Source organism: Pteropus medius, unplaced genomic scaffold, assembly GCF_902729225.1.
Source record: "Pteropus medius unplaced genomic scaffold, Ma_sr-lr_union100, whole genome shotgun sequence".
Classification (NCBI taxonomy): Eukaryota; Metazoa; Chordata; class Mammalia; order Chiroptera; family Pteropodidae; genus Pteropus; species Pteropus medius.
In genome coordinates, this window is record NW_024349569.1 from 163,873 (window position 1) to 308,051 (window position 144,179).

At 37.6% G+C, this 144,179-nt stretch overlaps 2 protein-coding genes, 1 long non-coding RNA gene and 2 pseudogenes across 6 annotated transcripts; 4 read left to right on the forward strand and 1 right to left on the reverse strand.

Moving 5' to 3' along the window:
• Nucleotides 1-19,809: 19,809 nt before the first annotated feature.
• SLC35F2 (solute carrier family 35 member F2) lies at nucleotides 19,810-72,380 on the reverse strand. 4 transcript variants are annotated; one of them, XM_039883157.1, is made up of 9 exons: nucleotides 71,947-72,367; nucleotides 57,176-57,259; nucleotides 35,403-35,578; nucleotides 33,366-33,496; nucleotides 29,644-29,803; nucleotides 28,638-28,794; nucleotides 28,084-28,136; nucleotides 25,187-25,341; nucleotides 20,618-20,860 (listed from the first exon to the last, which is right to left on the reverse strand). In XM_039883157.1, exons 3-9 carry the CDS (start codon nucleotides 35,545-35,547, stop codon nucleotides 20,675-20,677), a joined length of 987 nt encoding a protein of 328 aa, XP_039739091.1. In that variant the 5' UTR covers nucleotides 35,548-35,578; nucleotides 57,176-57,259; nucleotides 71,947-72,367; the 3' UTR covers nucleotides 20,618-20,674. The 4 variants fall into 4 exon arrangements, with proteins under 4 accessions (XP_039739089.1, XP_039739091.1, XP_039739092.1 ...); XM_039883158.1 differs by having other exon boundaries at nucleotides 33,366-33,493; nucleotides 71,947-72,105; XM_039883155.1 differs by lacking the exon at nucleotides 57,176-57,259 and having other exon boundaries at nucleotides 19,810-20,860; nucleotides 71,947-72,380.
• Nucleotides 28,781-32,478, forward strand: LOC120619028 (uncharacterized). The gene is made up of 2 exons (XR_005657341.1): nucleotides 28,781-28,837; nucleotides 29,336-32,478. It is a non-coding gene; the product is annotated as an uncharacterized LOC120619028 (long non-coding RNA).
• A 17,961-nt stretch (nucleotides 72,381-90,341) lies between the features above and the next one.
• On the forward strand, nucleotides 90,342-90,460 carry LOC120619042 (uncharacterized; annotated as a pseudogene).
• A 19,074-nt stretch (nucleotides 90,461-109,534) lies between these two features.
• On the forward strand, nucleotides 109,535-140,434 carry RAB39A (RAB39A, member RAS oncogene family). The gene is made up of 2 exons (XM_039883159.1): nucleotides 109,535-109,907; nucleotides 135,967-140,434. Exons 1-2 carry the CDS (start codon nucleotides 109,681-109,683, stop codon nucleotides 136,391-136,393), a joined length of 654 nt encoding a protein of 217 aa, XP_039739093.1. The 5' UTR covers nucleotides 109,535-109,680; the 3' UTR covers nucleotides 136,394-140,434.
• LOC120619040 (uncharacterized) lies at nucleotides 120,907-121,025 on the forward strand (annotated as a pseudogene).
• Nucleotides 140,435-144,179: the final 3,745 nt, after the last annotated feature.

Consider the following 144,179-nt stretch of genomic DNA (forward strand, 5'->3'; position numbering starts at 1 on the left):
TTTATCATATGATTCAGCAATCCCTCTACTGGGGTATTTACCCCAAAGACTTGAAAACTCATATCTGAAAAGATATTTGCACACCAGTATTCATAGCAGCATTATTCACAGTAGCCAGGACATGGAAGCAACTGAAGTGTCCTGCGATAGATGATTGGCTAAAGAAGCTGTGGTACATATATACAATGGAATATTACTCAGCTATAAGAAGAGATGAAATACTGCCATTTGCAACAACCTCGAGATAATCATGCTAAGTGAAATAAGCCAGATAGAAAAAGTTGAAAATCACATGATATCACTTATATGTGGGATATAAACCTAAAAGCAACAAATGAACAGGACAAACAAACAAAAACTCATGGACATGGACAATAGACTTGTGGTTACCAGAGGGAAGGGTGGGGAGGCGAAAGTGGGGAGGTAAATGGAGCAAAAACGGTCGAATATGTGTGACAGAAAGAAATCTAACTGGGAGGTGAATACACGATGTAAATACATATATGCCTTATGTTAAAATGCCCATTATTCTTATGTTTCCTCTCCTGATGGTATCAGCTAGTTCTTGTATTTCTCTTTCATTATTTTTCATTCTTCAGTTTCTCTCTTCTTCTTTCTGATTTATTTCTAGATTTCTGTCTTCGATATCACTAATATCACTGATCCTTTCCTCCATATGGCCAACTCCATTTCCCAAGCTTGCTATTTCATTTTTCAACTCTTGCAGTGTGCTTTTTCATCTCCAGAAGATCTATTCTGTTCTTTTGAGGGTTTCAATCTCCTTGCTCATCTAGGTGTTTTTCAATTCCTGAAATTGTTGATATGACTTGTTTCGGAACTCACTGAGTTTTTTCAGAAGTACCATCTTGAATTTTCTGTCATTTACGTAGCATGTTTCTATGTCTGTAAGCTTATTTTCCGGAGAATTTTCTCCTTTCTGCGATGCCTTGTCACCTTGGTTGTTCATGGTGTTTAATGGACTATTTCTCCGCCTGGGCATTAATAGAAGTGTTTTCTGCTGTGGTAGCTCTTATGCGCAGATCCCACGCTCAGATGTGTTGGTGTGCAGTATGGGTGTTTTTGTTCAGTTTTAGATGTTGAACTTATTGTTTCAAGGAGAGAGATCTGAGGACGTCTCTCACTCTGCCATGTTTCCCAGGATCCCTGCCTTATGTTAAAATGTATAACTAAAACTTACCGAATTTCATTAACCAGTGTCACCATAAAGAAATAAATTAATTAACTAAAATTTAAAAATATATATTCGAGCTGTCCTTTAGGTGCACACAAACACTTCAAGAGAAATCTACTAGGGATAAGTTTCATTTAACCAAGAGAGGACTAAGAAAACCAGCAAAAGGACTGACGGTGAGCATTTAATATATTTCATTATATAACTAAAAATACGCGGGTTGAAAAATAGGTAGAATTGTATGCAAACAAAATAGAAACAATGTAACTAAAATCATGGGGGAGAAGAGATAAAGGGGAAAACATAAAAAAGATAATTGATTATGAGGAAAAAAGATGTCATTCTAAATTTATAGTATATTATTAGTTTTAAAACGAGGAACTAGGAGTACCGGAAAAGATTTTAAGACAAAGAAAACTATTATATGTACCCCCATATTTGTTGCAGCATATTCATAATAACCAAAACATGAAAGAAACCTGTATCCATCACTGGATAAGTGGATAAAGAAAATGTGAGATACACACACACACACACACACACACACACACACTGGAATACTATTTGGCCATAAAAAAGAAGAAAATCTATTTGCGACAACGTGGATGAACTGTGAGGGCATTATGTTAAGGGAAATAAATCATACAGAGACAGACAAATACTATATGATCTCACTTACAGGTGGAACCTAAAACAAACAAAAAACCAAACTCATAGATACAGAGAAGAGACTGGGGGTTGCCAGAGCTGGGGGATGGAGAGTTAAAGAAATGGGTGAAGAGGGTCAAAAGGTACAAACTTCCAGTTATCAAATAAGTAAGTCCTGGGGACATAATGTGCAGCATAGTGACTGTAGTTAATAATACTGTGTGTATATTTGAAAGTTGCCAAAAGAGTAGATCATAAAAGTTCTCATCATAAGAACAAAATTCGTAACTAATGAATGGTGAGGAATAGTAACTAGACTTACTGTGGTGATCATTTTATAATATATACGAACATCAAATTATTATCTTGTATACCTGAAACTAATACAATGCCATATGTCAGTTATATCTCAATTTAAATAAAAAAAAACCTATTACAACTCATAAATTTTCCTAAATACCAAATGAAATGTTTTTAAGTAGTAAGGAAACATAATAAATATAATACATACAATAATTCTAGCACTACATTAATGGCAGAGTTGGGAAGGAGTAATTTCTAGGATATATTGGTAAGTGGAAAAAGCAAAATACTAAGGAGTATACGTAATGTGCTACCTTTTGTGTTTAAAGAGGGAGAAAAGAAATGGACATGTTTTTATTTATTTTAAAAAGAAACACGGGGAATATAACCCAAAAAATGATATTGATTACATACAAAGAATGGGGAGAAATGAGGAGAAATGGATAGGAAGGGGAGCAATGCTTCTCTGAAGTATTGTTTTGGCTTTTGGAAGAGTGTTAAAATTCTACATATTCAAATGAGGAAATTAAATCAACAAGAATGGGGGAGACTTAAAACTGAGTATAAACAGAAACAAATGAACCTAATTGTATTTAAAATGGGGCAGGGTACAAACAAATCTACCTACTGACCTCATTTCTAGTAGGTTTGTTTTTCCTGGCGGCATGGATGCAACAATTCTGAATCTATCTTATATGTTATATTTACTGTAGGATTGAGTAAATATGATTATGTTTGAGGAAGCTAAATTCTCACTGTGGAAGAAAAAAGGTACAACTACGGAATGGGCAAAAGAAAGGAAGATCCCTGTGCAATGTTCAATTGGTATTGGAAGTATAAGCAGGAACTCATGATTTCTAAAACATACCAGCAGCAGTGAGCATTCCTAGTGCCCAGATCTCAGTTTAGAGTACAAATGGCATCACCACATGAGAAGGAAAAATGGTGTTGGAAGAAAAGAACATCATTTTCAACTTTTTCCAACATCATTTTCAACTTTTTCATGGAAAAAAATTAATGTGAATCCACACTTCACACCATTAATCAAGATGAATTCCAGATGTATAAATGATTATATGTTAAAGGTAAATCCGAAAAGCAAATAAGAAAAAATGTAAAATAAATTCTTATAAATTTAGTAAAGGATTTCTGAAACAAGACCCAGAGAGCAAAAACAACAAAGAGAAAAGTTGATAAGATTTGACTACATCATAATTAAAGATTTTTGTTCAATCAGATAGTAAGTGGTATGGTGACAGAGTAGAAAATGTTTGTGACAGTTTAGAAAATGTTTGCAATATATACAGTAGTCCCCCTTCATGGGCAATTTCACTTTCTGAAGTTTCAGTTACCTACCATGTACAAGGTTAGAAGATATAAGGTGGAAGATTCCAGAAATAAACAATTTATAAATTTTAAATGGCACACCATTCTAAGGAGTGTGGTGACATCTTGCACGTTTCACTCTGTCCTGCTTGAACATGACTCATCCCTTTGTCCAGGGTCTCCACACTGTATATGCTCCTGGCCCACGGCCATCTTGGTTATCTGAGCGACTGTTGGTATCACAGTGCTTGTGTTCAAGTAACGCTTACTTTACTTAATATGGCCTCAAAGCTCAAGAGTGGTGATGCTGGCAATTCAGATATGCCAAAGAGAAGCCATAAAGTGCTGGTTACCTATTGTCAGAAGGTCGATAGGAGCCTAACATATGTCAAAATGCCTCTGTCATTCACCTCACTTCATCTCTTCACGTAGGCATTTTATCATCTCACATCATCACAAGAAGAAGGGTGAGTACAATACAATGAAATATTTTGAGAGGGAGAAAGACCACATTTACATAACTTTTATCACTGTATATTGTTATAACTGTTCTATTTTTATTATTAATTATTGCTATTACAGGCATACCTCAGAGATATTGCAGTTCTGGTTCCAGACCACCATAACAAAGGGAATACACAATAAAGTGAGTCGTAATCTTTTTGCTGGTGGAGAGTGCCTTGAATTTGTGAAAACTGCAACACCTTGAATTGTGAAGCACAATTAAGTAAAATGCAATAAAATGAGGTAGGCCTATAATCTCCTAGTGGAACTAACTTATAAATCAAACTTTATCATAGGTATGTATGTATAGGAAAAAACATATTATATATGGGGCTCAGTACTATCTGTTGTTTCAGGGGTCCACTTGGGGTCTTGGAAAATACACTCTTCAGATAAGGAGGGACTATCATAAAATCAACAAGGACTTAATTTAAAAGTTGTACCAGGAAAACCTGAAAACAAAACAAAAGACATCCAATTTTTAAGATAAATAATATGAATAAATAATATGAGTAAATAATATAATTCACAAAATTTTTAAAAAGTGACTGGAAAATATATGCCCCTCAAGTCAAGATCTTTCTCTTCCTCCCATACAACAGATTTTCTTATTCTGGCCATTCAGTCTCTGCAACAGTCATTGCCTCAGTTTTGAATGCTTTTCCCTTAAAACTTCCTATGACCGACTCCTTCTTACTATTCAGATCTCAGTTTAAATGTTTTTTTTTCAGAGAGGTTTTTCTATCCCACTTCACCTAACACAGTCATCCCTTACCTGCCCCATCATTCCTTATTACGTCACCCCGTTTTATTTTCATCACATACTTATTATTCAGTGGCATATTCTTCTTTATCTGTATGTTAACTCCTCTCTCTAATCAGATAGTAAGGCCCATGGAATAGGAAATTTGTCTGTCTTGTTCAACCGGTATTCCCAGTACTTGGCACACAGTTGGTGTTCAAGAAATATTTGTTGAGCTAATGAATATACTGATGTATGAAAAAGGTAGTACAATTCCTGTTGCTGGCTTAATAAGCTTTCCAGACAAGAATGTTTGATCATAACTAATGACTAATTAATGGAATCTTGCTAAGCAATGTCAAGCATCAAATGGAGAATTGGATAGGATGACCATTTAATATGCTCCTTCTAAAAATAATATTTGTGAGTCAAAGGAATACAGTTCCCTTGGATACCTTTGTTTTGATCACAGTGCCTGCAGCTCATTATTTTAGTCAAATGGATTAAGCCAGTTGAAATTCAATCCTCTATAGGACTATGCACATTCTAAATGTTATCAACCCAGAGGAGCCCCAATGTTAATTCCATCAATAAGAGGTGGTGTTGGTGCGGAATATTCCACCAGGCAGAAATACTCTAACCATTAATCTTTGTGACTCAAGGTCACTTGCAGTTGCTTTCCATTTTAAATCCTGTGGAATGAAAGTCACCACATGATAGTGGGAAAAAACCTACAATTTGCTAACCAGGTCTCAAGTGAGAAGATCCAATGAGTTTCTTATGATCAGATCTCAGGAGGAAGCAAGATGTCATGGTACCACACCTGTCATTTTGGTTAAGGCACAGAGACCTGATTAAACGAATTGTTGAATTTATTTCAACAGAGTCCTTACATGCTTGGGAAATCTGTCTTACAGCTTCTCGGAATGCCAGGAGATTTCTAATGATCCATTTATGTAACCTTCGCTTGTGCAGTGTAGTGTGAGCCTTATCCCTGTGAATTTGCAGGAATATGTGTTTATGAGATTTTATTTTGTTTTGTTTTGTTTTAGATTAGATGAAGAGTTAAATTAAACATAACTCTAATTCTTAACACATTATCATCATCAATCTATGTAAAACACCTCTCTTGCTTTATCTCTTTACTCTTTCCCTTCATTCCTGACCCGCAAAGTCACTAATTATAATGTATTTTATATAATGTTCTGAACTAGGCATATATCCTCATGAAATTTGTGGCTCTGTGTGTTTATGTATGTTTAATATAATTTCAATCATTTCTTACTTCTATTACTTTGACACCATTTTTAAGACATATTTATTCCTGTGTGAATATCTAGTTAAAGCTTCTATCTCAGTCTGTATCCACTATATTTTAATTATCCATCTTCTTGTGCAAGTGTTATTGCTATTGTCAACAGAATCTTATTTTTTTTATATTATTTTCAAGTTTGTTGTTAGTGGCAAAGAGAAACCATGTTGATTTTTTTGTATAAGTTGACCTTATAGCCAACAATTTTGCCAAATATTTGTATTAGTTTTCATATTCATGTTGAATAGATCAGGTTTTATCTGTTTCTTTTCAGTTCTTGTACTTCTAATGCCTTTTTCTTGTTTTAGCACTGGCCAGGACATCCTTTACTATGTTAAAAAGTAGTAGTGAACGAAGCTATTTATTGCAGTAAAAGACTGGAAAGCATCCAAATATTCATCAATGGGGAACTATTTGAATAAACTACAGTATAGTCACATGATTTTATAGAGTATTAAACAACCATAAAAGGAAATGAGGAAGATCTCTTATTTCGCTATGGAATAATATTGGGGATTTCTTGTTGAATGAAAAAGCAAGGTTCAGAACAGAGGGTACAGTGTGCTTCCTTTTAATCTAAGAAAGAGAGGAGATACAGGTATGAGAAAGAGAATTTGCCTCTATAAACTGTTAAAAATGATGAAAGAAGACAATTTAGGTGATAAAAACAAATTTTATCACACACTTCATGAAGCAGGCAGTCTCTGTTCCCAAAGGTCTAGAGAACTGTAAAATGGGGCAGAATACAGGGAGTTTTTATAGGATAAAAAATAAGAAACAAGGAAGCAAGTATAGAGCCCAAAGTTGACTTCGTATTTGGGATTTGGCTGACCAGGTATACTGATTTTGTAGTCAAGCAGAACATTTACAGGGACACAAAAATTATCTAAGTTTCAGCTTGCTGATGCGGCACTTGGGGCAGGAGCAGCTCCATCTTAGGCCTGGAAATTTATTTCAACAAAACTCTCCAGGATTTAGTGCAAACTGGAGCAGAGCCAGGGCCTTAATTCTTTATACCTGTAGAAGGATCTCCTGACCTGACATTCTAGCTCAGTAGTTATTGTTTGTATTTATTTTGCTTAGTGCCATATCTACTGAATCCCATTTTCAATTATTATGTTTTTATACTTAAGATAGCTACTTAGTTCTTCTTGGTTGCTTTTTGTCCCAGCTTCCTGTTACTGATATCGTCTCCTATCTCTTTGAGTATATTTATTAAGTTTATTTTAAAGTCTTATTTTATTTAAAGTCTTAGTCCATGTTTTACATTTGTTAAGGAGAAAGCCACAGGCCCAAAACCTACATTTAATACCTTCTTTAGTTGCCATTTCAACCTCTCTAGGAAATGTAATCTTAATCAACTGATCTGAAATTTTCTGGTCAACACCAAGGAGGCAATCTGTCACATGGGCCCTCTCCATCCCCCATAGAAAAGAGAGGCAATCTGCATGATACAAATGCTTGCAATTCCCTTCCTCATTTAAAAAGATGTCCTGGTCTAAAAATACTTTCTTTTCTTCTATTACTAGCTCCCCTGCCCCACCTTTCTTCCTACAAAAAACCTTCCATTCTATACAGCCCCTAGGAGTGCCCTGCCAGCTGCTAGACGGGATGCTGCCCAATTCATGAATCTCTTAATAAAGCCAATTAGATCTTCAAACTTACTCAGTTGAATTTTGTTTTTTAACACAATAATTCTGTTTCCTCTAGTTCATTTGGATGGTGTTCTTTCTCTCAAACAGATGGGACTCTTCCATTATCTCAATATTTTTCCCTATGAGTTCATTTTCCCCTGGTGATATTCCCAGAGTGAAGAGCTAAGGCCTAGACTCCTGGTTGTATTATTCCTGGGGAGTTGTGACTGTTCTAGTTTTTTCATCTTCCCCAGGTGACTCTGCCCTGATCTCCAAGTTATTGGAGAATTTGCATAAAGCCTTCAAACACCTCCCCTGAAAAATCTTTTTTCTCTATGCATTATAATTGTCCAACCCTAGATTTGTGGAGGTGTGATATTGTAATGGAAAATAAATGTTGATGTAAGAATTTCCAAATCTGTAGAGAATTTTTATGAGTTTATTTAGGTTTAATTGAGCCAAACAGAGGATACACCTGGAAGCAAGATTGCAACAGACTGAGAAAAATGCCTTCCAGAATGACAATTTGCAGTTTCTTTTATGCATTTGGAAAAGAGGGAATTAAGGAATTTTAAATGAAGGTGGGAGAAAGCAAGGTGGGGATTGTATTGCAGGATGGTTAACAAGATTATGTGCTTCTTCTGAGAGGTCTGAAAAAGAGGATTACTCTGGCATCTCAAAGGTGTGTTAACCTAGATACACAAGAACAATGGATGGATCATGCTTGAGGAAAAGATAAACTATTTACTAAAGAAGTTATATGCCTGGCATGAGATTACTCACCATGACCTGCCCAGTTAGGAATTTATGATATGATTATTCTGTGAGGTTACTGTCTGAGAATCCCTTTATTATCCACAATTTCTCCTTTTGGTCATAAATCGATCCAAAGGGATGCATTGATGACCACCAACCTTTTGGCTGGATAGTGTAGGAAGGCTCATTCCTGGGAAGTCTCGGTATTGACATCGTCTTGTTGAAACAGTAGACCACTGGGGATGGGGCAATACCGTAACCACAGGATGTGAATTGAGGTCAAATTTTGCCAAAAAAAGGGAAAGAGCAGGTAAATTTAAGGCAGTCAGGTTTTCATGGCTTTCATTGCAAAAAACACTCTGGATCTTTTCTATGCTGTGCACTATAATGATCTGAGTCTTGCCATCTGTCTCATTTTTCTGTATTTTGCATCTAGTATAACATTTACAAAAGCCATAAAAAGAGTATTAACAGTTATCACACACATCTTCAATAACCATAAACAGTTGGACTTTATACAAAAACCCAAAGAACGAATATAACTATTATTGGCAGTCAATCATCTTTAAAGTCTTTGTCTCCTGGGAGCTCACTGTGAAAGGAAGCAATTACCTATTTGGCGTTTTTTAAAGTGTCTTTATCAAGACTCCACTTCTTGATGGAGAGAAGTACAAAGTCACACTCCAAGGCCTTGGATCCAGAGAGAAAAACAATCCGCATCCATGTTTGCAATCTACTACAGGTAACTAAGAACACAGTCTCTGGAGACTAATTGCCTGGGTTTGAATGTCAGCTCTTTCGCTTAGTGGTTGTATGACCTTGGGCAATACTCGACTTTTCTGTGCCTCAATTTCCTCATCTGTTAGGTGAAGGTAATTAAAGCACATATCTCATAGCGTTGTTGTGAAATGAAATGAGTTAATGCTTATAAAGAGCTTAACGCAATGCCTGCTACAGAAAGCCTATATGTGTTTTGTTTTGCTTTCTTTTCAAGTTTATCTTTCCCTTTGTGTCTACCTCCTTGCCTGGGCTCATCATGTTCCCTCCTGGAACAAGAGATCAATCTCTATCACCCTCTCTCTTCTCATCCACGAGGCTCTGCTCAAATGCCTGCTTTCCTCTGCACTCTCCCTTTTTCCTTTCAGTGAGCACTCCAATATCACTCTTTATCTCTTTGATAAGTTATCATATTCTGTCTTACATGGATAATAAGTATATTTATTCATCCACAAATAATAATGAGTTCCTACTAGGTTCCAGGCACAGGATAGAAGGCAATGAATAAGATATACAAAGTCCCTGGGCTGCCCTAACTACAGGAGAGAAGGGACTTGTGTCAATGTTTGTCTCTTCTAGATCATACCTCCTGAAGGCAGGGATGAAGTCACATTCACTTCATCTTTCACATGCTCTAACCACAGGAGGTATTCAAAAACTGTTAATTGAATTGAAATATATTTGAATTGAATCAAATGTTATCAAACTGACAAAGTCTCATTTGGGTCACTAGTTACCTCTCATTTTGGTTGCTTATGACCAGGAAGAGAGCTAAATTGCCTTTAAATCTTCAATAATGGCCTTTCTCAACCCATCTCTTCAAGCTTTCCCTATTCAGGCTCTGAAATTAAGATAGATATTTTTTCCAGCTAACCCAAAGAGACACTTGCTCTGGAAACTGACCCTTCCAGCCAGAAGGGTCAGTTTCCAGAGCAAGTGTCTCTTTGGCTTTTCATAGAGTCTGTGTGAACAAAGCCTCTGGTAAGATAAAATTTGTGTCCATGACTCAGTGCTATGACCCATGGGGTTACTATGAGTGAATGTGACATGGCTGAGCTCTGACTCTGAAAATACCTTCATGTCCTGAATCACAGAGTATTTCGATGGGACTAAGCCTGTAGGCGCCTCTAGCACAGAGTGGTATGAGAAGTCAATATAGTGCAAGATTAAAACAAACTAAGTCATAATATAAATGTCAAAAAACTCATAAAGTTTTTATTTTTCTCATGATAGCTATTTTTAAAAATAGAAATTAACGAATTCAGAATTTTTTTCTCATTTTTATAGGTATGGCTGGGAGGTCCCTAAACACGTGTATGGGGTCAGCTGTTGTTTTTACTCATAATTAACAACACCAGGATGGAGAAATAGAGTAAGGGATCTGACCAAGATCACAAAGTCATTTAGTAGCTGAACTGAAACTCCAGACTTGTATCTATAAGCATACCACACAGATATCAGGGGTGTGTGTGGTGGCAGTGGTGGGTGTGTGTGTGGTGTGTGTGTGTGTGTGTGTGTGTGTGTGATATGTGTTGGGATTAGAAATAGAAAACATCTACAGAAAACAAGGTGATCCAAGGAAGGCTGGGCTTCTGAAGGTCTGAGTTGACCTGCTATCTCTCTGTGGATGCAGTTGCTATGGGGAGTATAAATTCTCAGGAGGCATGGACCCAAATCTCCCGGACTTCATTCTCAAAGTGAAGCGCCTCACAGAGACTTTGGGCCAGACAGGGAGCTGGTTCTTGCCTAACTGCCATGTAGCATGGCTTCTGCTGCTGCAGTGGATATGGTATAAGAATTAGGTTTTCTTTTCGGGGTGGGGAGGCAGCAAGAGTGTCAGTCCATCTGCTGTGTCTGCTATGGGGGCTGGGGAGAGAGTGTGAAAGAGATGGCAAGCAGTTTATTCCTTTCATAGAGGGCAAATTTTCACTTTCACAGATGGATAATAAAACAAATCTGAATGCAGTCTTACAAATCTCTGAGTTCTAATTAGGAGCTTAATGTTTGCAGCCCAAGCTGGGGGAATACAGAGCCTCCAAAGTAATGCAATCTCAATCAGATAAATGTCCTTTCTCCAGTTATTAATTATCAGAATGTCAATAACAGGATTCAGCCGAACAAAGTCCCAGGGGCCTCTTGTTCCTGTGAAAACGCCAGTATTTATTTTCAAAAATTTTCATTTCAACACCGCCACCTAGTGTCCAGTTCCCTGAATTACCAGGCCTCAGGTTATCCCTTCAAGGAAAAACTATTTAGGTCTTAGAAAAGTTAATAGTCTCTGCCTTGGAAAGATATCTATGACACTTTGTTGAATGGAAAAAATAAAATTAAAAAATGGTATGTACTATATAGTTTTGTACATGTAGACTTGTGTGTATGTATGTGTGCAAACTTTATTCACATGTGTATATGTATAAAAATCTGGAAAATTATTCTCCACATAATTGATTGTTGTTAAGATTTAAAGGAATTTTTGTTACTTCCTTATTCTTATCTGTACTTCTTCACATTTTCATAACAATAATTGATCATTTGTGTAAATAAGGAGAAAGTTTAACTTTAAAAAGACCAAATGAGCCCCCAAGATGAGAATCTACCCAAATATATGAAGTGAAATATATTCAACAGAAATGTATTGAGCATCCAGCTATGTACAATGTATTCTTTTGAACTTTAAGGACACTGGTAAAGTCAGATAACGTTCTTCTACCATAATTCTAGGTACCATTTAGTGTATGTTTACTATGTGTTAGTCACTATACTGAGCTCTTTGTGTTCTAAATCTTAAAATAATCATGGAGTTGAAACTGTTGAGGTGAGAATATTGAGGCTCAGAGAGGTTAAGTAACTTACTCAAATTCACAAAGACTGTATGAGATTCAAATCCAGGTGCTTCTCTAAAACCTGAACACTGAACCACTATACAAGTTTCTAAGAAATTCCCCTCCACATTATCCACAAGTGTGGATAGAAAAAGGAGTTAATTTTTTTGAATGCTTTTCTTTAATCCTCAAAGAAATCTATTAAGTAGACATATTTTAGAGTACAATCACATGAGAAGTAAACGAAGTCCATCTTTATATAACTTTACCTAAGGTCACAGAGGTAATAAACACAATAAATAGTGTGTTGAGAGCACTTGTTATATGCCGGGCCCTTTTCTAAGGACTTAATATGTATTGATTGGTCTAATCTTCCAAACAACCCCATGAGGTAGTAGGCGTGATTATCCTTCTCATTTTGCAGATGAAGAAGGCTCAGAGAGGTTGAGTAACTTGCCCAAGACTTAAGCTAGTAAATAAAAAAGGTAATTTTTGAACACAGGTTTGACTAACTCCAAAGCCCAGATCTTTCCCTCTATCTGATGCTTCCTTGGGCTCAGGGTAGTGATCAACACATATTTAAAATAAAGAATTGAAAGATAAGTCTGCCACCATTCCCATTTAACAGAAGAGGATCTGGGGCCCATCAACTTGAACACAGTAACATTCCATGGTCACTCAGCTTGTCAATGAGATTAGAATTCAGACTGCCTGACTCAGCCCTCGTCACATCCATAAAGTTTCTTTTGCTATGTAGTAAGGTAACATGTTCATAAATTCCAAGGGTTGGGACTTGGACTTCTTTGGTGGGGGTCGGCGAGCGGGGGCAGGGCGGGGGCAGGATTATTGTACTAACGCAGTAATCTTTAGGGTTTTTACATATTTGAAATTATAATTTTAAAATTTTGTTCCCATAATTGTTTATTTTCTTTAAATCGACAATGAGTCCTTAAGAAGGTTGCTATTTGAAGTGCCAAGTTCTCCTTTCACAGAGAGCAGACCCAAATTTCCTTATTTGTTTGGCGGCAGGCTCCTAACCCTCTGGAAGAATTCTAAGGTTGAAAGGCCATACTCCCCAGCCACACTTCTGGACTGTACACTATTTACCACCAGATCCAAGTCCACATGGAGCTAGTAAGTCTTACTCTTTGTGCAGCACCTCCTCCACAACCTACTATGGTTTCTCATCCTGAGAAGTACCAAGACAGGTCACAGTTGGAGGGTAGAAGGTGGAATTTGGGTGGATCCTGTAGAAAAGAAACAATGCAAGATGAGGTAGGAGTCAAGGGGCATGAAAAGGAATCAATGAACATGAAACGACTATTGGACACTCATGTAACCAATACTCCCAGGCAAGATATGGACTATTTCTACACTCCAGAAAGTTCCTCCCTAAGCCTTTCCAATGACCCTTGTGCTGCCCTTGAGGCAAAAACCATTTTGATTTCTATTCCCATTAATTAGTTTTGCCTGTTTTTGAACTTCATATAAATGGAATCATATAATACATACTCTTTTGTACCTGGCTTCTTTCACTCAATATAACATTTTTGAGATTTAGTCATGTTTTTACATGTATCAGAAGTGCATTCCTTTTTATTGCTGAATAGTATTATATTTATAAATATGCCAAAATTTATTAATCCTTTCTCTTGTTGATGGACCAATTGTTTCCAGTTTTTCTATTATGATTAAAGCTGCAATAAACATTATTGTTAATAGAAGGCCACTGTACTGACAACCCCCATTATCTCAAAGGGCCTCTCCCCTTTAGCACAGTAGGGCAGTATGTAGTGTCCTGACAGAGATGCACACGAATACCCCTAGGTTTCTCCCCAACCAAACACCTGGTAGAATTGCATTCCTACATCCTTTTGAATTTGGATGTGGCCGTGTGATCTGCTTAGGCCAATGAAAAGTGACATGTCACCTCTAGGCAGTCTTTAAGAACCAAGGAAGAATTTTCTGTTTCCCTCTTTCTCTCTGTTATGTCTGCTCCATTGGCCTGCGTCCCAGAGTGAAGACAACTTGAAGCAGACACACAGTGGACATGCTGTATGGCCAAATACCAAATTTCTGTTGTTTCAAGCCAATAATATATTTGGTATTATTTGTACAGCAGCACAACCCATTTCACCCTGACCGATACAAGCCTCAATTTCCTCGTCTGTTAAATGGGGATATAAATAAATTTTACCTCCTTAGGATGTTGTGAAGTTTAAATAAATAATGCATGTTTTTTAAAATTTTAGCACACTGCCAGACACATACTACTTCTAGATCAACAAGAGCTATGAGAGTAGAAAGTGGCAAAGAATGACCCAAGATCACAACATTCATGTTAACATCGGAGCGATCATAATTTCCTCTAATTCCTCTTCTATTTAACTTGCTCGTCATTTCTCAATAACTTATGTTCTAACCATAGGAAATACAACCTGCTGATCTAGGTTTACCTTTCTCCCAACTATCTTCTAAAATTCTTTGTTCTGCCCCATTTTAAATAATGCCAAAAATTAGACTTCCTGGGAGAGATTAATGTGCAGTTAACAGATATCATCATTGTGCATCATCCTGAATAGTACATCATTTTTTGGTTTCTTACATCATAGAATTATTACTACTTACCAAATCAAAAATAGTTATTCACAAGTTTAGGATTGGATGGAACATGAGAAAAACATAATCAACAAATACAAATGCAGTGTTAAGAGTCCCTTATTTTTAAGGCTTTATGTTTGGTGCTTTATTGAATATTTAAAAGTGTGTATTTGTGAACTTTCTCCTTTCGTTAATGTTTCAATATACCACAAAGTAGGACAAGATCTGTTCACAAGAAGTTTATAATTTCATTAGGAGGATAATATATTCACATGGATTGTTAATTAGGAAAGTTAGCAATACAAGGTAGAAGGTAGACCTCAAATTCAGTATTTTCATAGAATCCCCACTTTCCTCTATTACATATTAATACCACAAACTGACTTTTGAAAGCTCTAGGTGCCTCAGCCTAGAACAATGTCTGACTCTGTTCTCCATAAATATATTTTCGAGTGAATAGATGAGTGATGCTGCTGCCAGGCAAGTTTCATTCCAGCATTATCCCCACTAAACAGGTGTTTGACTATTTTGCCTCGTCTTGCCCATCCTATTTTATAAAAATGAGTGAGAATAAGATTCCCAGGATGAATGTAATTTTTATAAATGTAATATAATAGAACAAAAATGGAAACCGTATTTTCCAAAAAGTGGAATCACAAAAGTGATGTATCTATAGCCTCATCAGAATCACTAGTCTATTAAGCTGTGGAGGGGGAAAAAAAATTTTTAATGTATACAAAATACTTACAAAATGCTGAACATGTATCACCAAAATATGTGTCTAAAGTATGAGATGTAGTTGAATATTTTGAATTGCTTAGCTCTCTTGGAATGAACCTCCTCACCCTTTACAACATGTAAGTGTATTGACCTCCACATTCGACAGTCACATACATTCTGAGGAATGCAGTATGTTTGTGCTAGCAGGTAACTGGTGTGCATCAACGAAGTAGGAAAAATGAGGAAATGCTACGGGCACTCTGAAGAGGTATGGAACCCTGTGGACTCTGAGGAGATGGACTTGAGCTGAAACTTAGAGAACAAAGTAAGCATTAGATACACAGAGACGAAGTGAGGAGTTATACCTATGGAGAAGTGCCTGCAAAGTGCGTGGAGGTAGAATTCAAAAAGCTGTGAGCATAATCAGGGAGGAGTCCTATTGGTTGGATTGGTGTGAACGAGCAGTAGCGGGTGATCATACTGGGACAGCAAAAACAGAGTCCATTAGGCTTAGCTTGCACTTCATTCTAAGAATAATTGGGTGCCATCAAAGGTTTCTGGATCAATTGGGGATATTTCCTCTGGTAGGAATACGTAGGATTGCAAGAATTTTAGAAATATGTAGAGAAATAAGAAACTGCTCAGAAACTCAAGATGGTTAGACAGCTGTAGGATTGGTCCCAGCAAAAGTAATAAGGCTTTGAGCTGATGAGAGAACAAAGAAAAAGAGAACCGGAGAGCCAGACATGAGAAATGTCACCAAAGGACGGACATTCATGCCATTTTGATTTTGAAGGGTGGGAAATATATCCAGTATAACTTCAAAGGTTTGAATGTGAGTAGCACTCTAACACTGCCGTTAATAAAATATGAAAACCAGAAGTGGAAACTCAAAGGTGAGAGCAGATGATGGAGGAAATGAAGGGGATAGAAACCACGATGTGTTTCAGTTCAATTTACTGAGTTTAAGGAGATGGTGAGAATGAGTTGGAGAAAAGTCCATTTTAGAAGGTTAAAGAACATTCTAAGGGCACAAGCCTATTGTAGCTGGGGGCCAAACGGAATTCTGTCTTTGGTATCCCCAGTTACCTTTCTTGAGCTCGTCCTAGTACCAGGGGCCTAAGACTCTCATCTTCCCATTTCTTTTCCCTGCCCTATGCAGCCCCGTCTGGGAGATTCATTTGAATGTCTCCCCATAACCTAGCTAGCCTTCTTCCTAAGAGATGAGCCCGCAGTCATTGAACTCCAGGCAATTAGAGAGTGTCTTGTTCTCTACAAATAGCTCTCCCAGACAGTGTCTCCTGGCCTGGCCTACAGTCCTCCAGCCCTGCTCCCCACAATGAGATGTAGGCTTGAACCATATTTCTACATCGTGACCAAAGAGTTCTCAGGATAGTACACCATGCTGACCAGCCAAATTTGGTTCTGAACTGAGCCAAATCTCCCTGCTCTGGCATGTCTCACGCTTGAATTAGCAGACCAGGGATGAAGCCTTGGCACTCCTCCTTCAGCCTAGTCCTCCAAACTGACAGTAGAGATCAAATATATATTGCATACCAATTGTCTCCAACTAAAGGTACCACATACACTCAATCCAACAGATGGACTAGGGAAATAAAGTACTACAGGAAGATTCTAGATGTGTGTCAGGGATGGAAGCAGACTCCCTGAAGCTGCTGCAATCAGTCTTATCAACAACAGCAATTTCTGGAGAAATAAGATGTCAGGGGAACAGGGGGGAGGCGATGGTGATGATGGTAATATGTGTGTCTATGTGTGTCCCCCACCATGTAAATGTGCATGCACTGAACTAGCAGGCTTTTCATGACAACCAAGGTGGATAAGGTCTCACATGGTATCACAAGAACAAAATCAGAATAGAAATCTGAGAGAATGTGAAATACTCAGGCAAAAATGAGAAAAACACAGTCATCAGGTAGAGAGAAATGTCTAGAGGGAAGGTGACTGCATGGAAACTCTAGCTACTAGTACTGCAAGTCCTATTATACCTCACACTTTGTGCATAAAATCTGGCCTCCCCATTGGGGAAGGCCTTAAATACTAATACTTGATTGAGTGATGATTATATGGCATCATCTGCATGGTCAATTGGAGCCAAAAATTGTTCAGATGGTTCATTTTTTTCATTGGTATCACTATCTCCTCCTTTCAATCTACATTTCCTTCTCCAAAAGGATCTACACTTTAAATTAAGATTGCTAAAAGAGGGTAATATTTAAACCAAGCAATACAATGCATGATGAAAGCATTGGGAGAAAAAACTCTAAAAAATTCTAAGTTTGGGACAGGTAAAATTTTGTTCTTGAAGAGGCTTTTCTCTCCTTGATATACCACTTATATATGGCCAGACTTCTCAAAACATCCTTTGTAAGACGGTTGGAGAATCACATGTTCAGCTTTACCTAATTTCCTCATAAATCTCTCGCCTTTTAATCAGCTAAGTGGCTATCTGCTGAATTTCCCTGATTTATTGATATCTTTTGAGGGCTGAGGCTATGTCCAGATACTAAGTGATTAAATGTAGATGAAAATGGCACATCACCATAATAATGATAGAAAAGGAAATCATGACTAAGCATACATAAGACCTCACAGAGACAAATGTAGACAGCTTCTTAAAAGAGCAGGCTCCAGAGCTGCAGAGAAAACTGCACAATCAAGCTGGGTTTTACACAAAAATCTTCCCAACTCCTCTCACTAGAGATGCAGCCACATTCGCTGGCTCAGCAGTTCCACAAGAATCGTGGGACCCCTCAGAATTTATTGTTTCGAAAAGCAAGGAGAAACCGTAGGCTGCTAGCTATACTGAAAGGAATCCTGGATTCTGTTTTCTTCTTATCTGCCAAAGCTGTACAACCCACAAAGGATGTTTCCACTTTTCTGAAACCTCCATTTTTCAACTGTAAACCAAAGGCAATCCCTGCTGAGAACAGTCGTTATAAACCCTCTTTTAAAACAAAGCACCTTAAGAGGACATTAAGGAGGCCCTATGAGTTTATTCTTTGTCACAGATCTAATTGTTAAAGCGCCACCTGCTGGAAACACCACTGATAATACATAACCAATTTTCTGTGAGATGCTGATTATCAGAAAGGTGAGAAACATTAGCTACCTGTTCACAAAAGTGAACCTAGTTTCAAAATACAAGTAGTGAAAATGGCACCAGCAATTTTTTTAGTGTCACCACAGTCCAACTGTACAATTTATTACCTCTCTACAACAGTAGGGGACAATCTAGCAACTATTATACAACTATTCGGCAGGGTTGTTTTTTAATGGCATGAATAACTACAAAAAATATTGAAAAATCGATATTATTTTAATGGACTGAACAATAATTTACAGGAGGTTCTCGACTTAAGAATGTATTGTGTTTCAAAACATTGCGTATAAGACAGATGTTTAAAAACACATTGCCCAGGCTAGTTAAACTCCTAGTCTTCACAACTTATTTAAACCAGGACGAACAGCCTTGCAGTACTATTATTTAATTGCCGAGTGTCATTTGCAGTACTGCTTCTCTGGAACACTAAATTCTAAGTTTTAACTTGGGATGCCCAGATGGGAAAGCCTTTCCCCTCCCCAGAGAAAGCAGGCAGGGGGAAACATTAGGATTAAGTGGGGTGGGTGCAAAGAGTAGAGCAGGGTAGGATAATTTACTACATACACATATCTGCATACAAGGCTTTACTTTAGGTCAACCTCCCCTTTAATTCTGAACTGGAACCAGGGTTCATTTAATAAAAACCAAACAAACGGGATAAACGAAAGACTAGAAAGATGAAAAAAAAGGCTGCTGTTGACCTGGAAGAGATCAACCTGTGGTGAGGAGGAGCTGGTAAATGACAAGCACTTCAGTAAGTGCTACAAGAAAGATATGAATAAGCGCCCCAGGTGCCTAAAGGAGGGGGACCCAGCAGGCTGGCCTGAGAAAGATGACATTTGAGCTCAGCCTTGACAGACATTTGGAATGTTATCTCCTGAGACACCCTACTTCATCATTATCCCTATATATACAAGTTTATTCTTAAGCAAGGTATTTTAAGAAATAATCGGTTATTAATCAAACTTAAAGTCTTCCCCCCAAATGCCAAACATTTTAATGCAACGTTTTTTCACTCACTGACAGTTGTTATTGGGTAGGAAATGAAAAACAAGCATCAGTTTTAACTGGCTGCAGAGAATGGAAGATTATTTCATTCTAAAAAATAATTTAAAAAAAGAAAAACATTAAGGTAATTCAGAATTTTCATATGTTTATTGTTTATATGTTTATATCTGTGAGCTCACTCTGAATTCCCCTCCATCCTGGCATAGCCCTAAATAGACAGGTTTGTTTTATCTTACAGAAGACATGATTCTGAAAAGTTGGATGTGGAGAAATCTCGAATATATTAAGTCATTTGAAATCTACTAGGGGAACTGGTTAATCAAAGAAACCACAGTGGGAATATTTTCATGAAATCAAAATCTTTTAATAACATGAATACTTACCCTCAATTTTTTTATTATATTTTTACCAAAAAAAAAAAAAAGTTTACATACAGAGTATTTGTATAGTGGCATACTGGTAGGTGCTATCGTAATGATGCTATCTACCTAGTAACACTTTGTACTGAAGTATAAAAATCTCATGGCACATAAATACTGGATAAGAAGCAGTGTAGTATCCTCTTTTAACAATTGAGAGAGAGTTCCTAGGTTTATTGGACCCCACTTTAATGCTTCTATGGTACTCACACCTGCATCTCAGGATTTCATCCATGCTGCCCTACCCATTTTCCTGCCATACACAGTCACCAGACCTCATCTGTGGCTTTTGGAAAATGACTGCCACAGAATGACAAAATCCAGAAGTCATCAACTGAGGAAACCTATTCTAAAACCATCACAGACAGTCCCTACTCCTGACTACCCAGCGTGGCCTAGACAGCCCGCTTTCAGGCCCTGTTCTGAAGCTGGCTCACACCTGGGTATCTGCCCCATCCTGCTTTCCCACCTGTGCCTCCAAGACCTCAGGGTAGGGCCCACACCTGGTCTCTCTGACACTAATAGGTACTGGTCCTCAAACACACAGAAATGCAGTCCTAGCCTTTGCCTCTGCTTTATTTTGCTATTTCTACTTCTGATGCATTATTTTGTATTTCTTTTGTTAAATCTAACCACTGGATCCAAATCCAATGCTTTGGAGTGATCGTGCTGAGTCTGATAATTTTCCAAGTGTCCCCTCAGCAGTCAGCAGGCTCTGCTTTATCCTGGTGACTGCTCTTCATTTCCCAAGAAGCCTCAGGTATGCGTGTGCGCCTCATTCTCCAGCTACAAGACAGCAGAGTGGGTCTCCTGGAGGTTCTCCTCAAGCTTCAGTCCCAGATTGTCGATTCCAATGGTGGTAACTGGTGGCACACTGCTCTCAGCCGGCTCCACTGTGCGCGTGGGGGTGGAGCAGTACAGGATAAACCCCAGCATGATGATAGTGAAGGACAGGATGTAGAGCCCGGAAAACTAGGAGAGAAGAACTGTGGATTATGCTCCCTCCTCACATACACACCTTTGCATCTGCCTTTTGCCAACTGTGCTTTTAGGGTTACCTTCTCATAATCTTTTTTCTGAAAGTTGCCTAAGGAGATGCTAAGGCCCAAAACCCTCCCATATGTGCAGCCTGGTGAATGCCTGGGCTCTGACAACATCACCTGGCACATCAGCCAAGTGGTTCCTCTAGGAAATAGAACTTTTGCCTTTTTCTATGATAATCTAGCTGCACCCTATCTCCTAACTAGTTCCACTTAATGAAGGGAATAAAAGGCCAGCATGGATACCGTGAGAGAACCCAACACAGACCCACAGGCTACAATACTGGTATGAGAAAGAGGGGCAAAGGACCGACCAAAGAACAAAGGTGGATGTACAGATATGACAACCTGTCAGCACCCCTCATGTACGCTATTCCAATAAAATTATCTTGTCTCTGTAGGTAAGTGTTCCATGGTAAAATTTATGGTAGACTGAGCAGACTCAGATTTTTAGAGCTGGAAACAATCTAAGACATCATTTTTTCAGAAGAGTCTGAAGCCCGAAGAGGTTACTGGTATAAGGTCCAGTAGGGCAATCACAGAGAATGGAGCCCTGCAGGAAACATCGCCTATCCTCTCTGCTCCTAAGAGGAGCGATTATAGCAAGAGTGCGTTGTGATGGACACACCATAAGGATGGATGGGGTTCCTGCTGACCTTCCCCAACCTGCCCTTTTTTAGGCCTGAAAAACAACCACCCAGAGCAAAATGCAATTAAGACAGAATGCTAATTCATTGTGCATTTTTGCTGAAAATGACACTCTGACATACCCCAAAGTTTAAATAAATAATAAGTACTCTGTATATTTGCTCTTATTTGAACTGAGGATCCATACAAAAGTTCAACTATTAAGGAAATTAATATTTCTAACAGTATGAAAAATAAAACACAGAAAGAGAATAAGAAAAGACTGACCAAGAATGGCGTAGTAAAAATTAGGGAAACTATGTAGCATAACTAATGTGTAATTAAATGCCCAGGATAATTTTTTTCCCCGTTAGAACAAGTACACACTATTTATGAATGGTTCTGCTAACCTGATTTTAAAATTAAAAATGGGGCATGCTATTTCATTAAAACCAATAACTATTTTTAAGTTAGTTTAGATTTCATAGTATGCCCAATAAAAAAGTTTTAATGAGGGATAACAGAGAAAAACAATAACAAAGCAGAATGGGTTGAAGAAGAGAAAGAAGATGAGAGAAGAAAAAGCAAGATACACTCTCAAAGGTAAAAGGAAAAACGAAATTAGACAGATTTATTTATTTATCTATCTATCTATCTATCTATCTATTTATTTATTTATTTATTTATTTATTGTGACATTGGTTCTAAATAAGAGTTTAAATGATCATTAGGTAGATTGCTGGTCATCTCTAGCTGTGGGCTTCTGTGGGTCACCATTGGCTTCGACATAATTTTTTACAGATGCTCAATTACTTCTTAACCTTAAACCCTTAGGACTCACTTTAAGGAAATGGAATAGCCACAGCCGTCTCCAAGGCAAAACAGCCTTCACTGGATTCAGTGATGATGCAAAGCCAGTGATAATGTTGAGCTGAGCAACCGAACTAATTTCCTACTACTGGCTGTAATTCTCGGATCCAATACTCAACACAGTGCCCAATACATAGCTGGTGTTTAATAATGTTTGTTGGAAAAAAAAGATTCAGAGAATATTGGGGGAAGTTAAAGCTATTTAGAGTACCCTAAACTTTTATATTTTATAATAAAATATTTTATCATGCTCTCCTATAAAATGTTCACTGTTATCTGTGAGAAAACCTATATAACTTATTCAAAACATGTCTTGTTTGATTTGGTGGTTTTAAATGTTTAAAAGAAAAAGTATCTTGACCCTCTTAAGAAGGCAGGTGATTAAATCAAGACACCTTTACTAGAAGGGAGAAATTCTGAGAGAGTGAGGTAAGTCTCCTGAATTAGAGACTCCTACCTTTTTTCTTTATTTAAATTCTACCCTTTGTGTCTGGATATATAAAGTTTCCGTGGCTACTCTGTTTTAATAGGTATTTACTCAAGATCAATTCCAAAGGAGGCAAAGTCTGATACAGATGAATGTAGCAATTTTTTAATCTCTATTCAACTGTCTGTTTCAAAAAATCAGAGCTAAAGTTATTTTAGATACTATACAGTTTAAAAAAAAATGGTGATATGTTGGACTTATGACTCTAGTCTTTAAAAGCTACTTGTAATATGCTAAGTATCTTCTTTATGCTCTGATCAGTTTTCCATGGTTTTAATTTACTCTGAAGATCACAACTGACCTGCTCTTTGCTCCTAAGTCTTGAAATGACTTTTGACCAAAAGCGATAAATCTGATCTGAGAGAAGAGTCAGCTGCTAGATTCCTTTCCAATTCTTTTGCTTTATGTTTCCTTGTCAGGGACAAGGAAACATAAAGCAAAAGAATTGGAAAGGAATTTACAGTTTGTATGCTCCAATTTTGAAAATAACAGTTTAAAGTCATGTGGCCAAAAAATGACACAGAGAAGAGCTTTTTCATATTAAAGTTAGAGTACTTACAGACCAAATATTTACATTAAGGGAGCTTTGGTAGTAACATATGTACTTTTACCTTTAAGCTTTTATTTCTTTAACCTTACTTCCTCCGTGGACTTTATTTTATTTATCAGGGAAAAGTAAAAGTTAAACTACTAAAGCTAAATCGGTATGTCTGGTTTAAAAAATAAAAAAGCACATGTGAGCAGAGCCATAAATTGTTGTACTGTTGAGCTCTTGGGCTTTCTTTGCTTATAGTAGCTATCAAATGACATTGAACTTCTGGTCAAAACTCTTATTATAATAATACTAAGATGCTATTTGCCTTTTTCACTTTCATTCTCTTACAAGTGCACAATGGAATGTTCCAGAGGATACATGATATGTGACATCACAAGGCAGAATGAAGAACCAGATGTGAGAATCCAGCTATTTTCCATTAAGCCATACGTTAAAGAGATTTACAAAAATGTAAATCATTGCCATTTTTGCTAAACTTTTTAATTGGGGAAATCGTTTTTAAAAAAAAACATTTTATGCTAACATGATTTATTATTTTCTTAACGAGTTAATAAATATTTTTTAAATATCTCAGTTTTAAATTCTAATATGATAAATCATAGATATAAGTGGCTTGCAGTCCTCAATTTTTAAGCATCTAAAAAGGGTCCTGAATCAAAAAGTGTAAGAACTGAGGTCCTAAGAGTTTTCAAATTAGCTGTGAAGTACAAAAAAATCTACTTATTTAGTTCTCTCTAATGTGTAAGACTTTAAATTCATACATAAACTTGAGATTCACATCTCAATAATGAAAAGAGGGAGAAAAGTACAGTAGAAAGAAGACAGAACTGTAAGACTGATAACTAAGATTTAGTCTTGACCTTACCACAAACCAACTGCTAAGGGGAAGTCACTTAATTGCACATAACCTCCCTGGGCCTTTATTTCCCCAACTCAAACAAGAAAAGGTGTATCAGATTCTTTGGACAGGCTATATTCGTTCTCCTGCTTCCCTTGACACTGATCCATTCCCTCCCATCCCACTGCCCTTGGAATTACCACACATAACAAGAGCTATTACTGATGGGAGTAGGTGATACTTGTGAATGCTGTGATGGTGTGGAGACAGAAAAAGTCTGAAAAAATCATCAGACTGAATTACTTTTAAAGTCCTTTCCAACCACTAGATGCACAATAATATAACTATCTCCCCTTCCTGTCCATCAGGTACTCCAGACTTTTTGTCTGTATACTAGGGCTTTGCAATATATGAGTGTATTATCAAATCAACATGTCATACACCTTACACTTACACAATGTTGTATGTCAATTATCCCTCAATAAAACTATGGCAGTGGGAGTGGGGGAGTGGGGGCGGTGGAGAAGCTCAGAATGCCCAGCCTAGGTTAGATGTTCTCTCAAAGTCAACAGTAGCTCTGGGACTCCTTGTTTATCACCGGGCAACATGCATTAGCATTTCCAGACACTAGTGTCCTGGAATGGACCATAGCAAAGAGGAAGTCACTGCATTGCACCTTTTAGAAAAACCCTAGAAGAGCAATTCTTACTTGGGCCATTTTTCTAATTCAGAAGCAGTAACAAAAGGAGAGAGGACTGTTCAATGAAATTCTTGCCAAAAGAAAGAGGTTTTATTTTTGGATCTAAAATCTTGAAGAAACCCACTACTTCTTTTAGACTAACCAAGTGTTCTTATTTGAACATGATTTCTATTTGCTTACCTTATAGCCAAAGAGAAAGAGTCCAAAGAAAAGGCTGTAGAGGTCAGCTGTCAGGATGCCCAGGTTGACAGAAGTGGCACTAGTAACTTTAATCACCAGTGGCATGAAGCTATACAGGCAAAACATACAGAGGGCAAATGCCACAAACAACAAGGCTGTTTTAAAAAAAAAGAAAGAAAGAAAGAAAAAGAATATCTATTGTTATAGTAAGAAATGAGAATGCTTAAGGCTTGGCTACCACATAAAATTCCCTGATCTTTTAGCACATGATCTGCAAAGCCCATTGTTATCATCAGCATTGCAAATGAGACATATAAAACTCTCAGAAAAAAATAATAACAAGATGTGATGTGGGTGAAGGACTTCAAAAATCCAAGAGGGTGTTAGATAGTCAAGCAGACAACTTTCACAAGATGTCTGAGGACTCGAACTGCAGATCTAATTGAAAGCTAGTGTAACCAAGGTCAGTCTTGTTCAGAATTCCTAGTAAAGAAAGGCTATTCTTGAAGGTAAAGATTAATGATTAACTTCTATGGAGAGTCATTTACAAGTTCTCAGAGAAACTCAGTGTAAACCACTGTAGCTCTCTGTGTACTGAATTACTCTGTGATTTCACAAAACTGCCTAAATATTATTAAAATGAAGTATTTATTTCTTTTCTTTTTTATTTAGTTTCAAGTGCACAGTACATTGGCTAGACATCTATATAGTTCATAAAACGATCCCAATTACTCCCTCCCTCCCCTGACCCTCCACCTACCCAACGTATTAATGCTAAATACATTCCCTATGCCATGCTCCCCATCCCTGTGACCATCTATGAGCTACTTCTTTAGCCCTTCACCCCATTCTCCCAGTGCCCCCCAAACCCTCTCCCCTCTGTCCGACACCAAATTGTGCACTATATTTGTGAGTCTGTTTTGGATTAGTTTGTTCTTTTTATCCCTTAGATAAATAAGTGAAATCATATAGTGTTTATCTTTCTCTGTCTGACTTAAATACCTTTGAGGTCCATCAAAGTAATATCTTTTCCGATCCCCTTCCTTTTCACATGTTTTCTTATCTTTTCAGCCACTCTTTCTTTTGGTTGGAGCACTTAATTCTTTTCCATTTAAGGTACTTATTGATAGGAATGTAGTTGTTATCATTCTTTATTCCTGTTTTCAATACATGTTTTTTCTTCTTAAAGAAGTCCCTCCAACATTTCCTGTAATACTGGCTTGGTGGTGATAAATTCCTTTAGCTTATTTTTGCCTGGGAAGCTCTTCATCTGTCTTTCAACTCTAAATGATAGCTTTGCTGGATAAATTATTCTTGGTTGTATACTCTGGGTCCTCATCCTGTCGAATATTTTTTGCCATGCCTTTCTGTCCTGCATAGTTGCTATTGAGAAATCACTGCCAGTTTTATGGGGGCTTCCTTGGAGGTAACTATCTGCTTTTCTCTTGCTGCCTTTAATGTTCTCTCTTTGTATTTAACCTTTGGCATTTTAATTATGATGTGTCTTGGTGTGGGCCTCTTTGGATCCCTGATTTTTGGAATTCTCTGAGCTTCCTGGGGTTTTATGTCCATTTCCTTAGTCATGTTAGGAAAGTTTTCCATCATTACTTCTTCAAACAGCTATTCAACATCTTGATTTTCTTCAGTTACGCAGATCAGATGAATATTTGGAGACTTAATAGTGTCTCATATCCTCTTTATTTTTATAGTCTTGTGTCTTTTTTCTTGCCATTCTGATTGAGTGTCCTGATTGGCTTTCCTGTTCTCTAAATAGGGCATTTGATCCTCTTCTTTATTCACTTTGTTTATTCCATTTACTTCTCATCTCAGATAATGCGTTCTTCATTTCAGACTGGTTCCCTTTTATAATTTCCATTTTCATTTTTATGTTTTCTATCTCTTTGTTGAAGTTCTCACTGAATTTATCTATACTTCCCAAAAGTTCATTGAGCATCTTGATAACCAGTGTTTTGATCTGGGCATCTGTTAGATTACTTGACTCCATTATATCTGGATCTCTGTTCTGTTCTTTCACATGGTTTCTGCTTCTCTGTCTTTCCATTTTGACTACCTTTCCATGTCTGTTTCTATGTACTAAGCGAAGCTCCTAAGTCTCTGGTCTTATTAGTGTGGATTTGTGAAATGTGGCACAGTCCTGAGAGGGGTTCAGCTGCAGGCCAAACTTAGCCCAAGCCTCTACCCCTCCGGGGCCACCTGTTAAGATTCAGTAAGCAATCCACAGATGTTGTGCTTATAGTTGCCTCAAAAGGCCACACCAGGGACCGAGGCTGCCTCCAGTGTGAGTCTCAGTTAAGGAGCACCTGACTCACTAGGGGCATACCTGGATGTGGCTTGGGTAGAGCACTGGGAGCGGGGAGGATTCAATAGGGAACAATGGATACTGCGAGCACTTCTGTACAGAGCGAGTCTCGCCTCGGCCCTCACTCCAACAATGTCTCCCTGTAAGTCCCTGCTGCCCGCTGTGCGCAGCTGAATCGGCACTGGTGCTCAGAGCGAGCAGTCCATCACCACAAAAATCCGCTCGCTGACGTGGGCCCTTTAAGAGGCAGCTGCCACTGCTGCAGCCTCCGTCTCACTCAGCTGCTAGAGACCAGGCAGCCCTGCATCCTCGCCCTGTCCAACCTTCTGCCATTGCAGGGTGATTTCCTGGACTTCTCCCTAGTTGTATGGTTTGTTCATCTAGATCCCAGGCGATTTTTTTCTTTGCTGCTGCTCCTTATTACCGTCACAACTTTGATTTGGTATCCAGAGAGATGAACAGAGCCTCTATCATCTATGCCATTTTTTTCTCCCTCTTTAGTATTTATTTCTTGATGTGTGTTTGTCAGTTAGAGGAAAGGATACTGAGTAAAAAGAATTATCATTTATGTACATACCAATTTTCCAATCCCAGTGAATGCTGGCAATATCTTTATATTCCATAAACAATCTAAGGTTAAAACAAGAGATCACAGAGAGATCCATATATTAATTTTCACTATTTTATAAGCATTTTAGTTGTTACACTTTAGATAAGGTGAGGAATTATATTGACTTTTGAATTTTTGTTAAAATATAAAAATAACTGTCTTTTTCATAAAAACGACTAAGAATAAAATTAAAGGAGTCTATAAACACATATTTGACTCCCTCAGAAGCACTCTTCAATAGTAATCAGCTATATGAGAAAGAGGTTTTTCCTTTTAATAGGAAGTTAATATTTTCAGTAAATAATTGAAAAAGAAAGTCTTCACTGGTAATGCCTGTACCACGTATATAAAAATATGATGCCTAATTCTTGACATTTCAAAAATCCTCTGCTATATTTAGCAAGTTACTGATCTCAAATGTGAATTTGGACCAAATAAACACTGAATATTAGTAGCTGGAAAGTTTTCATCAATGATATAATTGGGTTTTTTTGTTTTTAAGGAAAATTTTAGACTCTTACAGCTGTATGCCGCTGATAATCGTTCCAAACAAGCCCACCATTCCTAAAAATTCCTGTCTGCTCAGCTTCTTCACAATGTATTCTTCACACACATTAGAAATGGCATAGAGGCAAGCCCCAAGAAGGACCAAGACGTCACCAATCAGTACATCACTACCTACAGGAAGACAAGCCACAAAAAGGAACACACTGTTAATAGGGTAATCTCTCTAGCTTGCTTCTAGGAGTTTATCTGACTCATGTTTACTTAATGTTAAGATTTTATGGAAGGAGAAACCCACTTTCCAGAAGTTTAAAGACACTTGATCTCACTTCCCGGCACAATTCTTCTGTAATTTTTCTTATTTTGATTCCTCCAGAGAGTAAGAGACTAGGAGATGGTGGTATATGCCATAATTTAAGGCCTCACAAAATGATTCTATGACATGAGAAATTAATGAAATTTATTGAAGGCAATTAATTGAAAACTAAAGGAAAAGAAGCTAGGTAAACAAGATAATTTCTCTCTTAAAGCAGATATTGAAGTCACCTGTAGATTGGGTGAAATCATTGACTCCATCGAGATTTTTATACTACTGATTGTCAGAATTTTGATCCAGAGACTATCAAAGTGTTTTAATCTACAGAATGACTGAAAAAAGTCAATCATTCAGTGGACACAGAGTCTCTATTTGATTTTTTTTTTAAATCTATAATAGGTTTTCCAGTAACAAATCCAAATGCATGGGCCAAAAGAAGATTATTGCAAATCTATAAAGAAACTTCTTTCATGAGACAAAACTAGTGTGACAAAAAGGAACAAGAACTATGAGCAAATAGGTACATAAAGAGTGCTTTGTGGAAGTGGTTACAATACCAGAAGCAAGTAAATCTAAAAATATATTGAAAAGACAGTTAACCAGGACATGTTTTCTGCCTTTTAATTTGTCTTTGAAAAATAAAAGTGAAAACCTAAGCAAAATCTTTTTCTGTGACTGAACTGGAGAAACAAGTAACACATTCTTACCTGAATTATCTTCCCTCCCCGCTAATATGTCTGCACCAACCATAGTTCCTACACCCAACAGACAGACAGCCACAGCAATGAAGTGGATCACTCTGTATCTTGCATAAAGAATAAACCACGAGAGAGCCATCAACACAGGAATCCCAAAGCAATCCAAAAGCTGCATGGAAGGAGAAACAAACGGCTTTTAAACATCTCTCATTAGCTAAAACATGGGTAATTAAGTAATAATAGAAGCTGGCATTTATTGAGCCCTGTACTAAACACTGTACCTGGATTAACTCAATAACTCCTCACAGCAATCCTATGAGATTGAAACTGCAAACCCCATTTTACACATAAGGAAAAAAAGGCACAGAGAGGTTAAACGAGTTACCCAAAGTCATATAGTTAAAAGTGAGAGGGAGGGCTGCTGAACCCAGGAATTCTGCTTGAGGGCCTGTGCAATGTACCTCTACACTCCCACCTGCATCTATCTTTAAGTCCAATGGGCAGACTTTCCTTCCTGCATGTACCCATTCACTCAGTCAACTAATATTTAAGCACTTGGCATGTGGGAGACCTGTGAGGAGCTGGAAAATAGAAGAGAACAAGAGAGACACAAGCCCTGCCCTCGGGAGCATACAGAAGGCTAGACATTGAATGAATAATCACACAACTAGATATCAACTGCAACTGGGCTAAGAGCTACAAAAAGTACTGGTTATTATGACAAAGCAAACAGGCACCATCTCCTTAACAAAATGTCATCCAGCTACACCATGTAAAACAGACACTTGCTCACAGCAAATACTCTTGCTCATCTGCACCATATACTCCTCCATTGCCTGTTGATCCTGGGTCCAGAAAATACTTGCTACACTCTTGATATTGCCAGTCTGAAAGGCAGGGGGATTAAAGGTGCCAAGATTATAGCAAATCCAAAATCATTTGTAAAATAAAGGAAAGGGATTTCATTCACTCAATTCTTCACAAATTTCATAAAGCAGTCAAAGATAAAATATATTCTTTATACTAATAATATTTCCAAGTCTGCTGTTTTATTGCTCACTTTGTTCTTCTTTTAACCTTGTCCCTGATTCTCTCTGTATCGGTTTAATCTTGGACAAGGCCGGCCCCTAAATCTCCAGCAGCCTGTTTGATCCTGTCCAAAGTTGTTTACTGATTGCCTTTCACTGCAATGTCATTACTGGAGCTGAGCACCATGTGCAGGAATGGGCACCTTGCCTTGTTACTTATTCCAGCTGCAGAACTCTAATCTCCTAAATGCTTTATCGAGCCTGCCTGAATAACAAAGCATTAAACAATACAAATGATAATAGCTAGTCCCAGAAGACACCAGCAGGGATCCTGCCATAATGACTTAACAAAATCTGAACTACATTCCTTAAACACAAAAAAGTGGAATAAGTAACTCTAAAAACTCTCACAGGAGACATCCCATCCTCAAATTGTGTCTTAAAATGAAACTTAAATTTGCTCTCTTTTTAACAATTTTTGGTGGACAATGAGTGGCCATATAAGGGAGCTGCCTATGTCATGGTAAGAGTTCTGGAGGCTTCAGGCCTCTGACCAGGTGTGTGATCTCCAGCCAGTCATCATCTGAGTCAAAATATGAAATGACGATATCAGACCAAATGATTTCACAAGTCGCTTCCAACTCTAAAATTCTAAGACTTATCTGACATCTATCACATTGTCATTTATCTACACTGAATCACCTTTTAGAATGTATTTTTGGTGACAGATGTCTTCTCTTTGATGCTTTCATTTCTAAGAGTCTCTCTATTTAACTTAATCTTCGAATAGTCACAGTATGCAATAGTCACAGTATGCACAGTATACTAAGCCAGACTCTGAGGCGTGAGGGAGGCATAAAACTGAGTTAGACTTTATTAGAGATACAATGGAGTATAGAAGAGAAAGTAAAATCGAATTAGGCATTAGAGAATGGAGAAGGGATGCTTCAGAAAGGGCTGCATTCTAGAAAGGATAGAGTAGCATAAGAGAGAAGTCAACTGTGGGTGACAAACATGTGGCAGTAAAGTGGAAGGAGACATGAGTAGATACCTAGGCCAGGGGATGCCAATGGCCACATCATCAACTTTGTGTAAACTACATTACTAGTTGTAAATACAGAATCTTTGAAGGAATCCTTAAGAAGGAGGTTCAAAGACCATCAAATTCCAACTTCCACCCTTTCGGGTTACCCAGGCCAGAAACTTACTAGAGAATAAGCTAAAAGAATTCCACCGACAGGCACTCTCCACTGCTGAAGGGAGCTTTAGTTTTTAGATGCCTTTTTAAAAATACTCTCCTTGCTAAAACTGTAAGTACATAACTTTTTCTAAGAGGCTAGGATGAAAGAAATTATTGATAGTGTAAAGCATGAACCTCAGTCACAAAAACTCAACTGTAAGTGTTCTGTTTAACAAAGCCTTTATGTTTATGCCTTGCACCGATTCAGAACTTCTAATCATCATTAGTCAGAGATCAAAGTTTCTGGAAATTGTAATCAAGTAATTAAATTGTATGTGAAATTATAAGAGTAGATGTGACTATAAAAATGATATTTCCTACATACTTATACCCTCATTACCCTTTTTAAATGTATACTTAATCCCATTTGTGATGAACTTCATCCTCTAGGTAACTCCTGGTTGTAATTATTATGAAATTCTGCGTTTTTCATGTATCTCCTAGAATATCTGTTAACAAATATTCCTTATCTGTGCTTTTAAACCCATGTCAGTCAAAAACCAAAAGGTTTGCTGAGGTCTATGCTTAAAACAATGTTACAGAAAAGAACATATTTAATAAAACGCATTCTGGTAATAATAGCATCGAATGTATATTCACATTGGAAAACTACTGAATTTTCATCAATTCTATCTTTTCTAAGTGAAATAAGTCTAATCTCACTTCAATTTTTCCACATTCCTATAATTTGGAGATCAAATAAGAACATCTCTGTTTTATATAGTAAAAAAAGCACTGCATCAAAGTTATAAATTCAATAAACTGTGAAGTCTAAACCTGGCAATGAAGTCTATCTCACTTTCACCTCCATTTATAAAACATTTCGTTGTCAGACACGGTGAGTCAGTGTTTTGATACATCCCATAGTTGGCTAACAGTAAGACGATTGAATCCATCTTCCTCAACTCCACCAAGATGAAAAGTATTGCTATAACAGAACATTTTACCTTCAATCCAGCAAGAAAAAACCTAATAAAGGAATAAGGATGTAAGATTTGCCTCTGACTACCATTTGTACCCAAGATGTTTAGTAGGTTCCTTCCAACCGCTCCTTTGTCTTGCATATCTACTTCACTTGCAAACCTCCGACTTTTCTGTAGCACAAAGGTACACCCACTTTGTAAGCCACGTTTAAGCTATGCGTAAAACAGAACTCTTGTCAACATCACAGCATCAATTGCCAACTAAATATTTGTGCTTATTTTGGTAGAAACTGTTCTAATCTGCTACAGCACTTGCAGTTTGGGAACTGATTAACTTGGATACATTTTCACTAATTCCCGGAAACCTCACTCATTAGCACAGATGCTCCTCTGGAAAACAGGCTGCATCCACCTGTGTTTGGGTTCTCTTCAAATGAACAGGTTTTCAATAAAATTAGCTTAACGTATGTTAGTTCAGGTGTGAGTTCAGCTTCTCTTTAAAGCTGTAAAATCCATATTGGCCAGAGGACTTCCTCTTACCTGGACACTGGTTAGAGTCGTATACTGGTACGCTCTGACAATCAGGTAATTGGCTTCCACATCGGCTAGACCTAGCAGGATGTACTTCCACCATTTTTTTTTCAAGATGTATAAAAGGTTATCACTGCCTGCTTGAAAGAAATGTGGGTTAGTACACGTTACTTAAAAACGATGCCATGCATGTTAATTTAGGGTTTATTGTATATTTTGCATGTGGCCCCTCTCAATTGCTATTACTCATAACTCAAATTTCTACAACCGTTCAGCAGTCAGATTTTTGTAGTATGAGACCCAAGCTAAGGTGTTATCACAGACTAAGCTTTCGATGAAAGCACCAGAGAGAAAGTAAGTAGGAAAAACATGGTTAAATTTCTTTTCTAATTGTAACAGAAATATAAATGTCCAGATATGAGTTTGGATGATGTTGCCATTCCTGACAAGCTGCAGATTATCCTAGGAAATGAATGTTTTCTTATGAATTGGTTATTTAACCTCCATTCATGGGCTTCTTCAAAGGATACTCTGGGATGTGGCCATTCTTTTGGAAGAGATTTGATCTCAAGAGAAAATTAAGACAGTGATAAGTTTGGAAAAAAGACTTAGTGGCGCCACTGAAGAAACACCTTTTATTCTCCAAATTCTATTTATTCAAGATAACTGTGATTCATTTCTTTGGAGAATCTAGCATCACAGGAGATATGGAGTTGGCTTTATAACCTCCAAGGAAATAAAGATAGTGTGAATCATAACCAGATAATTATCATTAAAACCCAATTAGCAGTAACATCTTGAAAACATAGTCTTTTTCAACATGAGATGGCATGGAAGGCACCTAACAACCATCCCTTAGGGATGTACTGACTTCCTAAAGGCCAATGCTTACAGAGAAAGCAAAGTCCGGGGCTATTAACCACGTACCAGTCAAAGCTTTTGCCAAATTTGGTTCATTCCCCTTCAGATGGTTTCCGCTCTCCCACAACTGGCTTCTATTTTCTTTCAAAAATAAGTTTATACTTACACATAGGAATACCAGTGATGCTTTAAGGTTCATATTAAAAGAGGATTAGCAAACACCACATTGGTGATTTTATTATATGCCATAAAGATGATGAAAATGGAAGCACTGCACCTTCTCAATCGATTTGGGTTACCCATTGTCTTCACATTCCTAAATTCAATCTCATTTAACTCATTTTATAATACCATACTCTTATTATCTTGCAGGGATGATGGTTGTCATCATGAACAGGAGCCCCTAATGCAGAGTGGTGATGAGAGCATGGGCTCTGGGGCTGGCTGCCTAGATTGAAATCCTGGCTCCACTAGTTACTACCTAGATGACTTAGAGCAAGTTATTTTAGTGCTACATGCCACAGTTTGTTCATCTGTAAAGTGGGGGTGATAACAATACTCACTTGAGTTGTTGGGAGGTTTCAATGAGTTAACAAATCTAAACAAGTTAAATAACGCCTAGCACAAAAATGTGTCAGAATCTAGTTTTTCCCATTTTTGTGTAGCTAGTAAGAAATGATCATTCTATAATGATTCTAAAACAACTTAACTAGCCAGTGATAAAGATGTTAATTCCTTGGCAATTCCTTGTCTTTGTTTCTCTGACAACATAGACTTGTTCTACATGCAACTGATGCTCCAGTTTAGCATTCTGCACTTAGTTAAAAACAGGTATTTCAGAGAGTGAGGTTCTAGACTTTGTTTTTAATATTGTCTCTCAATTTTATCAACCACAGGGAAAAAATAAAAAACCTAATTTGTAATGGCATTTACACTTTTTTGACAACTTCTACTGTTAAAGTTTGGTGCTACTTATTTTAATCAACAACTTAAGAGATTATACATAAATTTCTAATTGCTACTTTCATGGAATTCAGAGATGTCATAATTTTCTAGTAACTTTTATAAAAACAGCACGTTTCTTGTTCTTAGTTTTACGTCGTGTTTTATTTTTCAAACGTCTAGAAGCCAAAAATTTTTATGACGATAATTTGTTGAAAAGGTCAATTCCTACATTTGACATACCTGATTGAAATGCCAGCATCACTGTATAAATTAGAAACAGCAAGCAATAGTTGATAAAACTCTGAAGCATGGGAGTGTTCACTTTGTATTTTTCTGCCAAATACTGGCTGGTGATGGCTGTTCCACATATACATAGGGACAACATCTGACCCAGGGCAATTGTTTTCAAAATATTCCTAGAAAGTAAAGAAGGAAATCAGAATAATTTGAAGTATAACAACCATCCTTTGACACAAATGCACAACACGCAGAGCACACACAACACACACTTTAGTGCTCAGTAAGAAGAGAATTGCTAATTATTTCAGGTGGTTCTTTATTTTGTTTTATTGCTTACTTTACATGCATAATTATTAAAGTGCTGGATTTTGAGAGACTACATTTACGTTTCCAATTTCCCCTCATTACCACAAAAATATATACTCCCCTATTTCATTGACCATCCATTTAGAGATCGTTTTGATAACTTAGCTATGTCATACACTATTTGAAATGAGTGTGTGTACATATGTTTTATGTGTGTGTGATTTTTAACCCTAGTTTTAAAGTCTTCCTATTCATTAAATGTTTAACATGTTCGCCTCCTTTCATTCTCCCAGAGTCTCTCCTTATTCAGCTAGAAGTGGCTTTCAGTGTTACCTGCATGTTAGAATCAGAGCTTTTCAAAATGCCTACATCAGGCTGCACCTGAAACCAATGACACCATCATCTCTGGGGGTGGTTCCTAGGCATCGGTGATGTTGAAAGCTCCCCAGGTGATTCCACTGTGCGGCCAGGATTGCGACTCTGCTCTAGAAGCTGGCACTTTAGATCCACAGAAGTATAAGACCAAGACTCTGCCCTTTGGCGTTTTAAAGGAGAGAGGCACCTTAACCCCCAACTAGAAAACAGCAGACAACAAACTACAAAACAGCAGTCATGTAAGAGTGATGCAAGCCAAGCACAAAGAGAGCACACAGGTGCTACTGATTAAATTCTGAGCGAGGGCGTTAGTGGGCAGGGGGAAATTGGAAAAGGTTTCATGCAAGAAGTAATTTTTCGGGCAGATTTGGAAGTATATAAAAGATTTCTTGAGGAAGAAGTAGGGAAAAGGTAATTAAGGAATAAATAACTAGAACCAAATGCAGAGGCACAAACATGCAGGGGTGGGCTCAGGAAACACCAAGTGGCCCAGTGTGCCTGGGGCATAAGGGCAATAGCAGAGAGTGGTGGGCAAGAAGCTTGTAATAGTTAGGCTGAGGCCGGATTGTAAAGTTTTGAATGATACACTGAGAAGTTAGGCCTTTAAGCCAAAGATGGCTGGGAGCCATGAAGGTTTCTAAACAGAGGGATTTATGAAAGTAACTCCGACGGTTATGAGAAGGAATGATGAGAAGGGAATCTAGGCAGAGAAGTCAGTTAGAAGGCTAGTATAATGACCCAGACCAAAGAGAGATCTGAACTAAAGCCATGTCAGTATGAATGGAAAGTAGAGAATGATATGAAGGACTCCACAGGGCCTAGTAACCCAATACATTTCAGGAGGAGGTATTGAAAATGACCTCTGGGTTTCTAGACTAGGTGAATGGACGGATATGAGGCTGCTGTCCAGAACAAGGAAAACAAGACAAGATGTAGGTTTAGGCAAGAGAAGAATAGTGAGTTCAATCTTAGAGCAATAGAAATTGAAGTGGCTGGAACATCAAAGGGAAGAACAACAAGAGGTTTGTGATAGGTAGACTCTAAGACGGCCGATAAATAAATCTTTGCTTCCCGGTATGTTTGCCCCCATGTAATCTCCTCCTCTTGAGTGTAGGTAGGATCTGTGACTTGCTTCTAACCATAAGAATTCAATAAAAATTATAAGATGTCATTTCCATGAATATATTACATGAGGTTATAACTTCCATCTTGCTGGCCAAGTATCTCTATTGATTCTCTTCCTTTCTGGCTCTGAAACAAGCTGCCACATAAAGAGGCCCACATAGCAAGGAACTGAGGGCGGCCTCTGGCCAACAATCAGCAAGGAATTAAGACCCTCAATCCAGCAGTCCACAAGGAAATGAAACCTGACAAACCATCATGAGCTTGGAAGCAGATCCCTCCCCAGTCAAGGCTTCAAATGAGACCCCAGCCCTGGCTGACACCCTGATTACAGCTTGTGAGAAACCCTCAAGCAAAGGGCAGAGCTCAGCCATGCCCAGATGCCTTATCCATAAAAACTGTGAGACAATAAATGCGTGTTGTTTTAAGCCATTAAGTTTGTAGTAATTTGTTACACAGCAATAGATAACAAATACAAGGTTGAAATTCTGGATTTCAGAAAGTTAGACCATATCTGTTTTGCTCTCCACTACATATTTAGTACCTGTATTTTGTTGTCACTCAATAAAGATTTGAATGAATGTAAATGGATAAAGAAATTACTATATATGTTCAAATATAAGCATGACGTGCCATAGTCAGAGAAAGACAAATTATGATAGTGTCATGACACAGAAGCTAAGAGAGGAAAAACATTTTAAGAAAGAAGTCAATACTACAGTGACAAACCTGCAGAGAGGAAAGTTGCAGACAAGATGGTGGCGTAAGTAAACGCTGTTCTTGCCTTCTCCCATGACCACGTTAAAATTACAACTAAGTTATAGAGCAGTCAACCTGGAGAACCATCTGAAGGCTAGCAGAACAAAATTCCTATAACTAAGTATATAAAGAAGAAGCCACATTTAGACTGGTAGGAAGGGCGCACACAAGAAACGGGCTGGTCCCACACCCGCATGTGGCAGTCGAGAATCAAGAGAGAAATCTTGGCTACAGAGGTCCAACCTGAGGAGTAAGGGGCCCCAACCTCTCACCAAGCTCCCCAGCCAGCCCAGGTTCCAGTGCCAGAAAGAGGAGTCCCCAAAAACCTGGCTGTTAAAATTAGCAGGGATTCCGACCATTTGAGTGAGACAAAAGGAACCTGGAAACCCAGACGTCCCTTAAAGGGCCCACGCACAGACTCGCTCGCTCACAGGCACTCACCATGGGCTCTGGCAGAAAGACGACAACTCAGGAGGTGCGAAAGACACACATGAAAAGACTGAGTTGTGTAGCTTCAGAGAGAGAGTTGGACGACCACCATTATCACTGCGTTGAGCCCTCCTCTCGTGTAGCACACAAGCAGGCTCCATTTTTCCTGTGTTGAGCCCTCCCCGCACACAGCTGATTCTGAATCTGCATGGTGAACTCGGCTGGCTCCACCCTGGTGACGCCCTAGGACCCCACCCAATGCACGCACCGCCAGCGGCACTTTTGGTGGTTGGACAACCAGCTCTGCCCTACGCATAGCAGGAGACTCAGCAGTAAATAGCCAGCCTCGGCTTGAGCGCCACCAGCGACACTTTTCACTGGTAGGCAACCAGCCTCGACCCAAACTGAAGTCTTTCTTGGACAAATCTCGGGGGTCTGCAGGCCCAAGGAAGGCGGTGGCTGGCCTCAGAGTGATCTGAGACTTTCTTGAGTAGCTAGGCTTAGAATTGGTGAAAACGCATTAACCTGGCAAACACCACTCACCCCACCCTGGTGACTCCATGGGACCCAACCTCACCTAACTCAAGTACCGCCAGAGGCTCTTTCATCAGCTTAGCATTACAGGCTGCCAGCAAGCAGTCACAGGCTTCAGAGTACCCTGGGCATTTTGCTGAGCTATCCCAGACTCTGTATTGGTAGCTGTCAACCTCGGTTCACAGCGTGGCCTCTCTCATGCAACTCCAGGTCCAGCACAAGCAGTGACCAACCACAAATAGCTTTGTAGATCCTACAAGGTAGCCCTGGGCTGGTCACAGGCAGAGGCTGACCTTGGCCTATGTGGGAACCCCTCCCAAGGAGCCCCAGAACCAACACATCCCAAGGCCAGCTTCAGACCACAATAGAGCATCACCCAATTAGCCCCACAAGCAGCACCCCAAAGCGTGGACTCAACAGACACATGAGCCTGCTGGGGCAAATCCCATTCCATGGGGTCAGCCCACACACAGCAGCTCATATGCTGTGGGCATGGCCAATCCTCACAGCCAGTCAGCCAATCAGTCCTACCTACAGACGTGCCAACAACAAGCAAGGCTTAACTACAACATAAGAGCACAGACAACCCACAGAAGGGACACTCCTAGAGCACCCGACACAGGTGACCAGGGAGAATGCACCACTGGGCCACACAGGGCATCTATTACATAAAGCCACCAACCAAGACTGGGGGGCATAGCAGATCTACCTAATACATAGAAATGAACGGAAAGGCAGCGAAAATGAGAAAACAAAGAAACATGTCCCGATGAAAGAACACGAGAAAACTCCAGAAAAAAGGACTAAATAAAATGGAGGCAAGCAACCTACCTGATACAGAGTTCAAAACACTGGTTATAAGGATGCTCAATGAACTTAGGAGAAGAATAGATGAACTTAGTGAGAACTTCAACAAAAAGATCATAAGCATAAATAAGGACATAGAAACCATAAAAAAAGAAGGACTCAGAAATGAAGACTACAATAACTGAAATGAGGAATACACTAGAAGGAATCATCAGCAAATTAGATGAAGTAGTGGTTCGAATCGGCGCCTCAAAAGACAAGGTAGCAGAAAACACCCAATATGAGCTACAAAAGGAAAAAGAAAATTTTTAAATGAGAAAAGTTTAAGAGATGTCTGGGACAATGTCAAGTATAACAACATTTGTATCACAGGGGTACCAGAATTAGAAGAGAGAGGACAAAAGACTGGGAACCTATTTAAAGAAATAATGATGTAAAACTTCCGTAACCTGGTGAAGAAAATAAACTTACAAGTCCAGGAAACGCAGAGTCCCAAACAAGATAAACTCGAACAGGCCCACACAAAGACACATCATAATTTAAATGCCAAAGGTTAAAGACAAAGAGAGAATCCTAAAAGCAGCAAGAGAAAGGTAGCAAGTTACTTACAAAAGAGCTCTCATATGACTGTCAGCTGATTTCTCAAGAGAAACTTTGCAGGCCAGAAGGGATTGGCACAAAATATTCAATGTGATAAAAAAAAAAAAAAAAAAAAAACCAAGGACCTACAATCAAGACTACTCTATTCTGCAATGCTATCAATTAAAAATTATGAGATAAAGAGCTTTTCAGACAGGAAAAAACTAAGGGAACTCTTCACCAAGCCAGTACTATAAGAAATGTTACAGGACTTCTTTAAGAAAAAGAAGGGGATAAAAACAAGAATGTGAATAATAAAATGACAATAACTATGTACCTATCAATAATCCCTTTAAATGTAGATGGATCAAATACTACAATCAAAAGGCAAAGGGTAGCTAAATGGATAAGAAAATAAGACTTATACATACACTGTCTACAAGAGACCCACTTCAGATTGAAAGACACACACAGACTGAAAGTGTAGGGATGGAAAAAGATATTTCATGCAAATAGAAACAAACAAACAAAAAAACTGGGGTACCAATACTTATATTGAACAAAGTATTTAAAACTTTGACTACTTTAAAACAAAGACTATAATAAGAGACAAAGAAGGACATTACATGATGGTTAAGGGATCAATCCAACAAAAGGATATAACCCTAGTAAACATTAATGCACCCAACAGAAGACCAACATATAAAGCAAATATTGACCAATATAAAGGGAAAGATCGACAGTAATACAGTCAGAATAGGGGAATTTAACACTCCGCTGATACCAACTGACAAATCTTCCAGACAGAAAATCAGCAAGCAAACAGCAGCCTTAAATGACACACTAGACTAGATGGATTTAATTGATATTTTTAGAGCATTTCATCCCAAAGCAGCAAAATATACATTCTTTTCAACTACACATGGAACATTTTCCAAGATAGACCACATGTTAGGCCACAAAACAAGTCTCAATAAATTTAATAAGATTGAAATCATATCAAGCATCTTCAACCACAATGATATAAAACTAGAAAACAATTACCAAAAAAAATTTTGAAAAACACACAAACACATGGAAACTAAATAACATGTACTAAATAATGAATAGGTTAACAATGAGATCAATGAAGACATCAAAAGATACCTTGAGACAAATGAAAACAAAAACAGAACAACTCAAAATCTATGGGACATAGTGAAAGCAGCCCTAAGAGGGAAATTCATAGCAATACAGGCCTACCTCAAGAAACAAGAAAAATCTCGATCTAACTTTACACCTAAAGAAACTAGAAAAAGAACAGCAAACAAAGCCCAAAATGAGCAGAAGGAAGAAAATAATAAAAATACGAGTCAAATTAAATAAAACAGTCTAAAAGAAATACAAAAGATCAATGAAAATAAGAGCTGTTCCTTGAAAAGATAAATAAAATTGATTAACCTTTACCTAGACTCATTAAAAAAAAAAAGACCCAAGTAAATGAAATCAGAAATGAAAGAGAAGTGAAAACTGACTGAATAGAAATACAAAAAATTATAAATACCATGAGCAATTACATGCCAACAAATTGGACAATCTAGAATAAATGGAAAAATTCCTAGAAACACAGTCTTCCAAGACTGAATCAAAAAGAAACAGAAAATCTGAACCAACCAATTACTACTAATGAAATCAAAACAGTAATCAAAAAACTCCCAACAAAAAAAGCCCTGGACCAAATGGTTTAACAGGTGAATTTTACCAAACATTCAAAAAAAATTAACACCTATTCTTCTCAAACTATTCCAAAAAATTCAAGGAGGGAAGACTCCCAAGCTCATTTTATGAAGCCACCATTACCCTGATTCCCAAATCAAACAAAGATATTACCAAAAAAAAAAAAAAATTATAGGCCAATATCCCTGATGAACAGAGATGCAAAAATCCTCAACAAAATATTAGCAAACCAAATTCAGCAATACACTGAAACGATCATACTCCATGATCAAGTGGGCTTTATTCCTGGGATGCAAGTTTGGTTCAGTATCAGCAAATCAATTAATGTGATCCACCACATAAACAAAATGAAATGCGATCATATTAATAGATGCAGAAAAGGCTTCTTACAAAATCTAACATCCATTTATGATAAAAACTCTCAGCAAAATGGGAATAGAGGGAAAATACCTCAACATAACAAAGGCAACATATGACAATTCCACAGATAACATCATACTCAACAGAGAAAAGCTAACAGCATTTTTCTTAAGATCAGGCACAAGACGATGTTCGCTTACACCACTTTTATTCAATCCAGTATTGGAAGTCCTAGCCTCAGCAATCAGACAAGAAAAAGAAATAAAAACCATTCAAATTGGAAAGGAAAAAGTAAAACTGTCATAATTTGCAGATGACGATACTATATAGAGAGAACCCTAAAGATTTCACCAAAAACCTATTAGAACTGATAAATAAATTCAGTAAAGTAGCAGGACACAAAATTAATATTCAGAAATTGGTCGCATTTTAGACACCAATAATGAATTACCAGAAAGAGAAATTAAGAAAACAATCCCATTTACCATTACATCAAAAAATAAAATAAAATACCTAAAAATAAATTTAAACGAGTTAAAAGATCTGTACTCACAAAATTTTAAGACATTGAAGAAAGAATGTGAAGAAGATACAAATAAATGGAAGCATATACCATGCTCATGGATGTGAATAATTAACCTTGTTAAAATATCTGTACTACCCAAATTAATCTACAGATTTCTATTAAAATACCAATGGCATTTTCACAAAACTAGAACAAATAATCCTAAAATTTACACGGAATCATAAAAGACCCTGAAAAGCCACGGCAATCTTGAGAAAGAAAAACAAAGTAGGAGGTATCATGCTACCTGATATCAAACTATACTACAAGGCTATAGTAATCAAAACAGCAAGGTACTGGCATAAAAACAGACACAAAGATCAGTGGAACAGAATAGAGAGCCCAGAAATAAATCCATGCCTATATGGTCATTTAATCTGTGACAAAGGAGGCAAAAATATACAGTGGGATAAAGACAATCTCTTCAATAAATGGTGTTGGGAAAACTGAACAGATACATGCAAAAAAATGAAACTGGACCACCTTCTTACACCATATACAAGAATAAACTCAAAATGAATTAAAGACTTAAATGTAACTCCAGAACCATAAAACTCCTAGAAGCAAAAATAGGTAGTAAATTCTGTGACATTGCTTTGACATACATACATACACATACACACACACACACACACACACACACACACACACACACACACATTTTTTGGATATATCTCTTCAGGCAAGGGAAACAAAAGAAAAAATAAACAAATGGGACTACATCAAACTAAAAAGTTTCTGCACAGAATAGACATGGAGATGTAAACTGTAGCATGGGGAAGAGGGTTAATAATGTTGTAATAAATATGTAAGGGGGAAGAGGGGTACTAGATTTAGTGGGATGATCACTTTGCAAGTTATGTGGATCTCTGATCACTATGCTATACAACTGAAACTGGTATATTATTGTATGCCAACTCTAAGTGGGAGAAAAGCTCATTGAATTGTACAATGTAAATACAAGCAACTAATTGCCTATTATATTTCAATAAAGATGGGGAAAAAAATGGGGACACTTCCTTAAAGCACTTTCCAAAAATTGGGAAATAAATACCTCTGAATACAATAAAAGCATATTCTTAAAAAAAAAAAAAAGTTTCTGCACAGCAAAAGAAACCATAAACAAAACGAAAAGATAACCTACTGAATGGGATAAGATACTCGTCTATGATACATCTAATAAGAGATTTATATCTAAAATTTATAAAGAACTCATACAATGCTACACTCCCCCCCCAAAAAAAAAAATCCAGTTGAAAAGTAGGCAGAGGACCTGAACAGACATTTCTCCAAAGAAGACATACCAATGGCCAATAGACAAAAGACGCTCAATGTCACTAATCATCAGAGAAATGTAAATTAAAGCCACAATGAGATATCACCTCACACCTGTCAGAATGGCCATCATCAATAAATCAAAAAACAACAAATGTTAGCAAGGACGTTGAGAAAAGGGAACCTTCATGAACTGTTGGTGGGATTGCATATTGGTACAGCCACTATGATATTCCTCAAAAATTTAAAAATAGAAGTACCTTATGACCCAGCAATTCTACTTCTGGGTATTTATCCAAAGAAATCCAAAGCACTAATTTGAAAAGATATGCACCTCTACGTTCATTGTAGCACTATTCACAATAGCCAAAATATGGAAGCAATCTAAGTGCCCATCCATAGACAACTAGATAAAGAAGAGGTGATAGATATATACAATGGAATATTATTATTACTCAGCCATAAAAAAAAAAGTGAAATCTTACCATTTGCAACAACATGGAAGGATCTAGAGGGTGTTATGCTAAGTAAAATAAGTCAGATGGAGAAAGACAAATACCATATGATCTCACTTACATGTGAAATCTAAAGAACAAAATAAATAAACAAACAAAAAGAAACAGACTCATAGATACAGAGAATAAACTGCTGATTGCCAGATGGGATGGGTTTTGAGGGGCTAGGTGAAAATGGTGAAGGGATTAAGAAGTACAAATTGGTAGTTACAAAACAGTCATGGGGATATAAAATACAGCATAGAGAATATAGTCAATAACATTGTAATAACCACATATAGTGCCAGGTAGGTACTAGACTAATTGAGGGGATCACTTCGCAAATTATATAGATGTCTAACTACTATCCCGAAACTAATATAAAATAATACTGAATGTCAAGTCTAATTGAAAAATAAAAATAAAATAAAAATTGCAGAAAGAAGTGTTGGCATTATAGCTAAAAGACACAGTTGTACTGGCAAGCTGGAAGTTACTACAGCTCTTTGAAGAAAAGCTTTTTGTTAGTGGTAATGCCTAAAGTCAGATTCCAGTGGATAAGTGAGTAAAAGATGAGCAAGGGAATATACCTAACACAAATTGCTCTTTTTTAAATGATGAAAAGGAAAATAGGAATGGAGAAAGAGTTGGAGAATAAGCAGTATTGCTGAGGACAGATTTTTAAATTATTATTACCTTGCTAAAGCATCAGGGAAACTTAAAGATGTTTGAGAGAGAAGCAGAAGGCAGTAAAAGTGAAAAGTTGAAGACAGATAAAAAAAGTAATTAACAGATGATGAAGCAGACAGTTCCTGGAAGGTTTAGGGACTAGGATTGAGAACACTGCAACTTCTATTTAAGATGTTCTCTGTATACATATTCCTTTCCAGAGTTGTTCTAAACAAAGCAGAAAATACCAAAACAACAGAAGACACATAATATCTACTCTAAGAGTTTACAATGTATTCTTTTCTCTGGAATATTTACTTCGATAATATGCTACTAACTTCAAACAATCCTGACACAAGGACAGAAAAAGGGGAAGTTTCCTGGGTGAACAACCCTAAAATTACTTGTAGGGCATCTACTTACCATGTGCCTGACTATGGAGACACAAAACTGAATAGGTTCTCTCTGTGTTTCTAAGGTTTAGACTACTGGGCACAATGTTAGGCATAGAAACTAGCAGTTAGGACACAGTCAAGACAAGTGTGAATATGGGCTAGTTTAAAAAGAGAAAATTTCAAGAGTTCGTAAGATAGGCACAAGAAAGAAAGGCATTCCAGGCAGAAGGGAACAGCATATACCCTAAAAACAAATTGGCACATTAGGGTATTTCAACTGGGTTGGGGTAGGTGCAGCACAGAGTAGAAGAGAGGAAAAACAGCAGCAGATGAGGATGGAAAAGTCAACAGATGCCAGATCAAGAAGGGCCTTATATGTAATGCTCTATAGTTGGTATTTTGTCTTGCTAGTAGTGAGATCTTTAGAATCTTCTGAATAGGAGTAAAGTGTATTAGCGAGGCAGGAATTGAGCATTTCTGGATCCCTAGCTATGTCATAACATGTATGTCATAGCACATAGCACCAAAAACTTACTCTTAATTCCTAACATGGAAACCGGTTAAAGTGAAAAGTTGACAGACAGAGGAATCTAGAATAATATCCAGTTTTCTAGATCGGACAACTGGATATATAGCAATGTGGTTAATCAAGTTCCTGACAGCAGGAGGAGACGGCATGCTAGATTTTGTTTAATTGTGAGACAGTAGAGAAGAAATGTCCTGTAAATAGTCTGGAGCTGAGAAAAAGGGTTGAGCTGAAGAAACAAATTTAGGAGTCATGAGTGTAAAGGTGGTAGCTGAAGTTGGTATATAAATGAAATCACTATAGCATATACCTAAAATTGAAAAGAGGGTAAAAAGACACTCTGGGAAACAGCAGTATTTACGGGGCTGGAGGAGAAAGACGAATTAGGGAGATGAAGGGGCAATGACAGGGAGGAAGAGAGAGAACACAGAAGGAAGAACACTCTGGAAGAAGAGTACATGGCCTTTTGAGGAGGAAGTGCTGTACAGTTTGACCTGCAGCAAGCTTCTCCTAATGCTCTGCCTGCTTCTCTCTCACTTTCCACAAACCCTGTATCTACAATGTAGCAAGAGTCAGTGTTCCGAATGTTCATCTAATGGGATCATTCGCGTCTAAAACCTTTCAGTAGTTCCGGTTTGCCCTTCGATAAAAGCCAAACTTCAAAATGGCCTATAAGGCAACTTAGCATCTGACTCTTGCCTAGCTCTCCAGCATCTTGGACTACTCTCTCACAGCTTTAGTTTTTAATTTTTAAATTTCTTATATAATAAAGTACAATGTATAATCAACCTGTATTCGTATATCTACCAGGCGGCTTAAGAAATAAAATACTGGCAACAGTAACATATACTCCTTGTGTTTTCTACAATCTCTTAGCCCTCCTGGGATAACTACTTTCCAGAACTTGGCATTTATCATTCCACGCATTTCCATATATTTTGATATTTATGTAAGGATCCCTAAGCTATAAATAGCATTGTTTTGCTTGTTTTTAAGTTTTATATAAACAGCATCATAATATATGTATACTTTTGCAGCTGGCTGTTTTGATCAACATTGTGAGAGTCATCCATATTGATACATTAGTTCTAGTTTATTCCTTTCCACTCTGTAATTTTGTCGCTTTATCCATTCCCTTGCTGATTTTTAGGTTATACGCCTTTTTTTTTTTTTTTTTTTTTGGCTCTTATAAACAAACATTCTCGCTTATGTCTCTTGATGTTATCTACGACCTTTCTGGTTTTAAACAAATTGGTACAAATGGGTTGCTGATGTCCTAAGATATAGTCTCTTCAGGATGACTTGCTGGGGACTACTTAAGGCATCTGCTGGAAGCAGTGACCTCAAACCACCTAAAATGTAACGGCTTTCTATTTGTGCCATGAAGTTTAAAGGAATCATTTGCTTTTATCTAAGAATGGAGCTGGACATAAGCATCTTCAACTTTACTTGTTTTGCTAAATGGCTCTTCAAAGGGTTATATGACTCCATGTAGTTTACTCTGTTACTCTCAAAAGGAAGGAGCGGAGAACCTCCAACTTTCAAGGGGAAGGAACGATATCAGAAACTAGACAGATGCAAAGGTATTTTATTCAGCTAGTGAAGAAAATTTTCGCCCAGGTGAGCGAAGGGTTAAGGACTTGTTCCCACGGAAGCAGTAGTCTTTCTAGGGATGTTCTACTTATCACAGGCTGCTGAGGCAAACTGGATCCAGTTTGCTACCACTTTCTCTTGTGCTTACTTCTTCCTAAAGAAGTCACTGATTCTAGATTTTAGGCTGCCCTATCCTGGGCAAAAGAAATTCACCACTGAGTCCTGTAGAGAAGGAGTCTACAAAGGCAAAGAGTGGAAAAGTGCACTCATTTTGGAGGGACAAGTGTCATTGACCCCAGCCACATACTTCCCTTCGGAAACCTATGGTGAGGAGTACCTGGCCAAGGGCAGGGTTCCAATTTTCCTTTATCTCATTGTTCAACTGGTGTCATCACAGCACATATTCTCAACATAACCCTCACAACAACCTTGAGAAAAGTAGTATTATTACACTCCTGTTACAGATGGGGCACATGAGACTCAGAGTGGCTCCATAAATCACCCACAGTCATACAGTCAGTAAAAGGCAAAGGAAGTCAGTCCTCTTAGCTATTAAAACACTGGATAAGGAAGTTCAAATTTGTTTAAAGAATATAAGGAAACTTCTCTTTTTCCTGGAAGAAAATCTCAGACTTGCAGAACTTCGGTGCTAATGCCCCCTTTTTTAAGGTGAAGAAACTGTGGTCCAGGACAGGGAATTGTTTTGCCTAAGATCATATAGGAGCAGAGGCAATGCCCAAATTTTCTGACCATTAAAACATCTGCTGTCGCTCCTATAGCACAATGTCTTGGGATGATAAGTGAGGTCATTCCTCAGAGTTGGTATCTTCTTACTTCTGTATCTCTTTGTCCTCACCTTCCTTTCCCTACAACCCCCTCTTAAGCCTCCTTCACTTATCCATTATGATTTTATAACAGAGCTTATATTAGAAAACCCCTCTTCAAAGGATCCTTGCACCTCACCTTGCCGACAGGAAAGGAGGAGTCCGGCTTGAATTCTCTCCTACCTATATTAACAGTGCTTCCCTGTATATCGGGGGTGAGTTGCCTATCCAAAGTACAGGGCACCTAATCAAAGTCAGAACATTTTTCACATCCCATAATGGACTTGAAAGCAATGATAAATTTGAAACAGAATAAAAAGTGGGGAAACATTAAGCCCTATTCACAAATTGACAAAATTCCTCCAGTAAACTCACATTTGCATTCTTAAACAGCACAATTAAGCTAGATGTCCTCCAACTATAAAGTATAACCATCTTTTAAAAAAGAGGAGAGTCACAAATTGAGTATGGAGATTTAAAGTTACAGGAATGCACTTCTCTTGGCTCCAAATCATAATGACCTCATCTATAATGGAAGAGCAAGAGTGCAAGAGTGAGCATGAGAGAGAGAGGGAGAGAGACGCAGAGGCTGCAGGGGGTGGAGGGTGAATAAAAGGAGAAAGAAGAGAAAAACACTCAGACTTGTGGAGAGAGATACCGAAGGCTTCAAAACAATGTTTGTTACTTATGGCTTCACATGTAAGCATTTGCATTTCCCCTGAAGGTCCTAGTTCACATGATATAAACTGAACCCAGGGACTCGTCACACCATAACAAGACCTGCTCCTCTCTAAAGGAAGCTGCCAGTAGCAATGTGCATCTAACCGTGGGGTATATCCTGTCATGGTTTTTCAAGCGGAACCTCCATTGAAGTGAACTTCAATGGCAGGATATGGTTCAACTTCAAGACATGTTTCCCAAGGCAGCTTCATGCTGTGGGAGCCAGGCCACCAGAAAGCAGAGCAAACAAGAGTTAGGGATCATTTGGGGCAGAGGTAGAAAAACAGGTAAAAGACAAACTGAGGAAGGTCATTTCTGATTACATTACTATTTGGATATATTGTATGAATTTAAGGATTGAAAAAAGAAAAGCTTTTAAGGCATTTTATTTCCCCCTCTTCTTTCTTCCAGAAAACCTAAAGTACATATCTTAACATTCCTTCCATTCCCAAACACACACTAATGCACATGCTTTCTAATGACCCTATATATCTTCTCTTATTCATGTATTAAGTCAGTAAGCTCTCCAGTCACGTATTCACTAAAGTTTGTTGGATGCCTAATATGTGCCAAGCAAAAGGAGTATAGAAATTTAAAGATCTATGTATTTCCCAGTCTCAGACCAAATTCCTCCTACACCAGATCAGGAAGCTCATGCCATGTGCCCTGAAAAAATACCACATCACTCTATCCTAGCACCTGCAACACTGCTTGTAGTTCTTTGCCTGAGACTCTGAGCTCCAGGAGGACAAGGACATTACATCCTCCGTGATTACACAGTGCCTGGCACATCTAAGTGCTTAAAGGGTATGTGTCATTGCTGAACATGCCAAGGAGCTTTCTGCCTAGTTGAGGAGAAAGACCTCACAGCACAGAACCACAATGAAGTGGGAAAGTATGAAAATAGAGTTGTGTATGTGGCCAAGGAGAAGGAAGGGTCAAACTTCCTGGAGAAGGTTCACGAAGGACAAGACCCTTGATCACAGACCAGAAATGTGAACAATTTCCAGAAAAATTTAGGAATGAAGGAAAGGCTATAATATGGGTTTTGACCTAATTCAAATACTAGTTTTCCATAAAATATACGTAAGACACAATCATGGGATCAATTCATTTATTTAGCTCTTCTTCATTTGCAGTATCATGTTAGACCAGTAGTCCTCTACCTGGGTAGAAAATCATTGAGGGCTTAAAAAAAAAAAAAAATGACACGAAGACTCTAGACCAAACCAGTTGAATAACATTATCAGGAGGTGGGGTCCAAACATCAGTCTCTTTTAAAATCCCCCCAGATGAGCCTAATATGCAATAAGGATGGCAAACCACTCAATTATTTTCTCCCTTTTGTTTGAAGAAAAAAAGGAGTTCCAAATGACTGTTTGAATGCGAATCACACATTTTCTTCACGTTATGTCTCAATAACTCTGTGCTGCTAGATTGCACAGAGGCAGGATTTAGTATTAGAGCTAAAAGACTTCTATGGAGCATAGCTACTCTGGGGAGATTTAAAAATCCATTACATCTGCCACCTGTAAATACCTGGTACAGAATAATAACCAGCATTCCTAGAAAAATCCTATTACAAATCTGAGAAAAAATATTCATTTAGACCAAATCCTCATATTTAGTGCATAGTTATCTAGTGTCTATTACTGGAGCATTTTAAATTATATTGGAAGTAAACTAGAAAATAAACAAGTAGTTTTATTCACATAGTGAGTAGCAAGCGGCCTGGCTGACCTATTATATTCTTCCAATATCTACATTTCAATGGTTCAAGAATTTAGTCATTAGTGTGTCATCTAATTCTAACACACATAAGTAGCTAGTTAGCGGTTTCAAAGAACACACATCCTTATATAATGAAGGCATACTCGATATTCAAAGTGGCCAAGAGAGCCAAATTTCAAAGAACAGAAAATGCAGTAGTGTGTACACATTATTACCTTATAAAGGAAGGCAAGTAGAGAAAGGAAAATTTGTTTTCTTTTTCCCCACTGGATTATGTCTTAGTCATAGCAGGTGCTCAGTAGATGCTTATTAAATTAATGAACAAATGCTACAATTAATTATTGAGATGCTATAATGTTAAAATTCAAGGTAGACAAATATAGATGGTGAGACCCTTAAAGTGGTTTGTAGCAGTTTTGTTTTGTTTGGGTTTGGTTTGGTTTGCTTTGCTTTTGTAAAAGGCTGATAGAGACTCCATCCCAGATGTAGTCTAATGGGAAAGGAGTATTCCTTCTAAACACAGTGGAAAGTACAGTAGACTTTAAAGAGATAGAGTGACTCTAGTTCTTAGTAGTGTTATGAAGTTGAATAAGTTAGCATTGTCTCAAAAACTGTTTTTGTTTTTTTAATGGCTATGATACCACTTGTTTAAGGGTTAATTGATGTATATAAAAGTATCTACCACCTCAAACACTCAATGAATTTTCACTCCTTTCTTAATCTGGTTTGCCCAGCCTTTTGGAAACCCCTCTACCAGAGCCGTCCAATAGAACTTTCTGCAATGATGGAAATGTTCTACACATGTACCATCCAATAGAGTAGCCTCTAGCAATATGTAGCAAGTAAGCACTTGAAAAAGGGCTAATGTGAATGAAAAAGTGAATTTTAAATGTTATGCAATTTCAATTTAAATAGCCATTTGTGGCTACAGACAACTACCATACTGGACAGCATAGCCATGGGCCAGCATTGTGCAACCGAAGTTACTGCAGTGATGGAAATGTTTGAGAAGTGGCTATTGAGCACTTGAAATGTGGCTTATAGTGTGAAAAAGGAACAAAATTTTCACTTTATTTCACTGTAATTTGGTTTAATTTCAATAGCCACATGTGGCTTACGGCTATAGTATTGAGGAGCACAGCTCCAGATCAGTGCTTCTCAAATTTTAATATGATATGAATCACCTGAGGACATTGTTAAATTGCACATTCTCATTCAATGGGTTTGAAGAGAAGCCTGAGATTCTGCATATCAAACAAACTCTCAGATGATGCCTGTGCTGCTGGTCCATGAACCATACTTTGAGTAGCAAAGTTCTAAAGCAGGCTTCTGATTCTGAGGCCTCTCAACTCTAAGAATCCATAAAACTAGTGACAGCAATCTATGGGCTATTCAGGAGGTCCTTTTGACACTTCAAAAAGCTTAACAGTACTTCTGACCATGGCTTGGGGCAGGAGGGTGCGCGGGGGGGAGGGCACGATTTCTAAATTTTACTTCTAGGAATGTATCCCAGAGATACTTTGGCAAAAATACAAAAGGCATCCATACAGGCTACTTGCTGCTGCACTATATATAATAGTAAAAGACTAAAGAAAAAAATCAAAATGTTTAACAATAGGGAACTTGCTGAATAAAAACAACACAAGTACTGTGTAGCAAGGCAAACACTTCTACACACAGCTATAAAGTGACTGCCAGGATATACTGAAAAAGGAAGCAAATATGGAGGAAAATCAGAGGGGATGCTAACGTTTACCTATATTTGTTAATATTTTTAAATGGAAAGATAAAAAATCTTTTAAAAAAACTGTTTTTAAAGATACCTATGTCGGGAAAGAGAGCAAAGTAAAAGGTATATATGTCTGAATATACCTTGTTTTATAGATTTGGCTGAGAAGCCACGTAAATATTTTACATAATTATAAAACAAAAATTAATTTTAAAAAAGCCACATCTAAAATAAAAAAACAAAATTTAAATAAACAAGTATGTTTTAAGTTGGTGGCAAAACAAAATAGAGAAGAATTATTTCAAGTGACTTTAAAACACACTGCTTTAACAGTACATTCCTAACAGAATATACCATAGGAACAGTAAAAACTGTAAAATATCTTAAATTGTGCAGAAGTGGTATTGATATTGAGACTGTGTGTATATACCGTGGAAAAAAACAAGGCATTATATTGATGTATTAATTTTTGGTACAGAAAAAAAAATGAAGGTGTAAGATTAAAAATTAAGTTAAAATCCTATAGTTCTCAACTTTATTGAAAGTTAAAATTAACTCATAAGGCATTTTATATATTTTTAAGTATATATTTCCTATCTCTGTCCACTGAAAAGCCCTGAAACAATGACCAACCAACAATCATGAACATTCCTAGTGCCTAGAATATGGCAGCTAAATAATATTTCATACTAAAAAGAACTAGGGCTCCTTAGAGAATGACTGCTTCCAGACCTGGGGCAAAAAAAATGCACAAAATAAGGCTGGGACCCCTGGTCACACCAAGTGGCTAGAAAGCTATCAAAGACTACTGGAGTCATGACAAAAAGACATCTGAGCATCAATACAAACAATTGTAATGAAATATCTCCTATGTGTTTAAATCCATGAGTTAACTGCAATACTTAAAGTTTTTAAAACTAAAATTCATTGGTCACCTTTGGAGGAGACTAGAGAATCAAACTATTATTTTGAAAATTAATAAATAAAGGAGAAAAAAGCAAACATTTATCCTTCCCTTCCTATACAAATTATACCTCGCGGTAATGAGTTGATGACTGGAAGTTTGTCTCTGCAGAAATATGTGGATAATAAATAAAAATGAAATGACAGAAATACAATATCACTTTACCCTAGTAAAATAATGAATCTAAGCAATAAACTTCAATAGCTCCTAATACAACAAAGAGAGAGACGAGCAAATATTACATACCTCGTCAGGGCTGTACACAATATCTATGAAATTTTCTTGCCACAAAAAAAAAAAAAATAGGACCATGGGATTTTTAACAAGGGTCCATGGACCAGGTCCATGAAAATATCTGGGGGGAATCTATGAACTTGGGTGGGAAAAAAAAATACATACTGATTTTCAGTAACATTTTACTAAAGTTTAGCATTGTCTTTAATTATGAACATAGCCACCAAACTATAGTAATACTAGGAGTACCTATGAGTTTGCCACCAAAGAATTCTGACATTTTTATATCATACGACAACTGTTGCTGAAATTTCAAAATATCATTTACATTCATCACTGCTCCAAAATCATGTTAAAAACCACTATGAGACCTTGCTTTTTAATATGTTTAAGGAAAAAAAGCACATATTTTAATATATATAACAATGCATTTTTATAGTTTAATACCTAAATAAATGTAATTGGTTTCCATTATAATCTGATGTATTTTACTTTTATGTGTTTAAAAACATCATTCTGAGAAGAAAATACTGTAAACCCACCAGAAAGATACAATGGGCAAAACCCAGAATGTAGAAAACTCTACATGACAAATGAACTATTTCTTCAAAAATAACCTTCAAGAGAAAGAGGAAGCCTACAGAAGAAAGATGTAAAAATAACAACCCACTGAAATGGATGGGCCTTTTGAGCATCTTGATTTTGTCAACAAAAGAAACTACAGAAAAATTTGAAGTTTATTTGAGCCAATAACTGAGGACATGCCCAGAAACACAATCACAACAGATTTAGAAAATGCTCTTGAGAGTGGTAATTTGGCAGTTATTTTTATACGTTTAGAATCAAAGGAGGAAAAGGTAAAGAAGGTTACATGAAATCCTCTGGCAGATTAAGGAGGTGGGAGAAAGCAAAGCTGGGAAATCTCTCAGATCGTATAAAAAGTAAAACAGAGAAATACCTCTTTTACACTGGTGTGGGTACAGGATAACACTTAACATAATAGACATGTATGTGAGCAACAAGATAACAATGCTAAGTTCTGTGGTCTCAAAACTAAGGAAACTTTAGGCCTGGGATGTGACTATCCACTATGACTTGCCCATTTAGAGATTTATGATCAGATCATCCTATGTGGTTACTGTCACAGTTTATCAGGCCTGCCATGTAGCCTCCTGAGCTTGTCAGGTCTGCTATGTAGCCCCTTCTTCGTTCACAATTTGAATAAACTATTTAGAAAATTACGAGATAATTGGGAAAATTTGAACACGAGTAGGTATTTGACATTAAGGAATTATTGTTAATTTTCAGTGGAATAACAGTATTATTATGTTTTAGAATAATGTAATACCTAATGGTATTATTATTACTATGTTTTTTAAGTCCCTTATCTTTTAGAGATTAATACTGAATGAAATTTATGCATGAAATCATATAATGCCTGAGATTTACTTTAAAATAATCCAGGAGAGGTGAAGTGGAGAAGCATAAATGAAACAAGATCGGTTAAATAATAATTGAAACTGGGTGATAGGTACATCACAGTTAAGTAATAGTCTCTACTTTTATTTGAACATTCCTATAATAAAAAGGTTTTTTACACCTAACAGAAACCCTACATTCACCCATAAGGCTGTTCAGAAAAAAACGAAACATCACATTTATTGCTTTCAGTTATAATTATGCCAATCAAGTGTGGTTAACATTCATTTTCTCTTGTTAATCAGAAGCTTTGGTGTCTGATTAGTTAGAAGAGAGACAAAATAAATTCATTATTATTCAATAACTGCAATTCAGAGGGGTTTCGAAATCTTTCAAAATATATAATTCCTGGCAGAAAACTAAATAAATGGGTTTATAATGGAGAAAAACACTTAAGATTGCTGATCTAATATAAAACACTTCACACTGCGTTCTACTTAGTATATGTGTTAGGCTGCCCAGGTAGGTTGTAGGCTCCTAAAAGGCAAAAATAATGTCCTATCCATCTTTGTTTTTCCAGTATGTAAATCAATATGGGCTAGCTAAATTGCTGCAAAGGTAAAAAATGCCACCAGGGAAACAGGCCTTTCTGAACCTTCTATTAGCCTATCTGCATCAGGAGGAACTAACTATAATGGACTACAAAAAGAAATTATTCTAAGGTGTAACTTGGAAATGTATCAACCCAAATACCACCAGAAAGCATTCAACTTTAAAATGAAAATGTAAAATAAGTTACAATGCATATCAAAATAGGATTTGAAAGAGTGATAGAGGTCTGCTCTGCCTGGGCAATATAAATTTTAGAAAAAGGAAGCTTGCTAAGTTTCTCCAGTCTTATATAGGAGCAAGAGTCCTTGAATGCATCAATGGCTCAGCCTTAACTCCTCAGAAGGCAGACACCACGAGTAGAAGAAAGGGCGTCATGAAGGAGGTGGGGACATATAATTTGTTTTGTTCTTGTTCTAGAATCACGAAGTAATTTCAGATCTTGTATTTCCTAAGTAGATTTGTCTGTTGAGATGGTCTTATTGTGACTAGCTGTCAAATTTAATAGTGACAGTTCTCATTATAAATACATTTATTTTCAAGTATAAATGTAAATTTGAACTGGAAGAGCCACTTTATCTAGAGCCTGGTCAACCCCAAATGAACTGACCGTGATGTTCCAGACATATAGAACTAGAAAATCCCACCAAGGAACAGGCATCTAGGGTTTCAGATGTTAGCCTTCTAAAATACAATGCTAGAAGCATGTTCATAAATACCACAGTCTTGTATTTAATGACGTAATTAAGCAAGCTTTTCCAAAAATTGCCCTATAAATGATAACACCCATTACATATTCTATTTATGATTACTATACAAAATAATGGAACAGGGTACTTGTGAAATTAGCAGAATATTTTTTCTCTACTTGTCTTCACAATACTTTATATTGAACTTAGACTAGACGGGAGAGAAAGCTAATCAATTATGTAGTATACTATAACAATGTAACAAGTTTAAAGAAGAGCAAGCTTAGTGTTGGTCTAGATCCAGTGTGTAACCCACCAGATTACATTCAATCACTTTAGTTGTAACTCACCGTATTTTCAACTGAAATGAACTTCAACCTCTGGGCGTTCCCAACTTTGCTAGTTCCTGGAGCTATTTTCGTTCTATTCTGACTCTGCAGGAACAAGAACAGGCTTAGAGCCAAAGGATACTAGGAAAAGAGGTAAGGAGTCAATGACTAAATTGACTGATGGTTCAAAATGCCTGATTAACTGAACCTTAAAATTAATGAGAATTTGTGAAGGATTGTATGACATTTTGTTTTATTTTGTTTTCTTTTTTATCCATTTTTGTACATAGTAACTTTTCTAACACTGAAAAATCTATTTTTAAATTTCTGTTCTTTCTTAAAAGAACCAGGAAAGTGAAGGGACCAGAAGGAAACGCAAAGAATAACTTTGGAAGACTTCTTGATGCCTCGTTTTGAATCCTTGTGCTAACTGAGGTTCACAGCTCACCTTCCCTCTTTTGTTTCTGCCCCAGCCTCCTTTGCACTGTGATTCTCTGTTGACAATTCAAGGTTTCCAAACTGCTGACTTAAACTCCCTGGACTTGCCAATGGGACATCCATCATCATCATTTATTTATTACATTCATGCTAATGGACCCCATCAGAATACTTTGTTTTTATAGTACCTTGCAACTTACAAAAACTCTTCTGTACCCTATCTTATTTGATTTTTGATCAGTGCTGTGGGGTTACAGGCAAAGAAACTGAGGTTGAGAGAGGTGAAATGAGGTGCTTAACTGACATTCAAAAGTGGCAGAATCAAGTACAAAATAAAAACTCTCTGGCACTAAGTAGAGCACATTTGCTAGCTCACTATGTTCCCTCCTACATGATCACGTAAAATAATCTCAAAATGAAGGGTCCATCCCTTCTTTTTTTCCTTCTCTAACCAAATGGATGCTGCTGCAAAAATACAGGTTGGTTGATTCTAACCACATCTCTTTTTATAAATACCTGGCCTTTTATGTGATCATTCAATATGACTTTAATATTATATTCCCCATATATTTATAGTAGGTAATATAGCTACAGGCTCAGTTATTATAGAATCAAATAAGTTATAGAATTATAATTATTTTACATTTTACTTGAAATTTTGTGTGCAAATGTATCCTAACATACTCCAATCAGTTTAATAAGTATTGTCCACAGTAATGAGGTATACAACTCTCTGCAATACCTGGCAACTTTAATCATCACAATATTAGCCCACAACCAATAAGATAGAAACCTTGCCAGTATCAGATCCTCTAGAAAAGTAAGAGTTAAGCAAAAAATCAAATGGATGCTAGTTGAAGGGACCAGCATTCAGTGCCTTGATTGGCTACTGAAACTTAACACACACACACCTATGGAGAAAGAAAGAAGAACCACTTGAGGTGTTGAAGGTAACTGTACCTATGGACTGCACGAAGCACACCTGGAAACTGCAGCCTTATCGAAGGGACCAATCTAGCTCAGGGATGATCAAATCAAGTTTCTACCTGTGTCTTTTTTCAGGAGATGGGTTAGCCTTTGCAGTAGAACACCACTCCAAGACTTCTGCCTAGAGACCGGACCATGTGGGAATTCTTGCCTGCTTCGTGGAAATGGTCCCAGCTGGCAGGCAACTTCAGCAACCCACAGTGACTTTTTTACTTCCATCTTCTTATTGGTGCCCAGTTCGAATGAGCAAATGTTTTTTTTTTTTAGTAACTAGTAAGTTCCTGACACTATGTCAGGCTCTGAGAATAAAAAGAAATAATAAACAAAACTCCTGCCCTCATGGAATTCACAATACAGCAGTGAAGAAAAACAGTAAAGAAACAAGTAGGATGGGACATACCCTAATCTGAGACTTCATGGAGGGTTTTACTCATGAAGTGATATTTCACCTGAAACTTGAAGAATGCAGAGAAGTTGTTGAGGCCAAGAGAAAGGGAACATGAACTGCTGTGCTGCCCCAGCAGAGGGGATAGTATTGTGAATTCTCCAGCATGACCGAAGCATGGAGATCCAGCTCAACCAAAGGATGCACTATCTCTTTCAAACCCGTGGTACAATTGGAAAAAAAGTCTAGCAATTCTTGATCGATTATTTCAACACTGACCATGTGCAAAGGTTGTGAGTTAGTTGAGAAAAGGTTTCTTTGACATTTTATAAATTATTGCTTACATTTTTGTGGTCTTTGTGCTCTCAAGCTATTTTTTAATTTGAACCATTTTTTAGATTCTATCACCAAATGTAGTAGGCAAAATAATGGCTCCCCAAAAATGTCTATGCCCTAGTCCCCTGGAACCTATAAATAGGTCACCTTACCTAGTGTGATATAGTAATATATTAAGAAATATATATTTTTTGGTCTGGGCTTCTGGTCAATCAGAAGTACAAGGTGACAACCCGGACTTGAGACTAGTGTCTGAAATGGGGGTTAGGGGAATAGAAGGGTAATCTTTTGGGACCGAGCCCTTAACCTGTAGGGTCTACACTAACTCCAGGTAGTTAGTGTTATAACTGAATCATAGGATATCCTGTTTGTGTCTGAAGAATTAGAGAATTGGTTGATGGGAGAAAAAAACCCACATTTGTTGTCAGAAGTATTGAGTACAGGAAAAGGGTTTTTTCCTTTTCCGTGGCAAAAGGGACTCTGCATTGCGATTACAGTTAAGTATCTTGAGATGGGAAGATTAGCCTGGATCATCCAGGCAGGTCCAATCTAAACACATGAGTCTTTAAAGGGAGAACCTTTCCAAACTGTTGCCAGATAGAGATGTGACCACAAAAGAAGAGTCAGAGAGATACAACATTACTGGTTTAGAAGGTAGAAGAAGGAGCCATGAGCCAAGGAATGCAGATGGACTTTAGAAGCTTTTAACGCAAGGAAATCCATTCCCTGCTAGAGCCTCCAAAAAGAACACAACCCTGCCAACACCTTGATTTTAGCCCAGTGAGAACTGTAAAATAATAAATTTGTGTTGTTTTAAGCCACTAAATTTGTTAATTTGTTGTGACAGCAATAGAAAACGAATACATTATTGCGTATGATACTTTAAAGCAATACTTAAATCATAAAGCTGTAACTATTTACACTCATCTCAAGGAATTTCCTTAGTAATAAGATAATCACATCAAATAAACAGAGTATATGAAATAACTACAGACAAAGCTGATCAGGAGCCATTCTGGATTAAAACACTCTCATCATTTCCCAGGGAGAAAATAAAACCATTACATGAAGCCAGGAACTCTATAACTAGTTTTAGGCAAACCAACAGAAGCAAAAATTATAAATCCTTTATTTCTTCTTATAGATTACATCCTGCATAACTCTTAGCTAGTCAAGAACACAGGGAAACATAATAATACCTTCTATACAATAAAAGGGAGGCAAGTGCCAGTCACTGAACTAAGCTCTTACATATATTAATTTATTAATATTATTTATTTATTCACACAATCTTAAAATGTAGGTATCATTTTGGCAAAGTTCAAGTCTTTTAATCAAACTTACATGGTAAATAAATAGCAGCACTGGATTAAAATCCAAATAAAACTCTAAAACCTTTCTACTATGCTAAGAAAATGAAATAATTGTGGGAAGAGAGGTAGAAAGGTGCCTAGTTTCAGAATGATGACCTCTCAATTCCTATGGCATTTGGGTTGTAACCCTCTATCCCCATTTTCCACATTCTGCTTATAGCGTTACCTATGTCTGCTGCATTTGCTTTACCAAATTATAAATGCAGAAACTGTGTCACGGGTATTTTTGTGTCTCCTCCCACCCCCAGCCATACACACATCCACACAATATATAGTACTGTTATTATTATTATTGCTGTTGTTACAAGTGTTATTACTATTCCTATTGTTACTGTTACTATTATTGTTATTGATAACAACAATAATAATACCTACACTTACTTGAGTGCACACTATGTACCAAGCAGTGTTCTAATAATCTCACAATTTCACAGTCCTAATTCATTTAATCCTCCCAACAATTCGATGAGGTAGGTACTATTGTCATTGCTATTTATAGATAAAGCAACTTGAGGCATGGAGATGTTAAACAACTTGCCCAATATCACACGGGTAGCAAATAATAAGACCCGGAGAGCGATCCAAGCAGTGTGGCTCAAAATCATTATTATATTGGAAGTACACTACCGTCACCTATTAGGGACTCAAAAAAACCTAACAAAAGTGAGGTGGTTTAATAAAAATAATTGTGAGCCAGGTGCCTTTCTAAGTGCTTACATATGTTGTTTCATTTAAATCTTACAAAAACTCTTGTCAGATAGGGATCATGAATACAATTGTACTGGTGAGAAAGTTTCAGCTGTTCAGAGAAGTAATTTGCCTAAGGTCAGAAAATCAATAAGTCTATATTTTTTCCATTCTACATACTGCCTCCCTAATAATAACAAAAGTAAAATATATATTGAGGATTATGATACCATGCAGGGAGATCAATTGATACAAATTATCCTGCATCTCTAACAATGGGCATTGATTACCATAACCTATTTGATTACATGTTCTAAAATTAATTATTTTAAGAAGGAATGTTCTAATGAAAATGAGAGGACATAAAATCTATTTATGATATCCTCCCTCTGTCCTCCAGTTTTTCATTGGCTGAAATGAGAAAAGGTGAAACACATTTTCAAATCACCTATTCTCTTTGGATATGTGTCAGAGGAACTTGAGTCCTACAGTTTATATGAGGGAAGGGACAACACTAAACTGTGCACAATCTGTGGAGGACATGGCCTCTACCTCCAGGATCCACCCTGCTCCCAGACTCCTCTCCTCTGTGAGAAGCCAATGTGAATACGCTCCAAAGGGCAGGAAGTGGAGCTCCAAGATTGCTGACAAGGTGGATGCAGAGATGGGGAAATGGTAGATTCTCAGAAGGATGGGATTAGTATGGGATAATGAATGCACTGCTGTTTCAAGAGTCTGGATGATGAGAGTTGATGACCGTGACAAACACACAACCTTCTCTCTACCCACTCCTGTCTGGCACAGGCACTGAAGAACAGAGTAACGTTCCCTGTTCTCAACAGGCAGACAAGAAATTTTATATTCCTAACACTGCCTGCCCATTGAGTAAGAATGGGAAGTTTTGAAGGACTATTTTTTATAACTATTATAAAATCTACAATAATCTCCAAATAGATTATCAAAACAAAACAAGTTTCCAAAACTTAAGGGTTTTGTTTGTTTTGTGTTGTTTAAAATGTAATCCTCGGAGGAAGATAATCAACTGGTCTGCAGTTAGAAGAATGAAATCAACAGTGAAAAGCAAAGCACAAATAGAAAATCCTGGTGTGGTTTGGCTTCCTGGCTCCAGCTGCCTCTCTGCTCTGTGGTTTGGCACTTTATAATCCTCCTTAAATTCTGCAAAGTAATAAATCCTCTTTTTAACCTATACCAGTGGTGAAATGGATTTCTCTGCTAACAAACTAAATAAACTCATCAAACACCAACCAAGCACCAGAAGAAAACAAGAGTCTAAGCCTGACCTAGAAAGTTCCTGGGTTCTCAGCCGGCAAGGAAAACGAAGGCGTAAGGGAGGTTTCCTGTGAGTCATGTTAGCCTTTCAACACTCCACTGGGCCTCAGACCAGAAAAACTGACTCCCCTCCTTCATCAGCTTCAGCTGCTACTTTAATCCAGCTAACTTTCAACTACTCTCAAACTTTTCAATGGAACTGCCACTATTAGGCAAGAAGTAAATGAGCATTAGTGGGGAACCTGATGCAAACCCGAATTTTTCAATTCTCAAGTGTTATCTTTAAAATCCATGTAAATTGCATTGTGCATAGAGCAAACTGTTTAATATAAAAGTAATGTGCAAAGTATCTTCCACAGGTAATAGATATTTCACAGAAGCAGAAACTCATAAGGCCAATAAACTACACACAGACCCAACTTCATTAGTCGTCAGGGATATGCCACTTAAGAGATACTCTTTTACATTCATTTGGCTGTCAAAAATTTTAAAGTCTGATAATACCAAGTTTTAGAAAGGATGTTTGTTTCAAAGGACTTTTCGCACTTGGCTGGTAGGAGTATAAACTGATACAACCACTTTGGAAAAACTGTTTGGCGTTACTTGATGAAGTTAAACAGCCACATACCCTACAATGCAGCAATTCGTCTCCTAGATGTACATACTGTGTATGTGTGTGTATAAAAGAAGCTCTTACAAGTAATCAATAGGAGACATGTAGAAGCATGTATTTAGAAGTCCTGTTTACTGGAGCAAAAAACCTGGGAAAAAAACCAGACGCCCATCAACAGAACAAATGAATAGTATAATATATTCACAGAAAAAAATATTAAATAGAACCAAAGTGAGTGTTTTGCAACATTGGGCAACAATATAGATGAATCTTAGCAATGTGATATGGGCGGGGGGGAACAAATCTCAACAGATTATATATAGCATCCTATCCTTTTAATAAAGTAAAAAATAATCATAATAAACATGTTTTTTAGAAATACAAAGGGGTATGAAATTATATAAAAATGAAAGTAAGGAAATGGTGAAAGGAGGATTCAGGATGGTGATTATCTTTGGTTAGAGAAGAAGGGGTATAGAAGAAGGCAAGATCAATAATAGGTAGATGTACATTACCATCATGATTCTAGTTTTAGGGCTGGTGGTAGTTTCCAGGAACTTAATGCAGAAAAAAATTAATTTAGTCATTCATATGCCAACAACTAAAGCGTGTCAGAGCTAGGGATTATGATTAATCCACTCCTGTGTAACAGGAGTCCATCTAAAAAATAGATTAAATGATGCTTCGAGAAGACGCATTCTATTTATCCTGTGACTTTATATACCCTCTGGCACCTCTGAGGAAACAAATGGCTGAGAGGAAAAACCCGGGGGGAGGGCCAATTATAAACAGTCCAAGGCCTGTTTTTTTCTGTTTGCTGCCCAGCTCATAAGAGGCAGGGTAGCACAGTAGTTAGGAGCACAGGCTCTGGGGCCGGACTGCCCTAGCAAGGGCGCGGGAGCAGGGAGGATGACTCGGTTGTGTTCCTTACAGGTGTGTGACTAATCCTGTTACAGGAAAATTACTTAACCTCTGTGTCTCATCCCCACATGTGTCCAATGGGCTGGCAGTGATAAGTACTACAACACTATATAAAATTATTGGAAGGATTATATGAATTAATCCACACCTGAGGTCCTAGCACAGTGAGGTTGCTCTAGGTGCACTAAGTAAGCTTTACTCAACAAAGACTGGCTTTTATTATTTTTATCTCTGGCTTGATATCACTGTGAAAAGCTTAGGAAACACTCTTCTAAACTCTTCTGGGCAGGCTACTCTGGGAAGTACTACTCTGGGAAGCTCTAAGTCGCACAGCACACTACTAGCCTCAAACTTTCAGTGAGGATTTGTTGGACTGAAGAAACTGAGTCAATTTATTCCTAAGTACTGTGGTTCCCAAGGAATGACCAGAAAAAAGGTTAGGACTTATCTGTGGTTTTTCATGGACTCTATCTCTGCATCATTAACATAAATAACCAAGTTCAAAATCTGTGTACTAAAAGATGTATACTTTATTAAAAAATGAAAACCATTTAAATCTTTATACAGGGCCTATTTATACTTTCACTACAAGCAATTCTAAGAAACTCGGTTATCTGGCGTCTAAGTGTTAATAGATTAGAAGTCATAATTCAGAAAAAAAAATGCTGGCTTCCAGAGATACGTTCACTAACACAGAAAAAAAAATCACATGTGACAACTATGAGGAAAAATTCAGAAAAGTATAATTCACTTCAATGGCCCCTAAGCATATAACTGCACCTAGTAAAATAATTAAAGTTCATAATGATGATCTTGGATCATAAAGAAAAACTGATATGTTGTTTATTAAAAGACGAATAGTCTCATATATTTGTTTTAAATACACCATGAAGACTTTTAAATAATGTTTTCTTTTTTTCTTGATAAAATCTCCAAAATTAGTTGCAAATGGACCCACGAAGTAAGTCAATGGTTGTCCTACCCTACAAAGTTGTTTGATACAAACCAATTAAATGATGAAGAACTGCTGCCCCAAATTATGAATAAATTAATGAACAGAAGTGAGTAATCCATTACATAAATAGTACCATTTAATTCAATTTAAAAGTAAATGTTAATATTCAAAAGAGAATTTTAAGTTATCTGTAAAATTCACCTGTGTGAAACAGTTCATTTTCTCTGATGATCTTCAGTAAATAATAAAGAAGTTTTTATCATTTTTTAATAAACTTACCAAAACTTGAATACAGAAGCAGATTCGCTTCTTCCACAGATGCGGCTACCATTCAAAATATCTCTAAAAACTCCTCTTCAGAAATATCCTAATTTTATTTCAGCCCTAATTCTTACATCTTATTTACCAAATCTGGTTGTAAATAGATTTTTACTGTTTCTAGGAATGAACTGCTCCCATTTCAGTTCAATGCCAGGCACAAAGTAGTATAGGTACTTCAAAGATGAACTACCATCCTCTGGCTTCAAGGCATCCTCCCAGGCTAGTGATCATGACTTTTTACTCACAATTTGGAAAACATAATGAGTTAGGAACAGGTATCGGAAAGGTATAGAGGAAGGGCACCCAACCCAAGATGTGTAGGAAGAGAGACAGAGGAGTTAGGAAGAACACTGCCTGGCTTGGTGCTGTCTACAAAGTCTTGAAGCAGCTATGAGAAGAGATGAGATAGAAAAAGCATTCCAGGCGAGAACTACAGGTATAAAGGTATAAAGGCACAGACTACGGTGTGTGCAAAAGAATCAGAGGCATGCTGTGTTGCTGGAGAGCCACGTGAGAGGTGGACATTCTGGGAGTCGAGCCTGGGGAGGGAAGAGAGCCAGTGATAGAGGGCCTTGTAGTTCACGTCAAGAAGCTTGTGCTCTCACAAAAGGACAAATATTGCACGATTCTACTTATATGAAGGATCCAGACTCATCAAATTCCTAAAGACAGAAAGTAGAATGGTGGCCGCCAGGGGTTGCGGGACATGGGGATGTGGAATTAGTGTTTAACATGTACAGAGTTTCTGTTTGGGATGATGAACTAGTTCCGGAAATGAAGAGTGGTAGTGCTGCACAACATTGTGAATATATTTAATGTCACTGAATTATACGTAAATGGTTATAAGTATACTTAAAATGGTTAAAATGGTAAATTTTAGGTTATATATATTTTACCACAATGAAAACCACTAAAAATATTGTCCTGGTAAAGGAGAAGGAGAAATGGGGAGGGATAGGAAGGAGAGGGAAGAAAGGGAGAGCAACAACAGCCAGAAGCAGTAGCAACAGCCACAGCTTCGACTCCATCCAGTAATCAGTGGCTCTCAAACTTGTTTTAGCTGCAGAATCCTTTCTTCAAACATCTCAAATAAAAGCCTAACTATAAAACAGGCAAAGCAACAGATCTGATGGGTGCCAGAGGCCTACCAGCCGCTATTTCCCAACTTGCCTCCATAATGGACCCTTTGGAACCTCCAGGGAACCCAGAGAGCGCCCCAAGTTTGCAAACCACTGGTGATGGGAGGAAGCGCAAAGGTTTCAGCCCAAACATGACGCAGTGAAATTTCTGAAATAGTAAAGTGGGTCTGGTCTTTAGACTCAAATGAACTACCTCAACTCTGCCTCTCAACAGCCATGCGCCCTTGGGCAAGTTATTTATCTTCTGTCAAAGGGACTAAAAAACAACTATTTTTACAGGATTGTCATAAGGACTGATGAAATGTAAGTAGGAAGCCTGATACAGGGTGAATTCTCATTTGATGGCAGCTATTGATACTTTACTTTTATTTGGCATTACTCTGGTTCTTGTATAGTGAGGTGATCTGGGGTAGGTGAAAGCATGGATGGAAGCTAGAACAAGAGGCCAGGTGAAAGATCATAAAAGCCAGAACTGGAGTAGTGACAATAGGGATTGGAGGGAGAGATGGACTCTAGAAATATTCTGGAAGGGCTGTTGAGGTGGGAAATAAGCACGGGCAGCCATTTCCCTCCAAATCAACCAGAAGAAAGGAGCAGAGATGAGCAGGAAAAACCCAAAGGTTGCCCAGAACTGGTCTTGGGGGCTGGGGGGAGAGGACTATAGGCAGGAGCAGAGAACTGCCAGAGGCCCAGTGGAGGGCATGTTTTGAAAGTCCACCCTTACCTCTCCCCTATATTCCATAAGAACAATCACTGCCTGTCCCTTTAACCACTCCTTGCAGTGCTGAGAAGTTAATTAAAGATTCAGGCTGTCCAGTCAGGAATCATTCCTCCATCCACCCCCTCCAAGCTCCTAGGGCTAATGAGCAAAAACCTAGAGAGAATACTTCCTCTTTCTTCTTCCAGAGCAGCTGATGATAAAGCCATGGTGACAGAATAGCCTGGTGGAGTGGAACTGAATAGTAGCCATCAACGGTGGTTCTGTGGTGCCTAAGGATTTTCCATCTTGGGGTTCAACCTCTCCCTTAAACTAAGTCACCTCAAGGGACTCGGATCCGGGCCTGGTCAATGGCTCTTGCCCAGTACTTAAGTGGAAATATATGAGAATGCTCATCACGGTGTTGTTTATAGAGGCTGGGAGCTGGAAACTACGTAGGTGTCTATCCCTAGAGTACCATGGAACCACAGAATTCTCAGCAGAAGTTAGTTAGAAACAAGAAACTAGATCAGTGGTTCTCAGCAAGGGGTGACTTTGTCCCCTAAAGAGACATTTGACAATGTCTGGAGAGATTTTGATTGTCACAACTCGGAGGTGTGGTGTAGGGAGGAGTGTTACACTGGCATCTAGTGGGTAAAAGCCAGGGATGCCACTGCATCCTACAATGTACAGGACAGCCTCTCAAAACAAAGAATTTTTTGGCCCAAAATATCAATAAGGCTGAGACTGAGAAACACTGAACCAGATGAACAAAACAACATGACTGGGTTCTAAACATATAATGCTGAATGAAAAAAAAATGTATAAAGACATGCAATCTATTGTAAAAATTCCTATTTGGAGTTAGGGATTCATTCAGTCAATCATCTGATACTCATTGTGTATCTACTGCAAGATAGGTGCTGCACTTGGCAGTCTACAATAGTGACCAATACTAGATAGGATTCCTTACCTTCTAGAGTTTAGAAGAGGCAGTTGTTAAGTAAATAATCTCACAAATAAAAGAGAGAAAAGAGGAGATATTTTGGAGACTGGTAGAATCTAAAGTTCTCCAATCCTCCACGTGCATGGGCCACAAAAAGTCCCTAAATTTACAACTTTGCTTAAGTAATAATACAGAACAATATCTCTCAGCAAGACTACACACATCCACTTAGGATTGTGCTGTCTACAGTGTGAGCTCAGTAGATATTTGCTGAATAAATAGATGAAGGCTATACTGTTAAATACCACTAAATGACTCCTTCAAAAATTTCCAGGCCTCAACCTTTGATACAGGAAACTGAACAGAAAGGAGGAACTAAAGGGCCAGGGCCCTTTGCCAGACAACAACAAGGAGTACACGTGTAGATTGCCCAACTTCTATTATTCATTTCTCCTCAAATTCATGCCACCTCACACCAAGCTATTTGCACTTCTTTGAACAAAACCCTCTCTGGCACCTCCAAGCCTGGACGGACTGCCTTTCCTGGAAAACTCTCACATTTCAAAATTCTGATCACTTTCACTGTCAAATTCCCCAACCCTACCTCACCCTGGTGGATTTGATCTCTGCTCTCCTTTGTGCCATCTGTACTTTGTGCTCACCTCTGCAGCATTTATCATAACTTCTTATCATAATCTGATTATGAGCTAGCTCTCTTGGGAACAGGAACCAAGTCCTATTCATCTTCATAGCCTAGTGACGAGTCTAGAACCTAGAACATCATGGATGCCCAAGATTTGGCAAGTGAAACAATGAATGAATGGACATGTCCTGCACTATGCTACAAAAAGAATAGGATAAAATCTATGCCCTCAAAAAGCTTACCATCTATTCAATAAGAAATGATAAATATATAAATAATTAAAGATTTTTCGCTAGAAATGTAAACTTCATAGTCATTATAAGGAACATGCATTTTTAATATATAAATTGGAATAATGCTTTAGAATGTAAACTGCTAGATAGTACGCAATTAAATAAATCTTCAGGTACTCCTGGAAATCCATATCCCTCTATTACAGTATTTGTCATTTGAGTTGGTAGCAGTAAATGACAAAAGACAATTACAAGCAGAGTGCACTTGGAAACATATAGTACTCATTATTATGAATGCCTGACACACAGTAAGTACTCATAAACTTTTACTGAACGAGTGATCTGACATTCTGAATCATATAAAGAAGTTATCTGTATGCTAGTGAGACAGGTGTATCAGCAGTTGGGGTTACCCAAAATATATCCATCTCGTGAGAACAGAACCAGCTCTAGGCCCCAAACTTTCCCCCTATGTTTAGTACCCGGTTGCCAAAAAGTCTATTCTTAACCCCTTTTTGTAAAAGGAGTAGAAAAGAGTTGTGTGATCACAAACTATCCCCCTATATTCTATCCATGTGATGATAACATACGTATTCACCAACCTCTCTTCACCCCCCATGGTTCCCTGGCCACAAGTGGGGATTCATGGAGCCAAACTCAAGTTTGGGAGATGAATTTTAATACTGAGAGTTTAAAATATTGAGTATAAGGAGTACCAGATATCTGGTAAACCGCACTCTTCTGATTCCTAGGTAAGACAAAAAGAAACTATAAACCAGAATCCCAGTGTCATCCCAGTGTCTGCACGGTTGCCAGAAGTAAGACTGAAACTTTTCATGAAAAAAAGCTCTGCCAACTGAAAAAGGAAGCTCCAGCCCAACACCCTCAGAATGAAGATCAATAAAGGGAAGAGTGAAGGGAGTGTAGCAGAATGAAAAGGAAGCCTTAAGAACCTTAGTCATCCCTCATTCATTCGTGTGCCAAGGGTTGTGGGAAATACAAAAATGAAAAATATTTGATTCTTGCTGTTAAGGACTTTGTCCATCAGGAGTGTAAGATGCCCACAAACAGCTATCACACAAGGAGAAAAGTAAAGATCCACAAGGGAAGTACAAGAAAAGTGTGTTCACAGACAGAAGAAATCTCATATTTAGGAAGCTATTAGATACTCTTAAGTGTAAAACATACCAGGATTTTGAAAATATTAGAAAATTAGAAGAAAAAAAATCATTGCTCACTTTGTCACATCTTGCTAAATTATTATCTGCCATATTGTCTGTCCCAACATCAGGAACACTGGCACCTCCTGGAGCAACGTTACATTCTCCCATCACAGAGGAATGGAGAGCTGATAGCAGGTGGTGACTAACGTGGGCAGAGTGGTAGCATGAGCCAAGCTGTCTGCCCACTTCTGTGTAGTCAGCCACTTGATCCTCACAACAATCTCACGAGATAGGTACTGTAATTATCTCCATTTTGTAAATAAGAGAACTGAGGCAGAGAAGTTATGTGACTTAGCCAGGGTCTCCCATTTGGAAAGTGGCACAGACAGTTTATGAATCCAGAATCTGTGCCCTTAGCCCTTACACTACACTGCCTCTCAGCTGGGAACTTGTGGTTAAATTTATCAGGACATATACAGCTGCATGATACAAGATGATTTTTGGTCAACTTTTCCCTCTAAACACATCTGTCTATTTAAAACTATACTTATTTATATGACAAAAATGCATACACTATTACTGATCTAGTTTTGAAAATGGTATGGCTTTGACAATCTTTCTAAACGGAAATTCGCTTGTTAACCTGAAAAAAAAAATTTAGCAATGCCTGTTCCACAGAGGTGCCACTGGCCAGAAGTGGTTAAGGGTGCAATTTGGACTGGGGCTTGCCAGCACCATCCCTTAGAGGTCATCACATGGCTGTGGACAAATGGCTTAGCCTTCTTTATTATGTCTCCATCTGCAAAGTGGGTATAACAATAGTGCCATCTCATAAAATGGCAAGCATTAGATTTTAGTATCCATTTAAATTGCTAAGCACAGTATCTGACACAGTGAATGCTCAATAAATATTAGCTTTCATTGTTTGGGTCCTGGGTTATCTGTATTTCCAGAATTCAAGTCCTCCTGTAACCACAGAAGTGCTTTCTCTGTCCCAGAGTTGCTGTCAATCCCTTAAGCACATTTCTATTACCCACACAGCACAGTGACACACACTAGAAGCAAGCTTCCCTGGTCCCCAGACCTGGAGATGGCCATGTCGCATCGCTGAGGCCCGGGAAGGAGGCAGGCTCTGGACTAACTCTGGCGGCACCACAGAACTTAACCCAGATTTCTCACTTGGGTGAACTCATCTGTTAGTGGAGGATCACCGGCCCTGTCGGAAGGGCTCGGCAGCAGAAGGGATGCAGGCGCCGGCGCCAGGAAGGAGCTCACCCACCTGCCAAGTCCGAGGATGGGCACCCCTCCTTCATAGCATCCCTGGGGACTTTGCCCCCTCCCCACTGGGAAGCCACCCGGGAATGATTTAACAGTGTCAACAGGGCGAATTTACCCCCAACCCTATAAAACACATTCCGGCGATTTCTAAGAGGAAGTCGAGGGAGGAGCACCACGCGCTTCACAAAGCCAGGTAAAGAGCAACATCCCTGGAGCACATGTTGAGCCGCCTGAACCAGCTGCAATGTCCGCGCGGCCGCCTCTCCCGCGCTGCCCCGCCGCGTGTGCTCCGCAGCCACGTGCGAGCCCGGCCGCAGGTCCGCAGCCCCCCGCGCTGCTGGGAGCCCCCGCCGTCCCCCGGGGCCGCGGCGCGCTCCTTCCACTCACCAGGTGAAGACTTTGCCTTTTACCCTGCGCAGCAGGCCGGCCACCCTGCCCGCTGCTCCCTGCCTCTGAGGCTGCGGAGCGCCAGGTCCCGCCGGCGAGGCTGCCTCCATCGGGGCGCCTGCCGTCTCCGGCGCCCGGAACCCCCCGAAGTGCCGGGGCCCGGAAGACGGGAGGCGGCGCCTGTGAGGCCGGCGGGGGCTCGGCTCGGCCCGTGCCCGCGCTCGCTCGGTCGTCTAGCTTCTCCCGCGGGCTCCTTCTGCGGCGAATCATTAACTATCAAGCCCCTAGGGCCAGACAATACATTTGCAGATTACAACCCGGCACCTCGGGAGGAGCAGAAGGAGAAAGGGCACTTTTTTTTTTCTCGCTTTGGCAGTCGAGCCTGAGTGAGTGTTGGGTGACACCCAGTATGCATTTCAGATGTTTATGGCTCCTTATTTAAAATCAGCAAATAAGGTGATGACGAGATTTTATGCCAGCGTGTCCGACCTTAAGAAGCAGTGAACTTTGCTAACTAGAAAAGGCCGGCTGACTCCGCCCTCGACCTCCCAGTCTTCCTCCCTCCGACTAATTTAGAAAATATATTTCCCACTTAAAAGAACTTAAAACGCTTTATTTGTTGTTGGTTTGTTTTTTGGTTTTGTTGGTCTGTTTTGTCCACCCCTCCTCGCAAAAACCCTAAAAGGATCCTGGAACCATGTCTTTGTGGTGTGTCTCATTCCTCACTCCGTGTTCATTTTGCCTTTAAGTAATAAAGAGTTTTCTCAGAGGTGCCAGCAAAGGAGATGGTGCCAACCGCTGGCGCTCAGCCAGGGTGCCCTGGGCCTGGGCCATTCTTTCTGATGCTTCTGCGGGTCAGGAGGGACTAGGAGCTGAGGGCGAAAAGTTCCTGACTCTCACCGACAGAATGTAGGTGGGTCAGTAGACACCCTGCTTCCTAAAGGAGACCGGAAAGACAAAAGAAAAGGTATTGGGACCACTTTTTTTCTGACCACCTGCTTTCCTGGGCAAAGTGGGAGGGGAGGAGTTGAGGAAAGAGTGAAATAAGTGTAAATTCGAACGAGTTGGCAGTTCTGTGAGATTCCAAGAAAGAAAATAGATTTTGAAAAATGAAATGTAGCTTTAGGAACCCCAAGTTTAGCAGCTACAGACACCTCGAAGTCTACGTGAAATGACTTTTTTTCATTGTTGAAGTGAGATTGGAAAAAACTGAAAATTAAGAACATGGTCATCCAAACAGGGATGACTGAATATTATGGTACAACCACCACACTGTGAAACATTGAGAAGACTAAAAAGAAAGAAAGCGGTATACCAGGCCTTGAAAGGATTTTCTCTAGCTATTTTTGAGTGAGAAAAGTAAGATTCAGAAAAGTATGTTTAATACGATCTCATTTTTGTAAAGCAAACAGTCTGTGCTCCTGGAAAAGAGTGATGGTTAAGAAACTTCCTACCCTTTTGTGTTCTTAGAAGTGGCATACTGCAAAGAAACACTCTTCCCCATGTGACCTCCAAGTTCACATCCTTGGCCTCATAAATGATTGGCTGAACTACCTGTCCCCACTGACCAATTGAAACAAAATGCTTGTTAACCAAACCAGTTAAATTCTTCTTACTCCAGGCCTGAGAACTTTCACCCAGCTTGGCCTGAGCCAGCATGCAACCCCTCTTTAGTAAGCCCCTCATGAAAATATGCTTGTCTCAGAGTAAAAGATTTTCTGATCTACTATCTAATCAAGCCACCCTTTCATCCACTCCCCCACAGGTTTCTATTGCACTAACCCTCTCACTTAGAATAATCCTTTCAAAAAAAGTCTTTCCTTGCCTAAATTAGATTTGTTTTTTATTTGATAATATAAATATGATTAGCAAGCATGGAGAAAAGTGTAGTACACATGTCGACACAAGTACCCTTAGAAAGGGTAAGGGATATGAAAAGAAGAGGAAAAGGAAAATTGCACTTAAAACATTCCGACATGTCTGATGGGGTCCCTTTTATATAAAAGTGTCTGTTTTGTATAAATACATGAGATTACAAGATGGATTTAGATGTTGTGGCAGGCCGAATAATGTGACCCCCAAAACATCCAGCTACTAATCCCTAGAACCCAAGAATGTTGCTTTATGCAGTAGTCCCACCTTATTCCTGGTGCACATGTTGAGGTGCCTGAACCAGCTCCAAAGTCTTTATTCATGGTTTCCCTTTCCCTGGTTTCAGTTACTCATGCACACCTCCTTCCCCTAGCAAGGTGGGAGGGGGGCGAGTTGAGGAAATTGTGAATCATCCTTTTGTCCAGCATATCCACACCATATATACTACCCGTTAGTCACTTAGTGGCATTCTCAGTTATCAGTTATACAACTATTGTTGTATTCCAGGGCTCGTGTTCACATAACCCTTATTTTACTTAATAATGGCCCCAAAGCACAAGAGTAGTGATGCTGGCAATTTGGATATGCCAAAGAGAAGCCTAAAGCACTTCCTTGAAGTGAAAGGTATGTACAACTAGGAAAAAACATATCTAGGATTTGGTACCATCTGCAGTTTCAGGCATCCACTGGGGATCTTGGAATATATTCCCATGGATAAGGGATAGCAAAAAGAACTTTGCAGATGTGATTCAATTATATAATCTTAAAATGGAGAGATTGTTCTAAATTATCTGGTGGGCCATAATGTAATCACAAGTGTCCCTACAAGAGAAGCAGAGGAAGAGGTGATACAATGATGGAAGCAGAGATTGGAGCAATGTGCTTTGAAGATGGAGGAGGTGCTACAAGCCAAGGAAAAGAGGCAGCCAATAGAAACTCAGATCCTTGATAAGGAAGTAGCTTTACCAACTTCAGCCTTAACTGTGGCCCAGTAAAACTGATTTCAGACTTCTGACCTTCAGAACTGCCAGAGAATAAATTTGTGTTGTTTTAAGCCTCTAAGTTGGTAGTAATTTGTTACAACAGCCATAGAAGACAAATGAATATATATACATATATATGTATATATATAACTTATAGAGATAATGATATACTGTCAAATGAAAAAAAGTCGCAGTGTTGCAAGATAATTATATAATGTTATATATTTATATGCATATATTTATGGTTGCTTGTGTTTATATGAGCAATGAGAAGGGTGTGGAAGAATACACACCAGGCTATTGATATTGGTTTGAGTCATGGGAGTGGAGGAGGGATAGTGAGGAGGGGTATAAGGGAGAATGCCCTTATACATCTTCATTTTATGTTCTTACTATGGGCATATACTACTCCTGCAATTTGAAAAATATTCAGTTAAGACATTTTTTGATAGGTCATGTTAATCCTAACTCAAAACATGTTAGGTTCAACATGTCACCCCCAAAAGAAAACAGGGCCAGGAAATATAGTCTACCACTGATGTGGATTCTAAAGTTATGAACAAGGTTATAGGTAGTATTTTCTAAAAAGAAAATCCTCCTCAAAAAGTAGCAATGGCAGTATTGCTCTAGCATTTCTCTAAAATGAGCTCACCTCCTTATTAAGAATTATTGATCAGTCTACATTATTTTGGTATCAAGATTAAAATACACTGAGTGGATCTATGGGCACCAATCCACAAGTTTTTGTCAAAGAAAACCTACTGAAAAAAATTATTTAGGTGCTGAAGATTTTGCACATAATAACCTTCTTTTTACTAGTGTAAAAACACAACTACCACTTATTGAGCACCTACCATGTGCCAGATATTTTATATATGTTTTCAGCCCTGTTCCAGTTATCAAATTGAATGTATCAAATCACCCCAAATCTTAGTGGCTTCAACAATACTCATTTTATTACCTCTATGGTTTCTGTGGGTCAGAAATTTAGGAAAGCCTGGGCCAGGAGGTCTGGTTCAAGGTCTTTCATAAAGTTTCAGTCAGAGGGTAGCTGAAGCTTGAAGGGGGTGGGATGATGTGGGAAGTGGGGAGGAGTATTAGGACTGGAGCATCTAGGGGCTGAACAGCATCTCCCTCTTCACTTAGTTCCATGTAATTTCTTGGTTTGGACTAATTTGAGCTTCCTCACAACCTCTTGACTTTAGGGTAGTTGGTCTGTTTACATGGCAGCTGATTTCCCACCCACCCAACCAAGGGTCCTAAAAGAAAAAAGCCAAAACATAGCTGATATCCATCATAAATATACATGTAGTTAAACAAGTTGAATTTATTACTCCTTACAGTGAGGGAGAACAAACCCCATGGGAGAATCATTGGATGTCTCAGTAAGAGGATGTTAGAAAGAAACTATTATAGGATTCAGGCTTTGGCTGAGTGGTTTGAGGGAGGGTCTGAGGAGGCAAGGATTGAGTCTCTCCAGATTGAACGCTGTCAGATTAGATGCAATTTGAACTGGTATCTCAAAATGTTTTGTACAGAGAGCAGACTAAAGTGAAGATAAAACTGCAATTGGCAAAGGAGTAGTAGTCACTCATTGTGACCTAGAGAAGGAGAGCTGGTTTTTCTGGGTGGCACAATGACTTTGTTTTTGTGCTTAGATAAAATTATGAACTGGACTTGCTTTATCTCATTTATCACAGTCTCAGTGTAATCTGGTCTGAGGATGGTTCTCTTTGAGTTTGTGTATGTTCAGTAAGATAAAAATACAGCCTAGTTGTGAATGCCAGACAAGCTTCACAATATTCAAGACTGCTTTTTTTCAGTATCTTCTTTCGTGACCTAGCCTCAGAAGTGACACAGCACCATCTTCACAGTAATCACAAGCCCATCCAGATATAAGGGGATTGGATTCATACATTGAAATCTAATTCTCAATGTGATGTTATTTGGAGGTGGGGACTTTGGGAGGTAATTTGCTCATGAGAACGGATCCCTCAGACAGGCCAGAGAGCTAGCTCACTCTTTTTTCTGCCATGTTGTTACTACAGACTTGCCAGCTCACATCCAAGCCAAACAAAACACAAACAGGAGATTGCAGAAGAAAAGGTAAAGGTTTATTTAAGGAACTGGTGCTAACCCAAAGACACAGGTGATCTAGTGTTCTCAAAATGGTGAGAACACTGGTGTCTAGTGGCTAGGTTATATAAGGGAAAAATCATTAATCATGGTTATTTATGGGAGTTGGGGTCATGGGCTCTACTGATTGGTTGGGGCTAAGGCAGCGGGCAATTGATCATGGTGTCAGGTCCTGATGTCAGTCATGGCCTTGTTCTGTCCAGTTTCCATGGGGTGCAGTCCATGGGGCCATTCTGCTTTCATGAATCCGGAGCTGAAACATAACGAAGGCCAAGCAAGATATTATCTTTGTTTGACTAAAACAAAGATTGTGGTTTGGTTATTGTATCTTGGTCATGTTTGATAGAACTGAAGCTTTATTCTAAAATGAGTTTGATGCTGACCAGGATCTAATGTCCTAAAGGCTTAATGATTAAAAGGAGTGGACATAGACATAGTGTATTTATTTGTACAGATACGAGGATCTGGTGGAAAGAATGCGAGTCATAGTTCTATCAGGCTAAACAAAATGCATGCGAAAGAAATGAGGTTCATGTGCAATTACAATGTGAGGATACAATGAGAAGTCAGCAGTCTGCATCCCAGAAGTCAGCAGTCTGCATCCCAGAAGAAGGTTCTCACCAAAACCCTACCATGCTGGCATCCGGATCTCGGACTTCCAACTTTCAGAACTGTGAGGAATAAGTGTTTGTTGTTTCAGGCACACAGTCCATGATAATTTATTAAAGCTGCCCTAATAAACTAAGACAACCCACACATCTCAATGAGAGCACAAGGGATGGGAGATATTGTTGCCGCCATCTTCGTAAAATATAGTATACCACAAATGCTTTAACAAATGCTGGGCTTATTAGCAATTATTAGCTCATTAGCACTATTTTTAATAGGCTTATTAGCACTACTTTTTCAGGTGAGTAAACTAAACCTCAGAAAGATTAAGTAATTTGTCCAAGATCTTCAGAATAGTAACTGGCTGACTCTGCTATCAGGGTCACCAGGCTGCCTCTCTGATGTAACTGACAAGCATGCATGAGCCTCTTTCATAATACCTCTTTCTCCCTGTTTGTAAAAATAATTATAAATAACCATAATTTCAGACCTCACAAATGAACTCATAAAAAAGAGTAGAATAGTGGTTATCAGGGGGAAGTAGGGAGATATTAACCAAAGGGTAATAAACTGTCAACTATAAGATGAATAAATTCTGCAGATCTAATATATAGCATAGTGACAATAGTTCACAATACTATATTGTAAACTTGAAATTTACTAAGAGAGTAAATCTTAAATGACCTCACCACACACTAAAGGATGCTAACTGTGAGGTGATGGATGTGTTAACCAGCCTTAATGCAGTAAGCATTTTAAAATGTATATATATATATATCAAATCATCACATTGTATACTTTAAATTTATACCATATTATCAATTATGTTTCAATAAAGCTGAGAGAAAAGCTGTTATTTTAAAAGATCCTGTTCATATTATCTATTAAATGCATCTGTTGCCATTACACTTCTGACTCAAAGACAAACAGCTGTCTTGTTCCAGTTAAGCCCTCTTATTTTCTGTTTCAGAGGTATTCTAAAAATCTTGGTGTCAATCTTTCTTTGATTTAAATTACCAAAAGTATACAAGTTACCAAAAATGAAAATTTCAGAACTATTTGTCATTAAGCAGAGTGAATCAATAATACTGTATGCTTAGGTGGCAACTTTGAAGAATTTGCATTATTACTGTTGTCTTATTATAGGACATATTGCAAATTAATCAGCCACTATTGGTTGAATGTAAATTATGTGCAGACCACAGTTCTAGATATGATCTGAGGTATTCAATACACGAAAGATGCTTTTACCCTTCCTTCCATCTTTCCTTCCATCCATCCCTCCACAAATATTTTAAGAACATCTGTTATGTTCAGGGCCCCATACTAGGTGTTAGGGAGAATGTAATAATAAATAAGACTTGGTTCTGGCCCTCTAATTGTTCACAATTAAATAGAGAAGACATGTTCACAACCCTAAAGGAACTTAATATCTATTCGAGGACAGATTTCAAGAAATGAGCTTTTCCCTGGATTATTCCTTAGTCCCAGCCAGCTCCCACTTCACTTCTCTTTTCTGCCCACAATTCCAAGAGCTTTCTCTTCCCTTCATCTCTTTCAGATGCTATTGCCAAAATCCTTTTTCCTGAGATCTTCCAACCTCTGAAATAAACAGCTAAGGGTCAACAAAAAGGAAACAGAGATGAGGTTGAACAAAAAAACTATCAAAAAAAGAAGGGAATAAAAAATCATCTGAAGAAACCTACAGTTTGTAATTAACCATAGCTATCCCCTGTTGTGTAGTTCTATGGTTTTAAATATCATCCATAGGCTGATGGCTCTCAAATTTTTGTCTCCAGCATAGTCTTCTTCTGAGCTCCAGATTCATATATTTAACTGCTTACTTGACATTTCCACTTGGAAATCTTAAAGCCATCTCAAACATGGGCCATACAAAACTCCGTTTCCCCATTTCCTGTTCTTTCCCGTTCACTCTCATCCCAGTATACAGTGCCTCAATTTATCAGTTCTTAAGCTGAGAATCTAGGGATTATATATGATTCCTCCTTTCTCTTAGTCTCCCCAATTCAATCCAATAGATAGTGTTTTATTCTCATTTCCCAAAATATATCTTAAATCCACTCGCTTTTCTCTATCTCATCTACCCTAGGCCAAACCACCAAAATCACTAATCTATACCACTGCAGTAGACTTTTATATCTTCCTATTCTATTCTTGCCTCTGTACAATTTATTATCCAAAATGCCTATGAAATAAGGTCACTCTCCTTCTTACAACCTTCACTGCTGCCTGTTACATTTAGAATAAAATTTGGGATCTTTCTTCTGGCTTACAATGACCCTACCTGTATCTTCAATGTGTATGTAGTACTCTTCTTTCTATTCCTCAGGCTTCAAGCTTGTCTCATTTTCTCTGCCTGGAATAATCTGCCTCCAGATCTAAGTATAGTCTCAGGTCCAATGTCACCTATTCAGTGAAGGCTTCTCTGAGAAAATGAATTCATAGTCTTCCAGTTTCTATCAAATTGATTATCACAGAAATATTTATGCAGTGAATTTTGTCCCCCAAAATTCATGTGTTAAAGCTGACCAGGTGCAAAGGGGCAGAGGTACCACTCTGGTAAACCAGGAAGGCAGGGTCACTCTAGTTGGCCCAAAAGGCAAAACATGAAGCCAAAGAGTATTGTTCTTGAGCCTTAACATATGCTAGAATTTGCCCCACTCGTTTTATGACTTGCTTGAGACCTGTGACCTTTTCTTTTTTTCCATTTCTCCCTTTTGGAATGAGGAATAGCTATCCTATGCCCATCCCACTATTGTATTTTGGAGTTATTTGTCTGGTTCCACAGGTTCACACCTGGAGAGGAATTCTGCCTCAGGATGAGTCATACTCAAGTCTCATCCATACCTAAGATAATATTTAGATGAGATTTTAGACTTAGAGTTGATCCTTGAATGGGTTAAGGCTCTTGAAGCTGTTGGGATAGGGCAAGTATACAGTTGACCCTTGAATAATGCAGGGATTAAGATTGTTAATATTAGAATTGGATTGAATTATAGGGCACCAGTTGATGTCTGGAGAATTGGTCATTAGTATGGAAAATCTACATGTTTTGTATCAGAAGTTTTCTGTGGGTAAAAGCAGATTCTAGTTACTGGAAAAAATTTAAATGTCCATTAACAATAGGGAAGTTTGTACAATGGAATACTATAGTGCATTGGGTGGGGAAAAGCACTGATATATTAAACAACATGGGATGAATCTCACAAACATATATTGAGTAAAAAAAAAAAAAAGAGCCAGAACTACTGTACACTTCCATTTATATGGATTTCAAGAAGAGCAAAAAATTAAAACTAATCTATAATGATAGGAATGAGAATAGTGGTTACCTTTGGTGTTATGAGTTGAATTGTGTCCCCCCAAAAGAAGCCCTAAGTCCAAGACCTGTGAATGTGACCTTATTTGGAAACAAGGCCTTTAAAGGTGTAATCAAGTAGGATGATGTCATGTAGACTTACATCCTTAGAAGAAGAGGGAAATATGGACACAGAGACATGAAGACATAGAGGGCGAATGCCATGTGATATGGAAGGTAGAGATTACAGTGATGCAGTTGTAGGATAAGGAACACCAAGGATTTCTGGCAAATCACCAGAAGCTAAGAGACAGCCATAGAAAAGATTCTCCCCCAGAGCCACCAGAAGGAACCAACCTCGCCAATACCTTGATTTTCAACTTCCAGCCTCCAGAACTGTGAAAGACTAAATTTCTGTAGTTTAAGACCCCTAGTTTTTGGTAATCTGTTATGGCAGTTCTAGGAAACTAATACACTGTGGGAAATATCAACTGGGAAAGAACATGGGGGAGCCTTCCTGGGTGCTAAAAAATGTTTGTATTTTGACCTGAGTAGTGGTTACATGGTGTATACATATGCAAAATTTCATCAAGCTCCACTTTTATGTGCACTTTACTCTGTTATACCCAATTTTTAAAAGTAGGAAACCAAGCAGAGAAAACATAGTTCAAGGCATTGAGAATGGAGGTTGACTGATGAATTATATTGCTCATAATTCAGTCCTTTGGCTACTCACTAGCCATAGTCAAATTTCTAAACAATGGAAAAAGCAAAACAACCTGCTGCCTAACAGGAGGCAATTATCCTTCGTAGTAAAAAGATATGCAAAATCTCTCACAAATGTATTTCCAAATTCTCAAGAATCACTGCATCCATCTTCGGGTGATGTTCATTCCTTGTTTGTTGAGGCCCAATCCTGCCATCATATTGTCTAAACAGTGGGCTAAATTACGATGTTAATCACCAACAATACACCCTACACAAATAAGGAGGAAGGAAACGGAAAAAAAATTATGGAAATTGGTTCAAGTATATAAATATTTACCCAAGACAAGGACTCAAGTGCACATATTTATTTTGGAGGTGATTTCACAAAGAATTAAAAAGTGAGTGAGTGAGACAGGAAAGGAGGGAAGACAATAAAGTGTCCGTTATTGTGCTGGTTACCACTGGGACAACTAAAGCTGGTTCCATTTGGAATCCTCTGAGCAACAAATCAAATGCAACTCCAAGTTGTCCCTCTAAAGCAGGGGTCCATGGCCTGTTAGGAACTGGGCCACACAGCAAGAGGTGAGCTGCAGGTAGGCAAGCAAGTGAACGAAGCTTCATCTGTATTTGCAACCACTCCCCAGCTCTAGCATCACTGCCTCAGCTCCACCTCAGATCATCAGGCATTAGATTGTCATAGGAGCACCAGTCTCTGGTGCCTAAAAGTTGAGGATCGCTTTTCCTCTAAAGGATGGAGGTGAGCATTTATCCAACCACTGTAAGCCCTCAGGGTACAGAGTTATCCTCTAGGCATTAATGCCTCTCAGTTTCTGAGCTGCCCTGTGCTTGAACCTAGCAAATTCCCACAAGTTCAGAGAAAGCCTTGAGTAGGAAAACGAGAAACACTTGAAGTGAGACACTGTCAGCAAGCAAAGGAATTGTCCACCAAGGAAACTATTCACAATAATTGTAGCCAAAATCAGAGACGGCACCAAAGGTGTCTGTTACAATATATAACACAGAAAGGAAAAAAACTCAATTCCTACTACATGTCTCATTTCTGTTACTGATCATAAAACCACAGTTGATATTTATAATTTTCTTCTTCATTACTCATTCCATGTTCCCTTTGCCCTTAGTTAGCAACTCAACTGGTTTGGGCTTTGTCTGGTAGGATGATTCAAACTAATAACTAGTAAAATGCAGTGGTTAAGAGCCTGGCTCTCAAGTTATGTTTTCTAGGTTTGAAGCCCAGCTCTACCACCTATTAACTCTGTGAATTTGGTCAAGTTTTTAAATCTCTCTATGCTCCCAATATGTTCATCTGTTAAAAAAAAAAAAAAAATTTTTAAGATAATGAAAGTTTCTCCATAAAGTTATTGTGAGAATTAGATGAGTTGGTATATATGAAATGCCTAGGACAGTATATGACACATAGTCAGTGCTATGTTGCTTATTTCCTAAGTCCTGTCTATAGTAGCTTACTTTTCCATTAACTTTTATCACTGGCTTGGCATATAAGAGGCAACCCAGAAGATCCCTTAGATTCCATAAAAACTCTTTTTTTGACTCCTTGTACTGCTAGCAGCAACCCTGCATCTCCCTGATGATAAAGATCAATCATCTTAGTAAGTGTAGTGACCCTTTACTTGCCAATATCAAGCAACTAGACACTGGATTGTTGTTGCAAGAAAACCCAAAGCCTCCACCACCCATGCTCAACAGCAGAAGTAACAGACAGATGGCCTCTACCTCACTTCTACCTTTCAAGTCTTGATCATACACATCTTGCAAGAACCTAGCTGTTGTCAATATTTTTTAAGGTACTTATCAATTAGAGATGCCTTCTGAAATATTTACAGTACAAAGATATGACATCTTTGATTTGTTTTTAAAAATTCCAACAAAAAAAAGTAGAGGGGAATAGGTGGAACAATATTGGCAAAATATTGATAATTGTTGAATTTGGATGATGGATAGGTATGCAGGGTCAAAAATACTAGTCTTTCTACTTTGTAAATGTTTGAAAATGTCCATACTGAAGTTTAAAAAAAAAACACATAGCCACAAAAGAGTCTGGAAATCAATTTACTTTCCAACCTTTGCAAACCAGAAAGATGCTCTGGAAGAAAATCAAATACTAGGAAGGATGGAGATCAAGTGCTAAGCCATAATATTACCACAGAAATGAAAATCAAAAGAGTTGATACATAAATTAGAAAGCCCTTGGGGGTGGCTCCATAGTGTAGTGGTTAGCACGTCTGCTTTACACGCAGAAGGTCCTGAGTTCGCACCCCAGGTACCCCGGGCCTGGGTGCACCAGGCCCCGGGTGCGTGCCGTGAGCACGTGGTCAGAGACACCCCACCTTCAGAGATCCAGTTCTTAAGGGGAGACGGCAACATTCGTAGGTCAGGGGAGGAAGTGGAGGGGGGATTAAAAAGGTGGGGGGAGAAAGCCCTTGTCCCACAAGGGATTCCATCTCTCTAATAATTGGAGTATTTATATCTGTGAAATACAGTGCTTCTCTATCTTGAACAGTGTTGAAGGTTTTAGCTTTCTGGATTATTTACCAGCATTGGGATGACAGTGTAGTACAGTGTTTACTTGCAATAAACACAGGTGTTGTCCACTACTAGAGTTAAATAATTAATGCATTGATTCTTCTTGGTTTTGCTCTCAAAGCCAACAAACTTTGGGGTATGCCTTACATTAGCCCTCTTTAAACTAATCTCATTCTCATTGAGGAATAAATAAGGAGCCTCTATTAAAGATGTCAAAGAGAAAAAAAATGAGAAAAATGTATAAAGATGGTAGGTTCGTTACCTAGAGTTGTTCCATGTAAAACACATTGCAGATTATTGCATCATTGTTCAAATACTGAAGTGTTTTTAAAATTTTTTCCAAGCAGAAATTAAAAGAGAAGAGGTTTGGACATCTAGGATATAATGGAACATCATTTGAAAGTGCTGCTGTTAAAAAAAGTAAGTAGGTAAGCACTTGAGAAATTTGGGCATATAGCACTAAGTGCATATAAAGATGATATTTTAAGCTCAAGAATGAGCTAGAAGTCTTATTGAACTGCTGACAGTTTTGAAAAGTATTGAAAAACTATAGCAGCACACTGAAAAGTCAACTTCAGTGCCATCCTGTATCAATCGCATAAGCACTGTCCCCTAATATTTCTTACAATTATCCTCACAAGTTTAAACCACTTGTCAGCAAAAATTAAATGGCGGAGTTATAGTGATATTACTACTGAGATGCTGCCTACTTTTACAAAACACTCTTCAAGACATTTACTAATGCACAACAGTGTGTTGTTATAAATAATTAAAATCAAATTCAGAACAGCTAAATAATTTAAACAGTTGTCAAAATAAATCAGCTACAAATATTCTGAGGCTTAATATTTTTTATTTTTATGCTTTGATTTACTTTTTTCCACTAAATCAGATAAAGTAAAATTTAAAAAGTTAAAATTTCAACTCATATGTACCAAATAACATCACCTTTACTGTCCTGCAAAATGCATTTGTTAGGAAACAAATTTCAATGCATCAATGAAAAGGACTTACAAAGTTTGAAATTTGAGTGGATTTCCATGAGTCATGAGTGCCCTGGATTCAAATAGCAATCCTCTCTCCCCTTAAGTACAATCACATTTTCACAGACCATTTTTCCCAATTTTTGGTTTAATATGTATGGTTCTTAGGCTCAAGACATTAGTATATGTATTAATATGCATGTGTGACCTTGGCATCAAGAAATCAGCAACTTATTGGAGAAATAAAGCATGTATATTAAAAGTTAACTGACAAAGTAAGACACTAAATATCAAGTACCATAAATTCTACAGGGATTCAGAATTAGGTGAAATGGCTCCAGGCCCAATCAGAGAAGACTTCCTGGGGCGGGGTGGGAGGGTGGAATGCTTTTTTCTGAGCGATAAATTATGGTTAAGACTTTGGAGAGGTGACAAGTAAGAGTGCATTTGGAAGCAAGATAAAAAGTGGACTATTACATGTGACCATGGAAGAATAAGCAAAAGAGCCTGGTTTGTAAGAGGGGATTTCATGATAATAAATAGAAGATAAGGAAAGAAGGTTAAGTTGGGACTAAATTGTGAAGGGCTTTGAATTTCAGTTCACTAGTTTCAGTTTCATTCTATAGACAGTCATTAAGAGGCTTTTTGAGCAGTAGAGTACTAACGTTGCTCATGTAGAATAAATTAGAAAGGAGAGATTCTGAAGGTAGGGAGAGCCATTAGAAGGTAATTAGTGTAGCACCACCTTCAGTAACAGGGTCCACTTGAGTAGTGATGATAGAAATACAAAGGAAGAAATCAAAACAAAAGAAGTGTCTATAGAATCTACAGAATTTGGTGGTTTCTTGGCAAGAGGAAGAGAGTAAAGATAACCTGAAGATTTTGAGAGTGACTGAGAGATGACAGTACTATTGACAGAGAAAGAGATATCAGGATTCAATTCGCGAAGAGAATGAGTTTCATTTTCAAAGGGGTCATATCTGGGCCTGTTTAAGATATATGGAGAAGACAATACTAGAGAAATTGATTTAGGATTCTTTTGCCTAGAAATGGTAGCTGAAACAATGAAATTAAATTCCTGAGGATGAGAATGTAAATAGAGAAAAACAGAACCAACTTAGCAAATGCCCTCACTTAGAAGATAGAGAAGAGGAAAGAAGAGAGGCCATTTGTGGAGGTCAAAACATTTAATAAATATCAGTGCAGGAAATGAAACTATGTAACATGAACGATAATATGATTATTATTTTAGGAGTTTATTTCTCAATATTATTCAAGAAAATAGAAGATATTGAAAATTTGCAATACAATGACACAATAATAATAATAAAAAGGCAAGAAGAACACCAAAACCCTTTTCCAGGAATTCTGCCAATAGAAATTGTAATATGTTAAGAGACAGATAAATGTTGCAGTGTTTTCAAATTAAGTGTATATTGCTCACTTAAGTGAGATGAAGGTTAATAAAGTATTTGTACACAAATATTTGAGTTACTAAATACAAAATTTCTAGGAAGGATAAGATGAAATTATAATGAGATTTATGTATGGGAAATAAATCACCTGTGCTACCTACTTGAATCAATTAACTGATTATGTTTTTTTCCAATAAATTGACCAAATTAATTGAATTAATATGTTTGACTGATTGTTTAGAATCATGTAGTCACATGGACAAACCCAAACATATTCAAATATACGCTTAAATCCTAATTATTCACTAAAGCTTTATAGACAATCTTCAAACCAACTCAACTGTGAGTGCCTGAATTCTAGCTGAGTTGATCCCATTTCTACATTATGTGAAACAATAAAGTAATGTTTGGAAATAATTACTTGTATAAACCTTAGAGTATTGTTGATAAATTTTTATGGAAGCACCAAATTATTGAAAGAATTTGAACAGGTTGATACTAAAACCAGGAGGCTGTTTGGTAAAATAGAATGGATTTGGAAGTCAGGCAAACTTAGACCTCAAAAGAACATTGGGAGGAAGGATTACGTAAGTGAATATATGCACATAAAAAGTGCTTAGTTAATGTTGTTGAATAATTAGTTAAAGAAGTTCTGATTTCAGATGCTCATGGGCATCAGAGGAAACCGGATATATAAATTACCAATCAAAATAAAGTAAAATAATGCAATAATACTTATTAATTATTGTTATTATTATCATTAAGTGTTTAACATGAGTCAATTATTATCCTGATTTTATAGAACAAAAAAGAACTAGCAAGGTTATAAAAATTGCCCAATGTCACACAATTAATAAGTAATACATTTAAAACCAGATTTGCTTATTCCTGAATCTGGACTCTTACACAGGTGTATACGATCTCCAGATAGAGTTGAATAGAAGGTGCTATGGAAGTAGAACAGAGGGGGTTCTTGATGGAAGGCAAGAGACAGCACTGAGAGGGTAAAAAGGATCAGGAGTGATACTACTGAAAAGGTGACGAGGCAGCTTCTTAAAAAGTAGGAGTGTGGTAGACAAACAGGAGAAGAGGCTATTATAGGCAAAAAGAAAAACTGCAAACACGCAAGGTATGGCTGGCTCACAGAGGGCACATAGAAATATGGTCAAAGAGAAGGTCAGAAAGGTCAGCAGGAACATGCCATAAAGAACATGATGCCTTCTGAAGAGTTGCAACATTAGGAGGCACGGGAATGTCATGATTTTTCTGTCATTAATGTGTGTGATGGAGAGGAGGGGGCAAAAACATTAGTTAGAAGGCAATTTTAACAGTCCAGGGAAAAGATAAGGAGAGCCTAAACTGAGAATGGAGAAGAGAAAAGAGTTTGAAGATACTTGGGAAGTAGAATCAACAAGGTTTAGTGCTGATTGGATGTCCTGAGTAGAGGGGATAGAGGAATCTAAACTATCTTCTGGCTTCTGACTAAGGCAACTGCATGAAAGATGGCTTATTCTGCTTGAAGAATCTAGGGAGAGGAGCAGGTCTGAAATTTAAAAAATGAATTTTACATTGGACTTTTTGGGTTTAGCAGGCCTCTAAGACATCCCGATGTTACTGTAGCAACATAAAAATGTCTCGCTCAGAAGTGATTTCTTAACATCTACTAATATCAAATTTAATTAGCCCTTATAGATGTATAATATTCTTTTATTAACTCAAGAAGCATCCTTTTATATAGATACAAAGGTATAGATTTAATAACTTACACAGGTAAACGTAATCATATAACTAATGTAGGGAGGAAGCAAGAGAATTAAAATGCTAATCAAGCTCCATTCAAAGACTACAATATGCTGATCAGCCCTGCAGCCAGGCCAGGAGGACACCAGCAGAACAAGGAAAGATTTCTATTGGATAGCTAAAAGCCATTTCCCCACACCTGCGGAAGGGGAAACAGGAACGAAAGTATTTAAGTGGCTGCCCTACACAAATAAAATCGTTCATTCCCTATGGCAAAACCATGGGGAAACTATTGACTAAAAGCAGACCTTTCAGGCTACCTACTCTTCCCTTCCCCTTCCTTACAGTATGTCTATATCGAAGGAAATGAGAACTAATGGATGATATACAAACTGAATTCTCTCTCACTCTGCCTCTGAGAGGAGACCACACTGTCTGTGGAGTGTTACTCCTTTTCTAATAAACTTTCCTTTTGACTCTAACTTTGGCATTTGTGTTGAATTCTCTCTTTTCTCTCCGCTAAAGGACTTTCTTCCCTCGGTGCAAGGCTTGGTCTCCCCCCACTCTGGGAAATTTGCCCTGTCCTGCATCACAGCTAGTCAACAACAGATTGCAGATGTAAATGTCAGTCCGACTTCTAGCCTTGTGATGCAGGACAGGGCAAATTTCCCCCAAGTGATGGGGAGACCAAGCCCTGTACCAAGAGAAGAAGGTCATTTGGCAGAAAGTGAAGAAAGAATTTAACACACACACCAAAATTAGAGTCAAAGGACAGTTTATCAGAAAAGGGGTAACACTCCACAGACAGAGAGTGCTCTCCTCAGAAACAGATTGAGAGGGACCAAGAGAAGCTTGGAAAGATAGTGAGTAGAGGGGAGAGGAGTGTTCAAGGAATTTAGTTTATATATCATTCTTTAGTTTCTGTAAGTTATTGTTTAAACGACTTTGATATGGACATACAGTGAGGAAGGGGAAGGGTGTGTAGCCTGAAAAGGTAAGAATATGTATAGTGAAAGGCCTCCTGGCAGTTCCTAGCCTTTAATTCATAGGTTCCCCATGGTTTTAGCCATAGGGAATGACTTTTGATTGCTGCTTCCCCTTCACTGGTATGGAGAATGTCCTTAGGAACTAGCAGAAATCTTTCTTTGTTCTGAAGTGTCCTCCTGACCTGGCTGCAGGGCTGATTAGCATATTGTAGTCTCTGAATGTGGCTTGATTAAGATTTTTAATTATCTTGCCTCCTCCCTACATTACTTGGACTCTATCCATTAGACTGTCCTGCCTCCATATGTATCCAAGTTACAATAGCAGAAAAAAAGTACATGACCTCTACTTCATTGTTTTGGGAAAAAGACATATTCGAACACTCGGTGGCCAAAAATAATCCAGAGGGACAGATTCTTAGTCTAGGTAACCTTTTGGGAAACCTTCTGGAGCTCAACCATAATTTGGCATTTCCCAGACTGAAACCTTAATTAACAACAATTTCTAGATGACTTAAAAAAGAGTTGCTCGGTGATGTGAAGGGACTTTGTTCTTAGCTTTATTAAGTTACCAAGAAGTAATGGACCAATTAAATATAAGGGCTAAAAATAAAATGTAATTACTTGCTATACTATCTTTCCCTGGTCTCCAGCCAAAAGCACTAAAGATCTGAATTTCCGTCTAGTATTAATAAAAATAAAAGCATTGTGAAGCATTATAGTCAGCATACTCAGAAGATTTAGGAAAAATCACCAAGACAATAAAGAACGATTTTCTAGCCTTCAGAGAGTTGACTCATACAAGTTCTACAAAATGCAGTTAGCACTTCCTCACACAGACAAAGAAAGAAATGCCCCTTTCTTCAAATGCAGATGCCATAGAACTTCAAAGGGGGAGAATGATTGAGGAGAGAAAAAGGAAAAATTAAAAGATTAGCCACACTGATCTGTGGCTTTAAAATTCAAATTCTCTTACCTTCTAAGACTTTTGAAAAGGAAGAAGAGATTGCATATTATAAGTGAGGTAGCAGGGATTTGAACCCAAATATGGAAACCTACTTCTGTCTTCAAATTTCATGTGCTCAGTCTACGACCATGCCAGCCTGAACGTGCCAGATCTTGTCTGATCTCGGAAGCTAAGCAGGGTCAGGCCTGATTAGTACTTGGATGGGAGACCACCTAGGAATACCAGGGGCTGTAGGCATTACGAAATATATATATATTTTTTCATGTGCTCAATCACCCTGTTTTCCGAATTTTAATAAAGAAGGTTAGATATTATCTTCCAAAACCCAAAGTCAAAATGTCTGAATGCCTCTCATCAACCATCACCTAGAAAAGAGTTTGTCTTCCCTAAAAGCATAATCCTAAGCAAAGAGAAATCTAAGGTACAGTTCTTCTATTTTTCATTAATCTATTCAATAATTAAATACTCTGTGCCAGGTATTGTTTTAGTACTGCCTATATATAGCATGAAAGGTGAGGTGGAAAGTGAATAAGTTATTAAGTAAAGAAATCTTAGGAAGCATGTCAGGTAGTTATAAGCACTGGTAGTAGGAGGATACGGGAAAGAAGAAATTGGTAATAGCCTTGAACTTGAAATCAGAACTAGGTGTTAGTTTGGCTTAGCCACAGATTATCATTTGATTTGAAGAGGAATTTTCCCACTCAAATGGCTAATCTTGTAATCAGCTCTTTGTCTACTTCTGTACACATGCTTGCTGCGTAGGCCAAAGGGCAGAGTGATCTGGAGATCAATTGAAGACTCACTCTCCCCTTTGATTGTTCTGTCAAGATAACGGATATATTGCCTAAATTCCTATCTGAAAATCTCATGCTCTGTAACTGCCCAAAGCCCATAGTAACTCCCAAGGTCTGTAACCGCCTGTGGACAAATCAACCAATCAGCCCATGCCAACTATAACAGCGTGGATAAGCCCTATAAAAGTAAGATTGCCACTGAGCTCGTAGCCCAGATCTTTAGAGCACTAGCTCTTCTGGGACCACTAGTGTAATAAACCTGAGTTCTCCAACTCTCTTAGTGGTGCTTGGTTTCTCTCCGGTTTGATTTCACAACATTTCTGCAACAGATCCTTGGACAAAACACCTCACTCCCCTGGACCTTAGTTCCTCACACATCAAATGAAAGTCATTTTAAAACATAGTATATTGAACGTATACGTTATCCTTGTTCCTCTCTAAAACTTTAGCGAGTGACATAGTAAACAGATTTCTTAAAAAGAAGTCTTAAACCCACAAGGACAAGAATAACAGAAGAAAAGACAACAGTGGAAAACAGTATGAATCAAATTTTGGAAAATAAAAGTAGTTAAACAAGTGCTAACTGCACAGAATTGAGAAAACTGAAACCTCAGTGTGTTAAGGGTGGAAAATTTTCAAGTGAGCCAACTAGCTAAGTCAGTTACAGGGAAGAAATATCTTTAGATACCAGAAGTTGTCCTATTTGCTTGTGTGTGGTTTAGGAAGTGTATTGTATAAGATATGAAGATGGCCAATGTCTGCTTCTGTAATCCATTTACTTGTTAATTAAGGGTGTAGTTCCAGGCAAAGATATGCTAACAGCCAACTTCCACGTCTGTAATCTGCTTGCTTGGTCAGGAGACCACCAGGATATGGTCTTCAGCTTTATCAGCTGCCTCCTCTGAAAGCTCGGGGCTGATCTCCTCTATCCCTGCGTGATAGAGAGTTAGTTGCCGGCCGGCTAATAAAGGCTCATAATTAATCTCAATTGGCTCCGTGGGTCTCAGAATCGTTCGCGCCATAACAAGTGTAGAAAGTCAGAGGCCAAAACAAACCACCAGGGACAATAAAAAGAGCACAGGAGAAACATGAACTAAGCAGACACCAAAAGAAAACTAAAAATAATAATATCATAAAAGAGATAATATAATAATATATCCATAAAACATGAGCAGTATGCTGTAAAAAGTGCAACAATAAAAATCTCTCAGGAATTAAAGTATGATGGCAACAATTAAATTCAACAGAAATATTGAAAGATAAAGTTGAGGAAATCTACTAAGAAGTGAAACCAAAATACAAAGAGATAGAAAATGGGATATAAACAATAAGAAAATCAGAAGCTATATCTAAAAATCTTTACATCCAACTTTCAAGCATTTCAGGAAGAAAACAAAGAAATGGAGAAAAAGAACTTCATAAAGAAAAAAATAACTACAAAGGAATCCTAGAATTAAAAAGTAAAAGTATCTATAATGAAAGAGCCCAGAGTAAAAGAAAAAGTCACATCACTGTAAAATTTTATAAAACCAGGGATAAAGAAAGGATCCAAAAAGCTTCCTGAGAGGAAAAGAGCTAATAGTCTACACACAAATATTCAAAAATAAAAATGACATCAGACTTCTCAACCACAACAGTGAAATCTAGCAGACAATTTAAAAATGTCTTCATCCCTGGATGAAAGCAGGACATGTCTCAGGAGACCTGGTCCTAAGGCCTGCTTCTTCAGGGGCTGAGCCCTCTGCACAGAACCAGGGCATACCCAGCTGCATGGCACTCGCCCTCATGCTGTCACACACGCCTGCAGTCATGCTAAGGGACAGAGGAACATGAAGCAGATGCAGGGTTACCCCCGGAGGGAGGTTGGTATGGGTGTTGTTATCTAAGAATCTGGGTACGTTTCTGAAATGTGTGTGTGATTTCTCTACATTACCCAGAAGGAAAAAAAAAATGTCTTCAAAATTCTGATGGAAAATAATTTCCAACCATAAAATACTATATCCAGGCAAACTATTAAGTAAATATAAGTGTAAAATAAAGACTTTTTTTAATTTTTGCATTATTTTTTTTATTGTTTATTGGGGGTAACATTGGTTAATAAATAAAGACATTTTTAGACATGAAAAGTTTTCCCAAAAATTCCTGGCTATACGTCCTTTTTGGGAGGAAGCTGATGGAGAATGTGATCCACTAAATCAAAACGAATATCAAGAAAGAAAGAGATATGGTGTGGCATATGCAGCGAATTGGCTCCCTAAATAACTATTCTGACCTCCTCAACGTGTGCTTCTCTATGTAAAGGCTGGAAAAGTAAAAACTACATTTGCCCAGTTCTCTTGAAAGTAAGACTTCAGTTTTGTTAATCGGATTCATGAATGAAAGACTTGAATTCAGAACTTAGTTAAGCGGAGTATGTAACATTCATGGCATCTGGTGTGGATATAGCAAGTGTGGCTTGGCTCTGAAAGTTGCAGAGGCAGCATTCTGACTTCTGTATCAAAGCTAAGAGAGTCTGTTTCTGGAGACAATAGTTGCAACATGGTTTCCTGATTCCCCAGCATCCTGATCAGGGCAGATATGGCAGCACTCCAATAGCTTGTCTTATTCTGAGTCATCTCTGGAGGCTCCACCTAAACCCTGCTCTTCCATTCCTCTCAGCAATTATTTTTCACCACTGAACTCCTGTATGGAATCATTTTGTGTTTAAAATAACTGGGATGGTTTTTGTTGCCTATCTGTACCCAGAAGGATTGTAGACAATAGACATTCTAGGACAAGAATCTGGGATTATGTGACCTGGATTTATTTAAAAGGAGTGAGCATCCATTACAATTAGAAGATGGGATACTGATTGTCCATGCCACCCAGTGGCATGTTACTGATTGTCCATGCCACCCAGTGGCATTTGTTTACTGAAATAAAGTGCCTTTTTGTAGTCACAGCTTTGGTGGAATGAGTAGCCAAAGGTATAACACATTGTGTTGTGCATAAAGACTCCTGAGAGGTGCAGGTTACTTTTTGCCTCCCTGGGTTCCTGTAAATCCACTCTGTGGCACTAATTTCCCCCCACTTCTAAATAAAAACTCAGGCCAGTACTTGGACTTTTCAGGCCATTCTTAGGCAAAAAAAAAGTCCTTTCCGTCATTTTAGGTCACACAGCACACCCTGAATTCAATAAGAAAAATCTCTAGTCCCATAATTCAAAGTTATGGCTTCTCCTGCACCCTCAGCTCTGGCCTATTGCAGTGAGAAGCCTGCAATATAGGAAAAGGAGAAAGGCAGCTCCTGCCTTCTTCCCCACCTAATGCCTCTCTTTTTCCTCCCTCGTCTTGCCCATCCTGGTTTCTGGCCACTCTATAGTATGAGTGCATGGAAAAGGAAGAGGAAAGGGAAGCAGAAAAATTCATACCTAACTAACACAGTGGAGGTGATATGGCATCATGTTCTCTGATCTCAGAGAAAGTTTTAAACCAGTGTTTTTTTACCCTGGACAGTTTGGTAGATTTTGTGAGCTCTTCATAAATCCCACATCACTAGGAAGCTTTCATTTGAAAGTCCCTTGCCTTGGGTGCTTGCATCTGTGTTCTGGCTGGTTGTTTGCTACTTCTTCTCCAGTACATAGGCATCCAGTGGTACACCTCTTGAGAGTCCTCTTGGATGGAATCTAAGACACTTCCATGCTATCTCTCTCACATGGATGATTTCCTTCTGGTCTTTAGAAAACATTTACTCATCCTTTGCCCAGATGAAATACAGAAATGGAGGAACAACTTCTCCTTTGTTCCTCCATTGGAATGGATAGCAAACCAGGCCCTCAGTTCTAGATTTCTCAAGTGGAGCTAAACATCCCCAAACTACAAGGGATACATATTGAACTCTGTGAGTGGTCCTGTTGAGGCTTTCCCCTGGACTTGAGATGAGGAGTAGGGATCCTTGTAGGGGAGAGAAGGAACTCACAGAACACTGCCAGCTCTCTGCAAAACTCTTCTCTCATCTCTAACAACCCATGACATTTTATATTCTCTTCATAGATTATTTGTATGTTCTTTGAATGGACAGTTTTGGAGTGTCTCCTTTGATATTTTTTTATCTTGATCTGAAGATTTACTTGGAATCTGTTCTCTGTTGCACAGGGATTCCATTGACACTGCCATTATATCTTATTATACTTTGGCAAAAATGAAAATTAAAATGATGGCCTTTCACTACATTAGATAATTTTTAAGGTCTTTTCTAGCTCTATAAACAGTATGTGTGTGGGTGGAGGAGACATATTTGAAGAGAAGAGTGAGATATTAGCTGTAGTGGCACTGGGAAGAGGTGGAAAAGAAGTGCAAATGATCAGGCAAGGGTGTAGCAGTCGGCTGTGCTGTATTTCCTGTTGATTCTCCTCGAAAGTCTCAGAGGACAAGTCTGAAAGGATGACTGCACAAGATATCAAAGATCTACTGTCTAGCCACCATTTTTGAAGATACCTTAAGAAGGTGGTTTGGAAAAAGACAGAATCTTTTTTCATCTCCATTTCTCTGTTTTAGGATGTTAGAGAGATACAGTTCAATATATTTAATTCTAGGGAAGACCATAATAGTGACTCTTTTACAATATGTCAGGTCTCTATGTTTTTAATAAAATAACTGGGCACCCTTTTGCAATAACTCCATAAATGCATTATGGAAGAATGAAGGCTACATTCAGGTTGCCTATTTCTAATGAAATGTTGCTTGATAGAAAATGTAGTAAAAGCTAAATCATTTCTTAAGGAGTAATCAGAGCCCAAGCATTTAGCTCTGAGGAGGTGAATAGGCCCTGAACACTCTTTGGTAGACTTCCAATCAGAAATAACTGGCATCTGAGAAGGCTTGGAATTGGAAGAGAGCCAATTCTTTCTTTTTCCTCTTCTTTAATAATTCTGATTTCTGAGCATCTTTGTAAAGCAAAAATCTCTAAATGTTTTAGGTTTGGTACTAGAGGAAAATTTGCTTCTACTTTCACAGTTCGGAAATTCCAACAAGACTGCCTTCTTTAACGATCATGAAAGTCATTGTGATGATTTATATTCTGACCTTTGATTCATTGAATTTCCAGTGATGGGAAAAGTGAGGTAAGGAAAAACTAGAGTGATCGATCATCAAGTTAGTCACTCTCAGCAAAATTGTCAAATTGATAGGTAAAAATTGCATATCATTGATTTAATTTGCATCTTTCTGATTACTAGTGAAGTTGGGTATTTTGTCAGTGCTTAATGGTCATTATATTTCTTCATTTATGAATAACCTGTTCATAGGTAGAATGGTCTTTTGATCAATTAGATAGCAATTTCCAGTGGGAGAAAGACAAACTGGCTTCTCTTTTTAAATTTGCTCCTTAGTGATACTGCTCTTGGGTAAGTAGATTATAGGCTCCTAGCCATAAAACAAAACAAACAAAAATACCATCCTTCATCTTAAATGTGAATCACTTTTAGTGTTTTTCCCATAACTGATCTGTTCTCTATTTTCAGACAAGAAATGCTTTTAAAAAGTCAACTGTTCTAAAAATAAATTCTTACCCTTGAAAGATAGATGCCAATGTTTAACTTGCTTGTCAATTATAAACTTATTCGAGTTAACTCATTGAGTTATGTACATGTATTTTCACTTTGAATGATTGAGAGAAGCATTAGTTTCACCTAATTTAAAAATTTTCCACATTGTTACTAAAGTCATGCTCTATTATATTGAACTGTGGGGTCTTGAAGACCTTTTCATCTATGCGCTGAAGTGAATTCCAAACTACTTCCTGAAGAGAACCTAGGCCCTACCCAAGAGTATTTTCTTAGCCTACCTCCATTCCCTTCTAAGACTTTTCTGCCTTCAAAAGTGGCTGTCAATTCTACCCCCAGACCAGTTGGCTATTAAAATTTATGGCTCTACCTTTAACTACACTCCAGGTGCTGGCATTGAGAATAACATTGAATTCACATTTCCTGTCCTAATAATATTTTGGGAAGATATTTGGAAGAATGGTCTATTCTCCTCATTTATGCTAAGATCTATTATTAGGAAAGACCAAACCAAAAGAGAGCTGGATCTCAGCCCCTCATCATCTGTTCTTGCTGAATTAAGCTCAGACATGAGGCCATTGGCCTACACCGAGGGGCATTTATGTGAAACAATCAAATTCACTGGCCTCTCAGTTTCTCGACTTCCTCATCCCCAATGACATTTTTTATCTATACTGCTTGAGGCACCCACTTTCCAAAGTCACATCCTGGGCGTCATCACCAGAAACTGTACAACTTCCAAGATGACAAATCTAACATCTCAACTTCTTTGCTGTCCATCTAGCTCCTCTACTTGAGTCACACACTGCCATACTCTTTGTCTCATTAAGAGCACCATTCATTGATGCCACCGCCACTACCACCCCTTTCAATCTATCATGGTTGTCTCGTCTTCACTTTCTTCCTTATCCACCTTAGGTGCCATGGCCTAAATTTATAATCACTTAGGTATACCTCAGAGATATTGCCGGTTTGGTTCCAGACCACCACAGTAAAGCAAATATCGCGATAAAGCAAGCATTGCAATAAATCAAGTCATACAAAATTTTTGATTTTCCTACATATAAAAGTTATGTTTATACTACACTGAAGTCTATTAAGTGTGCAGTAGTATCATGTCTAAAAAAAAAGTGTACATACCTTAACTTAAGAATACTTTATTACTAAAAAATTGCAAACTGTCATTCAGAGTCTTCAGCAAGTTGTAATCTCTTTGCTGCTGTAGGGTCTTGCCTCAGTGTTGATGGCTGCTGACTGATCGAGGTGGCAGTTTCTGAAGGTTGGGGTGGCTGTGGCAATTTCTTAGCCTTTTCTCATTTAGAAAAAAAAGTACAGATTACTGCCAGTGTTCATTTAACATCATACATAGGAATGCTACGTTTTCTAGGATTTGACATTTTCAGTGATCAAGTTACTAAAAACAGAATGCTGTAAATAGAATGATGTCATTTGTTTCCAAAGACTGTCAATATACTAAAGGGATGAGAAAATAATAATAAAAGTGAGATATTTCATGGCATACTTTGGGGGTAAGGTTAAGACTGTAATCCGCAAGTTACCTTGGGGTAAATACTGCAGCCACAAGCGCCGCCGGTGAGTATTCTCAGGAAAAGGGTTAAAATAAGACAACAATGAGGTTTGCCACATTGATTGACTCTTATTTTCACTTAAACACATAGAGACCATTGTTGGGTTATTAACTGGCCTAATTTCAATATTGCGTCTCAAGGAATAGAAGCCTGAGTGGAGGGAGAAAGATGGGACAGCCAGTTGGTGGAGTAGTCAGAACACATACAACATTCAATTGATTACGTTTGCCGTCTTACATGGGCATGATTTGTGGAGGCCTGAAACGATTACTATAATAATATCAAAGATCACTGATCATCTATCACCATAACAAATATAATTATAATGAAAAAAATTTAAATATTGCAAGAAGTACTAAAATGTGACCCCAAGATATAAAGTGAGCAAATGCTTTTAGAAAAATGGCACCAATAGATTTGCTCCACTCGGGGTTATTACAAACCTTCAAATTGTTAAAAATGCAATGTCTGAAAAGCACAATAAAAGGAAGCTCAATAAAACACAATACACTTTGCATGGTAAAGGATTAGGCTGTGAGTGAGAGAAAAAAAAAAACAATAATTAATAATGATTTAAACAAGATGGAGGTTTATCTCTCTTTTATGTAAAAAAGCATAAAGGAGTGTCCAGGACTAAGAAGGCAGCTTTACAAAGGTAGGGAACTAGTCCCTGTCTATACTGCTTAGACATGCTGTACATATGGCTTTTACCTCCAAAATGGCTGATTAAGCACCAGCCATTATATCCATATTTTAGCAAGCCAGAAGAGGAGGTGTGAAGTGTGCACCATCTGAGTGATTTTTAGTGAATCCCAGAACTTTAATGAAAGCTATTAATAAGGAGACTATCTTGGTCAGTTAGATTTAAAATTGTGAAGCTAATGAATGCAGCCTCCTTGCCACTCTGAGGAGAGAGCAGGCCTAAAAGTGGAGGCAACGTGGGGGAGCAGAGATTCTTAAACCCAGAAAAGAAACTAAGTTCTTTTGATATTGTCTGATCCCCAGCATCAAGCTATAGCTAAAGCAAGATGTACCCTTGAATTTTTAAATTACAGGCATACCTCATTTTGGTTTTTTTTGTCTTTATTGAAATATAATAGACAATTAGTTGCTTGTATTTACATTATACAATTCAATGAGTTTTTCTCTCACTTATAGTTGGCATACAATAATATACCAGTTTCAGTTGTATAGCATAGTGATCGGAGATCCACCTAACTTGTAAAATGATCACCCCACTAAATCTAGCACCCCTCTTCCCCCTTACATATTTATTACAATGTTATTAACCATCTTCCCCATGATACTCTCTACATCTCTATGTCTATTCTGCAATTGTCTATTTGTACCTCTTAATTCCTTTGCCTTTTTTTGCCATCTCCCAATCCCCCTCCCATCTAGTATCCCTCTAAATATTGTCTGTATCTCCGAGTTTATTTCCACTTTTGTTGTTGATTTTGTTCTTGATTCCACATGTACATGAAATTAGGCAATATTTGTCTTTCCCTATCTGGCCTATTTCATTCAGCACAATACCTTCTAGGTCCATCAAGGCAATATCTTTTTTCCATTCCCTTACTTTTAGTTTGTGTGTGTCTTTTAATCGGAAATGAGTCTCTTGTAGGCAGCATATGTAGGGGTCTTGTTTTCTTATCCATTCAGCCACTCTATCTTTTGGTGGGAGTGCTTAATTCTTTTCCATTTCGGGTACTTATTGATAGGAATGTAGTTGTTACCATTTTTTATTCCTGTTTTTGATACATGTTTTTTCTTCTTAAAGAAGTCCCTCCAACATTTCCTATAATACTTGCTTGGTGGTGGTAAATTCCTTTAGCTTATTTTTGTCTGAGAAGCTCTTTACCTGTCCTTCAACTCCAAATGATAGCTTTGCTGGATAAAGTATTCTCGATTGTAGATCCTGGGTCTTCATCACATTGAATTTTTATGCCAAGCCTTTCTGTCCTGCATAGTTTCTTTTGAGAAATCAGCTGCCAGTCTTACGGGTGCTCCCTTGGAGGTAACTATCCGCTTATCTCTTGCTGCTTTTAAGACCCTCTTTTTGTATTTAACCTTTGACATTTTAATTATGATGTGTCTTGGTGTGGGCCTCTTTGGGTTCTTTGGGTTCCTGAGCATTCTAGAGTTATACGTCTATTTTTTTTTAATTCCAGTTTATTTATTTTTTTATACTATATATACATAATTTTTTTGATATTTTATTTTATTATTTCCTATTTTCTTATTTTCCCCCTTCCCTCTACTCCCTCCCTTCTGGTAACCACTTGTCCATTGTTCATGTCCATGAGTCTCTGTTTGTTTGTCCTGTTCATTTGTTGCTTTTTGTTGTTTATATCCCACATATAAGTGATATTATGTGATTTTCAACCTTTTCTGTCTGGCTTATTTCACTTAGTATGATTATTTCAAGGTCCATCCATGTTGTTGCAAATGGCAGTATTTCATCTCTTCTTATGGCTGAGTAATATTCCATTGTATATATGTACCACAGCTTCTTTATCCAATCATCTATCGTAGGACACTTTGGTTGCTTCCATGTCCTGGCCACTGTGAATAATGCTGCTATGAACATTGGTGTGCAAATATCTTTATATATGTGAGTTTTCAAATCTTTGGGGTAAATACTCAGCAGATGGATCGCTAGATCAATTCTTAGTTTTTTGAGGAACCTCCAAACTGTTTTCCATAGTGGCTGTACCAATTTGCAGTCCCACTAGCAGTGTATGAGGGTTCCTTTTCTCCACATCCTCTCCGACATTTGTTATTACTTGTCTTATTGATTATAGCCATTCTAACAGGTGTGAGATAGTATCTCATTGTGGTTTTGAATTGCATTTCCCTAATAGCTACCGATATTAAGCATCTTTTTATATATTTGTTAGCCATTTGTATGTCCTCTAGGGAGAAGTGTCTGTTCAGATCCTCTGCCCATTTTTTGATTGGATTGTTTGTTTTTTTGTTGTTATTGAGTCGTATGAGTTCTTTGTATATTTAGGATATTAGGCCCTTATTGGAAGTGTTGCTTGCAAATATATTTTCCCATTTGGATGGTTGTCTCTTTATTTTATTGACAGTTTCTTTTGCTAAGCAGATGCTTTCTAGTTTGACGTAGTTCCATTTATTTAATTTTGCTCTTACTTCCTTGCCTTTGAGGTCAAATTCATAAAATCTTCTTTAAATCCAAGGTCTTTGAGTTTAGTTCCTATGCTTTCTTCTATGCACTTTATTGTTTCAGGTCTTATATTCAGGTCCTTAATCCATTTTGAGTTACTTTTGGTGTGTGGTGATACACAACAGTCTAGTTTCATTCTTTTGCAGGTGGCTTTCCAGTTTTCCCAGCATCACTTATTGAAGAGGCTTTCCTTTATCCACTATATGTTTTTTGCTTTTTTGTCGAAAATTATTTGCCCATATAAATATGGGTTTATTTCTGGACTCTCGATTCTGTTCCACTGGTCCGTGTATCTATTTTTCTGCCAATACCATGCCGTTTTGATTACTGTCACTTTGTAGTACAATTTGAAGTTGGGCAGAGTGATGCCTCCAGCCTCATTCTTTTTTCTCAGGATGACTTTGGCAATTCGGGGTCTTTCGGGCTTCCATACAAATCTGATGATTTTTTGTTCTATTTTTTAAAAAAATGCCCATGGGATTCTGATGGGGATTGCATTAAATCTGTATAATGCTTTAGGTAATATGGTCATATTAACTATGTTGATTCTTCCAATCCAAGAACACAAAATATCTTACCATTTCTTTGTATCTTCGATTTCTTTTAATAGGGTCTTATAGTTTTCATTATATAGGTCCTTCACGTGTGTCTATTTGCTTCACCAGGTTAGGGAAGTTTTCCATCATTATTTCTTTAAATAGCTGTTCAACATCTTATTTTCCTTCCAGTATCCCAATGAGATGGATATTTTTATTTTTCATCATGTCCCATAGGCTCCACAAATTATTATAGTCTTGGCATCTTTTTTCTTGCCATTCTGATTGAGTGTCCTTGGCTTTCCCATCCTCTAGATAGGGCATTTGATCCTCTTCTTTATTCACTTTGTTTATTCTTTTGTTTATTCCATTTAATATACTTCTCATCTCAGAAAAATGTGTTCTTCATTTCAGACTGGTTCCCTTTTACAATTTCCATTTCCATTTTTATCTTTTTTATCTCTCGTCGAAGTTCTCACTGAATTCATCTACCCTTCCCATACGTTCATTGAGCATCTTTATAACCAGTGTTTTGAACTCTGCATCTGTTAGATTGCTTGACTCCATTATTTCTAGATCTCTGTTCTGTTCTCTCATATAGTTTCTGCTTCTTTGTCTTACCATTTTGGCTGCTTTTCTATTTCTATGTGGTAAGCAAAGCTCCTAGTCTCCCAGTCTTATTAGTGTGGATTTGTGTGGTAGGTGTCCAGTGGCCCAGTCCTGAGAGGGTTTTAGCTGCAGGCCAAATTTAGCCCAAGCCTGTGCCCCTCCAAGGCCACCTATTAAGATTCAGCAAGCAATCCACAGATGTTGTGTTTATAGTTGCTTCAATAGGCCATAGCAGAAACCGAGGCCAGCTGCCTCAGTGTGAGTCTAGGTACTGCTCAACAAAGTGCACCTGACCTGCTGAGGATATAGCTGGATGTGGCTTGGGTGGGGCCGTGAGTTGAGGGAGGCGGGGTTTCAGGGAATCCTCTAGGTGGAGCCACATCTGTTTTCCAGTTTGATGATGTCTCTGCTCTGGCGGCGCTGTGTCCATGCACTGGGAGAGGGCTGGACTCAACAGGGAACACAGATACCCTGGGGTGAGGGAGAGAGCCTCACTGTGGCCTTCACTCTGATAACTCAATTTTGCCCTGTAAGTCTTCGCGCAGCCAAATCGGCCTGGTTCTCAGAGCAAGCAGGTCTGTCACCACAAAAGTTCGCTCGCAGACACAGCCCCTTTAAGAAGCATCTGTCACTGCCGCCACCTCCATCCCACTCAGCCTCTCAGGACCTGGCAGCCTCCTGTCCTCACCCCATCCTGCCTTCTGCTGTTGCAGGGTAATTTCTTAGATTTCTCCCTAGTTGTATGGCTTGTTCATATAGATCCCAGGCGATTTTTTCTGTTTGCTCCTTGTTTCTGTCACAACTTTTATTTGGTTGCCAGAGGGATGAATAGCCTCTATCATCTATGCCATTTTTTTTTTCCTCTCAGCTGTAGCAAGTTTATTTTTATTTTATTTTATTATTTTTTTTTTCATAGCAAGTTTAAACTTTTGTCAATTCAGGATTTTTTCCTCCCTCCCCATATTTGTTTAGGTTATTCAAACTCCTTTATGTTTATATGACCTCATCGTATTGGAGGTGGGTGTGGAATTGGACATTGGTCCAATTGAGTGATGACAAAGGCCTTCACTAATGCAGTGGCTATAAAGTCTTATCTTTTAAGTACAGAGTAGTATATAGAGGAAATTCTACCACTCAGATGCCTCTCACTATAAATATAACAAAATTAAAATAATACCTACACAAGTTAGAAAATGATTATTACATTTTTAAAGTGTAAATTGACTTCTAATTCACTTTAGATAGCCTGTCCTATTCAGAAAAGAATTGTAATGACACAAACAATAATTGTTTGAGTATTGGGAATGGCATGAACATAGATTCCAAGTTGACTTCTAATTTTATCCATCCACACTATTTATATACCCTGGAAAAACTCTATTTAGCTCAGTCTCATTAGATAGTTAAATAAGAGTTAAATGAGAGTAATTGACCAGTTCAAGTCAGAACTTTGGTTCCAGTTTAATCCATGTCTGATTGTGAGGATCAGGAAAATGAGGGTACTCAGGATCTTAATCACTTCATACAGACCCCTCAATAATCTATTTCATGATTCCCTAGTGGAAACACTAGGAAAATATACAGTTTTGACAATAAATGTAATTTATTATCAAATTAATCCTTGATATCAAAAGATTATAAAACAATTGGTAAATACAAAATTGCAACTGATAAAACCCTGTCTCTACTCTCCGTACTCAGAAATGTTTTTTCTTTAATTCCCATACAAATTCTAAAAGAATGGTGCTACTATTTACTAAGGTGATGAAGAAGACTGAGGAGCAGACTCTTTTTGTTGTTTTCTCACCTGTAAATAGTAACATTTATACTGAGTATATAAAGTACTTCTTAGTGTTTAATGTAGTGAACACAAAGAGCATATGGAGGATTTCTGAGAGTTTTTAGAGAATCTCAAAGCCAAGGATGCATTAGAGATCATCTAGCTCAATGGCTTTTGAAATTTTTTACTTTCATCCAAAAGAAATAAATTTTACCCAGCACGTAGACGTATGTATACACATATACATACATATCTTGACCCAGCACACAGACATATGTATACACATATACATACATACGTATACACACATATCACTGAAACAAAAGTTTCATGAAATGAATATCCTTATTATGTACTATGTACTCTGGTATTTTGTTTTATTTTGAATTCTAGTAGTTAACTACTAAGTTAATTTTACAACCCTCAGTTTCAAAAACATGGATGTAGCTCAATCTTTCTAGTGTGCTGCTGAGGAAACAAACCCAGAAAGAGTAAGTGATTTATAACTGTCCTCCCCCAAAGTTAGTGGCAATGCTGGGACCTGAATACAGGTCTCTTGACTCCTTATTAATAAGTAAAAAAAAAAAAAAAAAAAAGGCTAGATCTTCCTTTCCAGCTGTTCCCATGTTTTCATTTTCTTTTTTAAAAATATATTAAAGTAGAATATCCTTAGTAACAGCTTAAGCAGCTTTCTTAAACTAAATGTGCCCTACCTACCTGCCTTATTTTATAAGCTTACACTTTTATAAACACAACAGAACGTAACATTTTTAATTAAAAAATTAAATTATTTGTATTTAGCATGCATAATCCAAATATACTTTAAATTAAAGTTATTCATGGATTATTCAAAGCTAAATTTTAGTAAGCATAAAACTAATTAATTCTAGTTCATCATGAAGCTCATCAGATTGTGTGCACACTGCACATATAGAAGTTCAAGTTGATGGAGAATTCTGATTAATGGTTTATTTCCACTCAGTGAGCGTTTATAGAGCACCACTACATGGAAGTTGTGTATGTGCTGGGGAAATGAATTAATGAATTAAGTTCCTGTGGCCTTGGGGAACTTACAAGCTAGCAAGAGAGATAGTCAAACCAATAGCCATAGTTCAATATGAGATACATTAAAGAAGATAAAAGAGATATCATAGAAGCACAGAGTAGCCTTTGCTTAAATACTATAGGAACATAGTTGAAGGGAGAAATCGGCTCTCCTTGGAGGTATAAATGGTTTAGAAAGACTGCGATGGGGAGATAATATTTTTTCTGCACCTCAAAAGGTGAATAGAAATTTGCTGACCAGATGAAGGGTTAAAGGAATATAAAGAGAGGAGGGACTAGCTTGGTGGAGGGGGGCGGGGATAGTATAGGATGAATAGCATATCATGGAGAGAAATCACTGACTAGATCATGGATGCCACATTACGATTGGTCATATGTGACATGATTAGATATTTAGACTTTATCCTAGGGTGAATGAGTCATCAAAGAGTTTAATAAAGTAATTTTGGAAGCAATGTAGATACTAAATGGGAGGCTGTTATGGGTTGAATTGTATCCTCCAAAAAAGATATGTTGAAATCTGTCCTACCTCCGGTACTTCAGAATGGGCCTTATTTGGAAACAGTCTTTGCAGATGATGAAGTTAAGATGAATCATTAGGGTGGGCCCTAGTCCAATAAGATTTGTGTCCTTATAAGAAAGGGGGAATTTGGACACAGATACAGACATTCACAGAATGGAAGACTATGTGATGAGACACAGGGAAAATGCCATATGAAGGTGAAGGCCCGGGGTGATACATCTACACTCCAAGGAATGCCAAAGCTTGCCAGCAAACCACCAGAAGCTAAGAAAAAGGGATGGAACAGATTCTCCCTTAAAGGACTCAGAAGGGACCAACATTGCAGACAACTTGATTTTGGACTTCTAGCCTCTAGCACTGTGAGACAAAAATTCTTGTTACAGTCATCCCTCGGCATACGCAGAGGATTGGTTCCAGGAGCTCATCAGACCAAAATCTGAGAATGCTCAAGTCCCTTATATAAAATGGCATGTTATTTGCATGTAACCTATGCACATCCTCCCGTATACTTTAAATCATCTCTAGATTGCTTATAATACCTAATACAATGTAAATTCTATGTAAATGTCGTTATACTATATTGTTTATGGAATAATAACAAGGAATAAAGGTCTCTACATGTTCTGTACAGTACAGATGCAACCATCGTAGGCCTAATTACATAGTACATGTCAGCAACAAGTTAACTTTTTTTTAATCTGAATATTTTCAATCCCAATTTGTTTGAATCCATGAATATGAAACCCACAGGTACAGAAGGCCAATTTTATTTTAAGCCACTCTGTTTTGTAGTACTTTGATACAGCAGTCCTAGGAAACTAATATAGAGGCTATTGAGCAGTACAGTCTAAAGTGATGAGACTGAACGAGATAGTGACAGTGGAAATTTCAGAAATATCATAAATCTGAAAGATATTGATGAGGTAAAAGCAACAAGATTTAATGATTGGCTGAATATGGAGAGGGAGGAATCCAAGATAGATACAGAGCACAAACCCCCAGCCTTCAAATTCAAAACCACACTCTCATCTAAGGAGGTAGAATAGATAGACACTAAAGCCACTAACTGACCTGTAAATATATAGGAAAAGAAAACATGGCAAGAAAGCTACTGAGTTCACTTTCGGACATAATAGAGAATATGTTTTTGACAAAAAGGGAAGGCATTGACCTGTCTTTTCTCCAGGACTGCTAATACCCCATGTATCTCATCCAAAGGGATTGGCCTGCTACCTGTTCCTGTCCCACTGGCCATATCTCTTTGTTATGAACACCTGTTCCAAAGTAGGCTAACTAGATTGTCTCGACAGAGAAATGGAAATCAGTCTGTTTGTATCTAGATACCTAATATGGAAACTACAGCAACTTTAGCCTTCCATATAGACTAAGCAGTAAAGAAAGCTGGTTTGTATAGAAATAAGAATTAAGCAGATGTTAGAAAGAAGTAAATATGAGAGATAGAGGCACATACTGCTTGGGTTCCTTACAGCTTTTCCTTTTCTGGTTCCAATCCCTTTCTAATAACAGCTGCTTTCCTGCCTGTGGATACTGTAAAAGTTCCTCTGTATCCTTATAATAAGTTCACTCATCTTTTTATATGTCCCTAACTGGAGTTCATTTCAAAAAATCCTAACTAACACAGATGTGTTGAGTCTGAAATGTGAAGATAAAGCCGAGGTTGGAAAGAGGTCATATTGTTTGGGTAAAGGAGTAACTGAAGTCACTGGAGTAGATGAAGTCACCACAAACAGTTCATAATAAATGGGGGAAAAAAGGGGGGGAAGAGGGTAAAAAGAAAGGATGGATCTCTTAGGAACTTTAATATTTAAGAAATGTATCACAGAAATGTCAGTGAAGAAGTGTATAAATAACAGGAAGCTGGGAGAGAATGCTTTTGTAGAAGCCAAGAAATAAGAGTTTTCAGGTTGCACTTATAGAAAATCCAACAGCAGTAGCTTAAACAGGTATTGATTTATTTGTCACAAACAATAAGATGTCCAGAACTGGTATAACAGATCAACAAGTTCATTAGGGACTCAGGCTCTTCCTCTCTCTCTCTCTCTCTCCTAACATCTTTAACATCTATTCTTCATATTTATGGTCACAAGATGGTTGATACACTTTCCAGGTGTGGGGGCGGAGGGTGTTCCTTATCAGAAAAGCAAAATCTTTGTCAGAAGCCCTATTTATGTCTCACTTAGCCATCCCTAAGTAGAGGAAGACTAGAAGAGAACGGTAGCTGAGGGTTAGGTCAGCCACTCAGCTTTTGGCAACAGAGGACAATCAACAAAAGCTATCAGGAGGTCAAAAAGAATGATAACTGGAAAGGTGCAAGGGAGTAGGGAACAACACACAATGATGACACAACTTTGTTACAAAGCCCCTGGTAACCTTATCAAAAGCAGTTTCAGGGGTGTATTAGGAGAGGGTTGTTGAAGACGAACTGGTGAGTGAGAAATGAGAATAAATGGTTCTTTCCTAATGTTTTAAAAGGAGAATAATGTTGGAAGCAAAAATCTAAAGGAGAGGCATAATGAAGAGATGTTGGTTTTAGGATAGTGGATACTTGAGCATATTTATATGCCGAGTAGTAGAAACAATTGGAAAGGCGGAGATTTGAGGTATAATGCTATGAAATAAAGATCAACTGTTGGAAAAAAGTCCAAAAATCCTAAGTAGCATGGGATTCAACACATTCTGGAAAAATGTACCTCTTCTTCCAAAACAAGGATAATAACGATAGTATAAGTGTAGATGTAGGCATGAAAAAAAGTAAAATTGTTGAAAATTCTATTTTGGCAAAAATATACTTTAAAACCGTTCAAGTTTTAAGAGATAAATTTTGAATTCACTATTTTCCAGTTTTAAGAAAGGCATGAGAAAGTAGTAATAGCCAAAATTCGGGCGTGTTTTGTTTATTTAGACCAGACACAAGTAGAGACCACTTCGGGATTTTTCGGACGCATAGAAACAGAGACAGGAAAGAATAGGAGCTTTTCTGGGCATCTCCACAATTTACTATTTCTTTCTCCTCTCCATCCCGGGGATAGAGGGCCCCAGAGAGTATGGAGATGATACTTGGCATTTTTCCCACTCTCCTGCGGTACTAAAAGCAGTGAAGAAAAGATGCCTGAGCCAGGAGCAATGGCCAAAGCCCTTGCTAGGAAGCACTCAGAACTTGCTCTGCAAATTTATTTCGATCCTGCTCTCAACTCCTTCACCTTAGAACACTTCGGAGGTGGCGTTCAGCAGGACTAGAGAGCAAGAAGCCGTAACTGGAATCTTCAGAAATCTGGGAAGTGACAGAGGACAAAGAGCTGGTCAAATCACGAAATAAAAAGCAACAGCAGTGACCCAGCAGTGTCTGGCCTCGCCGACTTCCAAAATCAGAGCCCGCATCTGATGAGCCCTCCTTGACGCCAGTAAGAAAATGATTCTCACTTTTCAGTGGCTGACCCTCCTGGAGTTGCTTCATTTTCACTGGTTGTTGCTGCTGTCACAACCTTTAACCACACTCACTTTCCAGGCGGCGCCCAGTGAGCTTTGCTGGAGACTTGATATACAAAAGTTGGGGGTGGGAGTCCATGAGCCGCTTTCGCGTTTACCCCTTCCCCGAGCTACGGCCCCGCCCCGCCCCCTAGCTCTAGGCCACGCCCCCGGACCGACCGGGCCCCGCCTCTCCCACCAGAATGGGCGGGGACCAGGCGCGGCCTCAGCGCAGGAATATGCTGGAAGCCAGCGGGTGGGCGTCCGGCAGGTGCTGAAGGGACAGTTCCCGCCGCGGAACTTGCCCCGCTGAGGGAGGGTGGGGCGGCGAGGCACGTGAGTGATGGAGACCATTTGGATCTACCAGTTCCGCCTCATCGTAATCGGGGACTCCACCGTGGGCAAGTCGTGCCTCCTGCATCGCTTCACCCAGGGCCGCTTTCCCGGGCTGCGCTCCCCCGCCTGCGACCCCACCGTCGGCGTGGACTTCTTCTCTCGCCTGCTGGAGATCGAGCCGGGCAAGAGGATAAAGCTGCAGCTCTGGGACACTGCGGGACAGGAGCGGTTCAGGTAGGGCCGCTGGCGCTGGGATCCCCGGGGACCCCGGGGACTGCGCTGCCGCCTCCGTCCGCCCGGGCGCCCCTTCCCCCAAGCGTCGGCCGCACCCGCCCTGGTTGGGAGAGGCTCTGGCCTTTCCCTCTAGAAAGTGCAAACACTCCATTCTCTTTTCCCCTTTGCCCCTCCTCTTCCAGGGACAACTTCCTCCTCCGCAATTTCTCACTTCTTTCTTTGGCGCCCATTTCCTGCGTCCCCTTTCCCGCCTGAACCGGGTCATCCGCCTGCCCCTGCTGGTATTTTGATCAACTCTTCGGTCCCCCTGCTGCCTTCGCCCCAAACTCAGCGTCCCTCGCTGCGCACACCCTGACCCGGCCACCCTCCTCCAAGCTCTCTGTTCATCCTCTAACCAAGTGGCTTCCCCTCTGCAGCCCGGGAGAACTGCCAGTAGGGTTCCCAGATTCGTGATTGATCCCTTTAGCTTCACAGCAAGCACCGCTCCAACCCAGGTTACTGCATGAGCTCATTGGGCATCTTTCACGGGGAGATGGATGCGGTAATGGTTTGAACACCTCACAGCACCGATGTGGTCATCAGAAATACTGGGCCATGCCCCGTGGGAATGTCTTGTACAGCAGCTAGATGTAACATCAGGGACACCGACACAGCTGAGGGTTTTTTGTTGTTTTGTTTTTTAAGGGTCGAGTTGTCTTTAGAAGTTTGTCATCACTTATGTTTTGGTGGGAAAAGAGATACTGATATCTGTCAGGAACTTTGATTTTATTCATAATGGATACTTAACATCACCAGGTGGTTGTATATAAGAATAAACATTTCTAAATATAGGAGGGGTACTTATCAATAGTCTCATTCTGAGACCTTTAAAGAAGGATTTCACAAAGGCTATTCATGTTATGTAAATAAAAACTAAATGTAAATTGTATGCATTTCCTGGATATTTAAGACTGAATCAGATTACAAAGCACATTTGAAATTTCTAGGATTTGAGAACACTTTTTTTAGAGAAAGGTGGGGAATTTGATATATTGTAGACTTTTTTTTTTTTAAGATTGCATTATCAATTCGAACCCATTGAAGCAAGCATTTTGCAGTCTTCAGCAAGTACTAGGCTTGTGAAACACAGTACTCCATCAGGGGACTTCCCAAACAGGGCTTCATCTCACCCCCAGCCAATATCCATTCTTTATGAGATCAGCCTACTTCTGTGAGATTGTTACAACATTTAAAGTTTTGGCTTCCAATGCCAGTTATGACAATGATTTATAGAGATAATAAGGGAACTGCTTAGCTTGCTTATACCCTAGTTTTCCTATGTATGAAGTGGAAAGATGGTAAGGCTACCCCTTCAGAGAGGTGTTAAAGGTTATTAATTTGAATTATACAATACCTAGAATTCCATGAAGAAATTTTTTTCTTTTCAAGGAGCTTCCTTTAATTACAAAATTTTCAGACTTCTCTAAGATTCCTTGCAGTTTTACCATTCTAAGGTTGATTGCAAATTCCTTCACTTGTGATCACAGAGATGAACTTTAAGATATTTGAGGATTAGAAAAAAAGTATTTACTAATAGCTCTTGCTCTGCTCTCTAAAGTGAATATAATAAAAACATGTTTTTTATGCTTTAAACTCCTGACATCTACTGTAATTTGCAACTACAAGAAACATGGGTAGTAAAATTTTATTATAGCTCTTTCCTTAAAAGTAGCTCCTCAACTCACTGACAAGAGAGTAAAGGATTAGTTAGATTTTAAAGATGTTTCTACTAAATAGATCATTGCCTTTAAGAAGGATGTAAATAGTAATTCATTTTAATACATTATTAAAACCAGACAGTAACTCTCCCATAATAATACAAGGACATTTCAGGAATGTTTACTGACAATGAGTCATACTTTTATTTTGTTTGGCTCTTTACCAAAGATATATTTATAAGTACATACGTATTTCAGTGGCTACCTTCAAATCTTGATTTTCTCTCATTTAGCAGAATGTTTCACCATAAAATTGCACTTAAAACGATTACTGTTAAATCATTCTGTATCTTCAAGACCATACAGATACTTATTTTGAATAATAGATATATTGTGCTCACGTATTTCATAGAAAGATACTATAGCTCATGAAGGCATATTTCCATCAATGATAATCATACCATTAGAAATTTGTGGGAAATATTCTATTTGGAGGTTTATTAGTGATTAGACATAAACTAACAAAAAAGGAACCTTTTTTGGACAGCTTGGAGTATAGCTTGAAAGCATAAACAACTATGTTACAAAACAAAAAAAATAGTGAGCCAATAATGATTAGTCTTGGTTTTCTTTTCATTCCCCAGCTTTATTGAGATATAATTGACAAGTAAAGCCTTAGTTTTCAATGTTCAGATTAATACTCTAGCAGACAATAACTGCTTACAAAAATAAAAGGGAACAAAATCAAGATGAAGATGGATTTAGAAAAATAATGTATGTGTGTGCATACTGTAAGTTGTAATATTACACCCAAATGTTAAGTTTTTATTGTTAACACTATATTTTAGTGAGGATAAATGTTAAATTTATATATCTATGAGAGTCAAAATTACAGTGCTTTCATTAAAGATAGAACTTTATTTCTCTTGTGTAAGTCGTAAGTAGTCCTAGTTGGTAGAGTGGCTCTGCTCCAGGGCATCATTCAGGTACCTACCCTCCTATTTTTCTGTTATCCCGAAGACTATCATCTTCGTGGACACTGTGTTCCTGCTCAGGGGGAGGGAAAAGGAAAGATCTAAATCAAGCAATATTCCTTTTAAGCAAGTGAGACCAACATAGTACAAATCACTTCAGCTCTCAAGTAATTGAGGAGAAAACGGTTACAAGGTCACACTTAGACTACCATGTACCCAGTAAGAAAAGAAGATGGATTTGGCATTGTGGGCATTGCCGGGAAATCAACAATTTTCATTTTTAATCATCATAGTGGAAAATACTTAGCAAGAAAGGAAAGAAGAATGTTGTTTAACACAGTGTTAATAAGGATAAATATTAGAAAGAGCATCAAATGTAAGAATAGAAATTTTGAACCTTTCCCGTAAAAGCACTTATAGGGCGATATGGAAATAAAATGAGATAAAGAAATAGCAATGTTACCATGGAAAAAGGAAATCTTAAGGCTTCAAACCAGATTTAGCCTTTTCTTTCATGTCATGACCTTTGGAGTGTTATAGTTATAGCCACTGGTTACAAAGCTCAGAGGATAATGTCCTCCTAATGCAGTGCTCCTCAAAAAGAATCCTCCCTTGGAATTTTTTTAAAAGGATGGGTTCCATGATCAAATAAGTTTGGAGATCCTTGTATTCTACATAGCACTCTCTTAGAAATTTATATCATTAAGGCTCTGAGAACTACTGTGGCAAAGAAACCTGCTTAACTTTTATTAAATTAGCATTTCCCAAATTTATTTGAGAGGCTATTATTAAAATGTGAAAATCTAGTGCTTTAAGGAGTATCATTTGGGAGACACTTCCTTGATGAGCTGCTTTAGTCACATTATTTGAGCAGAACCACTAAACTTTTGAAATTTGGAGCACTGGAAGACCTGTAGGCATTATTTAACCAGCTAATTAACTTAGGGCTGTAAGCAGTAAGTGCTCTGTAAGGGACAGCCTTCCTTTTTGCTCCCCCCAAAAATCTGAAGGTAGCCTCTAATGCCATTAGGCGTACTCAGCCTCTCCCTCACCCTCTGCCTGCTTCTTCCTCATTTCTTTTATCTTCTCTTCCACTGTGTATGTTTATCCTCTCCATGTGTCTTACCCAGCCTTCAGGTTCTAATTTTATCTTTCCTTTACCCCTTTTGTCTATCTGTCCTTACTCATACTTACCTCACACCCTTCGTCTTTTGCTCTTCTTCCTTTTAATTTTAATGTGTCTCTTACTCTCTCATCTCTTTAGCTTATCTCTTCTTATTTATCCCTCTGACTCCTTTGTGTCTCTGTTTTTTCCTCTATCCCCTCACAATAGTCATGTGAAGTAATATTTAAAGGTGGTTTAATTTATGTTTTCTGTTCTTAATTTTAAAAGCAAGCATTGTGAACATTTTATTTCTCTTTAAGAGACCTTTTTAAAATGCCTAAACTAAATAATTTTGTTTCATTTTGTTTAAGAGCCCTCATTTGATACCTACCCTCTTTATTGTGGTTCATGGACTTCAAGAGAAAAAAATATTTTTTTAATTTATTGGCCTAACATTGGTTAATACAATTATATAATTTTCAGTTGTGCATTATAATTTGACATCTATATATTCTATTGTGTGATTACCACCTAAAGTCCAATTCCTTCAGCTACCATATATTTGATCCCCTTTACCCACTTCACCCTCCTCCAACCCCCCTATATTGACCCCCTTTTCCCTGTCTACTTTTTCCCTCCTCCCCACCCCTACCCTCTGGTAACCACTAGTCCATTGTCCATGTCTCTGAGTCTCTGTCCTGTTCATTTGTTGCTTTTAAGTTTATATCCCACATATAAATCATATCATGTGATTTTCAACTTTTTCAGTTTGGCTTATTTCACTCAGCATGATTATCTCGAGATTCATCCAGGTTATCGCAAATGGCAATATTTCATCTCTTCTTATGGCTGAGTAATATTCCATTGTATATATGTACCACAGCTTCTTTATCCAGTCATCTATTGTAGGACACTTCGGTTGCTTCCATGTCCTGGCCACTGTGAATAATGCTGCTATGAACATCGGTGTGCAAATATCTTTACATATATGAGTTTTGAAGTCTTTGGGGTAAATACCCAGTAGAGGGATTACTGGATCATATAGTAGATCAATTCTCAATTTTTTGAGGAACCTCCAAACTGTTTTCCATAGTGCCTGTACCAATTTGCAGTCCCACCAGCAGTGTATGAGGGTTCCTTTTTCTTCACATCCTCTTCGACATTTGTTATTACTTGTCCTGTTGATTATAGCCATTCTAACAAGTGTGAGATGGTATCTCATTGTGGTTTTGATTTGCATTTCCCTATTAGCTAGTGATGTTGAGCATCTTTTCATATATTTGTTAGCTATTTGTATGTCCTCTAGGGAAAAGCATCTGTTCAGGTCCTCTACCCATTTTTTGATTGAGTTCTTTGTATATTTTGGATATTAGGCCCTTATTGGAGGCGTTGCTTGCAAATATATTTTCCCATTCTGATGGTTGTCTCTTTACCTTGTTGACGATTTCTTTTGTTGAGCAAAAGCTTTTTAGTTTGATGTAGTCCAATTCATTTATTTTAGCTTTTACTTCTCTTGCCTTTGAGGTCAAATTCATAAAATCCTCTTTAAGTCCAAGGTCCTTGAGTTTAGTTCCTATGCTTTCTTCTATGCATTTTATTGTTTCAGGTCTTATATTCAGGTCCTTAATCCATTTTGAGTTAATTTCGGTGTGTGGTGATAGACAACAGTCCAGTTTCATTCTTTTGCAGGTGGCTTTTCAGTTTCCCCAGCGCCATTTATTGAAGAGGCTTTCCTTTCTCCACTATATTTTTGGCTTCTTTGTCAAAAATTATTTGCCCATATGAATATGAGTTTAATTCTGGACTCTCATATCTGTTCCACTGATCAGTGGGTCTGTTTTGCTGACAATACCATGCCGTTTTGATTACTGTCGCCTTACAGTATAATTTGAAGTCGGGCAGAGTGATGCCTCCAGCCTCATTCTTTGTTGTCAGGATGGCTTTGGCAATTTGGGGTCTTTTGTGCTTCCATACAAATCTGATGATTTTTTGTTCTATTTTTTTTTAAAAATGCCAATGGGATTTTAATGGAGATTGCATTATATCTGTATAATGCTTTAGGTAATATGGTCATTTTAACTATGTTGTTTCTTCCAATCCAAGAACATGGAATATCTTTCCATTTCTTTGTATCTTCTTCGATTTCTTTTAATAAGATCCTATAGTTTTCATTATATAGGTCCTTTACAGGTTTTGTTAAATTTATTCCTAGGTATTTTATTCTTTTTGTTACAATTGCAAAGGAATCATTTTTTCCATTTCTTTTTCTGACACTCATTCTTAGAGTATAAGAACACTATGGGTTTTTGAACGTTGATTTTTGTACGTTGATTTTTGTATCCAGAGATTTTACTGTATTTGCTTATTGTTTCTCGTAGTGTCCTTGTGGAGTCTTTAGGGTTTTCTATATAGAGAATTATGTCATCCACAAATAGTGAAGTTTGACTTCTTTGTTTCCTATGTGGATGCCTTTTATGTCTTTCTCTTGCCTGATTGCACTTGCTAGGACCTCCAATGTTATATTGAATAAACAATAGCAATAGTGGACAGCCTTGCCTTGTTCCTGATCTTAGAGGGAAGGTTTTTAGTTTTTCACCATTAAGTATAATGTTGGCTGAGGGTTTGTCATATATGGCCTTTATTATGTTAAGGTACTTTCTTTCTTTCTATACCGATTTTGTGAAGTGTTTTGATCGTAAATGGATGCTGTATTTTGTCGAAGGCTTGTTTTACATCTATCAATATGATCATATGATTCTTATTTTTTAATTTGTTTATGTGGTGTATCACATTAATATATTTGCATATGTTGAACCATTCCTGGGCCCCTGGGATAAAGCTCACTTGATCATGGTGGGCTTTATCTTTTTATTATGTTGCTGTATTTGGTTCGCTAGTACCTTATTTAGAATTTTTTCATCTGTGTTCATGAAAGATATTGGTCTGTAGTTTTCTTTTTGTGTGTTATCTTTACCAGGTTTTGGTATCAGAGTAATATTGGCCTCATAAAAAGAATTGGGAAGTATTGCCTCCTTCGATATTTTGGAAGAGTTTTAGGAGAATAGGTATTAAATCTTCTTTGAATGTTTGGTAGAATTCACTGGTGAAGCCATCTGGTCCTGGACTTTGACTTTTTGGTAGGTTTTTGATGATTATTTTAATTTCCATATTGCTGGTCAGTCTATTTAGATTTTTCAGATCTTCCTGATTCAGTCTAGGAAGATTGTATTTTTCTAAGTACTGGTCCATTTCTTTTAGGTTATTAAATTTGTTATTATATACTTAGAAAAAGATTTTCTGATCCTCAATTGGCGGGTTTATAATTGCATAAGTAATAGAACAGTGATTGTCCACAATTAAGTGTCGTAATCCTCATAGTCTACTGTAGTTCCAAGTTATTAGAAACAATAGAAAGTTAGGCTATATTTTTGTATTGAGTAATCAAATGACATAATGTCTTGATTAAAATTATGTTGTAATGTGTTATAAGTAAGAGAAATCTAGCCAAATTAGTTTAGATAATAGGAGGTAAATTATAAATGATACAGAGCTCATGAAAGACAAAAATTCTCTGATTACAGATGTCTGAAAATATGGAAACTCCACCAAGAGTTTGTGGATTTTCCCTCTAGTTTATTTGTATTCTCCAACTTTGTTGTCTCCTGACTCTCTCAGTCTCTGAGCCTCTTATTCATATTTTTGAAAGAAAAGATATCATTGGCTACTTTTCTGGCCAGTGAATCAGGTCCCCCACAGTCAGGTTATTAAGATGCACTTACATATCATTCAAATGTATTGTGATGTAAATATACTAGGTAAGTATTATAGGTTATATAATGCAATTGTATCTGTTATAGTCTCTCCCTTTTGGGAAAGAGAAATTCACAGGAGAAGGAAGTGAGCAGTCACCCCAAAAGATATCTATTGTATGGTGTTTCAGAGTAAAATGGAAAGTAAGAGCGAGCTAGCATCATTTCTAACAAGTGAGGCAGAATGTGAAAAGATTACCTATGTAGCCAAACATATTTTTATACTCTAAAGATTATTTTCACTATCCACACAGGACATTCAGACCATTTTGAATTATTGCATAATCAGTACTGTCAAGAAACTAACCAGCAATTTGAAAAACCTGTGATTATTTTTCTTAATTTCTTTTTTCTTCAATAAATCAATTGATTTAGCATGTATAGTCACAATTTCAATGCTGTATTGAGATAAGAAGGTAATTATATATCCCGAAGTAAACTGAATATTGTATATCAAATGCGTAAGGGTCCTGGACCAATAGTACCCTAGGCAAACTGCAAAGTAGATAAAACTCATTCTTAGGGTCTTTGTGGCTTTCCTATTTTCTTTTCCTTCTGTTTTTTGGAAAGTGATACCTTGACCTATTCTTCCTCGCATCTCAATCAAAAAGGCATCCCTTAATACTCTATCTTAGCTTTACAGAGAGACATAGCTGGGAAACTAAGACACGCAAAATTATTAGTGGTTGAAAATGACTTAATAAGGATCCAGCCAGGAGTATTCATATTCTAAAAAGGATGATCACCTCAAGAGATAATATTTCATTTTGACATTTCCCTGTTGGCAGAGTTATAGATATGTGGCTGACAGGTGTTGGAATTTCTTTCATCGTGCTACCGTGATGGCCACCTATTCTGACACATTGGCCCCCACTTAACTTTCAAAGCAAGGGCTAGAGAAAAGTTAGAGATAAAATTGTGGGTACATGGATCACCACAGTAAAGTTTTCACATGAAGAAAAAGACTTTACTCAATCTGAGAGAGAGAGAAGAAATTTCCAGCCATTGTCAGTTAGTTTGGCTGACATACAAAGATTTCTTAGCAACTGACCTTCCACAGCTATGTTAAAGTTTACTTAAAAGTTTAAAGAAGAACATCTTAGAATGATTGGAGAATATAAATTTTGTTATATTAAAAGCCAGTTATTCTTATCCTAGCTGAGTTACAGGGAATCTGCTTTCTTCCAGTCTGCTCTGTCAAGCAGTGGAAAAGAAAGGTGAGCCACTCAAGCGATACTAAGGTACACACACCCATGTACACACCGACACACACACACACGCATATACCAGGGGACATCAGATATTACTTTACTAAGATCTTTTCATTCTTTCTAAAGCAAAATATCTGCAAAGCCAATAGTTTACAATTTTAATAAATCTGCCAATAACATTTAATCAATTCTGATAATGCGTAATTCAGGGAAGTTCCCTTTAAAAATTGCCACCCCACAGGATCTACCTAGCTTATCATGAAACATCTATTGTGTTAAAAAACAAAATAAAACAAACAAACAAACAAAAACATTGTTTATTGAAAGGAATCACTTTAGTAATAAAGTACTGTTCTGACCTACAGGAGTTCCAGAAAAATGTGAAAGAGAAATCAAAGAATGTTTTTAATTTAAAAGTATACTTTTTGTTTAAGCTGTGAAAGAGTTTCAAAATACATATAATAGTTCTACATATAAGCATGACTGAGTAAATGTTGATGCCTAGCTGGCATGTTATTTAATTTAAAATCTTAACAGTGTTCTAGTAAACATTCTTGAAATGTAGTGACTTTTTTTCGATTTTTCTTCCTATATTAATGATTCATTTTCAATTTAGGAATACCTTGCTAAATCAAGTTATTATATTACTGGTGTAAGTCTTTAAGACCATCCACTGATATCAATAGCTAGGATATTAAGAAGCCATCAGAAATACCTCAGTTCCTAAAAAATATTGAGGTAAAGGAACAGAGACTTCTCTCTTAGGCTCGTTTCTACTTCACTAATATGGCAAGTGCATCAGAAGTCACATGAGAAAGGTCTTTATCAGGTTACACCCAAAAGGTCATCAGTGTCTTTTCTTGGCAAAATGTAATCCTTCTCTATGCCTATTTTTTTCTACTTTTTGTATGATTGGTCACAATCTCTTTTTAAATTATCTTCCTGGGCTAGGAATGTTAAAAGTAATTTTTGCTCTGATTCTTTACCCTTTACAAGCATATTTTCTTTTCATAGGACTTCATGTGATATGGCCTCAAAATAAATAAGGCTGAAGGATAGCCTTAATAACACATCCCTGCCTCAGAAATACAAAAGCATAGTGTGTGGCCCAAACTGAACCCTTTTCTCTCAGAAGAGATCAAGAGAGAATACTGGAGTTAGTAGATATTAAAAACTTCCTGGCTGTAAGAGACAACAGTATGAAGAAAGGTTATAGATTCTCAAATTCTCGGCATTGGCCTATCATTTTTCTTCAGAGTAGCACTTTTCAAAATGATAGTAATAGGTGTAATTTGAGAAACAGTTTTCTTGATAAAATAGTTTTGGAAATGCTGGGTTGTTACAGGATTTCTCAGCACTTTTAACATATTAATATGCTAATATACATTGTGAATCCCCAAGGCAGATATGGTGTTTCCCAACCCAGAGTCCTTTTACAGAGCGTTTTAGGAGCCAATAGATGGATGGATGGGGCGGGGAAGAGGGAGAGAGAGAGAAAGACAGAGAGAGAGAGAAATTAGATAGATAAAGAGAATACTTTAGGAACCGATACTTTAAAGAAAAAGTATAAACAATTCCTTAAATTTTAGAAATATATTTGAGAACTCATAATTTCTTCTCTCATGATTCTCTGTATCTTTTGCTGGTGCTTCTGGATGATTTCATCATGTCTCCCTTCTAAAACACTAGATTACCGTATTTTAGGGAGAGATGTAGTCAGAGCTATAGATTTTAGAGTCTCCCTTGATTTGTCGCCTCAATCAAAATTAAAAGATTTATCTTTCTGCTTGACTTCCTTGCAGTCATTTATCACACTTTTACACAGATCATGCAATATCATTAGCACCTATTTTAAGCACAAAACCTTTCAATTAGAATTACTAAGAAAACTGAAAGAGAATATATAGATGTCAAACTATAATGTACACCTGAAAATTATATAACTGTATTAACTAATGTTACCCCGATAAACTTAATTTAAAAAATGTTAAAAAAAAAAAAAAGGAACACTGGAAGAATGATAAAGAAGCAAATGGATGAAACCACATTTTTAAATTCTTTAGATATAAAAGGGCTACAGAAAGGCTATGTATGATATTAGGAAAGCAAAAGTTAATGAAAGCTAAATAAGGTAAAATTTAATACTGAGAATTGATAGAATAGAGGAAGAGACTCCAAAAAAAAGAATTAAAAATGGAAGAGAAGCTACGGCCATGCCACCCTGAATGTGCCCGATCTCATCTGATCTTGGAAGCTAAGCAGGGTCAGGCCTGATTAGTACTTGGATGGGAGACCACCTAGGAAGACCAGGTGCTATAGGCATTAAAAAAAGAAGAAAAAAGTGGAAGAGAAGATATAAATAATTGTATAACAGAGGACTATTGGAGGCGAGGAAAATTAGTGAGAGATGAATTGAAAACAAAGTTTAAGAAAGTGAAGAAGAAGAGACACATGAAAGAAGCTGCAGACGTCAACCATACTGTAGTCAGCATTCTGGCCATTTTGGTAGAAAAGTGACTGCACCCAGAGGACTGTGAAGGAATAGACAGATGATCTGATATAAGTCTCATTTTTCAAATAATATAATTGATGTCCAGAGAGGCTTTGCTTGCACCAGGCCTTATAATTCATTAGCAGTTTGCATAAGAGCCCAGTTCTCTTAACACTCTATTCAGTGCTCTTTCTGCTGCACCAGGCCTCCTGTCATGGTTGAAAAGGGTTCTATTGACACATTGTGTGGTTTCTGTCCTGAAAAGTATTCTGTTCGCACAATCCTACCCCTACTCCTACTTCTGTAGATCCAAGTTAATAATTATGTCCACCCAAACCATTATTTTACTGCTATACTCAGAAAACAAAGGAGAAATAGCTTTACACAATAGAATTGATACTGATAACTGACAGCAAACACTTGTGGCTGCCATGACAGTCATCCCTCCCCTTCATGCAGTACTCAGTGACGGCATTGCTACACTTACTAACAGGAATGAACCCTGCCACTGCAGTGGAAAAATTTATATGAAGCTTTTTTACTTTGTTAGACAAGGAAAGGAGTTGAGTATTAGGCAAAGCTACAAGTAAACACTGGCTATAGTGTCCTAAAGTTTCAAAAGTATCATGAAGTAGCTTTCCAGTCTTTAAATGCTGCCTCTTTTTTTTTTTTTTTTTTAATCTGGAGAAACTGAAGCAACTAGGACAGTGATTTACTTGTGGAAATCAATGCATTTATTTAGCATAACTATATGTCAGGCACTAGATACAAAAATAAGTACTGTCTCTCTCTCTATACTGGGTAGAGTACAGACTACATTGCTGTAACAAAGAGACTGCCCGAATATGGCAACTAATATAGAACTTTGTTTCTCTCCTATGATAATAGCCCGGAATGAGCAGTTCTGGGCTATCAGGGTGACTCTGCCTCCACATCTGTTTCTAGAGTTCTCCAGGCATTGTCATTTCCTTGCAAGCAGGAAGGAGAAAGAGGAAGCCTAGGGAAAATGGCTACTTCAGGGAGATGGAACTCAGATGACACACATAACTTCTCATGTTCTGTTGATCCAAACTTAGTGACATGACCAAAGCTGACTGTAACAGAGCTGAGAAATAGTCTCTATATGAGTTGCTGTGTGCCAGCTAGAACTCATGGAGTTCTATTACTAAAGGAAGACAGGGAAAATAGATACTGGGGAACAATTAGAGGTCTTTCTTATGGACTTATGGCAAAGAAAGATGACAAATAATTGCAGTAAAGGCTGGTAAGTAAGTTTCAGCGGCAGAACAAAAGGAAGACTTGTCATCTATGTTTAGAGTGAGGGCTGGTTTCAGAAAATGCATCCCAAAGAAAGTAGTCCTTGATGTTGAGACATGAAGGATATGTCAGTATTAAGTAATAATAGGAACCAATTACAATAGTAAAAGAAGTGGCTTCTAGTAACGATAGCAGATTGAACACATATCTATTTTAGATTTTTTTCTCTGAAATCGCACTAAAGTGACATTTGTTTTGATAAGGAAATAATAGCAACAAAATTTTGGAAGCAGGAAAGCAGATGGAATGATAAATTAATTAGCAGATTCAAGAAAAACTGACTTCTAAGCTAGTGGTGGGAAAAGCTAAAAACAAAAGCTAAAAACCAATTGGATCCCCTAAAGACTCAGGAAATGGTGGCATCAGATACTTCTGGAAGTGGGAATGCTAAAATATAGATCATGGACTGTCATCTGTTTATAAAGATTGGATCCTCACATCTCCAACATTACACACTAGGTAACTTTCTTCCAACATTGGCAAAAACTGAACAATTATTCTCTGAAAAGAATTAGACGTAGAGTCTCCTCTGACTTGAAGACCAGGCATAATTGAGTTTGTAGTCCCTTATTAAAAGTAAGGGCTTTAAGTGAATGGATGCATATTGGATGCTAAGACTGTCTAGACATCTTTCCCCATTCCGTTCCCAGAACCCTGGCAGTAAGGCCTTCACTCTTCAAACAGGACATCGGTGAAATCCTTTCTGAAGAATCTGACCAGGCCGAGAGGAAAGACTTAAGACACCAACATTAGAGTTTCCTCAACTAAGTAACCCAGTCTGATCATCTTCCAGTGGGTGTTTTTTGTCTCAATTAAAGATTACAAGAAATATTAGGAAATCTGTAATATGAACCTAGAGACCAAAACAAACAAACTTAATAAAGGAGAAGGGAGTGTTAAAAAAGAAGAACAAAAACAAACAAAAAAACTCCTTAATTTCCTCAGAGCGATAATAGGAAAATATTGCAATTATAAAAGAAGAACAGGATACTATTTTTAACAACAACAAAAAAAGAAAATATTCTGAGAACAAAAGAGCTTTTGGAAGCAGTAGAAAATATAAAACACAATATAAGCTTGAGGAAATTTATTAAAAAATAGGACAAAAAGGCAAAAACTTCAAAGATAGGAAAAAAGGACTTTAAAAAAAATTAGAGTACTGGTCCAAAAGGTTCAATACATAAACAGGCATTACAAAAAGATACAACAGGAGAGAAAAAAAAATAGAGGGGAGAAATCATCAATGAAGCAATTCAAAAAAAATTTCCAAGATTTAGGGACTAAGTTTTCAGATTTAAAAGCCTCAATACAGTAGGTGAAAGTAGACACATTCTAAGGCACATTGTCATGAAATTCTAGAACACTGGGGCCACAGAGAAGTTCCTACAAACTTCTGGGAGTGGGGAGAGAAGGTCACATAAAAAAGATCAGGAATCAGATTAGCCTCAGATGTCCCTGAAACAACAGTAGAAGCTAAAAGACAATGGAAAAATAACTTAAAAATTCTGAAGGAATTCTGAACCTGACCAAACTCTTATTCAGCCGTGGTAGCAGAAATCAAACATGCAAGATTTCAGAATATTACCTCATGCATCTTTTTTAGGAACCTACTTGAGGGTATGCAAGAGAGAGAGAGAGAGAGAGAGAGAGGAAAGAGAGAGAGAGAGAGAGAGAGAGAGAGAGAGAGAGAGAGAGAGAGAGAGAGAGAGAGAAGAGGAACTAACTACCTGTGAAGAAAAGCAAAGCAATACCCAGGAAGGTGGTAAAGGGTGATCCTAGGATATCTCCGCTGCAGATACCAAGGCCAGATTGGAGCGGGACAAAAGGTTGTAGGAGACACCTCTTCAGAAAGATGAAATTTACAGAAAAGCTAATGTGAATGAACTTAAAAGAAGGCAACTGATAGATAGTTTGGAGTTAGATTAATGAGAACTTCATGGAAAATTTAGCAAGAAGAAAAAATCTGTGGTAGAGACTTAGTGCTCACTCATATCTGATGGCTCTTCTGGACATCTGGAAGGAATATATTTCCCTTCCCTCTGCACTTAGAAGAATCATGTGACTAATTGTGGCCAGTGGATTTGAGCAGAAGTCTTGTGGTGGCTTTAAAATACAGCACAGATTCTTTAACATTCTTCCTACCGAGAGGCGAGTTGTTTGTTACTTCCCATAACCTGGCCTGTCTTGACTAATTCGCAAGATAATTATTAACTCTAAGGAAAAGAATTCATAGTTTACTCCAGGGCACAGCAATGAAAAGAATCTACATGATCAAAATAACACAAGTGCTAAGAAATGGTCATTCTAAAATGATGACTATGATATTAGCAATTTGGGTGAATGGGAAAAGTAAGGACATGTAGTAAGGGCACATATAACTTTGATTTAAAACACAAACAGAAAAGGAAAAGAACATAATTTATTCAAAGAACTTGAAAATAGAAGCTGCTTAATTTCAGAGAGAGAATGAATTGAGAAAGGCTAAATATCAATTATAAATTCCAAGATGTAGAAAGCACATGAAACAAAGCAGTATAGAGGAAGTCATATGGGAACAGACAGAAGTCACAAAAATGGTCAGAGAATTATAACCCAAGAGAAAATATTCCCGTCTGATCTCAAAAGCTAAGCAGGGTCAGGCCTGGTTAGTACTTGGATGGGAGACCACCTATGAGGACCAGGTGCTGTAGGCGTAAAAAATAAAAAAATAAGGGATTGTAAGCTGACAAGGTCCTGTGATCTGTGAGGTCAACCAAGGATTGCCTCGCCTGGAAGGAAGGAAAGAAGGAAGGAAGGAGGGAGGGAGGGAGGGAGGGAAAGGACGAGAAAATATTCCTTAGTTATGTTTGATCACACAATGTACTGTTATATGGAAAACAAAATAATCATGAGAAGCTGGTCGTTATCTCATTTTTATTTTCCAAAGGATGCCAGAAAGCATTGGAATAGGTGCTGAAGTCTTTACTACACTTTCTGGTACCATACCAAATAGAAAATAAGCACTCTTTCATTATCACCTTGCAAGCAATTAATGAAGCTAGAAATAGCTCTCATTAATTTCAAATAAACTATTTCAATTTTCATACATAACTTGTTCATCTTCCAGAATCCACTGTAAAGTTCAATTTGAATTACTTCTAATTTAAATACAGTAGTTTTTTAGAAAACATGGACGATTTCACCTATATGCTTATATTGTATGCAATTATTCAGCTTATTTCTCCCCTTTTGACTTCACAGACCCCTACTATAAATATCAAAAGGAGATAATCTTCTTTGTTTTTTTCTCTATTCTCCCATTTACTCAGCATTTGCATGCTGGTTGGGCACAGTCTGACAGAATCTGAACCTATTAATTTGGTTCTTAATTCATATGCAATATTGTTAGGACTCCTGCATGCCCAGTCTGTTTTAGACACTTAGGGATACAGCATCCCTAAAGAACTGACAAAAATCCTTGCTCTCATGGAGCTTATTTTCTAATCGGGAGAGAAAAGCTATAACCGAATAAGCTGGAAAAACTATGCGGGATATTAGAATGTGTTAATTGCTACAGAGGAAAATAGAGGATAAAAAGTGAATAGAGCATGCTGGGGGTGGTAAGTCCTCATATGATAAAATGATTTCCCATAAAGGGAAAATAAAAGGTGGTCATGGGAATTAATTCATATATTCAAAGAGAAAATATGGCCCATTAGGTCTTGTCAGTATTATATATAGCCTCCACACCATAAACTTGATTTTTAATGGAAAGATCCTGGAATTATTTTTTTTTAATTTTATACATATATAAAATGCAATATTATTCAACTATAAAAAAATAAAAAAAGAAAGAAATCTTACCATTTACAACAACATGGATGGACCTAGAGGGTATTATGCTAAATGAAATAAGTCAGACAGAGAAACACAAATACCAAATGATTTCTCTTATACATGGAATCTAAAGAACAAAAAAATGAACATGCAAAATGAAAACAGACTCAGATACAGAAAAGAAACTGATCACTGAATGGATAAAATATACCCATAAGAATAAACTGCAGATGAATGGATGAATGGGAAGCTGGGTGAAAAATGTACAGTTTTAAGAAGTACAAATTGGTAGTTACAAAATAGTCACAGGGATGTGAAGTGTAGCACAAAGAACATAATATTATAATAACCGTATAGTGTCAATAATATTGTAATAACTGTATTGTACCAGGTGGGTACTAAACTAATTGGGGGATCACCGTAAATTATATAAATGACTAACCAGTATGCTGTACACCTAAAACTAAAAATAATACTGAATGTCAACTCTAATTGAAAAATAAAAATTAAAAAATAAATAAGTAAAAATAAATTAATGAATTTTAGTGTTTGTATGTATAAAAAAAGATGTGTTTCAGGTTACAGAATCTGAGGCAAGGGCAGGGACTGTTAGCATTAAAAATAGCAGGAGCAAAGAGACTTGTGTTTTAGTCCCCTGCAACCAGTCCAAAGGGCCCAGATTACAAGGCAAGAGAAGCAGGTATATAAATCATCAACACCATGACTATTCCCAGAAGGGCAGTAGGCATGTAATGTCATGGTGAACAGAGGCTCTCACAAGACTAATGCATTCATAGGCTGCTTGCTGCCAGCAGCCTTTGGCATTGAAGTACTTCTATCCTCTAAATGCCTATTTTACAATTGGCAAAGCACAAGAAGGGTATTTCCAGGGTGGAACATCTGGTTCATTTTACCTAGGTAAGTCAGCAAGTGTTCAATATTTTGTTGTTTTTTTGAGAGGCCTGTACATATCCAACAAAGTTTATAATAACAGCATATAAGATATATATAATCTTGCCACTTTCAGATAAAATTTTTTTACACAAGTAACTAGTATAAATAATGTTGAGCGTTCTAGGGCCTATGGACTTTTCTCCTTCATATGACAAGAACATCCTGTTTTTAGTACCTTCCAGGAAACTAGATAAGTGTTTAATTTGAGATATCATTTATATTTTTTAGAATCTCTGTAATGATGTCATTGTGTCAAAAAATTTCAAATTCCTCAAGGGATATCATTCATACTTGATTGCATTGCTCATATATTGAGTAATTCATTGTAAATGTAAGCAAACTTCAGTGTTCCCAATATCATCTGTCTAAGTATTATTTCAAGAATAAGATTAAAGAGGGGAATTAAACAGTTAAAAATGTTTACATAAACAAGGCAACCATTTTTTCTATTCTAAAGCAAATATACCCATAAGAATAAACTGCGGATGAATGGATAAAAAAAAAGTGATATATATGTACAATTGAATGTTAGTCATCCATAAAAAAAAAAAAATCCTGTCATATGCTACGATATGGATGAATATTGAGGACATTATGATAAATAAAATAAGCCAGTCCCAGAAGGAAGGACAAATAATGCGTGATTCCACTAATATGAGGTATCTAAAGTAGTCAAACTCATAGAAGCAGAAAGTAGAAGAGCGGTTGCCAGGGGCTGAGAGAAGGAAATGTACCATTGTTCAGTGGTATGGAGTCTCAGTCATGCAAGGTGAAAAAGTTTTAGAGGTAGAGGTCTGTCCAACATTGCGCTTGTAGTTAATACTACTTTACACTTAAAAATTGTTAAGAGGGCAGATCTCATGTGTTTTTAACATAATAATTTTAAAAAGAATTTTGGCTTTGTGAGACTGGTGAAAGTTAAAAAATATTTATGACTTTGATTTGTGTCATTCTCGGAAAACATGCCTACTCTATCAATCAGGTCTTTGGTTGACAGCAACAAAACCAACATGAGGACCTTAATTAAAAACGAAAGTAGGTCCCTCTCACTCTCTGTCTCTGAGGGGAGACCACACACTGTCTGTGGAGTGTTACCCCTTTTCTAATAAACTTTCCTTTTGACGCCTTCCCCCCACACACAAAGAAATGAAAGTAACTGAAAACATGAAAGTAACTGAGGCACAGAGACTTGACCAGAAGCTGAAGGGACCAGGCTTGGAATGAGTCAAAAGATTTCAAGAGTTTGGGCAGCAGGAACCACAGAAGGCCAGTGTGGTCTCCATAATACTATTGTTCTTTTTGTGCCCCACTGCCATAAGAATCCCCAAATGGCCAGTTGGCAGTCTCAGCTAATTCAGTAGAAGCATCACGGGGTTCCCTAGTGAAAGCATTTCTCCCTTGGAAACTAAAACCTTTATATCAGCAGAGTTCAGAGTCACAGGGATTAGGAGCAACAAAAAATTCAGTGACTCGTTAAGTGTAATTGTCAGAGGCACCATAACACCACTTTCACCCTTTGTTTCCCATAACACAGCATCTATTTATGGGGGAAAAAAACACCACCTCCTCTTTTCCTCACTAGTTTAGAACATATACATCCTGAAGGATATGCCAAAATCTTAGAAATCTAGACATGGGCATAACTGAATCTTAATAACATATTCCACAGTTTTATAGAGCCAGAACCCTCTAGGTGACAGTGACATGATAAGATTAATGAATTCCATGGCATCAGCTCATTTCTCCATCTCTTCCTCTGTTAAGTGAAGTCTGGTCTGTAGCAAAGTATGAGATACTGTGACTGTGCATAAGGCATTCCATAAGTTCTTTTTTAAATTATTTTAATTAGTTTCAAGTATACAGTACATTGGTTAGACATCTATATAGTTTGTAAAACAATCACCCTAATTGCTCTCTCCCTCCCCTGACCCTCCACCTAGCCAACATATTAATGCTAACTGCATTCCTTATGCTGTGCTTGCCATCCCCGTGACCATCCATCAACTACTAATTTGTACTTCTTTAACCCTTCACCCCATTCTCCCAGCCCCCTAAACCCCACTCCCATCTGTCCAACACCAAATTGTCCACTATATTTGTGAGTCTGTTTTTGTTTGTTCTTTTTATTCTTTAGATTCGACATATAAGTGAAATCATATGTGTTTATCTTTCCTTGTCTGACAAATACCTTCTAGGTCCATCAAAGCAATATCTTTTTTCCATTCCCTTACTTTTAGTCTGTGTGTGTCTTTTAATCAGAAATGAGTCTCTTGTAGGCAGCATATGTAGGGGTCTTGTTTTCTTATCCATTCAGCCACTCTATCTTTTGGTGGGAGCGCTTAATTCTTTTCCATTTCAGGTACTTATTGATAGGAATGCAGTTGTTACCATTCTTTATTCCTGTTTTTGATACATATTTTTTTCTTCTTAAAGAAGTCCCTCCAACATTTCCTATAATACTTGCTTGGTGGTGGTAAATTCCTTTAGCTTATTTTCGTCTGAGAAGCTCTTTACCTGTCCTTCAACTCCAAATGATAGCTTTGTTGGATAAAGTATTCTCGATTGTAGATCCTGGGTCTTCATCACATTGAATTTTTATGCCAAGCCTTTCTGTCCTGCATAGTTTCTTTTGAGAAATCAGCTGCCAGTCTTACGGGTGCTCCCTTGGAGGTAACTATCTGCTTATCTCTTGCTGCTTTTAAGATTCTCTTTTTGTATTTAACTTTTGGCATTTTAATTATGATGTCTTGATGTGGGCCTCTTTGGGTACCTTGTCTTGGGGATTTTCTGAGCATCCTAGAGTTTTATGTCTAGTTCTTTCACCAGGTTAGAGAAGTTTTCCATTATTATTTCTTCAACATCTTGTTGTTTTCCCTCAGGTACGCCTATGAAATGGATATTTTTACCTTTAATAGTGTCGCGTAGGCACCTTAGATTATTATTATAGTCTTGGCTTCTTTTTTCTTGCCATTCTGATTGAGTGTCCTTGGCTTTCCCATCCTCTAGATAGGGCATTTGATCCTCTTCTTTATTCACTTTGTTTATTCTTTTGTTTATTCCATTTAATATACTTCTCATCTCAGAAAAACGTGTTCTTCATTTCAGACTGGTTCCCTTTTACAATTTCCATTTCCATTTTTATCTTTTTTATCTCTTGTCGAAGTTCTCACTGAATTCATCTACCTTTCCCATACATTCATTGAGCATCTTTATAACCAGTGTTTTGAACTCTGCATCTGTTAGATTGCTTGACTCCATTATTTCTAGATCTCTGTTCTGTTCTCTCATATGGTTTCTGCTTCTTCGTCTTCCCATTTTGGCTGCTTTTCTGTTTCTACGTAGCAAGCAAAGCTCCTAGTCTCCCAGTCTTATTAGTGTGGATTTGTGTGGTAGGTGTCCAGTGGCCCAGTCTTGAGAGGGTTTCAGCTGCAGGCCAAATTTAGCCCAAGCCTGTGCCCCTCCAAGGCCACCTCTCAAGATTCAGTAAGCAGTCCACAGATGCTGTGCTTATAGTTGCCTCAAAAGGCCACAGCAGAAACTGAGACCAGCTGCCTCTAGTGTGAGTCTAGGCGCTCCTCAGCAAGGAGCACCTGACTCGCTGAGGACACACCTGGATGTGACTTGAGTGGGGCTGCAAGTTGGAGGAGGCAGAGTTTCAGGGAATCCTCTGGGCGGAGTGACCTCTGTTATCCAGTTTGATGATGTCTCTGCTATGGCAGTGCTGTGTCCAGTGCACTGGCAGGTGGAGGGGCTCAACAGAGGAAGAATGGATACCACCAGCACTTCTGCCGAGGATCGAGCCTATCCTCGGCCCTCACTCTGACACCTCAGTGTCGCCCTGTAAATCCTTGCGCAGCTGAATCAGCATTGGTCCTCAGAGTGAGCAGGTCCATCGTTGCGGAATTCCACTTGTGGATGCGGCCCCTTTAAGGGGCTTTGGAAGCTGCTGCTGCCAAAGCCTCTGTCCCACTCAGCCATTAGGGTTCAGGCAGCCTTGCGTCTACCTTCTGCTGTTGCAGAGTGATTTCTTAGATTATCTCCCTAATTGTATGGCTTGTTCATCTAGCTCCCAGGTGATTTTCCTTGCTGTTTGTGCCTTGTTTCTGTCACAACTTTGATTTGGTTGCCAGAGGGATGAACAGAGCTTTTATCATCTATGCCAGTTTTTTTCCCATCTGGCTACTGTATTTTCATGGGATGTAAATTTAATTTATCCACCCCCTCCAACACTGACATGCTCATAGTAATTCAGTGACCTTAGTGAGAATGTAACATACTACTAATAGATCTAATATCAGGCACCTTTCTTTTTTTATGTGCTGCTAGTATCTCGTTCTCTTAAACTTCCATACTCTTTCTGCCATTTCTCTTATTTCCCCAACAACTGTGTTCATGGCTTCTACTAAATCAACCATTCACTTATTAATAACGTGTTGAGCGTCCACTGTGTGCCAGGCACTTGAGGACCACTGGGTACTCATGATGGGCATAGACAGGGCAGCTGCCTACCTCACACAATTAGCAAACCAATATCAAGGATCCAGAAAGTAGAAAGGAGAGGAAAAGGATGCTATGCAAGAGTCCTAATCTTGAACACCCAGCAATTCTGCCCACCTGCCTGAGAAACAGACTCTAACCAAACAGAACAGTCTTTTTTTCCTTCCAGGGAGGAATCCAATAAGAGGGTAAAGTGTTCTTCTAGTCCTCTTCTGTGGGAATAGGAAGGTCAGATGGAAATTCTATTTCTTCCTGTGTTAGAACCCCAAATGTGAGATAAGAGGGAGAAGAGTTTTTCCTGATACTAGCAGTTTTCCTTGGCAGTGTCAAGTGTCCTCTTGGGACTGGTTATAATTAATTCGTACGTAGTAATACTAGCCTACCTGGTTGAGTGATTTTCCCCAGAAACATTCAGCTCCATGCTGGGATGCTCCAGATATAGTTTTCTCAGATGAATAGGGGGGCTTGGGAATTGAGATATTTCCAAGAGAAAAATTATAGTGATGTTTCATAGAACTAAGATGTGGAAGATTAAGGATAGGAGGGTATTAAGGGATTGGAAGTGGTAGAGTTGGTCAGTGGATGACAAATCTTGATGAAATTAAATAATTATCCCAGTAAAAACATGTTGGCGAGCTGTGAGATTTCGATCAAAAAGTAGACTGAAATTTGAAATTTTGTAGTTTTGGAAGTAGTGAACATTTCTGATGAAAAGGGAGTGGATGAGAAGGCAGAATGTAGGGGAAAGTTCGTGAGAGATGAGGAAGCCATGAAACTGAGAGATGGCATCAGACAGCTCATGCAAATGGATGTTGAAATCAGTGAGCAGAATGACAGGAATTGAGATAAAAAAAAAACAACACCAAGTGCTAAAGTCTTCGGTACATGGAAAATGACCAAGCAGTTGACAGATGACAACAGATGATAAAGCCAGATGGCATAGGCCTCAAAGGAGTAGAGGATTTTTTTTACAACATGGTTGGGAGAGAATAATTATCTGGAAGCAGCATTGGAGAAGCAGACGCCACCTCCCCGTGAGCCTATAGAATGAGCAACATGAGCATACTGCAGGGGAGGCTGTGTTCTCACTGACCAGCAGATTTCAGTTAAGGTGAGGAGGAAGTGAAAACACTCTGAGAAACTATTTGAAAATAATCTAGGAGTTGCTAATAGTGTAGCTTTTAGGGAATAAAAGAACCAGAGGGCTTTTTAAAAATATAATCGAAACCAGATCTTCCACTTGGAAGGGACAAAGTACTGCTAAAACCACTGTCCTACATAATTTACCTTTCCCATCATGTTGCCATCATACTGGGTTTAGGGGGTGCTGTATCTTCTTTACCAGTCTCACCAGAGTGTAGTCTCGTAAATCTTAATTCTCCCATAACACACCAGAGATCACACTGGAATCTATTCATCTATTTCTCTCTTCTTTCCATCTCTTCTTCTTCCTTTCCCTCCATCCCCCCTTCCCTAATTTTTTTTTTCTTTCTTTAAATCAACCATTCATTCAGTGAGACTTTCAAAGTCCAGAAGGAAATAGATATCAAGTAACATGCAACAAGATGTTGCTTATAAAGAATTTACTCATCAACTCCTGAATTCTTTACAGGGAGGCCTACCTACCTAGTTCTTTTAAGATCTGTTCCCTAACTCTTTATAATACTTTCAAGAACTTTTAGAGATTAAAGTGTCCAAACCCAAGAGAGGAGATCCAAAGAAAGATAGATGCTCCCTCATCCCCTCTGTAAGACCTGCTTAACAAGTTCCAGTTTTCATTCTGAAGGCCTATCTCTTCCCCTGATTGACAGCAGGCAGGGATGCCCAATTATTTTAGGGAAAACCTATCCGCTAGGACAACTATATCTGAATCTGAAGCCTAACCAGGATTCTAAACCTAATATCCATATCCGCACACAGAAACTGGAGATCAAGTTATTATATAGAAAATGGCATCTGTCATATTGAGACCTTTTATTCCAACTAATCATTAATGGCTGTTTTATAGCATAATTGCAAATATTTTACTGTAATTTTATTTTATAGAATGATTTGCCAACTGTATTCCAAATGTTTTCAAAATTAAATACAAGGCACTAGAAAACATGGTATTCCTACCATGTAAGGCATGCCTCTGCCTAACATACGAGGATTTTAACATGAGTTTTCAACCACAAAAGCCTGTTTTTTAAAAGTTATACTAGTGGTAAATTAAGTGGAAGGGGCAATAAAAATAATGCAGACTTGGCGCTGAGTAAATTAAAGTTTTCAATCTAATAACATAGCCTGAATTAGATTTCTCTTAAGGCACTGCACATCTGCCAAAATTCGCACATGTAAAAATGACTAGCAGAACAATAACAAATTAATTATTCCTCAAAATTAAAAAAAAAATTAAATGAACTATATTACTTGTAGCCTGCTAAAGATAGTGGGAGATTTTTTAAATTGTCAATGGCTGTATAATACAGGAGTCCTTGAGAAAATTAAAAAAAATAATAATCACAAGAATCTGGTGGGGATTCTGAGGAGAAACAGGAAAGCAAAAGAACTGGAAAGAAAGAGGAGGTAAAATACTTTCTTCACATTTCCACAACAAATGGTACTTATGGTATCAGGTCACAAACTGAGCTATAATTTCAGCAATAAGGATGATGAACATAAGTAAAATTTGAGAGTACCAGATAACCTACTGGTCCTCCACAAAGTCATTTGGTACATCAGGCAAGGAAGAGATGAGTTTGCTTAAGGATGATCTCAATGCTCAAGATCATTGACAACTTGGAAACTGAGATACATGTAATCTCTGGCTCATATAACATTTCTCCAATAAGATTAATTAATCCAATATAATTCATATTAACTGATATCTATCACTTTCCAGGCAAATGATTGTAGATACATAGACAAAAAATGTTTGACCCTCAAGGAGCCTTGAATCGAGTGGAAGACATACCAGCAAATTCAATCAGCACATTATGAAAATTGATATAATCACAATGGCAGTATGCCAAAGGTTTAATGGAATACAAGAGGAGTGCCTAAGGGAAGTAGAAGGGGAGAGGTCAATAGCAGAGAAGGCTTCTCACATATATAATTTTTGATCATATTCTTGAAAGAGAAATAGGACTTTGCTAGGCAAAAATGAGTAGAAGACATTTTAGGTAGAGAAAACAACATATGTACAGGCAAAAAAATATAAAACAATATGGCCTTGCCACCTTGCCTCACGATTTAGTCAGGAAACAAAAGGCACACTTGAAAGGTTAACTGAAAAGTATTTAATGAAGTGACTATTTCCAGAAATGTGGACATAGTCAAAGCACCAACAAAGGATGGTGAAGCATTCAGGGATAGCAACAATGGGAAGCCATTAACCACCTGGCCAGAAGGGGCAAGAAAAGAGACTGAGATCGCCAGAACCTGGCGACAGCCATAGCTAACAGGAACTTTGACCCACAGGAAAGAAACACAACCACTGTCAAGTCACAGCCTGGGATAGGTAAATACCTACCTATCCTCTCTTCCCTTCAGTCTCCAGCAGGTGACTCCCATTGGCTCAACCCCACTGTAATCCAGAGGACAGGAAGTTTGGGAAAGCTTTCTGTAAAGGTCAGCTTCCTGAGGCCCAGAGAGTAGAGCCTAGATCTGGAGAGGCAAACAATCAATAGCGCACCTCATATTCATATCCCATGTCCAAAAAATTTCCTGTTTCTCGCATAGGTATAGCATAGGACTATAGCTGTAATTAGCATACAACAAGTTCACTGATAGAGAGAGGGGCTTATTGAATTTTATGACAGGAAGAGATTCTTAAGGTCTGGTTTGCTATGCAACTTCTGCCCTTCACTGAATCTTTGTGTGTTTATTTTTAACTACAATGATATAATAATTATTCCCTCAGATATTTGAAACTAAAAACAAATAATTCTAAAACAGAGGGAGGTGACATACCATGTAAGTGCTTGTTTGTCTGCCTAAAAATAATGTTGTCAGTGGATGAAACTGGCTTGCATATTAGTCTCACAGAATATTTTTGTTCACTTTGGACATTTCATAGTTGATGTATAAATTCTAATTAAATCACATTAAGGCATCTTAAATTTTCACCATGGTGCCTCATTGTTTGAAAGAGAGGAATGAGAACAATTTGTCCTTTTACAACCTTTTTTTCTATTTATTTTTCAGATCAATAACTCGATCGTATTACCGCAACTCAGTTGGTGGATTTTTAGTATTTGACATTACTAACCGACGATCTTTTGAACATGTGAAAGATTGGCTAGAAGAAGCAAAAATGCACGTACAGCCATTTCAGATTGTATTTCTGCTAGTGGGACATAAATGTGATTTAGCTTCACAACGTCAAGTTACAAGGGAAGAAGCTGAAAAACTGTCAGCAGACTGTGGTATGAAGTATATAGAAACCTCAGCAAAAGATGCTACAAATGTTGAGGAATCCTTCACGATCTTGACAAGAGACATATATGAACTTATTAAAAGGGGGGAAATTTGTATTCAGGATGGCTGGGAAGGAGTTAAAAGTGGTTTTGTTCCAAATACTGTGCATTCTTCTGAGGAAGCTGTGAAGCCCAGGAAAGAGTGCTTCTGCTGACTTCTGACATGCCAGAGGACTAACAATAACAGATTGGGTGTCATTTCAGGATAAATACCAATATTAAGAAAAGAATGATTCAATGAAAGCATTAAAAAAAAGTGATCTGTATTAACACCATTTGTTAGGTATTGGATTCACAGCACTATACTTGTTACACTACAAGATTGAGTATTTTGCTAAAATATCAGGCAAAGCAGACAACTTTTTCTTGAAATTGGAGTGTCTACACAATTACCCCAATTCTCACTTTGTTATCATATCCCTGACCTTAATGGCTGAATACGTCAATATTACTCATTTTTCTTGACAGTTTGAAATGGGTTTTTGTGCGTACATAGTCTGATTGAAAAGATTTCACCAGAAATTACATTCTCTTGAGTTAATTTATTAATGTTGACTAATAAAGTGGATTTAGAAGTGCACTGTCTACTTACAAATTAAACAATCTCAGAGGTATCAGCTAGGACTAAAATAGCAGTTCCTTGTTTAAGGCACCAGGTTTTTGACCATTCTCTAAAACATTTATCCTCCCTTAATTTTGCCTGAGTGTAAGAAAATAAGTTTTATACTTATTTTTGTTCTCTGATTTATTGCTTCTAAAATTTTTGTTATGTGAAGCTATCTAAGGATCCAAGCAAAATATTTTATTGCAAATATTTGTAAAAATTAAAGGACCATTCATCAGCAAATGTTTTGATGTAGTATACTGTCCTAATTTAGACAAAAAATAAACAAATTTATTTATATACTGACATTTTCAAAAAAGTAAATGCAATTTACCTTGAACTATTGTCAAAATTATCAATATAGGTAAATATAGAATGTTTTAATAATAGCTTTTTTGTCCAAATAAGTTTCCAAATTTCCCCATTTCCAATACAAGAAAAGTATAAGATTTTTCTGGACAAGGAAAACGGCTAGATGTTGATATATTTATTTAGCATTCAAGTTGTATTTTACAATCTTGTCACTAAAAATAAAGAAAAATTAATGAGTTAAAGGTTCTAAAATGACTTTTGAGGTTTCTGATTTTCAAGTTATTGGTTAAATTCCCTTCTTGGAAGGAACATTTTGATGACGATGTCAAATATTTTACAACATACATTTCTATTCTGTTCGGTAAACCATTCCTAATCACACAGGGGCACCTTTTGGAAACATGAGTTTTTTTATTGTTAAACCATAGTAGCTTCATTTTGTTTGAAAACCAAAGTGGTCTGGTAGAAGAATATTTAAGAAGAAATCAGAAAATCTGGGTTCTTAGCTTGCCTTTGCTGTACCAGTGTTTGTACATGAGTAAGTCACTTAACCTCGCTAAGCATCAGTTTTCTCATCTGTAAAATGAGGTTAATAACCCCATTCATTGTGTTTAATGCAATTATGATAATCAAGTGAATCATGTGAAAAAGCTTTGTAAATAGAGAAAGCAAGCATACAAATCTGAGATTGGTACCAGCTGCTCATGGGCATATTATATTTACAATGGATGGGAATTTGTTTTTCTCATGTTCTTTCTGTGCATTCCCACATTCTGCAGAGGAATCAGAAGATACAGGTTCTCATGGACCTGGGGGAATTCTTGGTTTGATGTATACCCTCTTAACCTGAAAACGCTGCTCCTCTAAAGTGGAATTGATAGGGAAATTCCAGGAGACAGAATTCAATCAAAAGTCATGTTTAAATGTAGTTTTTGTGCATCTTTGAAATAGATATTTAATTATATTTTTAAATACTTGTACATTTTCTAGGTTCATGTAAGTATTTTTAATAGTGCTTATGAAGAGAATATAAATTATAACATCACTATACATTTTTTAAATACTCGTCAACATTTTCTTGATATCCTTAGGTTAACTTCACTTGAGTGAGTTCAAACTATAATTGACAAAATAAGAAAATACCTATTCCCCTAAAATGTGAAGTAATCTATTTTCACTGTTAAAACTTAAAATCTTATATTACAATTTTCCATCAATCCAAAATGGCATAAACTCAAAAACTGAATCTCTAACTGCAGTTTAAAATATATTCACTTGTGCCCCTTAATAAAGTTAAACAGCTAAAATATACAATGTGATTTAAATTTCAGTGGACACCTTTTATTAGAGTAAGACTAATATTTGGGCTAAAGGGTATGAGGTGTTCTAAGATTAAGAATACAATTAAGGAATCTGAAGAGACAAATGGGAAAGTAAGGCGCCAAAAAGTTCATACTTACTAAAGTCACGTATGACCAGAAGCAAGCCTAGAATTCTGGTTCTCCTTGCACCTTGTTCAGGATTCTTTGCATTACCAAGCTGAGTAGGTGTCTGTGTGTATGGTGAAGAAAAGGGGAAATGTGGTTTAACTAAATCCATAAAATACTAAAATTGGGTTAAATGATTTTGATGTTATAGAGGAGTTATTCGTGGTAAAACAATATTAAATTTAATGACTACAAAGAGCTGAATTCTTATACAAGATTGACAAATATCTGTATAACCTTAGCCAGATATCTGTATCCACACATATATGTATGAATACCATATATATAAACATATATAATAGCTGACCTATTTTCTTACACATTATTATAGAGAATATGGATAATAATGCCAACATAGTAAAAATATTAGCTCCAGGCAAAAACATTTTAACTAAATGTCTCAGAAGTCAGATATACTTGAATCAGATATAATTGAAATTATTTAAATTTAAAATTTTTAAACTAATACATGATGTAGCTAATTACTAAATATTTTAAATAAATGTGATTTAAAAAAAAAAACAATCCAATCTTATAATAAACTGTCCCTGACAGAAATTGCTCATCTTGAGTTCCATTAACACTTTCAGTGCTTATGGTGATGTGATGGTTCCTTAAATGATAAGCTTAAGCCAAAATGATTATGTAATCAAAGTGCTTTCAAATACATAATAGTAACAAACAAGATTTCTTGAGCCTGGAAACCTGAGAATTTATTCTAGTTTTCCAAAAGCCTCAAAGTACTCCATGACTTTTTATGTGGCAACCAAAGCAGTCTTTATTATTAAGTTAACTTTATCAATCTATTTATCCAATTTACATCATTAAAAAAACAAATCTATGGATTAATAAAGTAATTTTAAGAGTGCTTTTGTCAGCTTTTATATTGCCTTTGGATCAACTAAGTATAAAGCTTCCACAGAGTGCACTACATTTGAATAATTTCCTTAGGTCTGACATAGTGAGAAGGATTTGAAAGACTAAAGGCCCATTTCATAAGCTAACTCATTTGTTTTCCAGTAACTGTCTGGAGAAATTTAGCTGGAAATGCAGAGGAAACATTTAACCTTTGAGAAAAAGGAAGAAAGAAAGAAAGAAAGACTATAAAGGCTTTACATTTAGATCCTACAGAATACATTGCCAACCAGAGGCTAACTCTTGGAAATTCTGCAAATAGCCATCTCTGCTTTTGAATCTGTCTAAATCCTAATGTTTTCACTAAACTTTACTGAGTAACCAATCTCCACCTGATCTTAAAATAACTAACAAACTATTCTCCTGAACTTGAATGACTTGCTGCATGACCTGGTATTTCTATAATCTTAATAACTGATGAAAGTAGACACATGGGTGATGAGCTGCGACAATCTCTATCAATCATTACACCATCTAGTTCACTTACTACACATAATCATGTTATAGAATAAATAAAGAGAAAAGAAAAAATTTTAAGATATTTTTAAAATTAGTATTCTTTATTGTTATCTCTCTCGGTAAATTTTTTGCCTTTTTTAAAATAGTGCATAAATCATTTCTTATCTATGTAACTTTCAGTGACTACTAATTGATGGTTATTATGTTGAATTAATCCTCTCAAATGTGGGTTCCATATATGTGGTTTTTAATTTACATATTACATTTCATTCCATGGAACAAACATGTTTTGCTACGATCATATCTCGCCATTTTTTTTTAGAATGAAGCCAATGGAAGAAAGATATAGTAAACTTTTTGAAATATGTTATTAGTGTTATTTTATTTAAAATGATGAATAAAAAGAATGAGAATGAGAACTGTGATTGTAACATGACTGTTATATTATCCGTCTTTAGCAAACCATCTTTAGTGGTGCTTTTAAAACAGAAGCAACTATTTAACCGCAATTAAATGCATGTGTGTATTCACAAAAAGTGCAAATAATCAATTCAAGATCTGAAATTTCTTATGTGTTACATAAAACCCTAGTAGACTGTGGGGTAGAACCCCATAACCAAATATTAATACATATGCAGCACAATTTATGAACATTCATACTAAAGACAAAATCTATAAATAACCTACATTAGTTCAGGTCAGATTTTTTGCCACCAAATGAGTTATCAAAAGAAGTTTAGGTTTTCAGAGCTTTTTGGATTTCAGAATTATAGAAAGGGGATCATGGTCATTTATTACACCTTAACAGATAATTCAGAATTTGTGACTTTTTTTCTAGTTGGTTTATCTTCGTCGTGCTTCAGTCTTGCACAGAATAGAAGCTTATTACCTTTTGAATTGAGCTATTAAATAATATGCAAAAAAAATTATAACATGTACACATATAACCAGTTACACATATAAAATATTTGCAATAGTGTTTGGCACATAGTAAACACTTTATGATAAATGCAATCTTTTCATTTTGTTTTACTTTTAGTAAAAGTATTCTATGACCACTAAGCTGCCAAGAAGCCAGTTTAAATTCCTATGATGTTCCAGAAACTAATTTTTGATAACGGCTGTCTTACTAGTTCATGGTAAATAGTCGTGACTTTTTGAAGAGGTCTGATTCTTAGAGTCAAAGAAGAATGCCTTAATTGGACAAACAGAATATGATACAACCTTGGGGATGGCTGGCGATCACCAATAGCACCTGACAAAATAGACAGGTGCTCAAAGGAGTGTAGGCCATCATGTCTCAACTGCAGAGCTGAAAACAGTTATCACCAGGAACAGTAATGCAAGTGCACAGTGTGGTAAGGACCATGGGTTGAAGGATTGGGCTTCTTAATCTATTAAATATAAAGTGATTTTCAGTAGCATTATTTTTTTAAAAGATTTTTTGATAACAGCTTGATTGATATAATTAACATACCACATAATTCACCCATTTAAGATATATAATTAAATGATTTTTTTGTATTTTTAAAGTTGTGCAACAATCACCATAATCAGTTTTAAAACATTTTTGTCACCTCGAAAAGAAATCCCCATACCCTTTAGCTATCATTCCTGATATCCCTTCCCACCCTACACCACTTGAGTCCTAAATAACTACTAATCTACTTTATATCTCCATATTTGCTTATACTGGATATTTCATATAATTAGAATCATATAATATGTGGTCTTTTGTGACTAGTGTCTTTCAATTTTTAAAGTAGTACCATCATTTTAATGAAATGTCCCCATTATGTAATAAATACTAACTCACTGTACAAAATTTGGAAAATGTAGAAAATAGAAAGACAAGGAAGAAATTACCATTGTATCTATCACCTGAAAACAATTATTTCAATATTTAACGTTTCCTCCTAGTAGTAATACAGCCATGTTGTAAAAAGAAAAAAAAAAATCTAATAATAGAGAATGTAGAAAGTGAAAGCCTCCTTTCACCCTCTTTATTCTATTCCTCTCCAAGAGAAAATCGCTGTTCACAATTTTACGTATATCCTTCATGTCTTCCTGTGTATTTATATATACGATATACACATATAATGGAGAAGGAATTACATAAATAAGGCCAGTTTATAATATTATTCTGTAACTTGCTTTTTGCGCAGAATAGAGTCTTGGAACTCTCTTCCATATTGATGTATATTTATGTTCTTTTGACAGCTTTATAAAGTGCCATAATACAGAGGTAAATATCATTTATTTAAACACTTTTAATAATAAACATTAGATTGCTTCCAATTTCTTACTACTATACAATGTTAAAATGAACATATTAGTGAGCATATTTTTGAGCAAATGTGTAATTTTGTATGGTGGATTTCTGGGTCAAGGGGCATTACATATTTTTTAGTAGGTATTGGCAATTTCCACTAAAAACTAAAATATGCTCCTACATCTTTTTATGTTTACACTTTTATATGTCATGACTTATTTATTCACAGTATGACATAGGGACTTTTTCTGAATAAATAGACCATTGTTCCAATGTCATTTCTCTCTTTCTCCAAACATTTGGATTACCATCTTTATCACAAAAGATTTACATATCTATATTTTAGCTCTATCTGTATCTATACAAAACCTGTTTCCAGACTTCAGTTCCACTAATTATTAATCTATTGTTGAGCTAATACTACACTTTCCCTTACTGAAGTTTTAAAATATGGTGTCATAAGGACTAATCCAGTTGCTATAAGCCCCTCCCGTGCTCACCAGCACCCAGACTCTGGTCTCTATATACTATTTCCCACTGAAAGGAACCAGGGCTTTTTGGTGAAATGGCTGATTCTTGGTCTGGGGTAAGAAATGAACAAATTGAACCTAAACATTTTGTCATACCAGAAAGTAAGGAAGCTATCAAAGAACACTACAGACATACCCAAAGACTTAGAAGCAAACCTGAAGAGGCCAAAACTGTGACAATATGGTCATCAAAATGAATAATAGTGGAGTGAAATAATATTAAATATTTTTAAATCTATGAGTTAAAAATGATAGTCAGAAAAAATTCATTGTATAATGAAAGGAGCTGCTCATACTTCTATTCCCTGATTCCCAGACCCATGTATTCAGTCTATAGGGGAGACTATAGCATGTAATGATCTCTGATTCTAAGCATGTACTGCATCTCGTGAGATAGAATCCCATTCTTTCAGGTTTTGTTTCCTAAGTGGCTCTGTAACTGAGTCTTCAGTAAGTTGTTTTACTTTTCAGTTAGGCCAGCTGCTTCTGGATATTGAGGTATATGGTAAGACCAAATAATGACATAAGCATGAGCCCACTGCTGCACTTCCTTTGGTGTGAAATGAGTTTCTCAGCCAGACACAATGCTGTGAAGGATGCAAGTTCAAGGATGGTAGTGCAGATAAAATCATTATGGACAGTGAAGATAAAACCATATCCAGAATATGTACCTAGTCCAGTACAAATCGCTTCCATGATGGAAAAGGTCCATTGTAATTATCCTGCAATGAGTGGCTGTTGGACCCTGTCTGAGGGATCCCTGAGACCATACCCCAGTCCAGTGATTCACTAAGATGATTCACAGAACTTAGCAGATAGTCCACTCACAGCTATGATTTATTATAGCAAAGGATACAAAGCAAAATCAGCTGAGGGAAAAAGTACATGGAACAAAGTCTGGGCACAAGCCTCCAAAAGTCCTCCCCAGGTGGAGTCCCCTCAGCAATGTGTTGTGATAACACATGTGAAATGTGGTCTACAAGGGAAGCTCATTAGAGACTCAGTGCCCAGAATTTTTATTGGGGGGCTGATGACATAGACAGCCTCTGCCAGGCACATATTCCAGACTCCTTGAATGGAAGCAGGTATTTAGCATAAATCGCAGTGTTTGTGCAAACAGCTTAGGTATAATAAACCACTCTTATCAGTTCTGGGATGGTGGGAACTCTTCTGAAATCCAAGTTCCCAGATGCCAGTCAAGAAGCAACCTTGTAAGCAGATCTTCCAAAGCATAGCAGTCAGGCCTGCTATGTTAACTACTGTCTGTAAAGTTCCCTAAGGAGTAGTAATATGCTGGGGGCTCCATGTTGGTCTTGTTTGTTGGACATTCAGTGGTAGCAGTAGCTAGATCAGCCTTGGTAA

Coding starts and splice junctions, on each gene's coding strand:
- RAB39A (XM_039883159.1), top strand. CDS start 109,681: ATGGAGACCATTTGGATCTACCAGTTCCGCCTCATCGTAATCGGGGAC. Junction 109,908..135,966: donor GCGGGACAGGAGCGGTTCAG/GTAGGGCCGCTG, acceptor TTTATTTTTCAG/ATCAATAACTCGATCGTATT.
- SLC35F2 (XM_039883155.1), bottom strand. CDS start 72,056: ATGGAGGCAGCCTCGCCGGCGGGACCTGGCGCTCCGCAGCCTCAGAGG. Junction 35,579..71,946: donor AAAGGCAAAGTCTTCACCTG/GTGAGTGGAAGG, acceptor TTTACTTTCTAG/GAATATTTTGAAAACAATTG. Junction 33,497..35,402: donor GATGCTGGCATTTCAATCAG/GTATGTCAAATG, acceptor ATTTCTTTCAAG/CAGGCAGTGATAACCTTTTA.